The sequence below is a fragment of the Rattus rattus genome, chromosome 3, assembly GCF_011064425.1.
Source record: "Rattus rattus isolate New Zealand chromosome 3, Rrattus_CSIRO_v1, whole genome shotgun sequence".
Taxonomy (NCBI): Eukaryota; Metazoa; Chordata; class Mammalia; order Rodentia; family Muridae; genus Rattus; species Rattus rattus.
Genome location: NC_046156.1, coordinates 61069866 through 61211309, shown reverse-complemented (window position 1 = coordinate 61211309; position 141444 = coordinate 61069866). Strand labels below are relative to the sequence as shown.

At 45.1% G+C, this 141444-nt stretch overlaps 5 protein-coding genes, 1 long non-coding RNA gene, 1 other non-coding gene and 2 pseudogenes across 8 annotated transcripts; 6 read left to right on the top strand and 3 right to left on the bottom strand.

Annotated features, from left to right (window-relative positions):
• The first annotated feature begins 6288 nt into the window (after nt 1–6288).
• LOC116895795 lies at nt 6289–7103 on the top strand (annotated as a pseudogene).
• Nucleotides 7104–31705: 24602 nt separating this feature from the next.
• LOC116896525 lies at nt 31706–33017 on the bottom strand. The gene is made up of 2 exons (XR_004387342.1): nt 32774–33017; nt 31706–32420 (listed from the first exon to the last, which is right to left on the bottom strand). It is a non-coding gene; the product is annotated as an uncharacterized LOC116896525 (long non-coding RNA).
• On the top strand, nt 32234–87786 carry Otud7b (OTU deubiquitinase 7B). Its single transcript, XM_032897704.1, is given in 14 exon segments — nt 32234–32389; nt 36529–36586; nt 65271–65421; nt 69396–69584; nt 70503–70730; nt 73147–73248; nt 73876–74003; nt 80728–80840; nt 81232–81359; nt 81763–81823; nt 81825–81907; nt 82354–82468; nt 83354–83438; nt 84790–87786. Coding segments are annotated over 12 exon segments (2520 nt in total). The 5' UTR covers nt 32234–32389; nt 36529–36586; nt 65271–65336; the 3' UTR covers nt 85993–87786.
• On the bottom strand, nt 51897–52676 carry LOC116895794 (annotated as a pseudogene).
• Nucleotides 87787–91949: 4163 nt separating the features above from the next.
• Nucleotides 91950–100379, top strand: Mtmr11 (myotubularin related protein 11). The gene is made up of 17 exons (XM_032897706.1): nt 91950–92176; nt 92583–92673; nt 93024–93145; nt 93392–93452; nt 93581–93723; nt 94134–94212; nt 94313–94448; nt 94649–94736; nt 94860–94948; nt 95031–95155; nt 96490–96556; nt 96745–96815; nt 97302–97468; nt 97724–97897; nt 98446–98628; nt 99007–99300; nt 99753–100379. Exons 1-17 carry the CDS (start codon nt 92111–92113, stop codon nt 99897–99899), a joined length of 2103 nt encoding a protein of 700 aa, XP_032753597.1. The 5' UTR covers nt 91950–92110; the 3' UTR covers nt 99900–100379.
• A 385-nt stretch (nt 100380–100764) lies between these two features.
• On the top strand, nt 100765–105863 carry Sf3b4 (splicing factor 3b subunit 4). Its single transcript, XM_032897705.1, has 6 exons — nt 100765–101302; nt 101680–101808; nt 102252–102794; nt 103020–103226; nt 104946–105119; nt 105445–105863. The coding sequence occupies exons 1-6, from the start codon at nt 101269–101271 to the stop codon at nt 105630–105632; spliced, it is 1275 nt and encodes a 424-aa protein (XP_032753596.1). The 5' UTR covers nt 100765–101268; the 3' UTR covers nt 105633–105863.
• On the top strand, nt 104620–104746 carry LOC116897512. Its single transcript, XR_004387531.1, has one exon. It is a non-coding gene; the product is annotated as a small nucleolar RNA SNORA19 (small nucleolar RNA).
• Nucleotides 105864–109511: 3648 nt separating the features above from the next.
• Sv2a (synaptic vesicle glycoprotein 2A) lies at nt 109512–124035 on the top strand. The gene is made up of 13 exons (XM_032897703.1): nt 109512–109645; nt 112954–113915; nt 115369–115549; nt 116502–116653; nt 116734–116867; nt 117428–117517; nt 117732–117842; nt 118003–118091; nt 118635–118799; nt 119086–119219; nt 120972–121178; nt 121729–121888; nt 122278–124035. The coding sequence occupies exons 2-13, from the start codon at nt 113294–113296 to the stop codon at nt 122459–122461; spliced, it is 2229 nt and encodes a 742-aa protein (XP_032753594.1). The 5' UTR covers nt 109512–109645; nt 112954–113293; the 3' UTR covers nt 122462–124035.
• A 1204-nt stretch (nt 124036–125239) lies between these two features.
• Nucleotides 125240–137232, bottom strand: Bola1 (bolA family member 1). Of its 2 annotated transcripts, XM_032897702.1 has the most exons (3): nt 137092–137232; nt 135019–135024; nt 125240–125931 (listed from the first exon to the last, which is right to left on the bottom strand). In XM_032897702.1, exon 3 carries the CDS (start codon nt 125926–125928, stop codon nt 125515–125517), a length of 414 nt encoding a protein of 137 aa, XP_032753593.1. In that variant the 5' UTR covers nt 125929–125931; nt 135019–135024; nt 137092–137232; the 3' UTR covers nt 125240–125514. The 2 variants fall into 2 exon arrangements, with proteins under 2 accessions (XP_032753593.1, XP_032753592.1); XM_032897701.1 differs by lacking the exons at nt 135019–135024; nt 137092–137232 and adding an exon at nt 126202–126547.
• Nucleotides 137233–141444: the final 4212 nt, after the last annotated feature.

The following is a 141444-nucleotide window of genomic DNA, read 5'->3' as shown; positions in this document are numbered from 1 at the left end:
TGCTGATAATTTTATTGGATAATATGGAATAAATCCTGAGGAAAATATAAAACTTCTCTCCTAATCCCCAGATAAACAGCGGGGTGTTGATTTGATTCTTGGGGGCGGGACTTGTAATAAACAAATGACGCGCTGTATTTTTTTTTCCGCCATCCTCTGGCAGCGATTAAAGATAGGAATGATTCCAGAAACCATTGAGCAAGAGTTTCCGTGAGGGCTGGTGAGACGGCTCCTCTGGTAAAGGTCTTGCTGCCAAGACTGAGTGCCTGAGTTCAATCCCAGGGTCCTACGCGATAGGCGAGACCCAATTCCTTCAAGCTCCATGTGTGTGCGACGGCACAAATACATAGTGCTCACTCCACACCCCCAATAAATAAAGTGTGTGTGTGTGTGTGTGTGTGTGTGTGTGTGTGTGTGTGTGTGTGTGTGTGTGTAATTGAGACAGCATCCGTTCCCTTTAGCGTTTGGGTATTTAGTATTCCGACAGAGGGCGCCCTTGGACTGTAAAGCTTGTAGTAGAATCTGTTTCTTGTCTCACTCTTACTCTCAGCCTTTTCTGTATTGACCGGTTGACCGGCCTGGACTTAAACTAATGGGTTCAAATGATCTAATGGCCTCCGACTGAAATAGGATTATAGTGTGGAACCACTGTCTGCCTCGTGTGTGTGTGTGTGTGTGTGTGTGTGTGTGTGTATTTCCTAAAGATTAAATAAAAATAATTTCTATGAGATTCTACCTAATCAAGAAGCATACTCGTTGGGAGGGTCTGTTTGGTAAGTGTGAGGTCATCTGTGTGAGCCTGAAATAATGTCTGCTTTTTCTGCCAGTGCCTACCTCTTAGGGTGATCTGATGGGTTTTTTGTTAACAAAGAGGGGCTATCAGTTTAGAAAATGTTTCTAACAGATTGGCTTATGTGGGGCATGTTCTTGATTGACGATTGATGTAGGAGAGCTCAGTCTCCTGTGGGCGGGGCCATCCCCTTTGCAGATGGTCCTAGGTTGAATATGAAAGAAGTGGAAGGAGCATTGGGAGCAAGCCAGTAACCAACTTTCCTCAATGGCTTCTGCTTCAGTTCCTCCCTCCGGGTTTCTGCATTGAGTTCCTGCACTCATTCATGATAGAGTTGTAAAATGAAACAAACCTTTCCTCTTTGGTGATGGTGTTTATCACAGCAATAGAAATCAAACAGGAAGACACCAGTTTTAGTCTTTTCTTCTAAGCGTCTGCTGGTCTGCTTCTTAGAATAACTCAGTGACGGAAGTGGTACTTTGATCATCTCCCTCCTCCTCCTTTTGTGTTTGAGACAGAGTTTCACTATATAGCCCAGGCTGGACTGAATTTTTTATGTAGACCAAACTGGCCTTGAACTCACAATGATCTATCTGCCTCTGCCTCCTTAATGCTGATATCGAAGATGTGCCCACTATACACAGCCCGCCTTTTGTTTTTATAAATATTTGTTTATTTATTGTTTTTCAATACAGAGTTTCTTTGTGTAGTGCTGACTGTCCTCTAACTCACAAGGTAGACCAGGCTGGCCTCAAACTTACAGAGATTTGCCTATTTCTGCCTCCTGAGAGCTGGGATCAATGAACGGTATGTATGTGCTGCCACTGCCTGGCTTTACTTATTTATAATTGATCAAGTTGTATGTATTGTTGCCTACACATTGCTTTAAAATACATAGTACTGTCTTTTTAAACATGAAAAGCGGGGCAGTGTAGGGGAAACATGATCAAAATGTATGAAATTTCCAAAGAATTAATAGATAATATATTAAAAATGATAATAGACTGTTAGATAGTTAAGCTTGCTTCTTCCAAGGGATGGAACTGGATTTTAAACCTGGAGATGAATGACACAGTCCCTGGTAATACCTGGGAAATTTTAATGCAGACAGAAGTTTCCTTTGTTACCACAAATGGCACCAAATGTACAAATAGTGAATTTGAGCTTTGTTCATTTTAAGTCTTCAGTTATTGTTGAAAGTACAAAGCAACATTCAAGTCCACTGTGCCTAAGCTTAGGAATGCTCTTGGGAAACCAGAGTTTTAATTCTCTGATGACACGGGTCCAGATGCTGGGTGCAGAACACTTCTGTCTCTGGTTTGGAGAACACTCACATTTATCATGGTAGAGTGAAAGGAAGACTGGGACTGGGCTGGGAACAGGAAACCTGAGGAAAGTGTATTCTACTGCTAGTATCTGTACGTGCTTTAGGAGTGGTTTATCTCAGAGTGCCTTGCTATTGTTTATTTATTTGTCTTAAAGTTTTGTGTGTGTGTGTGTGTGTGTGTGTGTGTGTGTGTGTGTGTGTGTAAGGGGTTTGGTCTGTTGTTATGTATTGTAATGTTAAATTCTGTACCCCAAGACACAGGCCTACAAGTGAATTCTCACGCTTACTAGCTTTTGTTGTGCAAACCTTGTTCCTTAATTTAAAAATATTGGTAAAATAAAAATAACTACAGCCAATTGTTGGAGGGATTAGAGGTTGGGGAGAGAGAGCAGAGAAGAGAGGAAAATGGAGAGAGGTAAAGATGCCGTGGGGAGGGTGAGTCATGAGGGCTGGCCAGTGGGAATTAAGAGCTGCCCAGGTGGAACAAGGCAAGTTATAACTCGGGCTTATGGAAGAGGAAGTAGACTTTAATAGCTTAGATGGTAGATAGATATCTGCCCAGCTCTGGTGCATTTAATGCTTATTATAAATATAAAAATTGTGGTTTTTTTTTAATCTGGGAACTGAATGATCAAAGGCAGGGTAGAAACTCCTGATTGAGATTAAATATCTACATGTGTGTGCCCTGCGAATGCCAGAAGAAGCCAGAAGGCTGGAGTTACAAGGAATGTTGAGCTGCCCGAGGTGGGCGCTGGAAATCAAAGGCCTGTCCTCTGGAAGAGCAGCCCGTGCTCTTAACCACGCAGCATCTCTCCAGACCCAACCTTTGCTTTCCAACTAACAGCAGGGGTGAGGCGGTGGAGTGAGGGTGGGGTCTGAATTTCTAGGTGCTTCGAGTTTTAGGGTTTACGTATGGAGTCTTCCTCCCACCACAGTCACCCAATATACGTTGCTCTTCATTTCTTGGAGCAGAGTGATAACAAAAGTTTAAAATGTCACGCCTCCGCTTTAGCACTGCTGAGAAACTCATACTGGTGTAAGGGGCAGAGTGGCTTGGAGTTTTTTCAGAACATTTCATCCTTCCGTCTGTGCGTACAGGTCCTGTGTGTGGCTTGTTCGTTCCTTCTTTTGTCTGGATTTTAAACCATTTCCTTAGGTGGAAGATTTGGGGAATATTTCCCTTCTCTTAAATTTAAAATAGTTTTATTCATATAAATATTCTGCTCACGTGTATGTCAGTATGTGCATGCCCAGTGTCCATAGAGGCCAGAAGATCCCCTAGAATTGGCGTTACAGATGGTTGTGAACCACCACCGTGTGGGGGCTGGGGCTTGAACCCTGGTCCTCCAGAAGAGCAGCCAATACCACTGAGCCAAGTCACCTCCCCAGCCTGTATAAGACATTTCTCCAGCCCATATTTCCCATCTTCAATTCCTAGTGGAATTCATCATCTTTGGTTTTTTTTTTAGGGCTTCATGTAGCCCAAGTTGGCTTCAGACTAGCTGAGGAGAACCTTGAACTCAGGATCCCCTTGCCTCTACCTATTAAATACTGGGGTTGTAAGCATGTGTCAGCGTCCTAGGTTGTTACGTGCTGTTGGGGATGCATCCTGGGCCCTTGTGCATGGAAGGCTAGCACTCTACCAGCTGATCCACAGCCCCAGCCTGGATTTGTAGATTGTGTGAATGTTGGGCAGTGGGTGTCTACTACAGTCTCTGCTGTCTTCTGCAGAGGCGAAAGGCATGTTGGGATAGCAGGCTTGGGAGGGTAAGGAAGTAAAGAGAATGGTTTACTAATTGTTACACAGATGTTTATTTAATGGTGCTACTTTTAATTGAATGAAGATGCATACATTGAGTGATTTTTTTTCTATTCTATTCTTTGTTTGTGTTTCACCTGTATTTAACTCATAACGCTGATTACTGGATTTGTAAAGAACGCTCATTTTTTCAGTAAGCATTGTTGAACACTGGATATGGGCTCATAGCCATACAACTGTGAATGAAATATAGGAATGCCTAATCCCATATAACTCAGCTTAGTGGGGAAGGGCAGACCATAAATAAAATATATAGTAATTATATGGTGATAAATTCTACAGAGTAAAACAGATTCGTGTAGGGAGATGGAGGGAGGTTGCAGAGAAGGTTGGATTACACAGTTCCGGGGTATAAATAGGGTATTCAGTGCTGCCCTGGGTTATGAAACTGCTGTCTGAGTTAGGAGCCTGAAGCAGAAAGATGGCCTGAGCCCAAGAATTCCAGACTGCCTGGTGGCAAAATAAGGAGGCCCTGTCTTGAAAAAAATTAATGAATTAAACAAGTATTCACAGAATCATTCAAAGCTACATGGGTAAAATCCTGAAGGAAGTGCTAGACAGCCACACGGATTCCAGATGAGCGCTTGCCCTGGTCGGTGGCTGCAGTGAGCTCAGTGGTTATGAGCGCTTACTCTTTCAGAGGACCCAGGTCGTTCCCCGGCACCCACACAGTGCCAGCTGTAATGCCCGGTTCAGGGGGCCCCGTACCCTCTTCTGACCTCAGCAGGCAAGGCGCGCACCTGACATGCAGGCAAAACAGTAATAAGCGTTTTTTAAAAATGAAAAAGAGAACAGCTTTCTGGGTGATGGGAATAGTCACTGAAGGGCAATCCCTGCGGTGGGTGTGCTCTTTTCACAGATCGGGGAAGCAGCCAGGGCAACGACAGCTGAGACCTCCGGAGCTAAAGAGAGGACACAATGGGCTGTGCGAGGCTTTACTGTGAGCCCGCTAAAGTTCAGAGGAAATGACACTGGGAACTGTCAAGTTAGTCTTGTGGCTGGGTCGTGTGACAATGGGCTTTACCGTGGTCAGGGTGGGAGGTGGGGGTTTTAGCAGGGCACATGGAGGCTATGAGCAGGCAGGTTCGGGAACCTGTGACAGCAGAAAGGCAAGTTGTCTGGGGGAGACTACATTTCCCCTTCAGTGTTACTATGAGCTATTAATAGATCACCGGGTGCCACCTGGCTACGACTTTGAAAAGATCAATTTTTTAATGAATGATTTTTATTTTCTGAAATGAAAATATAATTGCATCATTTCTTTCTTTTCTCCCTCCCACCCCTCCCAGGTATCCTCTCTTTCTCTGTCTCAAATTCATGGCTTCTTCCTTTCATCATGTGCACGTCTTGTTGTGCACACACACACACACACACACACACACACACACACACACACACACACACACACTCACACACACACACACACACACACACACACACACACACACACACACACACACACACTTATAAATACAGTAAGCTCAGTCCGGACAGTGTTACCTGCATGTAGGTTTTCAGGGCTGACCACTTGATTAGGACACTTGGGAGCTCTTCTGTGGGGAAGACTATTTCCTCCTGCTCCTTAGCACAGATTTTAGCTAAAATAAGCCTAAAGCTTGAAAAAAAAAAAGAGAGATTTACTCAGACCAATTTTTGCAAACATTCGGTTAATTCACGAATTATATCTGAATCCTTGACAGTCCTAGTATTAATATTCATAACCATCGCTGAGCTCATGCATCTAAAATGAGAACATTTTTAGAGGGTTGGAAGATTATAAAGTCCACCTGGCCTCGGGCTACCTCCCTTCTCGACACTTCTGATGGACCATGTGGTGCTAGTGCTGAATTAACTGACAGGTAGCTTGTTCTCATTCGGAAGACTGCAAGTTGTTGGAAATTGATTTACTTTGGAATCCAAGTTAACATCTCTAGTTTTTAACCTTTTGACCACACCGTTTAAGAACTTTATGGAATAAATTGGAAGAATGTTTCACAAGAATATTCTTGTATGTTCTGCCCACCAATTCCTGTTTCTCTGTGTACATGCTTGTTAGGGATTGAACCCAGGAACTCAAGCATAAAAAACACAGGCTCAGGCTGGAGAGACCCGGTTTGATTCCCAGCACCCACATAGTGACGGACAGCCACCCATAAGTCCAGTTTCGGGGATCTGACATGATTTTCTGGCCTCTGCAGGAACCAGGCTGACATGCAGTGCATAGATCTTAAAGGCAAGTGAAACATTCATATACATGAATAAAACAAAAATAATCCTAAAAATTCATGTTTTATCATGGAGCTACACCTCTACCCTCGATACAGAATATTTTCTTTAAAAATAAAAATAATGATGTGCTCTCTCCTCCAGCTGAGCAAGGTGCCCGGAAAGAAGGCCAAGGGGAAGAAGGTGGCCCCGGCCATTGTTAAGAAGCAGGAGGCCAAAAAGGTGGTCAAGCCTTTGAGAAAAGGCCCAAGAACTTCAGCATTGGGCAGGACACCCAGCCCAAAAGAGATCTCACACGCTTTGTCAAATGGCCCCGCTACATCAGGCTGCAGCGGCAAAGAGCCATCCTCTCTAAGCGGCTCACAGTACCTCCTGCCATCAACCAGTTCACCCAGGCCCTGGACAGACAAACAGCGACTCAGCTGCTTAAGCTCGCCCACCAGTACAGGCCAGAGACAAAGCAGGAGAAGCAGCAAAGTCTGCTGGCCCAAGCTGAGAAGAAAGCTGCTGGCAAAGGGGACGTCCCAGCTAAGAGACCGCCTGTCCTCCAAGCAGGGGTCAATACAGTCACCACCTTGGTGGAGAACAAGAAGGCTCAGCTGGTGGTGACTGCCCATGATGTAGACACCATTGAGCTGGTGGTTTTCCTGCCTGCCCTGTGTCGAAAGATGGGGGTGCCCTACTGCATCATCAAGGGAAAGGCCAGGCTGGGGCGCCTGGTCCACAGGAGGACATGCACCACTGTTGCCTTCACACAGGTTAACTCGGAAGACAAGGGTGCTCTGGCTAAACTGGTGGGAGCTATTAGGACCAATTATAATGACAGATATGACGAGATCCGCCGCCACTGGGGAGGAAACGTCCTGGGTCCTAAGTCTGTGGCTCGCATTGCCAAGCTGGAAAAGGCAAAGGCTAAAGAACTCGCCACTAAACTGGGCTAAATGTACGCTTAAGTTTTCTGTACATAAATACAATTACAAAATTATCTTCAAAAAATGATGATGTTTTGAAGATATCGTAGAATGTATTTTGCTTGCTCTGGTGTTATGGTGCAGGGGAGATGACCACCATCTACCACCCAGACCCAGATCCAGGGCTACAACATCTACCCCATCTGCTAGAGTAAGGGAAGGGGCCAGTCCTCAGATCCAAAGCATGACACAGGGCAACAACAGGATGTCCTAGAGGAGTCCTGCTGAGGATCCAGTATTGATAGTGCAGAAGCCAGCGTCCTTGAACCAGACCAATGATGACTCATTGCAATGAACATTTGCAAGTAAAACTGTGTGGACAGAAGGGTTCGCTTGTGTGACACGCTGTGACACCGTGAAACTTCCATGTTGAGATGTTCGGGTTTTTTTTTTTTTTTTCTGGGGGGGAGGTTGCAGGGACAGGAGACAGATATGGAAGGAAGGGGAAGTAAGTGTGAGGTGCGCCACAGAAAATTCACAAAGAACCAATAAAAAGTTAAACAAACAACAAAACAAGTGCAGCCAGAGGGCTCTGCAGGTGAAGGGGCTTTCCATTGAGTCTAATCACCTGGCTTTGCTCCCTGGAGCCGTCCTGGTGGAAAGAGGAAGCCAATTCTAAAAGTTGCCCCTGACCTTACGGGCTTGCTGCGGCTCGGATATCCCCCTTCAGCACGGAATACAAAAGAGTAATAGAGACAGGTGAATAAAGCCAAAGGGAGGCCGAAGCTGTGCGGTGGCAGAAATGCACTTGCAAACTTGAAAGACTGACAAAGGTCAATAAAACAGACGTTTGGTCGTGTAAGTCTTATGATTTCAGCACTGGGGTGCGGGGCAGGGCTGAGGCAGGAAGATGTTGAGTTTGAGGTCAACTTTGGTCTACAAACCTGACTCAGTCTCAAAACCAAAAATATCAAACAACAACAAAACAAAACAAGCAAAAACCAAATCCCGCTATTCAAATCCAGGGTGTGCGTGTGTGCATATGCGCGTGTGTGCATGTGTGTGCACGTGCAGGTGGACACAGAGTCTGGGAGAGGGTGTTGATCTCCTTGGAGCTGGAGTTACAGGCAATTTTGAGGCCCCAGACATGGGTGCTGGGAACTAAACTAGGGTCCTTGGTAAGAATAGTAAGTAACAGCTAAACTCTCTCTCGGCCCCTATTTTAAACCTTTTTAAAGACAAGGCCTCGCACAACCCTGGCTGGCCTCAAGCTCACGATTTGGCTAAGGATGGCCTTGAGTCTGACCCTCCTCCCTTTACCTCCCACGTTCTAAGATTATAGGAATGTGCCAAGTAGCGGGCACTGTTACTGCTGCTACTACAGCTACTACTACTGTAACAAGAATAATTCGCATTATTTACTGAAGTAAGGAAAAGAAGGGTTCCATGGTCTAAATGATGATGGATACATTATAGAAAACCTCTAAGAAAAAACTCTTCCAGGGTGCAGCTCAGTTGGTAGGGTACTTGCTTTATATGCAGGGAGCCCTAGGCTGATCCCCAGCCCTGTATGGAACAGGGGTGGTGTCACAAACCCCCAATACCAGCACTTACAGGGTGGAGGCAGGAGAGTGAGAGTTAAGATTAAATTTAGCCATACGATATGTTGGAGGCTACCTTGGGCTACATGAGACCCTATCGCAAAAAAGGAAAACAAAAAAGACAAATTCATGTGTTATGTATACAAGTGTATAGCATAGAAAGCGATTAAACACTTGTATTTATTTAAGCTAACATTGAAAAGAAGGCAAACAGGTATAGCATCAAAGAGAAAAAAACCAAATCAATTTATTTAGGAAGATAAATTTCTGCAGTGAATAAAAGAACAATAGACCCAAACTTATCTTCTGAGCCATTGCCAGCTCCCCAACACACAACAGCTCTCCAGAAAAGCCCCGGGCAGATGTCAGGTACATATATATTTGTTGAACTAATTTTAATTAATCACGCAGGGATAATCCCAGGTTGTAAGTGTGGTTGAAACTGGGGAATATGTTTACTATACTGAGGGAAAAAGAAGAAGAAAGTAAGAAAGGAAGGAAGGAAGGAAGAAACCAAGAACAGATTGTAAGGCAGTTTTACAAAGGTGAAATTTAACTTCTATCCCAGTACAAGCTACTGTAGCAGAATAAGGGTTTCCTCATCTCCCTGGACCATGTATAAAAACCCTTTCTTGTCAGGCGTGGTGGCACACGCTTTTGATCCCAACACTAGGAAGGCAGAGGCAGGTGGGTCTCCAGGAGTTTGAGGACAGCCTGGTCTACATAGGGAGTTAGTTTCAGGATAGCCAGGGCTACATAGTGAGATCATCCTGTCTCAAAACAGAAACAACAGCAACAACAAAAACAGAAACAAAATCCCATATCAACCAACCAAAAAAACCAAAACCCAAAACAGTCCGTGGGAACTCTGGAGGGTCCAGTTAGTTGATATTATTGTTCTTCCTATTGTTGTGATCCCCTTCAGCTCCTTTAGTCCTTCCCCTAACTTCTCCACTGGGGTCCCTGCGCTTAGTCTGATGTTTGACTGTGTACATCTGCATCTGTATTGGTCCGGCTCTGGCAGAGCCTCTCAGGGGACAGCTCTACCAGGCTCCTGTCAGCAAGCACTTCTTGGCATCAGCAATAGTGTCTGAGTTTGGTGTCTGCAGATGGGATGGATCCTAGGTGGGGCGGTCCCTGGATGGCCTTGCCTTCAGGCTCTGCTCCACCCTTTGTCTCGGCATTTCCTGGCAGTTCCCAACCTTCCATCCGCTTCCAGGAGGTTCTGTGCTCGCCTCTGGCTCCCGTACAGCAGGTGAGGACACTGCAATGGGTCTGCACAAGAATGAGTCAGGGATGGAGGAGGAACTCTGGGGACGCACTTCTCACTTCTGAAGCACTTGCTATTCTTTCCTTCAGCATACAAATATCAGTTTTCTAAGAACTGTTTCTGGGAGCGGGGAGCTGTTCATTCTCCAACGTGTGTTTCTGGTACCTCAACTGTTCTTAGAAGCGTCATCTGCTTTGACCTCTTTCGTGATCAGAGACTGCTTTCAAACAGAAACATTCTCCATCTGCAGTCTGTAGTCCAACTCCCCAACAACCGGCAGCTGCGAATGGAAGTCCAAGGATCTAGTAGTCGCTCAGTCCCACAAGGCAGGCAGGCAAAGAAGAGCCGACTGTATCGTTCTTTGTATGTATCAATTTTTCTGCATTTTAATCTTTTGTATCTTTTTAATAAAACAAACAAACAAACCAAAAGTGTGGTGAGGCTCGAATCTTCATGGTAAGGTATCCTGGGTTAAGTAAGAGATTCATGAGGGCTGGAGAGCTATCTCAGCCATCAAGAGCACTGGCTGATCGTCTGAAGGACCTGGTTTGGTTCCTAGCACCCACATGGTGACAAACAACCACCTATAATTCCAGGTCCTCTATCCTGACACCCTCCTTGGCCTCTCTAGGTACCAAGCAACGTGGTGCACATGCATACTTGCAGACAAAATACTCCTACCTGGATTCAAAAAATAAAAATAAAATAAATCTAAAAGCAAAAACCAAGATGCAAACCTACAGGGAGCTGATGGAGACACGGGCTGATGAGCAGTGTCAGGATGGGGTGTCCTGTTTCTCTTTTCTAGAGACTGGCAGTTCAATGCTAGAGGACACTAAGTGTTCCAAATGTCCTTACTTTGCTGCGGTATCTGTGCCCCCCATCCTGTACCCTCTCTCTGTCCCTTAGACTCTTTCAAGTGCCTACTGTCTTCTTACACTCAGTTTACGTTGCTCACCAGAAAATCTTTACGTCCTAGAAGGGCCATCAAGAGTGTAATGTATGAAGAAAGTTGCTTAAATTAATTATGCAACAAATTTTAGTGCTGCAAAGTTCAGTGACTTTTAAAAAAATCCATTATTAATTATAAAACAAAAAAACCCTGCAATAGCCAAAGTATGTTATTTTGGATAAATCAGGGCCCATTGATATATTTATATTTTACTAGCACAACAACTCAAAAAAAAAAAAAAACAACTAAAAACTCAGGCACTTCTATTTTAGTATTGGAAAAGAGATTTCTAGATTGTTCTGCCAGAGTCCTATCTGCCAACAGCCAGAGAGGGATGAGCTTGCTTCAAATGGGTTTGCAGAAATGACTTCCCTTTTTAAAAGTAGCTCTGTCAGCTGGGAGCCACGGCAGAAAAAGGACGAACTTGCTGAATGGGGCTGTGCTGGAGTCGGCCAGAGGGCCTGTCGCGGCTCTGTAATCGGCATTCCTGGGCAGCCAGAGAAGCCTAAGCAAGCAGAAAATCTATAGCACTTTCGTCTACATCTAGCTCAAAGTGCCTACAGCAGCGAATTTAAGTTCCGAGAGCCGACAGGGTGCTGGTTCCGACCTGGGGAGAACACAACGTGCTCCTGGGTTCTTATTTGCACATTCTCTGATGAGCACTGTTGCCCTGGCCTAATCTGTGATTTGGTTGCAATACTTTTTCACTGTAGCCACACCCTTGTTAGAGGCGGTCTATATGGATGCCTTTATGACAAGGTAAACGTGCTAAGCAAGACACTGGAGAGAGGGCTCCGCTGCTAGAAACTTTCCGCGCTCTGCAGAGGGCCCAGGTTTGTTCCCCACCCACATAGCAGCTCACAACCGTTCGCAATGCCAGTCCCAGGAGATCCGATGCCCTCTTCTGGGCTCCATAAGCACCAGGCACACTTGTGATGCACATACATACACGCAGACAAAATACTCGCACACATAAACATTTTTTAGAAATCTCAAATAAACAAAACATTAAATAAACGTGCTAAACAAAACAGAATTACTAGAGGTACCTAGGTTTGTGCTTTAAAGTAGCCTAGGCTTGAATTTTGGCTTTTCTGTTTATTGTTATGTATCTTCACCCCATATTTTCCTCTTCCTCCTCCTTCTCTTTCCGTCCCTCCCTCCTTCCACTTGTTCCTTCCTTTCACACGGTCTCACTATTTTCCCTGGGCCACCCTCAGGTTCTATAGAGTCCCAGTCATGCTCTCTCTGCCTCCGCAGGTGTGGGATTACCGCTGTGCACTACCTACCATATCCAACTTTACACTTGAACCCATCTGATCCTCAGTTCTGTTCAGAATGATACTAGTAAAGCTGACCTCCTGAGGGTTACTGCATCGAGCAGCAGGTGACACCCACTGTTACAACTACAAAAGCAATTAGACTCATGCTAACACTGTATTTTAATGACAGAGGTTAGCAGAGACTAAAAACACTTTGTCTCTTACTCTAATTATCCACCATCAACAGTGTCTTTGAAGCATGAGGAAACTTGGGTAATTTTGGATGTTACTAAAGAACAGGGTTAAGATTCAGGGCTGGAGAAATGACTCCATGGTTAAGAGCACTGGCTGCTCTTCCAGAGGTCCTGAGTTCAATTCCCAGCAACCACATGGTGGCTCACAACCATCTGTAATGAGATCCAATGCCCTCTTCTGGTGTGTCTGAAGACAGCTACAGTGTACACACTCAGATACATTAAATAAATAAATCTTAAAAAAAAAAAAAAGATTCAGGGCTGGAGAAATGACTCCATGGTTAAGAGCACTGGCTGCTCTTCCAGAGGTCCTGAGTTCAAATCCCAGCAACCTCATGGCTCACAACCATCTGTAATGGGATCTGATGCTCTTTTCTGGTGTGTCTGAAGAGAGCGACAGTGTGCTCATATACATTAAATAAATAAATCTTTTTTTAAAAAAAGAAGAGGAAAAGGATTAGGGATGTATATTGATAGTTGAGTGTGGAGCACTTGCCTATCCTGGTTAATTTAAGGCTCTGAGTTTGATTCCCAATAACACATGAGTAATATGGGGGGAAGGAAGGGAGAAAGGGAGATACAGAGAGAAAGAAGAGGGGAAGGGAGTGCTTGTAACACAAAGGAAGCAATAGGCAATGACTACAAATCATGTTTGAGTGCACAGAAGTCTCAAATGCCTTCAGATGGTTACTCAGTACTGAGTGTGACGGCGATAGGGACAGGTAAGGACTGTGGTCACGAGGGGTTTAGGAATTTGTTTATAAGGATACTGCTGAGGACTGAAATGTGGAAAGACACGAATGGTGTACTTTGAAGTGACAAAATTAGGTAAGGGCTGGGGTTGGGGATTTAGCTCAGTGGTAGAGCGCTTGCCTAGGAAGCACAAGGCCCTGGGTTCGGTCCCCAGCTCCGAAAAAAAAGAACCAAAAAAAAAAAAAAAAAAAAAAAGGGTTAGGTAAGGGCATAACTAGGTCCTGGGAGTCTTGGTCAGGGAGAGCGCTTGCCTGATGTGAATGGGGCCCTGGGCTCCATGTCCAGTGCTGCAGAAATAAAAGCAAGCATATATAGAATGATTCCAGAATTGCAATTTTTTAAATTATTTTATGTGTATGAGTGCTTTGCCTGCAGATATGTCTGTGCACCACATGTGCGCCTGGTGCCTATGGGGGCCAGAAGACAGCACTGGGTGCCCTGGAACTAGAGTTAGAGGAAGTCATGAACAGTGTGTGGGTCAGGAATCAAACCCAGCTTCTCTGGAAGAGCAGTCAGGGCTCTTACCCGCTGTGCCATCTCCCCAGCCCCCCAGAAGGAGTTCTTTCTACACGTAGAAAGTGGAGAATATAGAGATGAGCTAATAACCATCCCTCCAGTCTTTTTTAAAAAGTAAGTAAGTTTTTACGTATACCCCTTTCCTGCCTGCTGGTTGGTCTGTTTAACTATTTGGAAGACTACTGGTCAAAATAATAATAGAAAATACAGAGGCCTCACCATGGTCAGGGATTGCGTTAAGCAGGTATACTAACTAATGAAATCTACACAGAACTGAAGACTCCCATGCCCAGCCTCGTCTCTCAGGTGGTAGAGCTGAGACAGAAAGAAATTAACTCCCTACAGCCAAGCCAGGAAACGGTGAAGAGGCGGGACTCAGGCTCAGGCAGCAGGGACTGGCTCTTGACTGCTATGCCCTATTAAAATAAAGATGTTACGACTTATGACTTATCTGGGTTTCGTGTGTGCTTTTTATTTTCCTTGTTGATTCTGGTGCTTAATTTTTTCTATTATAAGCGTGTAGCTAAATAATCAGGAAAAGCACCATATTTTGTTTCTTTTAAATCCACATTTATTGTCTGCACGCACTGCCTTGGGCTCCTCTGATTGCTGCTCTCTGTTAATGAGAATGAGTTTTGTGACTGGCTGGCTGAAAGCTTAGGCCCAGAAGGAATGAGAAATAGGACAGTGAGTTTTACAGAGGTAGAGGGAGGCTGACAGGAGGAACCAGGCCCGCAGGCTCCCAGCATTCACTTGAGCTAGAATCAACAAGCATAAGTTAGTGAGCACAGTACAGGGCCTGTCACTGAGAAAAGTGTGCTATAGACCTGGCCCTGTTCACTTACAATATGGTGGCACATTGCTCTTTCAAGCCACTCAAAATTTTCTTTAATTTATTCAACAACTATACTTGAGATTCTTCCTGTTAAGCCTCAGTAAAACATACAATAATTTAGTAAGGGAGACGAAAGAAATACAGTAATTACCAATAAAAGGCTTTGAAAGGTTGAAGTAGAGAGAGCTCTGTTTATCTAACATTTGATGGAGGACGGTTGAGGTGGGGAGGTGAAGTCTCATTATCCTGGCTGACTTATGATGCTTCTGACTTCTGGAATTCCAGGCCTGGCCACCACCCCAGCGTATCCTATACTCCTCACTTCCTGCCGAGTCTTACAGCTCTGGAGACCAAATAATGAGACAGACAGTCCCTTTCCTCAGATAGTGTATATTCTAAAATTGAGACAGAGGACTAACCAGGACTTAGCCCAGAAAAGAAAAATGACTTTCCAGGTCAGTTTGCAAGCTGATGAAACCAGAATTCTCAAACTACACAAAATAGTACCCGAAAAGAATATCACACGCCGTTCTTTCTTATGAATGAAAGCACAAAGTCTTAAATGTTACTAGCATGCGCTCTTTCACAAGAATTCCGTGAGAGTGACTTATTGTGACCACGTAGGATTCATTAGAGGTTTGTAGAAATGGTTTACTATTAATCTCAGGAAGTATAAATAAAACTCACCAGATCCTTTCGATCGTAGCGGAGCTAAGATACATGATCATTTCAACAGACACATTAGAAAAGATTTGAGTCTGGTTGTGATGCCTGTCATCCCAGAACTGAGGAGGTGATGTGGGGGGAGGGGGCGTCCCTGCAAGCATCAAGCATCCTGGCCAGCGGGGAAACTAATTGCATGAGGCAGGAAGGAAATTCGGTTCAGTATGACTTAGTTAGCTGGTGTTGGTTCAAACTTGTGGAGTCTGACAGCAGGCAGTTTATTTTAGACATCTTTAAGTACAGTACAATTTTGGGGAAAAAAGTTTTCTGGTAATAATTATCCCAATCCCACGTGCACACTAAAGCTTAAAGCGGGAATGTATTGAAACTCTTTTGCTAAGGACATGTGACCTCTAGCCATGAAATGGGTTCTGCAGTTTAGGAGCCTAGCATTTAGTATGGTCTCTGCCCAAGATAGTGCAGGGGTCAGCAGGCTATAAAGTACCTGTGACATCTCCCCCGAGGATGGGTCCTACTGGCTGAGAAACACAACTAAAGATAAAGGTCTAGGGAGGGAGCGCCTGGGAGAAGCATTCTGGGACATTTGGGTGGGGCCTGGACCTACATAGCAAAAGTCACCAGGTCATTAACAACATCCGCTCCCAGCCTTCTGAGTGGAAACCAGGTACACTTTCCTCCATTGAGGAGACCCTGCGTGAGAGAAGGTCCTGGATTCTCCAGTGCTCTGTGAGCTTCTGTGCCCTCTACAGGAGAGAGCAGGAGACTCCAGATCAGGAGTTCAAGGTAATAATATGACTAATTATTGTTATTATTATCTATTAAGTAGCAAGTTGGAGGCCAGCCAGGGCAACCTAAGACCCTGCCTCGAAAAACAAACACAATCCACGGGCGTGGCACATACCTCGATCCCCATGCTCTGAAGGCTGTGTGACAATGCAAGAAGTGTACGCGCAAGAAACAAACATGTCTACCTGAAAATGACTTAATGAGCTACGTGAAAAGAAAAACAGATGACCAAATAATCAAGGCCATCAGGGAAGACTGACATACCAAGGAGTTTAAAATATTTGTAACATTTTAATATTCATATATACACATATATGAATACACACAAATACATATATGTATGTATGCATGCATGTATGTATGTTTGGATCAAATCTACCCCCCTTTCCTGTCTGTTCAGTTCCTCTCCTATCTGCTACCACTTTCCTTTGCACCTTCGTGTTTCCTCTCTGTTTCCTTCTCCCCTCCCTCTCTCTCACTAAGTATATTTGGTGTTGTCTGTATGTGCATGAATTTGGGACCAAATTTTTTTATTATTGCATTGTATTGATTGACTGTGCCTGTGTGTGTTTTCAAGTAGTCAAAGGGTAGCTTTTAGGAGTCAGTCAGTCCTCTTTTCCCACCATATCGGTTCTGAGGATTGAACTCAGGTTATCAGGTTTGATGGGCTGTAAGGCTACCCCCTGAGCCATCGTGCCTGCCCCAAAATGTTTTGCTATACAGCAACTGCCATGAAACCACTCTTTGCTTTAGGTGGCCCCATTTCAAACAGACTGAAGAAGACCTGGAAACTTCGAGGCCACATAATCTATGGCCAGGACAGCCTTGGTGAATACGGATGCTCTCGGGAAGCTGGGTGACGCTGGTTGCATGCTCTACCACAGGATCAGCTTCAACAAATGCTACCCAGGTTACTTTGGGAAAGTTGGTATGAGGCGTTACCACTTAACTGGTAACCTGAATAAACTGAGGACGGTGGTCAGTCCGTAGACACTCGTATGTGCCACCCAAAAAGGAAGCCAGTGCACTAACAGTTTGACTGTGGGATCTGATGCTAAAAGACAGACATGGAGACTGTGTGGGTCACAACAGAAGCAGATGTAGGAGACTGACACTGGTCATACATCTCCTCTTCCTTATCTTCTTTTATAGTGGTGGTGGTTGAACACAGCATCCAGAGCCTAGTACATGTAAGGCAAGTGCTCTACCCCTGTGATGCAACCCTGGTGGTTTAATAAAAACCCATTAAAAGCTTTTTGTTAACCTCATAATAATGTTCTAATCATCATATACAAATATATTCTTTCTGGTGTCTTTGTGTACGTGTTGTGTATTTGCATATGCATTTGGAAGAGCTCGACCTTAAAGTGTGGTCCCTAGGAACAACTGTCTACCTTGCCTTGTTTGTGTGGAATTTGTTTTTGGTCTTATTTTTAAATGTCTTTATTATATGTGCTGAGAGTTTTGCTTGCATTATGCATGTGTACTATGAGTATCAGAAGAGGGCATCAGGGTTGGGGATTTAGCTCAGTGGTAGAGCACCTGCCTAGCAAGCGCAAGGCCCTGGGTTCGGTCCCCAACTCCGAAAAAAAGAAAAAAAAAAAAGAATGGGAGAGAGGGCATTAGACCCCCTGGAACTGGAGTTTCAGAGAGTTGTGAGCTGCCATATGTGTGCTAGGACTCAAACCTGGAACCTCTGTAGGAGCAGCCAATGCTCTTGATGGTTGAGCTATAGATCCGGCCATGCTTTTGAGATAGGATCGCTCTTTGGTTTGGAGTCCGATGGTCATTGAGCATGAGCCCTAGAGATCTTCCTATCTCCCTGCCATCCCATCTCTAGGATTTTAAGTGAGGGCCACCATGTTCAGTCTTTTTACATGAAAGCAAACTTGGGTCATCATGTGTGTGTAGTGCTTTATAGAGTGAACTCCTTTGTCCCTTTTCTGCATCTTCAGGAGACACAACAGAGCTGAGCTTCCCAACTTACCATCAGTGCAACTGTTTAGCTAATGTTACAGAAATGGCTGATGCACGGAGGTTATTAATATGCAACTTTAAGTCATAGAACAGAGTGCGCATTGGCCGATGACTGGTTAAAGACAGCATCTACAAACCATCTACAGTTGTTGCTATTCAGCCTTAAGGAGGAAGGATATATGCCACTGGTTTAACCCCTGAGGGCATTGCGCTAAGTGAAGTAATACAGTCATAAAAAGAACAAATACTTTATGGCTTTATTCACAGGAGGAACTCAGCAGTAAAGGACACAAAGGAAAAAAAAAAGAGAGAGACCTATAAAAATATAAAAACCTCAATGAATGCTGCAGGGAAACCTGGGAATGTCTGAGTCTTTGGTTGCAGCCTTTCCTGTGTTTTTCTTTCTTCACCTAAGACCAGGCTGTGGGGTTTATGAACGGCAGTGAAGACTTGGGTGTAAAAGAAGAGCTGTTGGTGAGATGAGGTGAGAGAAACTCATCTTTCACATGGCCTGTAGCATCCTCTGTTATAACACAACTGGTAGCTGTTGATATTTATTTGTTTAAAAATGTATTTATAGTTTTATGTGTATGTATGTGTGAGTGTGTCTGCACGTATGTAGGTGCATCGACCACAAGCATGAAATGTTTACACAGACCAGAAGAGGGAGTTGAACCTCCTGGACCTGGCGTTACAAACCATTGTAAGTTACCATGTAGGTGCTAAGAGTTGAATTCCAGCACTCTTGAGAGGACTGAGTTAGCCAGAGCCAGGCTGACTCCATGACATGCTGGAAAACGGCAGTTTGGGAGACTAGGCCTGAGTTTGTTTGTTTCCCAGATCCAGGAATCTGTGGTCAGCCAACCTGAGGACACCTTGTCATCTGGCCTGATGTAAGAATAGGTGGCCAGACTGAGTAAGTGACCCCCAGGGAGGTCTCCAGAGCCTAACCCATTGTAGAATTAGTCAGACCCCTGGAGACAGAGCTGACCAATCAAGGTAAAAGGGCACACACCTCTCCCTGGAATTTCCCTAACTGACAATAAACGCTGGGCCTGCGAGTGCAACAGGGACTCCATTCCTGAATGGGGAGACCCCTGCGTGCAGGAAGTTCAGCTGAATAAACGCTCTTTGCTTCCGTACACTGTTTGAGTCTGGGGTATCATTCTCTGGTGAGTCTTGGACCCTTACACTCGAGAAGAGCAACAGATGTTCTTAACCACCGAGCCGGCCTCTCCAGCCTCTATTCGTAGGCAACTGTTTCTGTGAGACTTTTCCTCTCAAACTTTTTTATTTATGTTTATAATTCTTATCACATCTTAAGCTCAGCTAAATAAACAAGGATATTTTCTGTACTCTTTGAGAACTCCGAGGGCTGAGGCCAGTGTTCACCCTGGTTTAGCGTTCTTCTTCAGGCCATCTGTTCCCAGTCACCCCACCCCTAAACCCTTTATCCTCTTTACTGTCCTCTTCCTATTTCTGTCCCCTCCTAAGCCTGTGGGATCCTTTCTTTCCCAGAGACTGTAAACAGGGTCACACTCCTGCCAGGAAAATAGGTTGCTGGGGCTTGCTTTGCTCTTTGTTTTGTTTTGGCCTCAGGGGGGAAAAAAGTCAAAATGGCTGTGTTGGGAGAAGACCTGGCATTTGTAAGGCGTAGCTTCTCAAGCAAAGTGAAACAGGGACTAGGCCTAACTCATGGGATAGGATGCTCTTTCACTGCCCTGTGTGGTAAGTTCTTGCAATCCAGTGAGAACAACCGTCTATCCATTCTTAGCGCCATGAGCTGGTACATCACAGAGAGCGAGGAAATAAACTGTGCTCTGCTGAAGTAGTTAAATTCTGTCAGCACTCACCAACGCTTATGAGAGGAATCAGGAAATGCTGTGGTCATATTACATCACTACACCTTTAACACTTAACATATTACATCGCTACACCTTTAACGCTTAACATATTACATCACTACACCTTTAACACTTAACATATTACATTGCTACACCTTTAACATTTAACATATTACATCCCTACACCTTTAACGCTTAACATATTACATCACTACACCTTTAACAGTTTTAGTTGACAGAATAATTGTATGCGTGTATGCTGGACCGTGTGATATGTTGATATGCGTGCACTGCAGAGAGATTGAGTCAAGCTGATGTCACACATGTTTGCACAGTCGTGTGGCAAGGATGTCCAGCCTTGGTATAGGAAGAGTAAGTGTGGCACACTTTTTTTGCCCCTCTGTATTTGAAACGAGTACTTCTCGAGTCTGCTTTCAGAAAACTTACCAGATAAAAGGACTTTCTCTAATTTTCTTCGCTACCAGCCATCATTTAATTGGGGTAAACTTCCTGGCACATTATTAGCAAACAGTAATATCCTAGTGGATGCTGGTTCTGTTTGGCACTGCTGGGTAGAGACTCTGGACTCTTTTTTTTTTTTTTTTGGTTCTTTTTTTTCAGAGCTGGGGACCGAACCCAGGGCCTTGCGCTTCCTAGGCAAGCGCTCTACCACTGAGCTAAATCCCCAGCCCCGAGACTCTGGACTCTTGAACATTGCTTGAGCCTAGGAACTCAAGTCCATTCTGGGCAACATAGTGAGACTCTCATCTCAAAAAAGAGCAGGGGCTGCAGTCCCTTGAAGTCTTCACCAATTCATACTTTCAGACCTTTCTCTTTTTCTCTCTCAACATCTTTAAACACATGTATCATTGGACAGGAAGTAAGATGAGAGTGGATAGGTTTCTTTTGTTGTTGTTGTTGTTATTGTTTTGTTTTGTTTTTTCTAGATAGGTTTTCTCTGTGTAACCCTGGCTGTCCTGGAACTGGCTCTGTAGACCAGACTAGCCTCGAACTCAGAGACCTGCCTGGCTCTGCCTCCTAAGTGTACCACCCCTGCCAGGCTCATGGGTTTCTTTAGTTTAATGAACAGGAAGATGACTGGAGAATGACCCAAAGCCATCTGCCCAGAGGGCAAACGCTCATGCACAGCTAGAAGTTTGTAGAATATTGTTCCAAGACGCTGACGTGTCTCTATGGGACCTCTGGTGTCTGTGCCCACGCGTTTGCTCTCTGTTGTTTCAATGGGTTTCCAGGCACTGTGTTGCTGGACACCACACTCTGCAGTCCATGAATTGAGTGCTTCGAGTATGCGGTCACTTCTTCGAGTTCCCTCAACCAGCTCAGAAGCTTTCAGTGCCTGAGGCAAGAAACGGTATAGCATTTGTCACAGGGGAAGTCTGAGGAACGAATGACTCATCTCCATTGTGTGGTCCAGATTCAGACAGAGAGATAGAGGGAGAGAGGAGAAGAAGGAAACAGAGGGAAAAAGAGGGAAAGAGGGAGAGGGAGAAAGGGAAAGGGAGAGGAAGAAAAGGAGGGAAAGAGGGAGAAGGAGGGAGGAAGAGAGACAGAAATGGAGACAGAGACAGAGCGACAGAGATAGAGAGATAGATGGAGAAAGAGAGAGATGCACAGAGAAAGACACACACTGAGAGACAGAAATGGTGAATGAGCAGACAGCCTAAATTTTTCTTTTGAATGACAGACTATTTGTGTTTCTAAATGACTGGGTTGGATATAGTATTTGGTGGCAAGAGAAAGTCTAAAGTAACCTAAGGTAACCTCCGTGTCTAATTTTGGTGAATTTTAAATGTCCACCTACACACCTTTCCTTCCTTTCTTTAGGAAAGTTGCTGAAGTGGCCGATCACAGGCACACTGCAGCAAATCTTTAATGGTCTCCATAAATACTGCTGATTAGGTAATTAGACACATCTTATCACGGAGCACACGGGCTCTCCTGATCTGTGGCTGCTGGGTCGACCGTGCTGGGTTCACAGGACACGAGCCCTGAGACTCTGACAGCACACAGCAGCACAGAACCCTTTCACCTCATACCTGCCGTAACCACAGGCCGGAGAGTACGGAGTTCCTGATCTGTGACGTCATCTCTTGCAGGCTCTGGACTTGACCCTTAGACTTGATGAGGTGGCAGGAAGCTGCTCTTCTAGATTGATACTTAACCCCTTGTCATACGGCCCCAGACAGAGCTATACACTGTCTGCCAACTCAACTCCTCCCAGGACCATGCCCGTGCCTTGTCTTTCTCTTCACGGCACTAGGGGAAAACACTAGACATCTAACACCTCAACAATGTGGTATTTAATACAGCAAACAGATCGTGTTCCTTCAGAGAGGCTATGACCTCCACAAAGGGAGCGCAGAGTCACTAAAATACTTTGTATTTGGTTTGAGAGAAAGGGGGGAAGTTTGCTATTAAACTTAATACCCAATAACAGACAAATCTTAAAACTATGTACTTAAAAACCCATTGCTTTGGGGGACTGGAGAGATGGTCCAGTTGGAAAGTATTTGCTGTGTAAGCATGAAGACCTGAGTTCAGATCTCCAGCTCTCTTGTAAAAGCTGGGCATAGTGTACCTCCATCAGTGATCCAAAGGCAGAAACCAGAAGACGCTGGGCTTGCTGGCCAGCTAGTCTAGCCACGCATGTGCTCTCCCAGCTCAAGGAAAGACCTTACCTCAAAAACTAAAGTAAGCAGGCCAGTGAGATTCTCAGCAGGAAAGATGGCTGCTATTAAACCTGATGACACAGGCTTGATCCCGGCACACACAGTAGGAGGAGATTGTCTTTGATTTCTGTGCTCATGTTGTGTACATGCATACATAAACTACAGATAAATGTAACACAAAATAATGTGGAGAGAAAGATACAGCATAGACTTCTGGCATCCACATGTAAACATGTAACATACAAATACACACACACAAGCATTTTTTGTTTTAGTCTGGCTAATGCAAATTGTGGAGAGAAGAGAGGGGTGGGGCAGGAAGAGAATATACAGGGCAGGTTGCCTCAACACAGGTCAGGAGGGGTTAGAGAGCCCACTGTGGCGAGTGTATGTGTGGGGGAGTGTGGGGTGTGGGGGCAAGGGGTGTGGGTGTGTGGGTGTGTAGAGTGTAGTGGTGTGGGTGTGTGGGGTGTGGGTGTGGGTGTGTATGTGTGGGAAGTATGAGGGTGTGGAGGCTGAGAGGATGTGGGAGTGTGGGAGTGTGGGGTTTAGGAGTATGGGGTGTGGGGGTGAGGGGTATAGTGGGAAGCTGGGTATATATGTGGGAGATCCAAACTCTTATTTGGGAACCATGAAATCAGCAAACGCCAACAATTATACTTACAACAAAAGTTTTGTGAGGAACATGTGATTTTATACACAGATATAGGAGTCTGCTTACTTTAAGAAAAATTTCAAGATAAATCAATAACTTTAAATATTTAGGTTTTGACAGGTTTTTAATAAGTTATAGGGAATCATTTTACTGTAAAATATGTAGTTATCTAGTCCTAAGGATTTTTTTGTTTGTTTTAAATAAGTCTACTCCTAAATTTTTGTGAGGCCTGGGACAAGAGGCCCATATATTATATATGTAAATATTTGAAAGCTATAGACAAAGTTAATAAGTCTTGTTAAATAAAGGATGTTCTATTCTCTTACCTTGACAAATATTTCCTCATAGCAAAGTCAGATCCAAATGTAGAATTATTGGACCCCCAAGATGTGACAGTATAGGGTACACAATTTTATCAGTGATGTGTTCATCCCTGGCAATGTGGTTAAATAGGCTCCCGGTGGGCTTAGGCCTTTTGGGTGGAGTCTCCAGACACAAGACGGGCACTTATGTGGTGGTCTTGGGCTTCCTCATCAACAGGGGATTATGTAGCCAGGAAACACTACTGTGCTTCAAGTTTAGGGCCCAGAGAAGGGAGGACCTTTACATAGGAGCCTCCTGTGAGCACTGGTTTGTCCCCCTTCGTTATTCTAAGTCTATTACTAACTTGCCTTTACCCTTTGCCGTTTTCTGTTTTCCCTCGGACCTCAGGAAGGCTAGGATACTGGTTTTAATAAATAGGACACCACGGCCATGTCTTCCATTATTTCTCTCTTTGGATCCAATTACTTCTACTAATTATGTGGAGTCTTATTAGCAAAGTTTACTCATGGGAGGCCTGTCCGTGAAGGGTGTGGGCGACAGTAAGTCCAGGAACAGACAGATGTTTTCCTCAGCGAGAAAAGAGCTGTTCAAAGGGTTCGCCCAAATTCCACTCTGTGGACAGAGGGATAAAGACTTCAAGGAGCATTCACACGGGGAGGGAAGAAACGCTGCTTCTCGATCACAGCTGGACAGGAGCAGAAAACCCAGCGGCCTGTGGCTTCCCATCCCAAGTGGAAGCAGAAATGGGACGTGGAAGACACTACCTCTAGGTCAGCGTTTACTTTCTTAGGAAGTGTACACCACGCAGGCAACCATGGCATTCCCAGGACAGGCGAGTGAAATAAAGGAATCCCCATTCCTGGCCCGGTTGGAACCCACTCCTGTGAAAGTGCTCAGATTTGAGATTCCAATGAAATTGCCTTAATCCTGCAACCCTGCCTGTGGTGAGACTGTCCCAGTCTCCCCAGGGACCAGGGAGTGGAGGATGAGCTGTGCACTCTGGTTGCTAATGCGCCATCCTCATTCGCACTGCATTTCACTGAGATGTGATGCTGCTTTACGGAAGATATCCACGTACACGTGTCAGTCTCACGCAAGGTTTGGAGGGTAACAGTGACACCTCATAGTGACCCAACCTCTTCCTTTAAAGCCCATCTTTCTGTGTGGCTCCCAGTTTTTTTTTTTTAAGTACTTTGTTATGATAAACAGGGTTTTCTTTTTGTTTTGTTTTATTGAGATATGGCTTCTCTGTGTGGCCCTGGCTCTCTTGGAACTTGCTCTGTAGACCAGGCTGGCCTCGAACTCAGAAATCCGCCTGCCTCTGCCTCCCCAGTGCTGGGACTAAAGGCATGAGCCACCACAGCCCCTCAATAGTAAGGGATTCTTTAATGTGTCTTGTGGTAAGGAGAAGAACCAGCAGAAGCTTGTCAATGGCCACAGTTTTCTTCCAGTTCTGTTAGCAATGGAAGCAGTGTGAAGAATCATTTTATGGTCTATATGAATCATGTCTTCTCCCTCGGGGGTCGGTATTGATGTTGCTTTTTTTGTTTGTAGTACCACACTGTAGCCTATGCTGGGCTCCGACTTGAATCCTCTGTTTCAGTCTTCTGAAGATTTAGGTTACAGGCCTAAGACACCATGCCAGGTGGCTTTGGCTTTAAATAACAATATCTTCTTTCCCAGTTGCACAGTGTTTCCAAAATGGTCTATCAATCTTCTGAATTCTAATGTCAATCACAATAATTATAACAGAGATTATGATGTTATTGTTATTATTGACCATCGTTAAATGTCCCTTCAAGGACAGTTGAAGACTTTTTGAACAGAGGAAATGATATGACCAGATCAGAGTTCCCACCTGAGTAGATGAGAAAAGACCGTATCAGAGCGAGAGACTCATTGTGGACTAGGAAGGTCAGAGGTAGTGAGCTAGGACTATGACAATGAGAATTGGGGTGTGGAAAGTGGATTTACACACCGAAAACAGAATGCTAATCTAAAACAGGGGCACAGGTACCCAACCTTTGTAGTGTTACCTAATCATAGATAGACAGATGAAGGTGCGGGGGTCCCTGCCAGAGTCATAGGCCAGAGCGAAATCAGCCCACTGGGCTGGGCATCACTTGAAATTAGCCTGCGTATTCTCTTGCTAAGTATGAGAAGCTGTGATGGTGTGAAGGCAGACCACAGGTACCGGCTTTCCAACTGAAGAGAGGAGGAGACTGCAGGTGGCGGGCAGCCAAGGCAGTCCCTTGGTTTCTTTCGGGAACAAACACTTACAGTCAAAGGTTGTCCCTGTACACCCATCTGACAGGTCATGTCCCTGAGCACAGATGCAATGAAGGGCCTACACCAAGCAGAAAAGAATTGGGACTTCCAGCTCCTGGTTTGAAAGTTCCTTAGGAGAAGTGACTGACTCTTTGCCTGTCATACACAAGGTAGACATGGGAAATGGCCGCAAGGTTCAAATATACCGTATTGAGTTCCATTTTGCTGAGTACTTACTGTTCACACAGAAGGCCTAGGGTAAACTGGCCACGGCTTGATTCCACACCATCCATTGGCAGTAAAAGGGGAAGCTGTTACTCTTGTGTGACCTGGGGCCAGAGAAGTGGAGGAGGGGCATTCCTTGGGGTAGTGAGCCCGAAAGGGTAGGGCTGGCACTCCTGACTAGCACTTGGGACCTCCTCCCATCAGCCCCCATTATGCAGCTCAGTTTCCCTTCCTCTCACGCATGATAGTCACTACTTTCTCACCAAACTGTCCTTAGATCTGATGCTTTCTCCCTCGTCCTCCTATCTATGGAGCCTTCCCTAGCTTTTGGTTTTTAGTCCATTAGTATCTTCAGACCTCAGGATTTTACTCTTCTTAAACTAAGCAATTATACATTGTTAGAGGTGTTACCTAAGTAATAGTACTTTTCATGTTCAGATCCATATCATTTTTCTTCCCACCTAAGAAGCAGCTATGGGCATCTCCACAGATGGTCAACAGCATGAGAATTCCCATGATGCTCCAGAACATCCATCTGGAGAGCAACCATCAGCAGCACATCACCAAGAAAGCCTAATAAATGCCAACTAGATATAGTCCCCATGCAGAAAATAAGTATGTATTCATAATCTAGGAAAGCATTCTTAATGTACAGTAGCTTAACATTAGCAATTCATCGCCCTTTCTTTTTTAAAGGAGCTCAAGCAAGTACCCGGAAGCAGCAGCCAGAGCTTGATACCCCTGAATACGCTTGAATTTGGCTTGCTTCCCAGGGCTCACCCAGTCACGGGGCAGAGTGACTTAGTCATTCATTCCTGGGCCTCTCCTCATCGCCTTGGCTAATGTGTTAGCAGACTTAATTATTTGTTTCCTCCAAGTCTGGGGGTGTGTCACCTGCAAGGTGGAGATGGGGCTGACCCATCCGGTTGGCATTCCAATCAGGTAAGGCAGCCCTCAACTCTCCTCACAGCCTAAGGAACTGGCTTCTCTTCTTTATCAACCTGTTGGCCTCTTCTGGCCTGAAGAAACCATTCTAATATCCTTAGGGGATTTATCAGGACCTGAATAAGAACACACCCGACTCTGCCAAGGGCTCTTCAGTTAATGTCCTGTCACAGCTCATCCAGGGATTGTGCTCAGCGCTAATTGCTAGCTGATAAGTCTTATTGGCCATAAGGCAGTTTGATCTTGGGCCCACGCAGGGCAGAGATGTTCCTCTCTGGGATTTCCTAATGACTGATCCTAGGAAGTTTTACAAGTGCACAAAGGTGCTCTGGTGCTGCTCACCGGCAAACTCCTCTTTTGGTACATTCGTTCATCACTCATTATTTTTAAATCAATTAAATAGTTAACTATGAACAAAGACTTGTGGAAACAGACAATCTGAAGCAGTTGTCAAACTCTGACTGACTGGTGAAGACATTTATAGTTTGGAGCTTTAAAGGGAGTGATAGAGTTTATACCTTGAGCCCTATATAGAACACATCTCAGTAGGGGAGGAAGTTGAAAGTTATCACAGTGGTGTGTGCTGAGGTCATATCAAGCTGGCTCTTTCCCCAACCCCTTATTCAGTAAAATCACACCACAGTAGGACATTGTCGGTGCACACGTTAGTCGTGGAAATCAACAAGTGCCTTTTCCCCCTCTGGAGAGTGAGTTGTTAATGCTCACCAGCACACATGGGTGGAGAAGGAAGAAGAACACAGGGGTAGGGATGGAGATTAATAAAACTGCTGTGTCCTGAAGTTAAAACCAGACTGAGGTCAGCTGCATAGGAGCTTACAATGGAGACTAAGGGATTCTGCATTTCTTTAGAATACGAAAGAACTAAAGTCATCTTATCAGTTGAGATGCTTTAAGTTTTAAGTCATAGAAACTTAATTTAAATGGCCTAGGCAGTAAGTAAGATGTATTAGCTTATTTAACAAAAACTTCCAGAAGAGCCACACCAGGGTTGGTTAAATCAGTCATTTACTAAAGGCCCAGATTCTTTTAATTGCTTTTTTCTCTGCTACCTTTTGAGTATCAAGCCAGTCTTGCAATGAGCACAACAGTTCAAAAGACAATATTCAAATAGCAGGAAAAAAAAATACTTTCTTCATGTTTCTTTGTAAGAACACTCCCCACCCAATACCCCAAAAAAGCCTCCAGCAGATTTCTTTGCATTTCATATTGGTCAGAATTCAACTCCCTGTCTAAACAAAGACAAACAGAGGGTAATGGAGTTTCGTGATTGTCTGTTGGTGTTTGGCCAACAACTTCCCTTACCCGCTCACCAGGGCCAGCCTCCTCCCCTTACCCCCTCCCCAGAACCAGCCTCCTCTGAAGTTCAGAGTCATATGGAGAAGGATTACTGTTGAGTGCACCCAAGGCTTTCTTAGCAAAGAGGAAAGAGACAGACATGAGTTAAGAGTCCTGATCTGCTTTATGTTGCCATGACAAAAAGCAACTTGGAAAGGAAGATTTATTTTATCGCCCAATCTGGTGGAGACGAAGCCTCTTTTGACATTGCAGCTTCCCAGGGTCTGTCAAATTGACAACCAAGAATAGCTACGTGTGTTGGTGTCATTTTGGTAAGGAGGGATCGCTGGAGTACTGGAGTGTCAGTATCAGGAGGTATGATCTAGCAAGGATATATGAGCAGACTGCACTCTTGTAGCCTCCTTGGGAACCAGGTACACGGTGCATAGATATACATGTTGTTCAGGGAATACCTCATATATGTAAAACAATCCCTTAAAATTAAGACAAAATTCCCATTGTGACATACATGTGTCCACCACTTTAGAAAATTCTCTTATGACCCTTTAATTTTTCTTCTCCCTTAATAGGTGACCATGCCTTTTGTGTATTTTTGGCTGTTCTAGAATTTGAGTTTTATAGAAATGCCTTTTTTTCCTTGACAATTTGTGTGTGTGAGTGTGTGTGAGTGTGTGTGAGTGTGAGTGAGTGTGTGTGTGTGTGTGTGTGTGTGTGTGTGCCGGGTATCAAATCCAGGTCCTTGTGTAAGGGTTCTACAATTGAGCAAACATCAATAGTCAAAAGTTTTTGAAGGGCTAGAGAGATGGATCAGTGGGTAACAGCACTTGTTGTTCTTGCAGGAGACCCAGGTTCAGTTCTTAGCACTATGTGACTCTCAACCATCTGTAACTCCAGTTCCAGGGGATCCGACACTCTCCTTCTGGCCTCCATGGACAGTGCACACACATGGTACACATATATGCAGGGAGAATACTCAAATACATAAATTAAGATATGTCTTAAATAAAAAGGTAGCTTATTTATGTTTTTATAAGAATTCTGTGTGTGTGTGTGTGTGTGTGTGTATGTGTGTGTGTCTATTTTATTGTGGTCATTTGACAAGTTTTCATTGACTGGCTAATAAAAATGAGGTTGTTATGCACATTTATATATAAGCTTTTCATAGACATATTTTCCTTTCTAATGGATAAATACTGAGGAATAGAATTTCTGGGTTAGGGGATAGGAATGGCTTTAGCTTAGAAAAAGCCCTGAATATTTTTAAAATATATTATATGTATGTATATGTATATATATATATATATGTTTACAGATGGATTTATGGTCTTCAACCCCAAGAATTTTGAGTTAGTCTGATACTCCTAAGCATGTACAGTACATAGTTTTAAAGGTGTCCTAGAAACACTGCTCTAAATTATAGTCATAGTGGTAGAAAGGAAGTTATTTTAGTTTGGTTTTCTTTTCTACCACAAAAACATATAAATGCAAATAATTTCTCCTTTTTTCTTTCTGGTTAGTTGCAAAACAGCTTTCTCTGAATATTTCCCCTGCACCGTACCCATCGGCCTAGTGTTGAGTCTCCTTGGAACAGCGTTGGTAAAACGCAAGTTAAAGCTCCTGGAGCTTCTTGAAGCTTAGAATCACTAAGACAAGGAAACAAAAACAGTTGCCAGGGTGGAACAGTGAGTGGAGCGGCAGATGAGGGGCGTGGTCTGTGTACACTGCTGGGTACACACTTCCTTTGATGCTTGTCCATTCTTTCCTTACTATTCTATCTCGTAAGAAGACAAAAAGGCTCAGCTATACTCAGGTTGCTGTGACTGTTTACTAGCGGATGGTAGCTTTCCCAGCATTGGACACTGACAGTGTCTGCACACCGCAAGAGAAGTGGCTCCTAGTTTATAGGCAAAGAAACTGACAGCATAGGCATGGGAAGGGAGTCACTTAATGGATTAGGGACTGGCTGAGCTGGGATCAGAACCCAGGTGGCCTGGCTTCCAGCCCAGCTGACCACACTGCTACCCACACAGACAGAGCTGGCCAAAGACAAGTAGCCCATTGAGCAATTACACAAACAACAATGCCTGACGGATGGTCAGAGTAAGGAACAGGCACAGAGCAACTGCAACCCCATCACTTCCTGATCCCTAAATTTCCAGGCAGGCCTACAATGTACAGTCGCTTAAATGGCTTTGACCAGCAACCTAGCTCAGCTTTTGAATGTGGACCGCATTTTGTGGTCACTGCCACAAAAAACATCTGTCTATACCCAAGGTAGGGAGCACCTCTGAGTTCCATACCTGGTCCAAAGGAGTCTGTGAGAGTGTATAAGCATAGTTAATTGATGAGTGTGATCTTAGCCTGGAGGCCTTGGTGAAAACAGCTCTCAGTTTTGCATAGTTCTGTCTTCCCACCTCAGACTTAGCTAACAGGGTCTAGTATGATCTATGGAATTCAGTGAGATCAAATCCTATCCTCAAATTTGTCCCTAAATAGTAGCTATAACTAGTATTCCCTGACTCTTTTTTTTTTCTTTCTTTCTTTTTTTCGGAGCTGGGGACCGAACCCAGGGCCTTGCGCTTGCTAGGCAAGTGTTCTACTGCTGAGCTAAATCCCCAACCCCTCCCTGACTCTTTTAAACTCTGGCCAAATGGCTCTGCTTGTTAAGTTGTATTGTAAGTTCTGGTATGTTCTATGCCAGTACTGGTTGCTCTGCCTGGCTGAGGTATGTATACATGGCCTTAAGTTCAGCCCTAAACTCTCAACTTTAAACTTAAGGGTATTCTTCAAGAGATACGGCGGTCCGTGGGTTTCCTGTTTCAGGTGTCAGTTTCCTAGGTTGGATAATTCTGTGCTGTCCTTTCTCTTTAGAAACCAAAAGCCTCAGAGAATAGAGAGGAAAATGAAAAGCCAACTGTATTATGTGTTTTCACATAAACCCAGTGGACATAACCTTGATAACAAACACTGCCTTGAATGTGTGGACTGGGCACCATGATGTTAGGGGTCTGGATTCAAATTTAGGATTCATTTGGTTAGAGTATGGTATAGGCTGGGCCCACTTTGTGTTTGACTTGACGTGGTTCTTCTAGAAGCAGGCCATATTCTTTTACAAATATGAAAGTTGAGATGGCTTGTTCGTGTGCTCCTAGGCACAGCTCATAGGAACCTACATGACATATACGTTCCTTTTGCTTTATATAAACTACTCCAGTGAATTTTATTAATATTAAAATGTTAGGGTTGGGGATTTAGCTCAGTGGTAGAGCGCTTGCCTAGCAAGTGCAAGGCCCTGGGTTCAGTCCCCAGCTCCGAAAAAAAAAAAAAAAAAATGTTAGGTTGCTGATGCTTAGGGTTTATATCTTGTTGAGTTTTCTATTTCCAGTATTATGGAGTACAGTGCCTTTACATAGTAGAGCTTCGATAAGTACAGGCGTTGAATTATGCTGTAATGTTGTAAAAACACATTAACAATGAAAAGTACTAAAAAACTTTTACTGACTGTGGCAGGGATGTCACCAGGGAGTCATTGTTATGCAAGTAAATACAGAAAAGGGTAGGCTCACATCAAGAGTGAAAGAACAAGGGGAATGCATAACTGGGTGGGACTGGTTTGTAAGAAGCGATGTTCAATTCACTCTGGTTGGTCCAGGATTGCGTGGAGTAACTAGAATTTCAACCTTCTTCTCAAGTATTTTTATCCTTCTCGCCTTTCGAAAGCTACTCCGCTGGTCTCCATTTCTTCCCTTAGGGCTGGCGCCAACTGATGCGACCCCAAAGTCTTAACAGTCCATGCCGAGCTCCCAGCTCCCGCTCAAAAGTGCTTCAGCCTAGGGGATCAGGGATGCGAGCCAAGAACGCGCGGGGTCACGCGCCGGGCAAGCGCCAAACCGGCCACAGCCCCAAAGCGGTCCTGAGGGCGGGGCTGCTGCGGGGAGGGGCGGGGCGGGGCGGGACGGGGCGGGGCGGGGCTGGCCGCGCGGGGCGGGAGGAGGCCCGGGGGCGGCTAGGGTGTCACCGCCAACCCGCTCCGGCCGGAAACGGGCGCTTGTTTCCGGCCGGACGGCCAAAAGCCACCGATCCTGAACCAGCCGCTGGAGTCGGAGTGGCGACCCGGTGTGGAGCCGGCGGAAAGCCATTGGGAAGAGGCCAGCTCCGGTCAGTCCCGGCTTGGCTCCAGCTCCATCTCCTGTGGAGAGCAACAGCCGCGGTCGCAGTGTCCGCCTCCGCCTCCATCGTCGTCGGGGGAGGGGCCGCTCGGACCCCGGGGTCACTGCCGAGGAATGAGGCGAGGCGGCCGGGCCCCGCGCTCCGCCCCGGCCTAAAGCCTTGCCCTGAGAGTCGCGAGGGTAACGGAGCCCCCAGCCCTGACACCCTCCCCATTTTCCCCCGCCCCTCCCGCCTCTCCAGCGCCCCAAACTCTGCGTCGTCGAGCTCCACTGCCCCCTCTTTCTGACCAGACTTCACCTGAAGCCATCTCCCCTGAGTACCCGCTCTTCGCCTCGCCGCTCCCTGCTTGGTCCCCACCTTCCCCCTTCGCACCTATCTTTCACCTGCGTCCCGCGCTCCCAGCCCTAGCGGGCGGTTCTTGTCCTTTCCCGAGCTGTGCTGGGCAGTTTGGATGGTCCCCTCTTGTCAGATAGACTTTGGGAGAGGGATGGCGGAGTTTTAGGGAGGTCTAGATGCAGCCGCTGGCCCACCTCTACCCAGTAGGATAAAGTTCTTTTAAAGTCACTATAAAAGTAAAAAGAAAAGACAAGTTTGTTCTTAACGATAGCCAAAGCGAGGTGCGTCCAGTAATGGAGGAAGGGGGTGGGAGGGAGAGCACCGGGGGGAGAGGAGAGAGAGAGAGAGAGAGAGAGAGAGAGAGAGAGAGAGAGAGAGAGAGAGAGTGTCTGGTGAGACAGAGACTGACTCTGTGTGAGTGTAGGTGTAGAAATTCTAGAGCAGGCTTATGGACTTTAGAAAAAAAGAAAAGTTGCTCTGAGCCGATGGAAACTTTAGAAGCTGATGATGAGTAAGCTGGGGGCTGCGTGATCTCACTCTTCTCATAATTACTAGGTTAACGGTGTGGCTCCTGTCGAGATGGAATGGGATTTGTTTACTGGGCCGGCGTATTTTTAGCCTGTCGGCTCACAAGGACCAGCCCTCAGAGTCTGTCTCTGGTGATAGAGCTCTGGTGATAGAGTGTCTGTCTAACCTAGTGTCTTTTCTGGGCACAAAACACTTGTAAAAATAGGGAAATTGAGGGAATCGGACTGGTGAAATTTGATCTAAGAAGTTATCCGCTCTCCCCCCCCAAAAAAACTTCTTAGGGAATTTTCATGACTGCAAAGCCAGTCACTAACCCGACTTCGGCTTTTGCTTCCTTTGTCTTTTTGTGAATACTACATAGGATGTTTTACTTAAAAGCTGGTAATTTGTCGGTCTTGGCTTTTCCTACAATATACTTAGGTCTTTTAAGAGGCTGGATCCTTTTGTCTCTCAAAACCTGTTTGAGGTGGATAAGAAAAATAAGAAGTCTTGGTGGTAAGAAGACTCCAAAGGAGTAGCTAATTTCTATTTTAATTTTTTTCTATATTGCAGAGCTAAGAGGACATTTAGGAAATGTGTTTCTTAGCAAGTGAGATTCTGTTCCTGAGGGATGGAGAAGTCTGCCAGGGAGAATCAGACTTGTAGTTAAAAGTTGGCGGTACATAACTTACAAATGAACAAACACATTCTAGGTAAACAATGAGGCATTAATTACATTCTTTGCCCTCATTGTTTTTCAAGCAGGTCTTTTAAGTTTACTAACCTGCTGTGCTAGTCTATTGATATTTTGAGGGCTGAACAGAATGTAAAAGAAAAGAAATTGTTGTTCCTCGGTACAGGGCTGAATGGCAGTCTGTTCTAACTTTGTTAGTGAATTGGCATCTTCAGAGCACCTTCCTAATCCAGGCCGGTTTCTGTGTACTTAGAGATTGCACATGAACACAAATATTAGCTCATGCTCGGCATAATTGAGAAGGTAAATATGCTGAAAATACAGATTCTAAAACCAAAATAGATTTTTCTTTTTCGATTTTTCACTCTCGTTTTGGATTATCAGCACCTTTCTGCCAATCATTATCCATTAACGTGAATAATTTAGAACTGAATAGATGTCTTTTGGACATAACGCTTAAGTAGGAAGTAAAAATGGTAGGTAGTTTCCAAACTACTACTCATTTATTTATTTATTTTTAGTGCTCTGATTTGTCTTATCTGTTTCATTTAGCACCAGGGACTTTCTCTGTGGAGGAGAAAAAAAGCAAAACTTTGTCAAAGGAAAAAGGCTAGGGTGTTGTATAAGGCAGGATGACCAGCAGTGGATTCCAATGAGTTGAATAAGGCAAGGTGACCAATGATTGATGCTCAGTGTTAGATGTGCTGTGATGGAGTTATGTCACAGATTTGGAAATGTTCTTGAAGTAATAATTGTTTTATCTCTCTTTTCCTCCCCCATCTCCTTCTACCTATTAGTGGAAAATTGGATTTAAAAAAATCACACATATCCTCTTGGAGTCTTGACTGCTAATAGTTGCTTGAATCCATGTGAGTTGGCTGGTGCCAATTGTAGTTATGACATATGGGTAATTTCAGTATCTAACTTCCTTTTGTTGAATTGTGTATGTTATTCCACTGGGTGTGGATTGAAGAGTTTGAATAAACCTAAGAATGAGTGTAGAACAAGCAGCTTAGTATATCCGCTGCTCTTCTCAGTTCTTTGATGACTTTTTAGAAATTTGAGGTACATTGTATGTAGCCAAGTGAGTTATCGTGGAACAATTTAGTATCAAAAATAAATGTTCACTGTGTTATGGGGCCATTATAGTGCTTATTAAAGTTTCTGAGCTTCCAAGTCCCTCAAGTATTCTAACAGTGCTGGCTGAGATTATTGGAGACAGACAGAGAGACTCTGTGTGTGTGTGTCTGTCTGTCTGTCTGTCTAAGGAAGTGTTCTTACCACAAACACTTAACCCCACCAAAGGGAAAAATCTTGGCAAATGTGGTCTCAGAAATATATTTCCTTTGGAACCTAAGGACAGTGGAATAGCAGACTGGAATCTTAGTGCCTGATAAATTCGTACAATTAAAATGTGTGCAGGGCAGTTTTTTTTCATGACTTTCTGAATTCAATTGACTTTTTAAAAGATAATAAAAGAGAGAACTAAAAAAAAAAATTCTTGCTGAATAATGATTGAACACTCCCCTGGATAAAGCTCCCATGTCTGGGGAGACAGAAAGATGTAAAAATATGTCTTTCCCCTTGGAGTAGGGGATGAGGGATAGGGAAGCTGCACATGGGGCGTGGAGCAGGGCAGAGGATGACAGTGACATAAATGCAAAGAAGCTTTAGTGTTTAGACTATTTAAATGTAGGAAACTGTCTAAACAAAACCAAGTTTAATGTACTGTACTGGAGTATGTATGGGCTGGAGAAAACTTGAAGTACCAAGGAATTAATGAGATTACACAAAAAGTTTCTGAATTAGTATGTTTTGAAATGGACTTGGGAGGTTATGGGTTAGTCACATAAAAGTAGAGGCTGTGAAATTAGATGCACTTTGGTTCTTCTCTTTGCGTTGTGACTTTGTCCAGGTCACTTCTCTGCCATTACCTATAAGTATTTACATCAAAGTCAGTGAAAAATTGTTCTCTGTGTTAGCAGTAAGAGAAAAGACTTTCTGAGGGGCTGGGGATGTGCTTAACCTGCAGAAGTCCCTAAATCTGTTCCCAGCACTGAGCAAGTTGAATGTGATGATAGACATATGCAGTCCCTGCTCCTCGGACATAGAGGCAGGAGGGTCGGAATTCATTGCTAGTCTGGGATATGTGAAATCCAGTCTCAAAAGCCCAAACCAAAGCATTTCCAAATAAAGTATAGGATGTGTAATGTACAGTGACTGATGGTATGTATGAATGACTAAGTTATGTGTGAGAGTGACTGGAGAGAATGTGGGTTGTTCAAGCCATGGGGAGTAAGAGGGTGGAAGGGATTCAGAGGCCAGCCTGTTTGATGGGGATAGAAGGGTCAATAGAGTCATTGTAGGTCCTTGAACAAAGGGTGGATTTCATGAGAAATATTGAGGCCTTTGGTCCAGGACTCAGGGACAGGAGTCAGGCAGGAACCGGTACATTGTGACTCCTCTGCTTCTTTTCTGTACCATTCTGACCCAAAGAGATACAGTCTCCGTGGTAGACATAAGGTCCCGTACAGAAGCTTTTGTATTTGCATACCTTGCTGTCTGAGCTCTGCTTGTCCCTGTTTCATAGTGCACCAGCCTGTGGGAAAATCGCAAGACTATGGCGGGGTTCTACTCAAAAGCTCGTGGTAAGGATGATATGTTTCTGCTAATGTAGAGAGTACTGGCCTAAGAATTCAACACTCTATGAAGGAGTTTATTATTTCAAATGTATTATTTTTAAAGCCAGATTTACTACTTAGGATTATACTGATGTTAAATTTATGTCTCTGAGCCTGTATTACCTGGTAGCTGTGAAAAGACTGTAGGAATAATAACTTACAATTATTTTGCTTTAAATATTTGGCTTTAGAAATCCACAAAATTAATAGTCCATTTATGGGTAATTAAAACTAAACTATACTAAGTATCTTAATGTATGCTAATTTGAAAATCTGTGAAGGTTGAATGTGTCCTCTCGGGCTGTCTCCCTCATGCATAAGAACACTTGGTAGATGTCTATATTCTAGCTCGAATGAATCTTCATTCACAGTATCTGGGTGAATCTTACTGCATTATACTGCATCGTTAAACTTAGCTAGCTAGCTTGCCTGCTTCTGTCTGTCTGTCTGTTGTCTGTCTCTCTGAGACAAAATTTCTCTGGATTTACTTTGTAGACCAGACTGAGCTTAAACTCAAGAGATCCTCCTGCTTCTGCCTCTGCCTCTGGAGTGCTGGGACTAAAGGTGTGTGCACCACCAGCCTCTCATAAGATAGCTTTCTTAAGATCTTGGGTACTGAAAAATCTTCAGATATCCTAAAGGAAATTTTTTTGATAATAGGGAGGGGGAATGATAAGCCTCCACATGTAAACAGTAAACAAAAGCACACAGCTGTTCACTAGTGACCGTGCCACCCTTATCCCTGCCAGCCCCCACTTTCTTGTAGTCATTACAAAACTCTGATGTCGTGAGCACCATTTATAACTTACCTCCCGACAGGTGCTTATATTTCTGAGTTGGAAACCAGAGGCAGAAAAGACAGAATCTTATCATGTACAGCTAGACTGGGATCATTGTCAACTGTTTTGTTTAGTTATGTCTTATCCCTTAATTTCTTCTAAGAACTAGTTTTGGGTAAGAGGAATTAATTAAACTTGTTTTTATTTTCTGTGAGTTCAGTTCTATGTTAAGTGCTTGAAGGACGGGGGTTGGGGGGATGGCAGCTTTGTGCCCTTTAAGATTGTGGGTCCAGTTGCTAGTAAGAGAAATGGGATGGATATCTGCTGAGCCTCTGTTTACATGCCAGGCATGGTTTTTAAGTGGGAAACTTAAATTCTAATTTAATTTAATTGCACAGACCAGGCCTTATACTATGGATACTTTAGGAAAAGAGTACCCTGGTAATTATGAAAGGTACCACAGAGGGATTACAGAATTTCCAGTGCTTTTAAAGAGTGCATTAGGAAAGGCAGGCATACTGACACCTGCCTGTAATACCCAATCCTAGCACCTGAGAGGCTGGAGAGCAAAGACGGGCATTTCAGATCAACGTTAGTGGCATGGTGCAGCATCTTAAATGGCAGGTGCCAGTAATGAGAGCACAAACAAAGTCTTGGAAACAGGACAGTAGTCAAAATGTTTTAAAGACATTGACCAGGTTGACCTGAGTAGTGGTGACATTTACGTTGTCTGGGGTTGTGTTTATGGGAAAAGGGCAGTCTTTAAAAGGTAGACTAATAAATTTGTGTTAAAAGGTGGAAAACAGGGTCTAGGGAACCCATGAAGGGTTTTATTAGAATGGTGACATGCAAGCTGGCTTGTTGTTGCAAGGGAAAAGAGATGGCTATCTGGAATCTGTGACGTGAGGAGGCCTGAGAAGAGTCTTGAGGTAGAACACAGAGAAGAGTGGAAATGAGATAGTGAGGGTCGCTGACACTAGCGAGGACTGGGTGTGGACATGGTGATGAGTCAGACAGGACCAACCATGTCAGCCCTGTGCTGTAGGAGACATTGACTCACCCAGACATATGAAGATTTCCTTATTTTTAAATTTTTAAAAAATTTCATATGTATGTGGAAGTGCCTGCATATATGTCTGTGTACCACACACATGTATCTCCTGGCCAGGTTATGGCACCAAATTCCCTAAAACTAGTTACAGGTGGTTGTAAGCCATCTGATGTGGGTCCTGGGACTTGAACCTTGGTCCTCTGAAAGAGCAGCAAATGCTCTTAAATGCTTACCCACCCATATCTGCAGCCTTAGATTTCCTTATTTTCTTCTTTCTTCTTTCCTGTTTATGTGGTTCTGTTTTCTTTTTCTTGGATATTTTATATATTTACATTTCAAGTGTTATCCCCTTTCCCCTTTCTCCCATACTCACTCCCTGTTCCCTTGCTTCTATGAGGATGCTCCCACTTGCACCCACCTACTCACACCTTAACGCCCTGGCATTCCCCTACATTGTGGAAACAAGCCTTCACAGGACCAAGGGCTTTTCCTCCTATTGATGCTGAACAAGGCCATCCTCTGCCACATATGTGGCTGGAACCATGGGTCCCTCCATGTGTACTCATTGGTTAGTGGTTTAGTCTCTGGGAGCTCTGGTGGGGTTTGGTTGGTTGATATTGTTGTTCTTCCTATGGAGTTGCAAACCCCTTCAGCTCCTTCAATCTTTTCTCTAACTCCTCCATTGGGGTCTCCGTGCTCAGTCCAATGGTTAGCTGCAAGCATCCTCATCTGTATCAGTAGGGCTCTGGCAGAGCCTCTCAGGTTCCGTCTAGTGTCTTTTGGGTGTCTCCCATCTTACAGACTCTGTCCTAGGCACTAAAGAGATGGAAACAGGTCAGAAAAATGCAAGAAGCATAAGGGTCTAATTCAGCAGTTCTCAACCTGTGGGTTACAACCCCTTTAGGGGTTGTATATCTGATATCCTGAATATCAGATATTTATATTACAATTCATAACAGCAAAATTACAGTAATGAAGTTAGCAACAAAATAGTTTTGTGTTTGGGCATCACCATAAGAAGGAACTCTATTAAAGGGTCATCGCAGCAGTAAGAAGGTTGAGAACCACTGGTCTAGTTGAAAGATAGTATATATAGATGTACTGAAGTGTGATAGATGTTGTAATGAAAGTTACGGGGTAGAAAGGGGGGGTCCATAGATCAGTTCTGCCTTGGGCATGTAGTGGTAGGACAGAGCCTCCCACAGGAGAGGACGTTGGCCCATGAATGATAAGCTAAGCATATAGCCTACAGGAGACCGAGAGTAGCACACTCTAGGCCGAGAATAGAGCCGGAATAAAGAACCTAAAAGGCATGAAACAGACAGTTTCATGTAGTCTCTAAGAAATGGCTGGCAAAGAAGATCAGGCAAGGATGGATCACTGGAGCTTTATCTCCTGTTAGTCTGTCTGTCCATCCGTCCATGCATCCATTTATTTATTGAAATGGAGTTTCACACTGTGACCCAGACAGGCCTGGAAGTTAACTACACAGTTCAGACTTGTTTTGAGCTTATAGCTCTTCTGCTAGCCTCCTAAGTGCTCCTAAGGACAGATGTAAACCTCTGTGCCTGACCTGTGTTTATTTTGTGGTGCTGAGAATTGAACACAGTGTTTCATGCGCACTAGGCATGTGCTCTACCACAGGAGACCTTTATCTCATAGTGCAGTAAATGGTGAGGTAATAAAGGATTATAAACATATGGGGATAAGTTTCAAATCTAAGAAAGGTTCTTTCAGTGGTGTATAAAGTGTGCTCTAGGTGAACAAGGCAGAGGACCTTGTAGTAATTTCCTACTTAACTTGTTGGTAAAGTTTATGGAGTCAGAGAATTGGAGGGACTATGATGCTTTCTTATTAATTTTCAAATAGATTACCTGAGGATTTAATCAGAACCAGAGTAGTTTTGATAGCTCATGTACAATTGAGTTTCCAGTGGCTGGCCTTTGGCAGGTGATTAATAGATGTGAGGTCACCACACTGTTCTCTCTCCTGCCCTATTTCAGTGTTTGTTTACTTCTCCCACCTTGTGTCATGCTAGACCACAGAATGACTTACTACCCTATTCCACTGTCTTTTTAAACCAAAGTGAACAGTGATACTTCCCAAGGTTTGATTGAGAAAATGCTACATTGAAAATACCACTGAGGAAGGACTTTTGGCCTGGGTTAATTAGGTGCCTAGGAGGGAGATGAACAGATGTAGAGGAATTATCAGCTGTAATAGTTAGATGTAGAAGGAAGTAAAGGTTTTACTGAGTGTGTAGATCTATTTTTCTTTCCCACTTTATTCCCTTCAAGTTGTTTTCTATTAAACTTATTCGTAAGTTGAGCCAGCAAAACTTTTGTTATTAGGAATAGTCTATGGCTGAGTATGGTGGCCTCCTTCTGTAATTCCAGCACTTAGGGGGCTGAGGCAGGAGTCATCATCCTCTTGTACTCCTCCAGCTAGGTTGGTGGCTCATGCCTGTAATCCCGGTACTTAGTAGGCTGAGGTAGAAGGACTTCTGGGTGTTTGAACCCAGCCTGGGTTACATAGTATCAGGACTGTCTGGATTACAGAGTCTCAAAAAACAACAATGACAAACAAACAAAACCTCACACTAAAACAAACAAGCAGAGGTAAATCAGACACTGTACTCATATCTGAACTCTTTCTTCAATTGTGGAAGGAAGTTGGTTTTAATATAAGAGTTGCCTGTTTGTCATTCTTTGCTGGGGAAGAACAGGATCAGATAGAGAACATTTTCAATTTCCTGACTCCCCTGGGGAAGTTAAGACACTGGGAAGTTTGGAAGGATGGATGGATACCTACTGATGGCCTTCCTCAGATCTTGACTAACTAGCCATTTCCTTCTGTTTTCTGATCTGTCAATGTCTTCCCCAGAGAAGGGCTTGGTTTGGAAGCTGTCCACTTCAGCAGAGCTGCCAATTCCTGATTCTTTCTCAAGTGGGCAAGGGTACATTTTGTTTTTGTTTGTGAGTGCTGGGGGAGGGGAGAAAGGAGGTACAGAAGAGCTACTCACAGTCAGTTCTTGTCTGGAATCCTCTGTAGTTGGAAGTTTCCTTTGCTTTGTTTTGGGGGAGATGACTTGGCTCCTCCGGCATTTAAGTTATTTGGGAAGGTGGTTCTCAGTACCCTCAGCTATCTGATTTGGGATGGCAATAAAAACTTCATTCTTAGCCTGTATTGTCAACCACTACTCCCCCCGTTCTAGACACTTCTTTTGTATACTATATGAAGTGTTTGAAGTGTTTGAGGCTCTTCAGCCTAAAACAAAAGTCACATGTTCCCTTAAAACAGTGATTCTCAACCTGTGGGTCACAGCCCTTTTGGGGGGTGGGGGTCAAATGACCCTTTTACAGGTGTAGCATATCAGATATTTACATTACGATTCATAACAGTAGCAAAATTACAGTTAGGAAGTAGCAACAAAAGAATGTTGTGGTTGGGGGTGAGCACACCATGAAGAACTGTGTAAAGGGTCCCAGCATTCGGAAACGTGAAAAGCACGGCCTTAAAAGGTTAGGGGATGTAACCTGCTTCTGAGTGTTGTTAGTGCACTTGTTAATAGATCTCATTTCTGGTTTTCCTCTTGCAGTGCTGGGTGTCAACCTGAGGGCCACCTTTGCATGCTAGGCAAGTGCTGTGTCCCCAGCCTGTGATTCTGCCATTGTCCCAACTACCTAGCCCTCTTTTTCCATGTGTTGTTGTTTTGTTTTTTGAGAGAGAGGGTTTTTCTGTGTAGCCCTGGCTGTCCTGGAACTCGATCTGTAGACCTGCTAGCCTAGGCTCACAGAGATCTACCTGCCTGTGCCTCCTGAGTGCTGGGATTAAAGTTGTGTGCTACCACTTTTCAATTTTACCTGATGAGCTATTTTAAACTTTTAGAAAATTTTAGGAAAAAAGCCCCAACAGGTAATTTGAGCTCACAATCCAAATTTAAAGAAGATTAATATTTTATAAAACTTGGTTTAGTATGTCTTGTAATCTTTAAAATATTTTACAAATACAGTTGTCAATCTTTAAGCTTACTTTTTCCTTCCACTACTGTTGCATCCCTACTCAACCTTTAAGCTTCAGCGTTTGGTCTTTTTACAGAGGTTTTTCTTGTTCTGTCCTCCAGTCGATCTGACCGGCTGCCCACTGCCAAGCTGTACTATCATTGGTATTTGTCATGTGGTGTTTGTGTAGTCTCACACTTTGGCTTACTTATGCATTTGATATACCTCTTCTGAGCATTGTAAGTGCCTTAAAAGCAGGGATAGTCTCTTTTATTTTTGTTTTCTTTGTGGGTTTTACCACAGTAATTAGTACTAGGTAGACATTTAATAATCATTAGTCATGATTAGTGATTAAATGGTCATATTAACAAATAAATAACAGTGTCCATTGCATTAGTAAATTCTTAATTTTAAGTTTTGAGATGGCCCTATAAAAATAAAGCTTATGAAGAAACATTTTGCAATAAAAACCATATTGAGATAGCCATTAAGTACACTCAGGACTAATTTCCTGCAGGGAATGAAAGCATACATACATTCCTTGGAAGTTGAAGCAAGAGTTGATAGGTGATATCATCCAAGTGGGGAAACTCCTGGGAATTGATCCTGGTGCCGTTTGATCCTCCTGTGCGCCCGTGGCCAGACACACTCACTGCCTATCAGATTCTGCTTCAGCCACCAAGGTCTGACATCCTTGCTAGAGGTGGATATTAAAATTCACCAGCCCCCAGCACACACAGTCTCAGTCTCTCTTATGTACGTGTGTGGGCGTGTGTGTTTATAATCCCACCTTTAGCATCTCACTTTTGCGTTTCTTTTTTTCTCTTCTCTTCTCTTCTCTTCTCTTCTCTTCTCTCTTTCTTTCTTTCTTTCTTTCTTCCTTCCTTCCTTCCTTCCTTCCTTCCTTCCTTCCTTCCTTTACCTTTTCCTCCTTCTCCTCCTTCTCCTTCTCCTTCTCCTTCTCCTTCTCTTTCTCCTCCTCCTCCTCCTCCTCCTCCTCCTCCTCTTCTTCTTCTTCTTCTTCTTCTTCTTCTTCTTCTTCTTCTTCTTCTTTTCTTCTTCTTCTTCTTCTTTTCTTCCTCTTCTTTTTAATTAAGGAGGGCAGGATGTTTCAAAAGCTTCAGATGATTGTTTTAAAATCTTCAAAAACACATTCTGCAGTATAGAGTCCTACTATAACATTGTTTGGGTCTCAGTGATTTGCCCTACCCCCAAGTACGAGATGAAGGTAGGCTGAAATTGTTAATATGCAGATTAAAAAACAGTCAAATATTGATAATTTTATATACATAAACTTATATGTTTAACATGAAGTTCAATTTCCTCTTTGGGTTCTGAAGCACAATATCATGACATTTTTGAAGTAGATAATACCTAATTCAATTGTATCTCTGAAATGTACTTCTGAATTTTATTTCAACTACTGATCTTTACAGTTATTGTTAGGTCAAAATTTGATGGAGTATCTGTTTTGGATCACATGCATGAGATGTTGTAAGGGATGGTGTGGGGCTAGAGTGGCTTCAGTTATCACCTTCAAAATCAAGATGTTAAAAATTAGAGCTGGGGAAAGAGCTCAATTGGTAACTTGTTTAGCTCTGGCCAGGAAGCCTTTGATGAAAACTTTTGCTATGACTATGTATATGTAATTGATTGTGTTAGGTTTGATAAGTTTATATGTCTTATAAATAACTCTCCCCCGCCCATACTTCCTGTTTTAGCTATCTCCATGTCCCCTTTCTCATCTCAGCAAGGGGGATCTGGAATTGGAGAAAATTGACTTTGGCCTTTGACTTTATTTAGGGACTTGGGGAAGGAAGAGGGAAGAAGTTTTAGTCTATTACTTTGTGGTTTCCAGAATAGTCTTAGGCTGGGGAGGAAAATGCTCAAGTCAGGGGGAGAGCAAAGAAGCAGGTATTGCAGAATAGGACTGAAGACAGGAGCTTCTTTCCTAAACTCTTCAAAACCTGGTACAGGGTTCTGGGTAAGCTCCAGGCTATATACTAACAGCTTATTGGGTAACATCATATGTAACATGTAGCCGAAAATGTCAGTTTTGTGTTCTGCAGTAGCTGTTTTGTTTTTAAGTCAAGACTATTTTTATTTTAAATGAGTTACTCCTTTTGTGCCTTTTTTTTTTATTAACTTGAATATTTCTTATATACATTTTGAAAAGTTATTCCCTTGCCCAGTTTCGGGCAAACATCCCTTCCCTCCCCCTTCCTTATGGGTGTTCCCTCCCCACCCTCCCCCATTGCCGCCCCCCCCCATGACAGTCTAGTTCACTGGGGTTCAGTCTTAGCAGGACCCAGGGCTTCCCCTTCCACTGGTGCTCTTACTAGGCTATTCATTGCTACCTATGAGGTCAGAGTCCAGGGTCAGTCCATGTATAGTCTTTAGGTAGTGGCTTAGTCCCTGAAGCTCTGGTTGCTTGGCACTTTTGTGCCTTTTGAATCATTAGCAGCTAACACCAAAGAAAAAGGAGCTTTCTTCTCTGAGGCTTTAGTGTTAGTTGAACTTGATGTTATATGGAGCTAGTCTACTTAGAAGAACAGAGGTACAAACATTGGGAAAGTGTGATACTGACAAGTGCACATTTTAGGCAGCAAGTTTTTGTTTGCTGTTAAAGCCCTCTGTGAGCATTGGCTTCAGTTTCCTCTGACGGGGAGTAGCTCACCTGTCTGTTGAGCCCGTTATTCCTTTGATTTCCCATTACTTACTAGGGGGCAAGTCTGATGTCCCTAATACTTGGTTGCTGTTGTTTCCATAACTCTTTTCATAATACTGACAATAGAAATTGAAAATTAGACTGAAGAGTTGCCTTATCCTAGCTTCTTTTGATCCCCAAATAAATTCCTATTGTTTGGAGGAAAGAAATCTCATTTTAACAACTTAAAATTTCTTCTCTTTCACATCATCATGAAAATTAAGATTGTGTAAATTTCTGTTGGTATTTTTGCTGAGTGGTGAAGATGATGCATTCCTGTCTCCTGTGCATCCTGGGTAGACGCACCAAAGTGACAGTGAGCAGTAGAACCCAGTGAGTAAGTAATAAGTAGGAAGCTAGGTACTGCGGGAAGCCACATTCTGGGTTAAATAAGACTTGTTTACACACACACACACACACACACACACACACACACACACACACACACACACCATGAGAAACAAATGTAGAATATGTAGCACATATATCATTATAGAGCATTTTGGAACTAAAGGAATTTTATATGTTACATTTTCTAGTTGAGGAAAACAAGGACCAGAAAATTTGAATTACTTGTCCATGACAGAAGTAAACAACAAACACTATTAGTAATTGGTTGTTGTGAGTACTAAACTCTTACAGGAGAGATAAATATTAAGGCAAAGTCATAAACACTAAATACCAAGTGAGGAATCAATTCATGTAGCATTCTATGCAAGTATGCAAGGTATTTCTCATGAATAATAAGGGATTTGACTGACTGGGAGAAAATAAAATTCAGTAATTACTGTGGGAAGGGAATAGATAGTAATGTGCATATTTTCAAATGGTTAAGAACAATAGGAAAACCTAGTTGGGTTGCTTTAGATACTTTCCTTGGGAAGGTTACCCTGGTGGGAAGCTTTGGAAAACACTGGTTCTAACCAGAGATTTTCAGTTAGTACTGAAGTGAGAGTTGAAGTCAGGAGTTTGTTTGCCTTTAGTAAGCAGTAGAGCTCGGCCTGGAGCTCTCCTGACTGTCCTTCAGTGTTCTCTTTTACTGGATCATATTACTTAGGAGAACGTAGGTGGTGGTTAAAAATGCAGATCAGATGCCTGGGAAATGTAATGGGAAGTTAAAGACCACATTATGATGATGTCTAACCACAAGCTGTTTCAGTTCTAGATAGGTTTTCTGTGCACTTAAACACTAACTGGATGCTTACAGCTGTCATGCTCAGAGAGCACTATAACAAGTAATTAGCACTGTCTTCTTTTGAGAGAATGTTCTTTGTATTCAAAGGGAAAGATTCCTTTGGATTTTGAATTTAAATCTGACTTTTTAATCTTTAAAACTCTGACTCTCAGTTTTAAAGATGAAATAGTTTTTCCCTTGCAAGTGGGGTGGCCGCTTGGGTTAGCGGGTTATAAGCAATGTGGTTTTGGAATAGAGGTAGGTCTTAAATTCAACTCTGGTTTATATTGTCAACAGTTAAAAACAACTTACATGGACTCTTACCTAAAAAGGGAAGTGAGTACTGTTAAGCAGGTGAATATTTTTGCTAACAGGTTAGAGACTTGGACTTGGTGTTAAAATAAATAAGCAGGGGTTGGGGATTTAGCTCAGTGGTAGAGCGCTTGCCTAGGAAGCGCAAGGCCCTGGGTTCGATCCCCAGCTCCGAAAAAAAAGAACCAAAAAAAATAAATAAATAAATAAATAAATAAGCACTCGTTAAGATAGGGCTCTTTCTCGCCCCACTTCTTTTTGGTCACAATTCTGTCTACATGTTGACAGATGCTCAAGGATTCAGAATAACATTTTATAAATCACCATTTGTTGTATTCTACTGTAAGGGCCTGACACTGTTCCTGATTTCATCTGCCAAGATTATGTTTGCTGGGTTTTCTGACCAGGTTTCTGGTCTTTCCCTTCCAACACTTGGCTTGTAGGAACTGTATCCCATTTTGTTCTTTGCCAGGGTCTCTGTCATAACCTCCAACCTGGCTGGAAAATACAAGGAAGAGTGTGTTACTGTTTGATGGTAGCTCCTACCCTGAATTAAGCCTTAGTTCCCTAGGGTAGGTATTCTAACACACTTACAGAGGGATTTATTTAAAATAGTCCCTGCTGCTGTTGAGGCACTGTTAAAGATGCTAATACTAAAATATAAGGTTCCTGCCAGTGCTAGAAAGAAGCCAAAGCGCTTGCCCAAGGTTACAAGCAGAAGAGTGACAGAGCCAGGATTTAGATATAGCTTTGATGGACGCCAGAGGTAATGTGTGCAACCATTATTACATTAGGCTGTCATTTATATACATTGCACAATCTTTAAATACATAGGTAAATCAAGCCATAAAAATAGGTAGAACCTCCTGAATTACTTTGTTCTAAAGGCTCTTGATGAATGCGAGAAAGAAATGTGTCTTTGTGCTGAGAAGCCCACCTGCTCCTTACTGCCTTTTCTCCCCCCACTCACTCATGCCTGGAATGAACTGAACAGCAGCCTGCTCTAGACTGTGTTTTGAAGACTGGGAAGATTGTTTCCTTGGCTTCCTGAAAGTTTCTCTCCTCATGTTCTTTCTTATTGCTCAGTAGTGAGTAGTACACTGTGACAGTGTCACTAGTCTCCAGTTGGGATGTTTATCTTTCCCAGATGACTATGTGAACAGAAATATTTTGGTTATACTTACCTTTCTCAGTTTATTCAATTAGAAAATACTTTCTGTATCACAAGTCAAGAAAAGAGTTTTGAGAATGGGAAGAACATAAAAAATGGGGTGTCCTCTGCCTAGCCAGGATTAGTTTTATCTGTATTCTAAGTTGGTTCCTTATATTTTTAAAGAGATGACTCATTTAGTTTAATTTATTTGTTTTGATTTTTTGAGACCTGTTTTTTCTGTGTAATTGTACTGGCTGGCTGGCCTGGAACTCGCTCTGTAGACCAGGCAGACTGGCGTCAAACTCCCAGAGCTCTGCCCACCTCTGCCTCCCAAGTGCTGGGATTAAAGGTGTGAGCCACCGTGAGCTTGAGAGGACTCATTTTAAATCACGGCCAGCGTTACCATGTGCGGATGCCTGGGATAGGTGGTATTCAACAGTCTTAAAAGAGGCACAAGGATTTCTTTTAGAAATTACTAGAAAGCAGTATAAATGCTTAAGACTCAGAGAATCTGGGTTTCATTTGTGTTCTAGAGTTTAGGTAGGATCAAAGTTGTAAGTATTAGAACTATTTGGTATTGAGAATGCAGTTAGTTTCATAGTGGGTGTTGTGTACATAGCTTCTGGTCCTTTTCATGACTGAAACCAAAATCCAGTTGGAATGATTTGTTCGGGTTGCTTTTGCCATAGCCACCAGCTATAGCTTTCTGAATGGCTGGAGACTTCTGACAGGAAGGGACACTGGGGTAGTGGGGCACACAGCTGTTTAGCCTGTCCTACAAGGATCTTAGCTTGTTCAAAAGCATCTTGAACCTTTCTGTCCCAGTCCCATATAGCACTCATGACACTGCAGTGCCATGTAGTTCTAGTTGGAATACTTTTTTCTTTTCCTTAGCTTTTATCAAGTTATACAGAGGACAGACTGCTTAGGTAAGATGGGACATGAAAATCTGCCCATATCCCAAGAGTCCTCGGAATGCCTGTTGCTTCATTACATTTATAAGCACAGGCTCTTGTAGGATTTTGTCAATACCATTGCCAAGTATTATATGCATCTTACCAGACCATAATACCATAAGAATTTTACAGCTGTTCCTGACCCTTGTGTAGTGCAGACTGATCTCTCATCCTCTTTCCTTCAGAGGCACTGTATATGTCTCTGGTGGTTTTCCAAATCTGCAAAATACTCAAGAGGTTAGCATTATGTCATCTGTATAACAAAACATTTTCCAGAAGACAGGGAGGGAAAGGCAACATCCTGAACCACCATCCCATAACAAATAGTGCCTTACAAAGATGACCTTGGTGAAGTACTCTGAATGTCCATTGTCACCTGTTCTGAGCAAATGTCAGGTGAACAGCTAAAGAGAATAAAGTCAAGCATAAGCAGGGTCTAATACAGCACAGAAAGTTGCTTCCTCGGTAGATCAAGGATTGGTACAAAGCATGAATGGGAGATGCTAACTTAATCCACTCCCTGAACACTCATTCTTTCTGAGTCGTTACATTTCCGTATCCTGGAGCACTACATAGCCCCCATACATTTCTTCACACCTGATGTACCCAGTGGGCCTGACCTAATCTGTTCTGACCTACTACCCATGGCCAAACGGGAGCATGGTCTTGCTCTCCCTTGGTGTACCTGCTGGCTCCCTGGGTCAGACATGCCATGCTGACACTGTAGTCTTCCCTCCCTGTTCTCCATACCTGGCTGTTGGGAGTGTTCCTGGCTGGTCAGACCATGTCATCTCTAGCATATTCTCCTCTTTTGTTTAAGGGGATAACTGTGCACTCCAGGGCCAGGCTTGATCACAGGCTTTGACCTGTGTTCTTCTATCACAGTGTCTTCTGTGAACCGCTCCTCAGGCTTTGCAGTCTTTCAGAAGTTCCTTTGCACACAGTCTGGCTTCTGTGAATTTTTCTTTAGAATTCCACCTCAAGATAAATCTTGTCACATTTGCCTTTGAGTTACCCAGAGGCATATCAAAGTGATACGCCACTGTACCCACACTACTTTATGTTAAATCTTTTAAAAAGTACTGTAAAAAGTGCCACGTATTGCCAGTTTGTCTTCCTCAGACATTTCCTGTTTGTTAAGTATTTTTTCATTAGAAAATTATATCCTGGGGCTGGTGAGATGGGTTACTGGGTAAAGGCCTTTGCCACCGTTCAGGCTGACCTGAGTTTGGTATTTCAGATACACATGGTGGAAGGAGAGAGCTGACCTTCACAAGTTGTGGAACATGCAGCCCCCTGCCCAATAATTGTAATAAAAACTATTTTTTAAAAAAGATGTACTAAGCATTTAACTGTAGGTAAAGCTTTTGAAGAAAGGATGGAATTTCAAAGTTTTGTAGTTTCAAGCTCTACAGGGGATCTGAACCTAACACTTTCAGACTGGATCCAATTGGTCTATTAAGCGTATAATTTAAGGAGAAATTTGTGATTTTTGTTTTCCTTGAGTTAGTCATAAATTACTGGCCCTTTGGTAGAATTTAGAGTACTTACTGCTTTTGAATTCTAGGTAAAACTGAGTTTGATTTTCGAGATATTTTTCTTTCCTTTTTTTGATTTTTTTGAGATATTTTTCTATGTTTCTGTTTATGTCTTTTCTATTTTTAAAGCCAGTAGCTACTACTATCAACACTACTACCACTAAAAATGATGGTTACAGCTCATTCTTAGGTTTGATTTCCTGGGTTAGTTTTAAGGAAAGACACAGACCAATGAGATATTAACTTGTGTACTAATTGATGCTTTTGTAGTTTTTGTGGGAGAGGGAAAGGCAGCAATCTTTCTTCTGAAAACTCTGTCTGATGCTATATAGGCTACTTCTGTCTATTCTGTATGCACAAAGAGCTCAACGACTTTCTTATTTGCATTGCATTTGTGCCCGTGATCTAGAGTCTCTAAGCAAGTTTAACAGAACTTGTTGTTTTGGGAGGTGAAGGGAAGGAAATAGGCAGGGTTTCATTTAGCCTAGCCCCCCCTGGGTAGCTGAAGATGACCTTGAATTTCCTCATCTTTCTGCCTCCACCTCACAACTGCTAGGCATACACCATGCCACCTGACCTTAAACATTTTTAGCATATTCTTTTGCAAGCATTTATCTACATAGTAAACAGTTTGGAGTTGGTGATAAGACAAATCACATTCTTCTAATATGGGTCCTGTAGAATAGAAAGCAAATGTGTTGGTCCAAATCAGTGTCTGTCTGACTTTCAAGGTAGTAAGATTGAATAAACAATGTCTTTGATTAAAGTATTTGATTAGGTATGTCATCAAAGGACTTCATAGGTAATTTTCAATGATTGGTGTTTCTTTTTTTTTTTTTTTAAGATTTATTTATTATGTATACAGCGTTCCACCTGCATGTACACATGCAGGCCAGAAGAGGGCACCAGATCTCATTATAGATGGCTGTGAGCCACCATATGGTTGCTGGGAATTGAACTCATGACCTCTGGAAGAGCAGACAGTGCTCTTAACCTTTGAGCCATCTCTCCAACCCAATGATTGGTATTCTTGGAGAGAAATAAACAACTATAATAATCTGTTCAGTAGATTTTTGAAGATTTCTCTCCCCTTTATGGTTTCTTTTGCTTTTTTTTTTTTTTTTAAACTTTTTGGTATAATATTTTACAACAGCAGAAAACAAACCCAAGCATTAAAAACTACACTACAACCCCAGGGAAGGGGACACACAGAGGCTATAGGCACAAACTAAGTTTTTACAGTTGACGCTGAACTGACTATGACCCCGTTGTGTTGGTGACAGGACCAGCAACTGTTATATCTGGAGATGTCATACTCCTGCCCCAGGACCTACTTGCAGCAAACACATAGGATGCTTTTTTATCTTCATACAAGATGAGGAGGCCACTCCCAGTGTCCAGTCATCACAGTGAGCAGAGGTGGACCTTTTGGTGGCCTCACTGGCTTTTTCCAAACTACTTGTACTTAAGCATCTACTAACTTACAATATCCCATTATTCCTGGGTGAGATGGGCACCTTCAAAGGCGTAGATGTGGATTTCCGTCAGTCTCAGTGTCAGCTGCAGCACTGCAGATCATAACCACAAGAGTGAGTGATACCAGCATCTAGCCCAAACTTAAGAGATCTGTCCTTTTTCCTTCAGGGCTCTTAGTTAAGACCTTGTTCCTATGAACACACTTGGGGCACAGCACGTCCTCCAGGTGTGGGAGTGGAAATGTGCAGGCAGGAAGCAGAAAGAGGGCAATCGCTTTCCTTTTCTTATAGGGTACCAGGCTTGTCCAGCGTGGAAATGCAGCCAAATCCAACCATTTGAGGTTGCAGGAAGGCTTGTCCCATGAACCCCACACATTTCCCCACAGGTCTCCGATGTTGCATTGGACGGCACTGCCTCGAACTTCTTAGCATTGGCTGCGATTCTGGCCAAGATGCCAACAGTGCCTTGGAGGCACATGTAGTCACCATCGTGGTGCTGACTTCCTCAATGAGAGTAGGTATCTGCTCCTCTGGTACAGTGATGATTTCCAGGGGAACTGTCACCTGAGGCTTCCCTAGGTTTGGTCTTCATTTTTTTGAGAGATTTCTTCCCCCTGGCCTCTTTGGCTGAGTCAGGAACAATCTTCAATTTGGGCATTTGATCTGAGAAAGCCCCTGCAAAAGGAGTTGTTTATAAGTATCTGATTTTTTCCTACAAGTGTGTCCTGGAGTCTCGGTATCTTGTGCTTTTTTTCTCCTTTGGTTTACAACCATTATCTTTCTCTGACTTTTTTTGTTTTTCTCCCATTGCCTTAGTCTTTGCAGAAGATGTGCTCGGTTGACGAGACATCCGGCATCCACTTCTCCCCTAGCTCCTCTGTGCTCCGATTCCTGCTTCCAGCAGTCTCCATCTTTTTTATTTATTTATTTATTTTATATATATGAGTACACTGTAGCTGTCTTCAGACACCAGAAGAGGGCATCGGATCCCATTACAGATGGCTGTGAGCCACCATGTGGTTGCTGGGATTTGAACTCAGGACCTCTGGGAGAGCAGTCAGTGCTCCTAACCGCTGAGCCATTTCTCCAGCCCAGTCTTCATCTTGAGATTAGATGAAATCTCTGGAGGAAAGTTTTTCCAGCTTCCAAAAAAATTTTTGTTTGCTTTTTTAAAAAATATTTTGTTTTGTTTTTGTCTCTGATTTCTGATACTCAGTAAATATTTGTTCAAAAAAGGAAGCTGGCTGACATCCCCACACCCCCTTTTTTTTTTCTGGAATTAGCCCATTATAAACTTCTAGAAGGCAGCATTGGCTTATGTACTCTTCCCTTTTGCAGCCTGACTGACACTGAGTTAGGAGGTTAAGGGTCCATCAGTGGAGAATTTGCACTTGGGTGCCACTCAGTTGATGATGGCCCTTCCTGAGGAAGAGGACAAGTTTTTCTAAGAAGTGAACTAGCTTGAATGAGTGTTGGACACCTACTGCTGCTTTGAGGCTTTAGGCTTTCCACTTGGGCCAAAACAGAAATAATGTGTTAAAAGTTGTTTTGTTTCTCTCTTGGTTTTAGGTTATGTTTTGTCCTGTTCAAAACTCAGCAGTGATTTTTAATTAGTATACAACAAGTGTATTCAATTAAAATAGGTTTATTCTGAAAAAAATTCTAGCTTCAAACTGTCAATGTAAATAAAAATGATATTTCTATGATACATAATTTTATCTCACCCTCTTGCTTTAGGCCTTAGGGATATGATGTTGTAGAGTTCTTCCAAGTAGAGTTTCTGTCTTACTTAGTGTTGATTGGCACACAAGAGTGCTTTGTGTTGTTAGGCCTCTCTGATAATCTTTACAGGTGGTTTCTTTCCTGAATGTGGGTGCTTAAGATACTGACTTTTTAAGTATACATCTTTTCCTTGGTACTAATCTGTAGAAGTCAGAGATTTAGCTGGATACTGGGGTAGGGGGCTGGGAGTTTGAAAGTGGGTGATATGTGACATTAGATAATGGTTACTAGTGTCACTAGATTTCTGTTTTGGGAACTGGTTTTTATCACTAATTAGCTCTGGTTTGGACAGTGACTTCAGTCAAACTTCACTCAGTTGACTCAGTGTTTGTCATCTGTAACTTGATATTTAGAATAAAATGATCTCTGATAAGAGAGTTCTAAAAGTCCAGGATTCTAAAGTATGACAGGAAAACACTGACTTTCTGAGCCTCCCTACTTTTGTTCACATAGGATGTTAATTATGTACATGTTTATTTTATGCGTGTAGTTGCTTCGTTTACACAGATGGGTGTGTACTGTGTACCTTCCTGTTGCCAGCCGAGGCCAAAAAAGGGCCTTGAATTCCCTGGAGCTGTAACAGAGTTACTGGGAATCAAATCCAGGTCCTCCAGAAGAGCAGCCAGTGCTCTTAACCACCAAGCCATCCCTCCAACCCCAAGTTGTTTGTTCTTAAAAGAAAATCAAAATACTACAAGAACAACCTGGAAAGAGACCCAGTAGTGCTGGAGATGACTGGGATTGGAGACTGCATGTACCTTACTGTCACCTTGATATGTGTGCATTTGTGGAGCGAGTGGGTGACAGTTGTCAGGAAGGACAGTGAATAGCTAAGAGGCAGCGTCAATAAGCATGTAGAGTTTGTGTGACTAAACAGATGTGCTTTTCTCCTAACTCTTTGGAGAACTGGTATGAACCCCAGGTCAGAATCAGAATCCCTGATCAGGTCCAGCTGCCTTGCCATTTGCATATCCTTTAAGTCTAACAAGTGCCTCTGAGTATATGTGTCAGCTAGCAGAAAGCACAGAGTAAAAACCTTAGAGTATTTAATTAAAAACATTTGAGGGATAGAGTTATATAGCATATATATATATATAGCATATATATATATGTGCTATATATTTACATAGTTATATAGTTATATATAGCTTAGATTGGCCTAGAACTCACTAGGTAGCTGAGCCTGGTCTTGAACTTGGAAGCTTTCCCACATAACTCTTTTGAATATTGAGATTACAGGTGGGTCTTATTATAATTTGAAACTTCTTTTTATGATCTTTCAAAGTATTTCACAAATAAAACTACAAAGTTATTAAGTAGACTCATAGTTATACACATAAATTATACTTGTTCAAATATACCTTTATTGTATCAATGGGACACATCAGAAAATGGTAAATATTTGAAACCAATAAATAATTTATTAGTCTGTTTTAAGTATGAATATTTAAGTATGCCAACATTAAGGATCTCCACTGAAATGTAGTCTTGTCCTCTAGCCTCCTGCAGTCCTTAAAGACTCCAAGTCTCTCACTCATCTGAGGAAAGCAGTTGCTCCTGTATGTATTCCATTCCTGTGCTAGTGACACTAACAGGTTTGCCCTCCGTGCAGGTAGTTCTGTGGCTCCTCTTCTTTGTATCCCCAGCCATTAAATCAGGGTCTACAAGATGATAGACTAGGTTGGCAATTTTTGAATAAATGACTGATGATCAAGTTGGAGGTAGGGTGAAGTACCTAAAAGACCAGCTGATAACAAAGGGAAGTGCTTTACATAGCGTCTAAAGGAGGGTTAGAGATGTTAGGAGAAGACAGATGCAGAACTAAAAAGAAAGTGATGAAAATCTTCGATCTGAAGTTTCTAATTTGTTTTGTTTGTTTGAACTAGGGTCTCAATATATAGCCTTGGCTAATGTGGTACTCTCTGTGTAATTTAGGGTGACATTGAGCTCAAAATCTTCCTTCTGACTCAGCCTTCTGAGTGCTGAGATTACAAATACACACCACTGTGCCTGTCTCTGAAGTATCTACTTGTATAAAAGGAAAACTTCTTCGTCTAATGCAAGCTAAAATTATTGCATATGGAAGGAAATTAATTTATCAAAAGAGACTTATAATACAGATTGATTTTATATGGATAACTAACACAACAGCACAGTCGTTTGATTTTCCTTGTTTCTGATTTTTCTATTCACTAGATATTAAATAACCGACAGACAATGACCACTAATTAGGGACTCACTAGTTGGCAGGGGCCGGGAGTTACTAAAAGTTAGTGAGTTGGCCTTTGAGAGAGAGTGTGTCTTACAGTTAGTGTAGGCTGTTGATTTGCTATTGTTTTGTTAGTAGTGTATATGAAATTAAGCAGTCGCTTTTTAAAGGGCTCAAGTAGAACTTTGGTTTTTGTAGGATATCTTAAACATTGACTTTATTGAAAACCCAATCCTGGCTGAGTGTGGTGGCACATGCCTTTTATCCCAGAGGCAGGGGCAGGCAGATCTCTCTGTGTTTCAGGCCAGCCTGGTCTACATAGTGAGTTCTAGGATAGCCAGGGCTACATGAAACCCTAACTCAAAAGCCAAAGCCCAAGGTAACAACAGAAACCCAAGAAAACCCACTCTTGGGCTATTCTCAGCCCTGACTAAAAGGAGAAAGAAGAAAGTATGTAAAGTATACATTAATCTAAAACAAACAAACAGTGGTTAGGCATAGTAGTATAGGCCTGTAATCTCAGTTATTCGGGGAGCTGAGACAGGAGGATGCAAGGTCAGTGCCTATGTGGTTATAGAATGAGTTGGAGGTTAGCTTGAGCTACACAGTAAGATCTGTGTTTAAACAAACAACAAATCCCCAAACAAAAATGAGCGGGGCTGAAAATGTGCCGCATGTGGTAGAGTCCTTGCCTCGCATGCATGAAGACCTGCAGTGAATTCCCAGCCCTGCAAAAACCAGGTATTTTCTCTATTCCCAATACTTGTGACGTAGAAAAAGAATGACCTCTAGTTCAAGGTCATTGGCAACACAGAATTCAAGGCCAGCCTGGGCTATATACAACCTTTTCTTCAAACACCAAGTACCCCCCATCCCCACAACACACAAAGCAAACAAAAAACATGAAAAAAAAAAAAAACAAGAAAAGGTGTGTAGGTCTGGAGGTTGATTTGGGAGGACTGAACTCTGGAAGAAATGACAGGTAGCTATGTTGGGTCCTGGTGGAGCTAAGACTATTGTGACAAAGATTTGGGCACAAAGTAGGCAGTTCACATTTCTTTCTTTTCTTTTTTTCTTTTCTTTTCTTTTTTTCAGAGCTGGGGACCGAACCCAGGGCCTTGGCGCTTGCTAGGCAAGCGTTCTACCACTGAGCTAAATCCCCAACCCCGCAGTTTACATTTCTTAAGGATATCTTTCAGGTATTACTAAAGATTGTAAATATTTGTAATCAAAACAAGAGTTATGAACCTTTTCTTTCCATTTTATATGTGAAGAAAATGTGGCACAAAGTATCCAGAATTACACAGTCCTAAAATGTTCGATCTAGATGTGTAGCAAGAAGTGTCTGAACCCAGAGTCAGTTCTTTGGGTGTGGAGTTGAGACGGTCTGAGCAGTGAGGGTAGACTCACTCGTGTGTGAATGCATAGAGTGGCCGGGTTCTTCCATCCTCTCCAGAGAAGTGCACTATTAGAGCGGGCACCGGTCTTTTGTGGATGGAGTGACTTGTAAATAGTAAGGTTAGTTACTTAGTGCTGTGTGATGTTGAGGGACTCCCCTACCTCTGTGAGGTTGTCATTATCATGTGTAGATACAAACTTCTTAGAATTGTTTGGAAATTTAAGTGGAATAATGTCTAAAGCTTTAGTCTTTCACTTTGTTCCCATTTAATGTTACATGGGTCCCTTAAGAGTGGAAGTTGGGCATGTTCTCTTTCTTTCTGAAAGGTTACATTTAATATATTTTGGAAGGACCTGTATTAACCAGACAGCTTGCCAAAACAATCATTCATCACTCCCTCCCACCTTATGAAGAATTGTGTGCCCCTGCCCTCCTCTCTCTGTGTCTGGATTCCTTGGAGTTGACATCATAAGCATGGAGGAGTCTCTGACCTTTGAAAATTCTTGAATCTTAAGTGTTTTTTTTTTTTTTTTCAGTGAGGTTTGAGAGGAGTTGGAAGGATGCAGAGGCTGCTGTAGTGATTGGTGGGGCCAGGAGAGTGTGCAGAGTGAGAATATGGAGGCTTAGGAGGAGAGTGTCAAGGAGAGAATGTAGGGTCAGTAGTTTCTCAAGCATCTTAACAGAGACCTATTATCTTCCACCACTATTCAATTTTAGGTTCTTTTCTCTGTTACTAAGTTGTTGGGATCTTAGTGTGTACAAATGGGCTTTAATGCAGTATTACTCGGAGTTAAACAGTCATTAGGGAAAGGAAAAGAAGCTAATTTAAATCTTTAGCAAAATGTCTTTGAGGTAAACCATTATAAAGTTGCCTATGTGTAATACTGGTGAGTGTGCGTGTGCGTGTGTGTGTGTGTGTGTGTGTGTGTGTGTGTGTGTGTGTGTGTGTTGTCTGTCTGTAGTTGGGTACTATAGAAATATACAAATTATTTCAGTTTATTGGAATGACAGTTGTGTACCTGGTAGTGAGTGAGACACAGGAACCATGATAGATGTGGAGGGCAAGTTCTATTGTGAATACCAAGAGGAAAGTGGAGTCCAGAGAACACTTGGCAAATGAGGTGGCATTCAGGTGGGTCCTTGAGAAGAGGAAAGAGCCCAGCAGTCCTTTCAGGCAGGGGACAGTCTACACAGCAACTGCGATCACTGGATGGAGAATGGAAGGGAGAGCCCAGTCACAATGGGCTTTTGTGTGATGCACAGAATTTAGATGTTAAACTTGCTCATTGGAACTTTTGAGGAATTTTGAGCACTTGGATATATTGTCATTTATATTAAATAATTCTTTACATTAGGTATTTATAGAGATTGATCAGTGTTTATGAAAGGTAAGGAAGTTCTTTTCTGGGTCCTAGTTTTCAAAAGAGATGTAAAAGCTCGTTAAAGGCATTGGATAGATTTAAGAGACTGTAAAGGTAAAATTGAAAAGCTGGGAGTGGTAATTCATGAGTGTAAGACAGAAGAGGAAAGTCCAGCATGCCTTCCTGACTTGTGGCTCCAGTGCTCGGAGTGATACTCCACTTGCTAGATTAGAAAACACTGAGAGCTGGAAAGGGTGGAGGACAGAGAGGAGAGGAGAATTTGTTTTTAATGTGTATAGGTTGAAGTGTCTGCGGCTTCTTCGGCAAGGCAGAAAGAATCTGAGATTCTGGATACCTTTAAAATCATCAGCATTTGGGTGGCCAGAATTGAGAATGAAGTTTCTCAGGGAGATGCTACAGAGTACGAAATGGAGGGTTTATGGCCAGAACTGTGTGCACATTAGCCTTAGTGCAGGAACAGGCAGAGTCCACAAGGTGATCTAGGAGGCTGCAGGAAGAGCAGTGCCGAGGAGGATTGAGTGATGGTGCCTGCGATGCCACTGTCCTCCTGTAGAGCCCATGTGAGTAGAATGAGAACTAGGCATAGGTTAAGAAAGTAGCATCAAGGGATTGGTATATTTGAGAATAGAGTAGTAACATCTGACTCACTATTCTATTGCTGCAAAGACCCCATAGTCAGGGCAGCTCCTATGAAAAAACATTAGATTGGGGCTTGCTCACAGTTCAGAGGTTTGGTCCATTATCATGGTGGGAGCACGGTGCTAGAGCAGTAGCTGAAGAGCCCCACACTGTTCCATAGGCAGAGAGAGAAACAGAGACAGAGACAATCCAGGCTTGGCATGGGCTTTGAAACCTCAGTGCCTACTCCCCCCAACGCACACGCACACGCACACGCACACACACACACACACACACACACACACACACACTTCCTCCTAATCTTTTCAAATAGTGCCACTCCCTGCCAACTAAGCATTCAAATAAGTGAGCCTGTAGGGGTCATTCTTACTCAAACCACCACAAATGTGCAAGATGGGCAGGGGAGAACATCTAAAGGAGGTCCTTTTGCCTTGCTTTATAATTTTGTTTGTTTCTGTGCAGCAAGAGCAAGAGATAGCTTCTTGGCTAGGAGGCTCAGGAAAAATGGTGAATATGTGAGATGGTCCTGAGGCAACTACATGGTTTAACAGTCAAGTAGAAGACAGTGGTGTTTTGATGAAAGGGAGAAAACTAAATACACTTTATTTTACACATTGATCTACAGAATTATTTGCTCTTATTTTGCTCAGTAACTCCATCTAGTGGTAGAGGAATTGAGTGGAGGAGCCATCCAAGTTGGGTAGCTAAAACAGAATGATAAAAAACTAGATTTTACTAACCAAAGAGTGTACATGGAGGGACCCATGGCTCAGATACATATGTAGCAGAGGATGGCCTTATTTGGCACCAGTGGGAGGGGAGGCCCTTGGTCCTGTGGAGGCTTGATGCCCCAGCACAGAGGGATGTTAGAGCAGTGAGGTAGGAATCGGTGGGTGGATGGAGGAATACCTTCATAGAGTCAAAGGGAGGGAGAGAGGGGGGTGGGGAGTTTGTGGAGGGGAAACAGGGAAAGGGAATATTATTTGAAATTAAATGAATAAAATGATTAATAAAAGTGTAAAACTGCCAAATGGTATTTAAACCACACAATTTGTTGAACTTTGTTACCACAGTGATAAGGTCTTTAAATTTTTGTAAATTCATTAAACTAAAATAAATATTTAAACATAAATCCATTTTATCTAGTATACAAATGCATTTCTTCTGTACATTTCAAATTAAAAAGCTCTGTGGACCAATTTTAAAAAGAAGAAGAAGAAGAGGAGGAGGAGGAGGAGGAGGAGGAGGAGGAGGAGGAGGAGGAGGAGGAAGAAGAAGAAGAAGAAGAAGAAGAAGAAGAAGAAGAAGAAGAAGAAGAAGAAGAAGAAGAAGAAGAAGAAGAAACAACTAGGTTTTGAGCAGTAGAGGTGGCTTCGTGGTTAAGAACACTTGCTGCTCCTGAAGAAGACCCAAGTTTGGTTCCTAGCACCCATATTGTGGCTCACAATTATCTATAATTCTAGGTTCCAAGGATCCAATGTCCTTTTCTGGCCTCTGAGCATCAGCCATGCATGTAGTATACATATATACATTTAGTTAAGAGATTCATGGATAAAATGAAAATCTTTTAAAAAGAAACTAGGTTTTTGCAGATTATTTAAATGATCAGTCATTGGTTTCCCTTTCAGTTCTGCAAGGAGGGGCAAGAAGAGAATCTGTTCAGTTTTCCTCTCTGCTGTCATTCTACTCTAGTTCATCACATCTCCTTACCAGTAATTTCCTAAGCCCACTGTGCAGTTTCAGATTCTTCCCACTACAATCAGTATGATTGTAACAACAGCAACAGCAAAAGTCTTTAAAAACCTTTCACTCAGGTATGATAGTAATTCATGTCTGAGTCTTTTTCACCCGTGCTCACATAGTGCTTTCACAGTGCTTATCATTCCCTTTTGGAAAACGCCTCAAACTTTACTAGGGTCTACTAAGTCCGGTCTGTATTTTCTACAGCTCTCTCACCTCTGTTCAGAACTTTGACAAATCGGCTTGGAGCCATCTTCATCTCCGTGTGTCTCTCCAGTTGCTCACTGTCCAGCTCTTAGATAACATGTCCCTGTGGCTTTTCCTCCCTCCTTACAGGAGATGGCATTCTCGTCTCCAGTATTTCCCTTTTTACTGTAGATATTTATTAGCATGGGAATTGTGTCTGGCTCACTATTCACATTTAATCTCGAGCATAGTGCCCAGTGTTCCATTGGCAGTTGGTGGACTTTTTATTGCCCCAAGTATAATGTGGTTAAGGGAGTAGAACTTGTAGAGACTAAGAAAGTAGCTTTAGAATGGAGAAGAACTGGAAACTGGGTGTGGTGGTTGCACATGTAATCCTAGTACCCAGGAGGCAAAGGTAGGAAGATCACTACAAGTGGAAGGCCAGCCTGGGTTACAGAGGAAGCTCTGGGCCACTGAAGGCTGTGTAGAGGGGCTGTCTTTAAAAAAAAAAAAATTGTACAGTAAAATGCTAGAATTTCAGACTGCCAGAGGAAATGGTTTCAGGAAATGGCAGGGTCTACATCTGAATTATCTTAATAGAGATGAAAGTTTTTAGACATTATAAAACTCTAAGGTATCTAGATGGATTACAGATGAGCATTAAAGTTTCTCAGGAAAACGAGGAAGCATGGGCCTTTAACCAGTGTGATTGTGCTCCCTCTCAGGAAACAGTTGAGGCTAGCAGGAAGATGTGCATTCAGACTTCCTATATCCAGACCAGCGGTTCACCTGGCTTTTTGTTTGTGATGTTGAGCAGCTAAGATCATATGAAGATGGTATGAAGGTCGTATGTGGCTGTTGGCCAAGGTGTTGCCAGGGATCAACCCACCGCCTTTCATGTGCTGCTGAGTATACAGCTGTTTGTATTGTCATTGAAAGAGCTTAAGGAACACTAACTTGTTCCTTTTGGTTCTTGGTTTCTGTCTTCACTTCAGGAGAGGAACATGGAGGTGGAAGCAGGGGCCAGAGGCAGAATTAAATTTTGAGCAAAATAGTCTGTTTATGCAGCATGTTGAGTTTATAGTTGTGGTCAACACCAACATTTATAAATGAATATAGGTACAAGTAAATACAGATCCAGGGAAAGAGTTTATAAATGGCCTAGCTCATGAAAATGATGTTGGGCTGCACAAGTATTATGTAATGATTTAATATTTTCCATTGAAAAGTCCATCATTCTCAGGAGTCAATTTTGTTCAGTAGAAATGAGTAAGAACCATTATGTGAACATTATTTGGGGGAGGAATGTGGTGATAGGTTTGGCTTTTATTTAGAAAAAACAATTTATTCCAGTTGATCTGAAAGCAATGAGTTCCCAGTCAGAGCTTATATTCACTTGGGAACTGGATGATCTGCTAGAGATGTAAAAGAAGAGTTCTTTGGTGTGATCAGACATGGGACTGAGTAATTGCTGATAGCCCATCTACTAGGAAAACTGGATGCTTTTGACTCAATCGGTCTATAAACCACACAGTCAGGGAGTGCTGCTTCCCTTTTATTTGAAAAGCTGAAGGTTGTGTTGTGTTTTTCATTTGCGGTTTCCCTTCCTGTGTGTTGAGACAGAGCTAGCCGAGTCTTCATAGTGGGCTTCAGTATCCTCACTTGGAATTTGAGAAGTGTCAGCCAGGTGTTGTGATGTTGTAACAAGAGCTGCTGTCCTTACCTGTTGGGCAAAGGGCACAGTCCACACCATGCATTGGAGAATCTAATACAAGAATGTGCTGCCAAGAAGTTTGCTTTAGTGCTTCACATTTTTGCCGAAGAGCCAGTCTTTCCAGATAGGAGTTGTTTACTTTAGATGTTCGGAACTGAATGACCTACCTTCTGTTGCCATGTAAGATCCCAGATGCTACGACACCAATGGTTTTCTCAGGGCCTGTATCTGACTGGAAATTGTTTGCATGCCTGTGGTTTAGCCAAGCCTCCTGCTTTCCACTGAGTGCTGTGTGTGCTTGTTGCATCTTTCCCACATCCTTTCAGAAAGCGGTTACAGTAGCTCACAGTGCTCTGTCTTTCTGCTTGAGACAGGGTCCCCTAGCTCCAGCTGCCCTAGAAGTCATTACAAAGTCCACGCTGGCCTCAGACTCAGGGAACTGCCTGTCTCTGCTCTCAGAATTCTGGGATTAAAGGCCTGAGCTACCACACACCTCTACCTTGCTTTATTTTTTAAGAGCAAAGAGCGAAGTCCATTTTGGAACTTTTTATGTGTTTGGCTCTTAATTTTGGACTGTGTATGTGTTTATTACTTGGACGGTGCGCATGTCCTGTGACAAAGTGGTGAATACAATGGGCTTTGGAGAGAATTCTCACTTCATTAGGACATGAAAGTCTTTCATTCACCTGTGAAGTCTGAAAACATTTAATCTTTTTTTTTTTTTTCTTTTTGACAGGATCTTTCTTTGTAGCTTTGAATTTTCCATCCTTCTGCCTCTGCCTCTTGGGTGTTGATATTAGAAATGTGTACCATTTGCTGCCTGCCTTGAAGTTTTAATTCTTAAGCACAAGCTGCAAGGGAGCTGGGTCACTTTATAGAAAGAAAGCATGGCCAGAACTTCACGTAGTTCTGGATTCGTATGAGATTAACAGCAGGGACTGTTGACCTCAGGAATGCTGGCTTGGTGCTTAGGATATTGTAGCAGATGAAAATTAGACATTTGTTTATAATGAATTTAGTCACCAGGTATTTATTGACTACCTATTATATTGTAGAGACCTTGCTCAGTATTGGGCTAGGGATATGAATAAATCATGCCCTGTACCCATTGATCTTGTATTATTAGAGCACTATAAGAAAGTGATTTCTCTTTTTCAAAAAAAACAAAAACAAAAATAAAACCCCCAAAATCCAAAGAATTGCCACCAACAAAACAATTCAGTTATCAGGTTAGAGACGAGATTTTTATAACCCACAAAAATTTTGCTATTTGCTTTACTAGACCCAAAAATGTTGAAAAATGGGATCAGATCGTACTACTAAACAAGTTGTATTCAGGGATAGAAGGGGAGTGAAGAAAAAAAAATACCTGGGGGTCATTCTTATGCTTTAGGTTTTTGTAGGAATGTTTTGTCTGATTCATCTGTTGTTTTCAACAATTCTACTTTTGTCTTTTCCAAAAAGATGGGATTAGTGGGTGCAGTGAGGCAGTTGGATGCCTGGGCACTTTATGAACGAGCCCCTTCTACAGAACTCTGTGAGGCTGATGAATGTGGTCAGAGGTGGTTCTCCACCCTATTTTTGCTTTCTCAGCTGGGACTATTAACCTCAAAGGAATGTTGGCATGGTGCCAGGCTGTCAGGTCAGGGACATAGTTTCTGCTAAAGTCAAGTCTGAGAGAAGGGATCTTTTCTCAGGTACTCCTTTTCTCAGGTACTGGCACTCCTTTATCCTGGAGAGAGAAACCCCTTTTTGATTGTTTCCTGACTTCTGCAATTAGTGACTGTTGTGATGAGCCTCTGGGCTCTCCACTCAGAGTGCGAAATAGCTTATTTTGAGTAGTTTCAGCATTCACTTTACTCTTCTTGTTTTCTCAACTAGCATGAGAATATTAGTCAGCCCTGAAGTCATCTGCTGTATAGTGTTCATTTGCTTAATAAGTTATCTACTAGGGCCAATGTGCCTTGTGCTGTGTCAAGTAATTCATTCTGGGGATATATCGGTAAAGAAGACACACAACTTTCTGCTTCCAAAAATTTGACATGAGAATCAAAGGCTAGGCAGAGAGTGATTAAAGTTAAGTTCAGAAGAAAGCCAGGGCATGGTGGCACATGCCTGTAATGCCAGCATTCAAAGGCTGAGACAGGAGGATTGCTACAAGTTTGAGGTTAGCCTGAGCTACATAATGAGGCATTGTCTACAAAAACAAAACCCTTAATAATAACTGTGTTTCAGGAGGGAAATGGGCATAGTTCCATTTAAGGAACATTGCAGGTTGGCGAGCTTTTTAGGGCAGCGACTTGTGATTCTTCATGAAAAATTTAAAATTCTTTGTTTCAAAATTCAGTTCAAACGAAGGAAGCAGAACAGTTTACCATTGGTTAAGAGACTGTTGTGAAATGGGGCTGTGTGCTCTTCTGTTACTTGAGCCTTGTACACGTATCTCCTTTTCAGGTCAGAGCCTGGAGTTTGATCTGTGTTCTGGTCACATCCTGCTGCCTGAGAGTACTTGATGACCCCATGACCCTGGACATGGATGCTGTCCTGTCGGATTTTGTTCGTTCCACAGGTGCAGAGCCAGGGCTGGCTCGAGATCTTCTAGAAGGTAAAGAAAGAATGAGGAAAGAGAAAGCAAAATCTCATGTTATTAGGGTGATTTGAAACATTTTAAGGTGATCAGAAAAATGTTTTGAGCACTGTATGCCCTCCATTTTAGTTGCTTCTATTGGTCTACTCTGTGTGATCCACCATAGTTCTAAGACCGCAAATTCCCCCGCTCGCCTTGTATGTACTGGGTAGCTTTCTTCACCGTGAATTTATGTTCAGGTAATGGAAGGGAAAAGTTAGATTAGCCCACTAAAATAATCATAAGAAAAAGTACCTGATCATGACCTCTAGCCTTTATGCACACACTACGTGTGTGTGTGTGTGTGTGTTTGTGTATTATACCACCCACTTGTTCTAGCCTCTATATGCACTTGTATGCACACACCACACACATATACCACACATGTGTCTAACAATGCACTCAAAATTAAGGAAAAATGATAGTCATCCTCTTATAAGAGGATATGTTTCATTGTGTGTGCAGTGTGCCCGGTGTTTGCAAGGTACTGGATATAGTATATAATTGCCGCTGTGTTATGTAATTGCAGTAAAATTACATAGGATTTGAACCTTGACCCATTTTCAGAGTGTGGCTCTGTTCCAAATATTTCTTTCATGTTATAAACACATGAAGAAAAAAAAAAAACTAAGGGTGTTACGAGATTGAAGAGGGAAATCTAATGAAGCTCTCAGGAGAACTACCCAGGAGAAATAGCTTACAAGAGGACCCTGAGAGAGGAGAGAGAGTGGTGGAATGGGAAGTGAGCGAGATGGAAGAGTGGTCCCTGAGTGATGAGAGCTGGCTGGGGGGACAGGAAGCAGAGTCCGGGGGCATTTGCTCCCCATGGTAAGGAATTTATTCCTTATGGTCACTGGAAGTTTTAATAGTATAAGAATAGTTTTTAGAGTTTAAGTGTTTAATCTGTTTCAACAGAATTATATTGGCCATTGGTAAAACCAAGTGAGAATATTGTCATAGTTCAGGTGAGAGATAATGGTGACTTAGACCACAGTGTTGGTGAGGGGAGAGGAGCTGATGGGTTAGACACTCATTAGCAGCTGGAGAGAGGCCTCAGCAGTTAAGAGCATCGGCTTCTCTGAAGAGAACTTGGGTTCAGTTCTCAGCACCCACATAGTGACTCACAACTGTCCGCAACTTTGTTGACCTCCTCGGACACCAGGCAGCGTGTGATGCACATACATACATGTAGGCAAAACATTCACACACATAAGATAAAAATTACAGTTTTCACAAGGTGTAGTTTATAAAGGGAATCAAAGAACTTACTATTGTTATTGTCTCTTTAACATGTTAATTTTTTTTTAAAGTTAACTCTTTCCTAGGCATGGTGTCACATAATCCTAGCACTCAGAAGGCAGAGGCAAGCAGATTTCTGTAAGTTCAAAGCAAGCCTGGTCTACACAGTGAAACCCTGTCTCAAAAACAAAACACAGGAAAAAGTTAACTTTGGTTATAGTACAAAGAATAAATTAGAGAGAAAAGAGACTGAGAGAAAGTCTTATCAGAGAGTCTCCCTCTTAGAACAAAACAAGGACACACCGTACATACGTACCACACAGGTAAGCATGTGAAGATTTGAATTAGGCAGAAACAATAAAAACAGACAAGAAGGAATGGATTGAAGAGTTACTTAAACAACCCTCTGAGTAACTGAGGTGGGGGAGAAGAAAGGGTGGGTCTGAGCAACAGTGAGAGCTGCACTGAAGGCTTGAGAGCTGGAGAGACTGTGATGCTGTTACTGAGTTAGGGGTCACATGAGGAAGAGAGGGTAGGAGTTTTCAAGAGATGATTAGCATTCGGTGCTGGACATGCTAGTGTTAAGAGGTTCTGATGACTTTAAGGAGTTTGCTGACAGTTGGAAGTGCATATCCAGTTCTCAGGACAGGCTGTTTATTAGTATACAGTTGGTTTAGGGGGAATAGTCTTCATTTATTCAGCAAATATTTGTTGAGTTTCTGCTAGATGCCAGGTTTTGTTTTAGATGCTTGTACTAAACAAAAAACCCTGCCCTGATGTTGTAGGAAAGATGGTCATGGACAAGCAGTATGTATATAGTTTATATGCATTGTGTTCCAGGGCATAGAGATTATGGAAAACAACTAGCAGAATAATGAGGTGACCATGGTTTTAAACTGGGCAGTCAGAGCAGAACTTACTAAGAACATGGTATTTGAGCAGATCCCTGAAGTTTACAAAGATTCATCTCTGTAGAGTATGCTAGAGAAAAGTGTCTTATATGCAGTAAGAATCGTCAGTGGAGAGGCCTGGGTGAGGAGCAGTCTTGATGTGGTTTAGGAACAGCAAGGCGGTCAGTGGAGACTAGAACACAGAATAAAGAGCAAGAGTTGAGCAGGGTTAGAATTAAGTCACCAACATGAATCATTAGTAGAGCTTAACAGGGGGGTTAGACAAAGGTGACAATAGCAGTAGCAGTGCATGTAAGATTCTGCACACAAAGCACCATTCTGTATGCTTTCAACTCATTTAACCTTCAGAACAGCACTGTGCTGCAGGCATACCACGGCACAACTTTTTCTGGGGAGTCTTTCCATCCATCCCTGAGAGAGGGGAGCAGATCATAGAGGTCACTTCACCCAGGTCTGCCTGCTGACCCAGAGCTTATCGGGGCTTCTTCAGGAACTTGGGTAGCATGCCAAGCATATGGGTAACTGTGGGCCAAGCATATGGATAACTGTGGGCCAAGCATATGGGTAACTGTGGGCAGCTATATCACCAAAGAGTCTGTCTTCTCAGCACTTGTTAAATGCTTACATATTCTTGGATAAAAGAGGGACCTTTTAAACCTTATTAACCTCATTACCATCTCCCCTCCCAAGAGAGGATGATGATGATGATGATGATGATGATGATGATGATGATGATGATACAATACAGGAAGATTGTCTTTATTTTCTATGTATGTATGAGTGCCTAACATGTCTATATGTATGTGCATGTCTAATGTCCACGGAGGCCAGAAGAGGTGTCAAATGGCAATGTTCACATCCAACCTGGAGGAAACACCCTTACAGCATATTAGTATTATTATCTACATTTTTCATAAATAAACTGAAGCAGAGAGGAAAAAAGGCAGGAAATAGGGGAGGCTGTAGGAAGCCTTCAGCATTGGGCTTAGGAGCCTTCTGTAGTAGTGACTACCCCTTACATAAAGATTTTGAACACAGAACTAAATGTGCTTCAGAAAAGTGAGATTCCTTGACAGATTGGGTGAAAAGTTAAACCAAGGCTGTAGCAGCTAGAGTAACAGAAGTGCAAATAGTTAATCAACATGTATTAAATACATAAATAGAGAAATCGGCAGAAGAACACTCCATCACATAGGGTCATTGTTTTTAAATGGAGCAGTACAGCCCCTTGCGCATGTGTTGTATGGCAGCTCTGCACTGGAGACTGCACTTTGTGTGCACTTGCAGGTGTCTCAAAATCCCCTGGCGTCCACTGAGCCTGCTACAAACTCACTGAGACTGAGCGAGTTTTGACACTTCTGTAAGCTTTGTTTCCTTTGTCTGTAAAAGGAGTTTCATTTGATGTAATGAGGTCTCCAAAGGGCCCTTTGAGATTAGAGACAAAGTTTTTACCATTGTGTACCTTATATAGGAAATAGTAAAGAAAATCGGTATTTCAGATTGAAGAAAATTAAAGTGGAAGGAGAAGAAAGTTAAAATAAAATTGTAGTGTACATGAATATGATCTTACTAGGTTTATTTTTGACATGAGGTGTTTTGAAACTGAGTCTCAGGTAGCTCAGACTGGCTTCAAACTTCCGACCCTCCTGCCTCAGCCTCCTAAGTTTTAGCTTTATAAGCTTGTATTGGCATCCCTGGCTTGCTTATTGTTGCTTATAGGTTGCTTACAATGGTGGTCCTCTGTCTTCCCTGTCCCTTAACACTCTGGGTCTATTACATGGTTTTTGTTTTTCTTTCTGTTAGGAAAGAACTGGGATGTGAGTGCTGCCCTCAGTGACTTTGAACAGTTGCGCCAAGTCCATGCTGGGAACCTGTCCCCACCCTTTAGTGGAGGGAGTACTTGCCCTAAGACCCCTGAAAAGGGGGGTTCGGATAGAGAGCCCACTCGCCCTTCTCGACCCATCCTACAGAGACAGGATGACATCATTCAAGGTATTGCTCTGAGGACTAAGGTTCTGTATATGGAATAGGAAGCACCTGTGTGCTCCTGTAGAGAGATTTCCATTCCTTATCCTCTTCCCAGTCAAATCCAGCAGTTACTTTGTAGCTATCTGTAAATGACCTGAAACAGTCATGCATTCTTTGCATCAACTCTGGCCAGTACTGGACAAGGACAGCTGCCTAGCATTAGAGCTCCTGTCCCCTTGTGGTAATAACTCAAGTACTTGAAGCTGTGCAAACACAATATTACACTGACAAATTTTGCTCATAATGTTACATGGACTGGGACATTGCAGATGCCATGTACTTACAACAAAATGATTCGGGGAGGCACAGTTACATTAGCGTTATGCTCTCTGGCATATTAAAAGTTGACTCTAAATTTCTGATAAATATGTGTGCCAATGAAGTTATAGTAAGTTGTACGGATGTTGCTGACAATACTTGTTATTCTCTTTTCTTTACTGGAGATGCTTTTTACATCCTCTGACACCCTAGAATGAGTCTTTGCCAAAATCTAGCCTAATGAAAGAAAGCTCATTTCTGTTCCTTGTTGTTCTTCCCATAAAAGAAAAAGAAAAATGACCAAGTTACTAAGTGAACAGCTCACATTCACATTGAATAATGGGAGTCACAGATAAAGTCATAGGGAAAGGGAGGTTAGGGAAACCCCAGACTAGACTAGAAAGATGAATACGTTTTTTGTAGTACTATAAGTATCTATAAAAAAAAAAAATGCCATTTTGTATATTTTCCCATTTGTATTTGGCTTAATATGAAATTGAGAAGTAGCTGGCTAGATACAATTTTTCTTGACTGGAAACTGTCAAGCAGTAAGCACCCTACATCTGTGGCGAATTCTCAGAGAGAGTTGCATATGTTCTAAGGTGACTCAATTTCTCATTGCAGAAAAACGCCTGTCTAGGGGCATCTCCCACGCCAGCTCCAGCATTGTTTCCCTGGCCCGCTCCCATGTCTCCTCCAATGGTGGGGGTGGGGGGAGCAGTGAGCACCCCCTGGAAATGCCCATCTGTGCCTTCCAGCTTCCAGACCTCACTGTGTACAAAGAAGACTTCCGCAGCTTCATAGAGAGAGACCTCATTGAGCAGTCCATGCTGGTTGCCTTGGAACAGGCAGGTCAGTGGGTGTTTCCTCTTCAGTGGTGCTCTCCTCTAGCTGTGGCCTACGGCCATGTAAGCCTCCATCAGCAGCCTCTGCTAAGTGTGAGCTCTGGCTTCTGTCTGAGTGCACAGACTCAGGAACGTGTACTGAGGTGAAGAGTGAAAATTAGCCAGGTGTCGGGAAAGGGGATAGCAATGAAATTTAGACACTTTGAAAAGTTCCTATTTAGGGGTTGGGGATTTAGCTCAGTGGTAGAGCGCTTGCCTAGCAAGCGCAAGGCCCTGGGTTCGGTCCCCAGCTCCGAAAAAAAGAAAAGGGGAAAAAAAAAGAAAAGTTCCTATTTAATAGAAGGGAAACCAGATATGTATGTAAAGGGCTTAGTAATTGATACCCAAAAATCAATATGTGAACAAAAATAATTGATTATAATTAGCTATGGAGCACCTTTGCAAAAACAGAGGACCAAGGCTGTAGACAATGCACTGAAAGTCACATCTACTCATGTGAATCTTTCCCCTATGTTTACCTACCTTCTTAATTGACTCCATTTTAAATTGACATTAACTTTAATTTGGATAAACAAGAAAGCTCAGTGATAAAGACATTTGCCACCGAGGCTTGACAACTTGAGCTTGATCCTTGGGACCCACATTGTGGAAGGAGAGAAGTGACTTTCCCAGTCACTGACCTCACACAGTGCTGTGACATGCATACGTGCCAGTGCTTACACTCACACACTAAGTAAACGTAATTAAGAAACATTAGCTGGTTTAAGACAGTATGGCAGCTGGGAACTTTGGGAAGAATTTACATATTTAAAATATCCTCATGGGGTGGTGGGGATTGAAAAAGACTAGGCTTGGCAGTGCATGTCTTTATTTAATCTCAGCATTCTGGAGCCAGAATTAGGCAGATCTTTCAAGAGTTTGAGGCCAGTTTGGTTTACCTGGGCTCTATATCAAGTTCCAGGCCAGCCATGGCTACATAGTGAGATCCTGTCTCAAAAAAGAAAGAGAAAAAAAAAAAAAATCCCCATGGCGGACTAGAGAGATGGCTCAGCACTTAAGAGCCCTTGCTCTTCCAGAAGACTGTGGCTTTGTTTCCAGTACTCACACGGCAGCTCAGAACTGTCTGCAACTCTAGTTCCAGGAGATCCAGTGCCCTCTTCTGACCTCTGAGGGCACCAGGCATTCCTGTGGGATATAGACGTACAAACAGACAAAACACTCAGACACATGACAGAAATGAAGATATAAAAAAAATAAGTTCCTAAGGAAGAAAGATTGGAGGGTGGAGATAGGGAGCTTTTCCATTTTGTATCTAATGTTAACTGTAACTCTTTTTAGAAGTTAATAACTTACCTGGGTTAGTGAAATCATAATCTATTTTTTCCTTTTGTAGACTTTTGATTGCTCAAGAAAACTTTCAAGTGTCATTTGTAAAATTGTTCCCTCTTGTAAATGAATTTGTGAGATTGCTATTGACAATTGAAAGGAATTTACTTGAGTGTTTTATGTGCTTTGTCTTTTTGCTTATAACTTTAAAGTCATAACACACACCTGCTGAGTACTGTCACACATGATATAGGATATATACACATAAATATACAATACAGGGGATATATATATATATAATATATATGTATGTATAACATATTACATATGTATAATATATATGTATGTATAATATATATATTATATATATAATTTTTGTTGATTCATTAAGCTGAGCTTTGCTGCTATTGTATTTCCTGGTCTCCTGGCCAGAGCGAAGGAATCAGAGCCACACTGAGAAGTTCACAGTTCCACCTTGGGCATTATTGACATTTGGTACCAAGTAATCCTTGTTGTACAAGCTTCCTCGACCGTTACACTTAGAAGCATCGCTGGTCTGTGTATACCAGATACCAGAAGTACATATCTCCTCACCAACTGTGGGAAACAAACATATTTCTTCATACATTCCTCAATGATCCCATGGGACCTCATTGTCTTAATACTTAAGACACAATGATCTAACTAGTTATGCTCAACAGAATCTAACTGTAAGTAAGAAGATATAAGAGTCATAGAGGCCAAGCTTAATGCTATATTCCTGTAATGTCAGCACTTAGGATATGGAGGCAGATGTATCAGGAGTTCAAGGCTAGCCTGAGCTGCATAGTGGGTTCAAAGCTCAATCTCAATTACAAGAGACCATGTTTTTTTCTTCTTCATCCTCCTCCTCTTCCTCCTATTCCTCTTCTTCCTCTTCTTCCTCCTCCTCCTCCAGAGCATGCAGTATCTATTCAGAGACTGAGGCTGAAGGATCATGAGTTCAAAGCCAACCTGGTCTATGTAGCAAGATCCTGTCTCAAGAAAAGAACTAGTAGTTTTATATGGGGAGTCTTTCTAATCTGCTTCTCTCTTTTCTCCTGCTGCCATGTCTGCAGGGCGTTTGAATTGGTGGGTCAGTGTGGACTCCACCTGCCAGAGGCTGCTCCCTTTAGCAACTACTGGGGACGGGAACTGCCTCCTGCATGCAGCCTCTCTTGGTGAGTCTCAAAAATGGCCTCCCTCCCTGTAGAGAGAAAGCAGTTGAGTCAAGTATCACGTGTAGGATTTCATCTCACACTTCCAACCCAGGTAGATATGATGGTTCAGACCAAGACTTAGGGGAATGGGAGAAGCTTGCCTTAGCTTCCTATCTTTAGAGGTGGGAGAGCACTCAGTCACTGAATACTCTGCTCTGAGCTGAGCTCTGAAGCGATAAGCACAGTAAGCAAACTTCTGTGGCTGTCTCCGTGTATAGTGGAGAAATTACTTAACTAGTCTTTTAGTGTTTGGAAGTACATGTTTTTCGTTGGCCTTTTTAGCACAGTAAATTATTAAGCCTACTAAGAAGTCCATGTATTTGTTCTTAGCTTTGGAAGGGTCCCCATCTTCTAGCCATTTCATGATCTCATGGGGGTGTGGTGTCATAACAGTGTTACTTGCTGTTGTAGTTTGTTTGTTAGGTTTGCTGAGGAATGACGGCTTCCTCTTAGAAGTTTGGGGTATAAATTATGTCCCCCTCCTTTTTTGAGACCTTGGATTTGATTCCTAGCACCACAAAACAAAGGCTGGATGGGTAAGTGAAAGTGAGTCAAGACAGTGTCTAATGCTTTGCTTTCTCCCCACAGGGATGTGGGGTTTCCATGATAGAGACTTGGTGCTGAGAAAAGCCTTGTATGCACTGATGGAGAAGGGCGTTGAGAAGGAAGCACTGAAAAGGCGCTGGAGGTGGCAGCAAACACAACAGAATAAAGAGGTGGGTTAGCGTGGGCGGGCACCTTCTTTCCACCAATGACTAGAGAGACGTATACTCCACCAATGACTAGAGAGACGTGTACTCCACCAATGACTAGAGAGACGTGTACTCCACCAATGACTAGAGAGACGTGTACTCCACCAATGACTAGAGAGACGTGTCTCCTGGTGCCGAAGATTGAGACTTCTGTGTCTTCCTGAAAATTGCAGAAAATGCAGGTAATCATAAGCCTTCTGATAGCTATGAGGAGGGCTAAAACTAGCAGGCTGAGACCTCTGCCCACTCTAGTGCTTTCCAACACAAGCCTTTTACACGTACTCAAAGTTCTTAGTGGAGGTTTGTTTGTTGGTTTTCATTTTTAATGAGCTCAGATAGGTTCATTAGGATTTTTGTAGATTGTTTTTAGTATAAGTCTGGATTGTGGTGTGCATGCATCACTGCAGAGTGTGTGTGTGTGTGTGTGTGTGTGTGTGTGTGTGTGTGTGTGAGAGAGAGAGAGAGAGAGAGAGAGAGAGAGAGAGAGGAGACAACCTGTAGGAATTCTCCCCTTCCACTGTGTGAATTCCAGGGATCAAAATTCAGATTATTGAACTTGGTGGCAAGTGCCTTTATCTGCTGAGCCATCTCACCTGCCTGATTAATTTTGAGACCCTCTCCCCTCCCCTTCTTCCACTTCCACTTTCTCTCCCCTCTCTTCTACTCTCTTTCTCATCCTCCTCCTCCTCTTCCTTTCTCCTTCCTTCCTCTCCCATTACTCTGTAACCCAGGTTAGCCTGGAACTCACTATACAGTCTAAGCCGGCATTGAATTTGCAACAGTTCTGCCTCAGTTTCCCGATTGCTGGAATTATATGGGTAAATCATAATTTCCAGCTTGTTTTTAATTCTCTAAAATAATCATTTGTTTATTATTTATTTATTGCATGTGTGTGTGTATCTGTGTGTGCCGTTCCACATAGTAGAAGTGAGAAGACAACATGTATGAGTCGGTTTGCTTCCACTGTGTGGGAGGGATCTGGAGATGGAACAGGTTTTCAGGCTTAGTGGTTAGCACCTTTAACTCCCATGTTTTTAGTTATATAAACGCTTGAATGTTTTTATAGTCTGCAACTTTGCTTTAATTTGGCAAAAAATGTAAAAGGATACTTGTTAAATTGAATTTAAATGTTACCGTTTGGGGATTTGGCAGGCATTGTGATTATTTTATTTAAGACAGTAGTGATGGAGTTTTATATTCCATCTCTACATCAGGAACTGGGAAAACTAAAACTATTTTCTTAGTTTGGGTTTTAAAAGTTTCACTGAGGGCTGGCGAGATAGCTCAGTGGTTAAGAGCACTGACTGCTCTTCCAGAGGTCCTGAGTTCAATTCCCAGCAACCTCATGGTGGCTCACAATCATCTGTAATGGGATCTGATGCTCTCTTCTGGTGTACTGGTGTGTCTGAAGACTGCTGCAGAGTACTTATATATAATCAATCAATCAATCAATCAATCTTTTAAAAAAGTTTCACTGAAAGGCAGCCTTCTCTGTTTTGAGTATGGATGTAGCTGCTTTCTTTGTCAAGCACAGAATTTAGAGTGACTTATGGCCACAAAGCCTGATGTGTTTGCTATCTGATTCTCTTTAGAAGTTGATCCATTCCCATAAGAATGACATTGTGTTTACATAAATAAGCTTCTCTATTTCCTTATCCCCCACCTGTGTGTGTGTGTGTGTGTGTGTGTGTGTGTGTGTGTGTGTGTGCAAGTGCAATCATGTGCATGCATGTGCGTGTGTGTGTTTCTTTCATATCAGTATGCCTTGTTTTCATGTAGCTGGTTTTGGTTTTCTTTTTATTTTATGTATATATGTGTGTTTGACATGTGCACAGAAATGCCTTTGGATGACAGTAGAAGATGTCAGACCTCCTAGAATTTCAGGCAGTTGTGAGCTGCACAGTGTGGATGCTGGGAACTGAACCTTCATCCTCTCAAAGAACAGCAAGTGCTCTTAACTGTTGGGTCACCTATCTAGTCCCTGATTTGTGTTATTTTTGTTTTTGTTTTTTTGCCATGCTTTGACTAATTATTTCTGACATTGGATATGAGAATGTCTTTTCAGAGGCTTTCTTGTTTTCCTGTCTTCCTCCATCTCTAATCTTCATTGTTCTATTATAACTGGCAATAGTATACACTAAAGTTTTGTTTTTCAGTCATTTGGAATTTTACATCTAAAGATGTAACATAAAGTTTTATGTCATTATGGGGCTCAGGAGTTACAGTGGTTCCTGATAACACTCTTGCCACATGAGCATAAGGACCAAAGTTCAGATTCCCAGAATCCATAATGAAGCTACCCAGGGTGGTGGCTGCCTGTAATCTCAGTACTCAGGAGAGGAGAGATGGGACCCCAAGGGCAAGCGGCTGGGCACCTAGATTTGCTGGCCTTGGCAAGCTGCAGGTCCAGTAGGAGATCTGTCTCCATAATAATGAGGTCAAGCAAGGAAGACACGTGAGATCAACTTCTGGCCTTCATACACACACACACACACACACACACGCACACGCACACACACACACACACCCATTGTTTTGGCTGGAGAAATGTTCAGTGGTTGTGAACACGTTTCTCTTATAGAGGATAGGAGTTTGGTTCCCAGCACCCACATTAGGTGGCTCACAACCACTTGTAACTTCAGCTGCAGGGGATCTGATGCTCTCCTGGCCTTTGTGGACACCCACACTTCCATGACTGGTGGAGACAAATAACTAAAAAATAAATCTTTGAAAAAAAATCATACACGTATCCTTGATCATCCACTTTTGCTCCAGAGATAGAATCCACAGGGAAAAGACACACGTTGACATTCTTTTTACCCTCTTGAGACAGGGTTTCTCTGTGCAGCCCTGGCTGTCCTGGAACTCACTCTGTAGACCAGGCTGGCCTCATACTCAAGAGATCCACCTGCTTCTGCCTCCTGAGTGCTGAGACTATCACCTGGGTACAGGTCGCCCTTCTTTGTTATCACCCAAAGCAGGAACGGCCCCTGTAGAAAGCTGCTTTTCCTGAGCTAGATCCAAGTTGGCCTAGAGTTTGGGATTCAAACCCAATCAGTAATCAGCTTTATCCTCCTGCTGAGTGCAAGTTACAGCTGAATCTCAGCTTTGACCATACCAAGAAAAGACCTCATGGAGCAGAGCGGTTAAGAGGGAGTGATAGCAGAAGTAAAGTAAGTGTGTTCAATCTGATGATTAAATCTGTTCACGATAGGGTTAGATTATGAAAATATTTATCCAGGAGAACCAGAAGTACACACATTCTTCCCTATGTTTTCTGCCCTTCCTTCTGGTGGTGCACAGAATATAGTGACTTGTGAAGGAGTGGTTGGTTTACTCCCTTTGGTTGGCATGATGCAAGTCTCACACTGGCAGTGTGCCAGGCATGACTGTCTTGTTTGAACTGTGAGGACTTCGTTCCTTCCTTGGGAACAGGAATAAGACAAAAGGTGATGACCCGAGATGATGCTTTTAACTTTCTGATAACAAAACCCAAATTAAATCAGTCTTTTATTTTCTGGGCTTCCTTGTTTTGTGTTGAAATTGGTGGTAAAACTTGTTAAGAGCACCTGCCACCTAGTGGCTCTATGTATTAAAACAGGAAGCAGAGGGATTGGAGGTAACTTAGCACTTGTTCTTGTAGAGGAGTTCTGACAGCTCATAGCTGTCCATAACTCCAGGTCCAGAGAAACCAGTGCCCTCTTCTGACCTCACTGGGCACCAGCAAGCATGTGGTGCACATACATACATGCAGGCAAAACACTCATGCATAAAATAAAATTAACTTAAAAAAAAAAAAGCCAAGTGGTTGTGGCACAGGTTTTCAGAGGCAGGCAGAGCTCTGAGTCTACAGAGAGAGTTTCAGGACAGTTTCAGGATTTCTACACAAAGAAACCCTGCCTTGAAAATCCAAACCAGAATAAAACAAACAGGAACAACCACCTCCAGAGATGAGTGACAGAGAGGAGGAGTGAGAGGCAGGTCCTCCTGGATATGTTTATCAAGGAGCGTCTCATATATAACCTTTGCATTGCTCCTTTTATTTTTACCTGAAATCTATGATAGCATTTTCCAAGTTGCAAATGTCTTTGCCTTTTTATTGAAGTAAAATATGCTCAGAGTTGCACTGCTCTCCATTACCTTTGTCCTGGTGCTGTCAGTGCTCAGTGTGACTGCAGATGCTCTGTAAGGATGCACTTGAGCAATGGAACTCAGTTTTATGCTGAACAAACCAAAAAATACTCATAAACTTATCTTTCAAATCGTCACATCCTAAGGCCTTTTCTCCTTTTCCCCATGCCCCCTTAATACAGGGTCTGAGTTAGCCCAGTCTGGCCTCCAACTTACTATGTAGCTGAAGATGACCTTAAATGTCTCATCTTCCTGCCTCCACCCAAGCGCCAGGATTAGCCATGATTGTTGGCGTGCACCACCACACCCAGTTTATCTGATGCTGCATGCATCAGGACTTCCTGCATGCCAGGCAAGCACTCTACCAACTAAGCTGCACCACTGGGTTACCCGGAGAGGCCTTGCCTCAAAAAGCAAGAAGACAAAGCAAAGTATTTGTATGGGTATACACTATTTTTTAATAAAAAAATTTATAACTACTTAGCGTGGATTTATTGATTATTGATCATATAATAGGCACTGGGCCATGTTGCATAAAACATAAGTCTTTCTTGCAGAGCAATAGAATAAAATAGGCCCCTAAAGACATAGAGCAAAGTAGACCAGCTGTGGTTTCTTTGTAGCCCTGGTAGGCCTGGGACCCATAGGGATCTGCCTGTCTGTGCCTCCTGCATGCCGAGATGTTTGTCATTACACCTGACCCAGATATGGTTTCTATAGAGTAGTAAAGAACAGCTTCAAAGAGAGAGGTTCAGAGGAGGCAAAGGCTGGTCTGCTAGGGAGGTTTAGAAAGACTCCTCTCTCAGAGGAGGGTTAGCTATTGAAGATTAGGCATTGTTTACCAGGAGGATAGGGAGTGGTCATTGCAGGCAATTGGAGTAAAGGAACAGAGAATGAGGCCCTGCCCATCAGGAGCAACTACGTATGGGGGACGGGGAGGGCAGGAGGTAGGCCTTGTATGCTGTGGGCAGTAAAGGTTCTTAGAATTGCTATTATCAGGAAACAAAACAAACCGTTAGATTTTGATCTCTGGGAGGAAAAAATACAATAGCTCAATATGAATGGATCTGAGGAGTTCAGTAAAATCAAAGAGATGTTTTGCAGTTTATGCTTAGTAATTGTTGACAGAGACATCCAGGTGTCAGGTGACTGAGAGGAGAGACAGAGCTTAGTAACTCCCTGGGTTTTAGTCTGGTTGTTCGGGTGATAGTTGTTGCATGTGAAGAGACAGGAATTAAGTTTTAAATTTTAAAATACAGAATTTAGAGTCGCTGTGGATAGGTGGTGGTTTTCAGTGGACAACTGGATATGTGAACATAGAAATTAAAAGGAATTTTGGGCCTGAGGGTAAATTCTAAAGTCCTGTACACATATAGTAGCTATGATTACAGCCTGTGAAGAGATCACCCAGAGGAAAGCAAGACTGATGAAATAGTTGCCAAACCTCCAGTTTTGTGGGGAGGAGAGTTCAGAGAATAAGAAAAAGCAGTGGAGGGCTGGAGAGATGGCTCAGTGGTTAAGAGCACTGACTGCTCTTCCAGAGGTCCTGAGTTCAAATCCCAGCAACCACATGGTGGCTCACAGCCATCTGTGATGAGATCTGACGCCCTCTTCTGGTGTGTCTGAGGACAGCAACAGTGTACTCATATAAATAAAATAAATCTTAAAAAAAAAAAAAAGAAAAAGAAAAAGCAGTGGTGTGGAAGCTAAATTAGAATGTCTAAAGAGGAAAAGAGATAGACAAAGGCCGTGAAAGATGAGAGCCAGAGTCCATCGGATCTGTCAGTTAGTCAGGTGAAGTGTGTGGATGGGGCAGTGGCATAGAGAGCGGAATAGAGTCAGATTGCATTGAGTTAAAAGGGAGCAGAAGAGTAAGGGATGTGAGATTGCTAGACATGGTGGCATGTGCCTGTAATCCCAGCATTTGGGAGATAGATGCAGGAGGATCAGAATTACAAGGCCAACCTCCATACATAGCTAATTCAGTATCAGTCTACAATACATAAGATTCTCTCTCAAAAAGAAACAAAATGGGGCATGGTGTTACATGCCTTTAATCCCAGCACTCCAGAGGCAGAGGCAGGCCAGTCTTTTAAAAGAGTTCCAGGCCAGCCTGGTCTACCTAAGGAGTTCAGAATGTCAGGGCTATACAGTAAAACCCTGTCTCAAAACCACCCAACCATCCAACCAACCAACCACCCAACCAACCAACCAACCAACCACCCAGCCAACCAACCACCCAACCAACCAACCACCCAACCAACCAACCACCCAGCCAACCAACCACCCAACCAACCAACCACCCAGCCAACCAACCACCCAACCAACCACCCACCCAACCAACCACCCACCCAACCACCCAACCACCCAACCAACCACCCAACCTATTTTATGGGTCTTGACTCTGAAAAAATGAAGAAATGTGATTTAGTACAAGTGTAAAGCAAGTGCTAAGGGAATGGAGAGTGGCTGTAACTAGGAGTCTGGATGGGTATTGCCTTTCAGAACCTAGCCTCTGCTTACATGTGCCTTCATTACTACACGGTCTCTTGTACAGTCAGGACTGGTGTATACGGAAGATGAGTGGCAGAAAGAATGGAATGAACTAATCAAACTTGCCTCAAGTGAACCCAGAATGCATCTAGGTACCAACGGAGCCAGTGGTGGAGGGTAAGTGTGTGTCAGAGCCAGTGGTGGTGTGAGGGAGCAGGGATCAGCTAAGGACTCAGTTCTTTCCTTCCTTCTATCTAGTCTATGAATCCCAGAGATTGAACTCAGGTCTTCAGGAGTGGTGGCAAGCACCTTTACCCATGTCACCAGCCCCTTACTTTCAGATTTGTAACACTGTGTCAGCCCCATACCCTTGTCTTGGGTTTCCCTACTAGTAAAGTGCAAGTAGCACCAACCATGTAGCACAGAGTGATTTGTTGTGGAAACTTTGGGTTAGAAAACTAGGGCGGGGCATTCTTTTCCATCACTTTGGACCTGGTCTCAGGACTCATTTTGTTTCTTCCTTCTCCCTTATGTTGTGCCTCCTCCATTCTCTCTCCTACAAATGTAGAGTGGAGAGTTCAGAAGAGCCGGTATATGAGAGCCTAGAGGAATTCCATGTCTTCGTCCTTGCTCATGTTCTCAAGAGACCCATAGTGGTCGTGGCAGACACCATGCTGAGGGACTCTGGAGGGGAAGGTGAGTTAGCTACTCATCTGCATTCTCCTCACAGACCTCCTGTGTGTGGAGCCTTGTGGGGAGCTCTACATTAAAACAGTGGAAGCTTCTCAAGAGATTCAAACAAAAGCTCTTGGGATTAATTGGGATGGGATGTGCCATTGAAACTGGGATTAAAGGACTGGAGAAGTGGCTGCACGAGTTTGGACTACTCTTGCAGGGGACCCAGGTTTAGTTCGAGCACCTACACTGGGCAGCTCACAGCTGGCTATAATTCTATCTCCAAGGGACGTGGCATTCACACAGACACCCATGAACACCCATGATTTAAAATAATAAAATAAATCTTAGAGAAGTAGGATGAAGAGACTGAAGTAGGCAAGGGCCTCCCCTTGGTAGTAATGACCTTTGTGGTTTCCTACAGCATTTGCCCCTATCCCGCTTTGGAGGATCTATCTGCCATTGGAGGTCCCAGCCCAGTGTCACCGATCCCTCTGGTGCTCGCCATGACCAGGCCCACTTCTCTGCACTTGTGTCGATGGAGCAGAAGGACAGCGCCAAGGAACAAGGTGCCTGGCCCAGTGTGTCTGTGGCTGCTTTTTATTCAGAAGTAGAAATGATGGCTAAAGGGGAGGAAGTGACTGAGGAATATGAAAGGCCAGATGGTGCCAGTCTTTGTTTTTGTTTTTTAACCATGCTATACAATATTACCAAGAGTTTTTAACTTTAAAAAGTGTGTCTGTCACTGCTGTTGCAAAGGTTTGTTTTAGGTACAGGCTGCACTTATTTCTGTGGTTCACCAGCAGGGAGACCAGGGGATTAATACGCTAACTTGTATCCTGGGTGGTAAGAAAAAGAGTAGCTCATTGGTGTTTAATGCAATCCACTTCTCAGTGTTGCGGATAGATGGACTATAGTTAGTCATAGACCCACATGGGTTCGGTGATGTCAGTGTGTGTTCATTTGCCTTCTCCCTTCTCAGAAGACTTTCTGACAGAATGTTTTCTCTCCCCAGCTGTGATCCCACTCACAGATTCAGAGCATAAGCTGCTGCCCCTGCACTTTGCTGTGGACCCAGGAAAGGGCTGGGAGTGGGGCAAAGATGACAATGACAATGTCCGATTGGCCAGGTGAGGCCAGCTTTGCCTTCCATATCTTTCTCTCTACAGTAGCTGAGATCTCTCCATACAGGGCATGCACCCACACTCTTTCAGCTCAGTGGTGGAGAGAGGGGAGGCAGGCTGGTTGTCGGGACGCTGGCATCCTGCAGCTGCTCTGTCGTCTTTCCTTAGAGCAGAGCAAGTGTTCCTGCCTACTCCATCCCAGAATCCCCAAAACAGTGATTAAGAAAAGCAAGACAACCAAAGCCTATTTGGTTCTAAGCCAAAGTCAGGAGTTTTTAAACAAGTGACTAAAATAGTCTGCTTTTAAATTTCATCTTTCTGGCGTTTAGATAGCAAGGAAAATACATGCTATCTCATCTAGCACTCAAGCCTGCGTGTGTGCGTGTGCGTGTGCGTGTGCGTGTGCGTGTGTGTGTGTGTGTGTGTGTGTGTGCATGTGTGTGTGTGTGTGTGTGTGTGTTTGTGTGTTTACTATCCCCTTTGTCTTCCCCCTTCCCTGTGGAGATGTGATGTAAACACCCATCCTGCCCTACTCACTGCTTCCCTTTTTGGGCCTTTGTAACTTCGGGAGCTGGCTGAGAGAGTCCAGTACTTAAAAAAAGTCCTTACAGCTGGGCATGGTGGCCCACACCTCACCTAGCACTCAAGAGATTGAGGCAGGGGAATCACTGCAAGTTCAGGGATATGACAGACTACACAGTGAGCCCCTTTCTTTAAAACAAGAAGAAAACCGAAAGATAGTCCCCACCTTATGGTCAGAACTTGCTAAATGATGTCACAACAGTAATACTGGCAGCTGTTTGATAGCTGGTCTCTGGACACTGTTGAGTCCTTTCCAAAGGGCTAGTTACCTTTGAAGTAACGACTGTTTAATTTTTCTCCTTTTTACAGTGTAATCCTGTCTCTGGAAGTGAAGTTGCATCTGCTGCATAGCTATATGAATGTGAAGTGGATCCCTCTGTCTTCCGAGTCACAAGTGAGCACTGCTCCCAACCAGAGCCCCCGTGTGTCCTCACTCAGTGACTGAAGGAAGAGCAAGGAGGATCTGCTCTAGTGCAGCTTACGATGACGTCAGAACACATCCCCCTCCTTCCTGACTGCCCCTTATGCCCACCGTCTGCAGTCACATTCTGCCATCTATTTACTGTTAGTATTTGGCTCTGCTGGAGCCTGGAGTCAGGACCTCCACATGTTAGCATATAGATTGTATGACAGCAGTGCTCATGCTTGGCTGCTTGTACTTAGTTACGTCTTCCTTGAGATGTATTCTGAACAGAATTTGACATAAACAGACTTGTAGTAAAAAACATTCTGGTATCTGCAAAAATATTTTTCCAGCTAGGCAAAGTAGCAAACATCTGTAGTCCCAGTATTTTGGGAAACTGAGGCAGGGGATTATGAGTTTGAGGCTACCCTGGTTTGTGTACCAAGACCCTGTCTCAGACAGACAGACAACAGACAGACAGACAGACAAAAGAAGAAAAGGAAAGGCCCCTGCTCAGCCAGAAGCCATGCCCTGTGCTGTGATGCTGTGCAGCTCTCAGGTTCCCTTTTGGATCTGGGTCTCTGTACTACAGAAGGAGCTCGGGCTGCAGTGAGTGGGGGGAAGTTAGATACCAGATCTCTGTACTACAGAAGGAGCTCGGGCTGCAGTGAGTGAGGGGAAGTTAGATATCAGACAAGTATCTTTCCTTGGCCCATGACACAGCAGGCTGAAGCCTGAGAGGGACAATGCCTTTTGAGTGACCTTCATCATATCAGTAACCCTTTTCTGGAGCTAGATAGTCATTCCCCAGATGGAGTTCATGGTGCATATGCCACCTGTCCTAGTTTTCTTCCTATTGCTGTGGTAAAGACCATGACCAGAAGAAACTTGGAGAGGAGAGGGTTCATTTGGTGTACATGTTCTGATAACACTGCATCATAGAGGGAAGCCAAGGCAGGAACTCAGGCAGGAACTGGAGGAATGCTGCTTACTAGCCTGCTCTCTCCACTTTATACAACCCAGGGCCACCTACCCAGAAGTAGGGCCACTCACCCACAAGAGGCTGGGCCCTCCCACATCAATCACTAATCAAGAAAATGTCCTACAGACTGGCCTACGTGGCCATATAACAGAAGCAGCTCAATGACTGGCATGCCTTCTTCCCAGGGGACTCTAACTTATATCAAGGTGACAAAACACTAGCCAGAATCCCACCCTTTTTTATGTAACTAACCCCTAGAGCAGGGCTATGGTAGCTCTGTAAGCTGTTAGGTTCCACGTCTGTGGGAGCTTCCCTACACCAGCCCAGGGAGATCACTGTCCGTGCTCTTCTCTCTTGTAGGCTCCTCTGGCCCAGCCCGAGTCCCCCACAGCCTCAGCTGGAGATGAACCCAGGTCCACTCCTGAGTCTGGGGAGTCAGACAAGGAGTCGGTTGGCAGCAGTTCTATCGGCAATGAGGGCAGCAGGCGGAAGGAGAAGTCAAAGCGCGACAGGGAGAAGGACAAGAAGAGAGCAGATTCCGTGGCTAACAAACTGGGCAGCTTTGGCAAAACCTTGGGCAGCAAGCTTAAGAAGAACATGGGGGGCCTGATGCATAGCAAGGGCCCCAAGCCTGGAGGGCTGGGGAGTGGGTCTGGAATAAGCAGTGGTACGGAGACATTAGAGAAGAAGAAGAAGAACAACGCGTTGAAGAGCTGGAAGGGTGGCAAGGAGGAGGCAGCTGGCGATGGGCCTGTGTCTGAGAAGCCCACATCTGAGCCTGTCGGCAACGGAGGGAGCAAGTATAGCCAAGAGGTGATGCAAAGCCTGAGCATTCTGAGGATCGCCATGCAAGGGGAGGGCAAATACATTTTTGTCGGAACCCTGAAGATGGGCCACCGGCACCAGTATCAGGAGGAGATGATCCAGCGCTACCTTGCAGATGCTGAGGAGAGATTCCTGGCAGAGCAGAAGCAGAAGGAGGCTGAGAGGAAGATCATGAATGGAGGGTTAGTTAGTGGGCCTCCTCCAGCCAAAAAGCCAGAGCCGGACGGTGGGGAGGACCAGCCCAGTGACTCCCCAGCAGAGTCCAAGGCAACGGGCTTCTCTCCTGGTTACCCTGGGGGCTTTACTATTCCTCGACCTTCTGGGGGTGGAGTCCACTGCCAGGAACCTCGGAGGCAGTTGGCAGGGGGTCCATGTGTAGGGGGCCTTCCATCATATGCCACCTTTCCCAGACAGTACCCTCCTGGGCGACCCTACTCCCACCAGGACAGCATCCCATCTCTGGAGCCAGGCAAAGATGGAGTTCACAGGGGTGCCTTGTTACCACCCCAGTTCCGTGTGGCTGATTCCTATAGCAATGGCTACAGAGAGCCACCAGAGCCAGATGGATGGGCTGGAGCTCCCCGGGGACTTCCCCCAACCCAGACCAAATGCAAACAACCGAACTGCAGCTTCTATGGACACCCTGAGACAAACAACTTCTGCTCTTGCTGTTACAGGGAAGAACTGAGGCGGAGGGAACGGGAACCTGGTGGGGAACTGCTGGCACACAGGTTCTGAATGGCTAGAACCTTAGTGGGGAAAGGGACTAAACAAAGAAAGTTAAGCTCAACTCTGGCTCATCAGGACCCAGCCCCTGTGTTGATGGGGCAAGTGCAGAAATGTGTGTGGGAGCTGGAGTGCTGGCAGGCTGGCAGAGAGCAGGACAGGGCTAGCACTACCCCGAGGGCAGTAGTGCTCCTCTGCACAGTTGACTTGAGACTGCAAGGCAGAAGAGGGAGGGAGGTTCTAGCTCAACCTCTTGGGTCCCAATCCCAGGACCCAAGGGGAAGTAGGGAAATACTAGGTGTGTGTGGGTGGGAGGTGGGTGGACACCTTCAGGGAGGACCCTGGAAAGAAAGTTCTCAATCGGTTAAGGAAAAAATAGACCAAAGTTCATTGACTTTAGAAGAAAAGCACATGGTAGTGTACTTGGGAGTATAGAGTGAGTCTGTGATACTGAACAAGTTTGATTTTGGTTTGAATTAGGTAGATTTTAGGGTTGGATAAATTCTTCCTGAAGGATCAAGGCAGTAATGTGTGTGCTTGGCCTGGTCACACAGAAAGCGTCCTTTAAATCCTAGTGAATGAAAATAGGGAAGGGAGGGCTTAAAGGAGGGCTCTCTCCTAGAGAGTTTTAGGTTCTAGATACCCATCTGCCATCCACTCTAGTTTTAGGGGAGACTGCCTGTTGCCCCATCCTTTCCGCATCCTTTTTAAGGACTGAGCTCAGCTAAGTTAAGATGTTGTGATTTTTTTTTTTTTGATATTTTATTTTAAAAGCAAGTTCCTTTTGGAAAGAGAAAAGTGGTAAAAGCAGCCTTGTATGTGGGATTTTCTTCAGGTGAACGGGTGCAGAGTGATCTATTTTTTAACTCCTTAGCAATAACTACACGTGGACTTGAGTGCACCTGAGAAGGGACGGAGGAGCCAGGTGTTTGGCCAGACTGTTTGAAACAATACCAAAACCTCTATCGAGCACTGTCCTCTGCTGCTGTGTTTCCGTAGAGAGCAACCTATTTTATTGACTAATTTTTTTAAAGAAAAACTCGACTCTGACAAAATTTAAAAATTACTTACTCCCCTCCCCTATCTAAATGATTTTTTTCTCCTTCCTGTGTACTTCTGGAGAATGAACTTAACGTCCTGGCTTCTTTTGTTAAGCCATCGCTGACCTTAGTCTGTGGTTAGTTTATTAAAATAATAAAAAACACTTTGTAAGAAGAATTATTTTTGATATTAGGACTGGAGTTGAAGCATGGTATGGGGGCTAGGGGCCACTTATAAAAAGGTAGCTAGAGAAATATATTTTAGTGAACTGTAGCCACAGGCCACAGATTAGTTCCAGTGAGCTGATCTGGCTTTGGATTTCTCCCTTTTCCTGAGCCAGCCCTGTTCTCCAGAGAAGTAGGGGTGGACCCAATGGCGAGAGCTCCCTTGCAATTTGCACAAAGCACAAGTCTGGACAGTTTATGCTCTGACCAGAGCTGTTTCTAAGAGCTTTAAACCTGAAGACTATCCTGCGCCATTGCCCTTTCTCCTTATTTTTTTTCCTGGGGAAAAAAATCATCTATGCAATTCTATACACTTGTGGATGCATGTGAAGAAGGTGTGAGTGTGCTGCCTGTGTCCAGACTGTTATCTGGAGCTGATTCTGGGCTCCGGTTTCTCTGCTGAGGTATGCCGTCACCCACTAGTGGAATGTAGTCCCCAAATTTGATTTAAGTCACAAATGGCTCTATATGTGCATGTATACGTTTGTGTGTGTGTGTGTGTGTGTGTGTGTGTGAGAGAGAGAGAGAGAGAGAGAGAGAGGCTTTGGGACTCCCAGTCAGGAAGATGATCACATAGCTTTCTTCGGTAACAAAGCTAGTCAAGACTTCTTTATGGAACTAGTAAGTTTAAGAAGTTGTCCCTTGCCCCCTCAAAAAGTTTGAAAGTCGCTTCCAGGTCTTCCAATCTGTTGATTTAATAATTTCCTCTCATCATTTATAGACTATTTTTTGTTTGTTTCTTTGCTGTGTAGCCCTGGCTTGCCAGCCTGGTACTTATTATATAGCCCAGGTTAGCCTCCAACTCATAGCAACCCTCCCGTTTCAGTCTTCTGAGTGCTGGTATCTAGGCGTGAGCCACCACACCCAGCTTTCTTCAGGCTGAAACCTAGTATGAGACAAGCATTTCTGGCAGGTGCTTACTTTAAAGGTCACTAGGAAATTGATGATTGGTTTGGTTTTGGCTTATTTTTTAGGTAGGCTCCTTCCTATAGCCCAGGCTGGCCTTAAATGTATGATCTTGCTTCAAATTTTCCAAGTGCTGGGATCACATCATACCAGACATTTTTTTATTTCAGTATATAAACATTAAAAACCCAGATTGAACAAAACATCAAAATCTTAGGATATAACAGGAACCGTATTAAGGTGAAAGAGGTGAGAGCCCTTAATTGAACAAATATGAGATCAAATCCTGTCTATTTAAATTGTGATGTTTATAAAGGTGTTTTTACATTTTTTTCATTTTTTTTTTTAAATACTGCATCAAGATAGTATTTATCTTGGTTCGTGAGTTTTAAGCACTCCTGTTTTTCTCCCCATGAATGGTGGACTAACGCCTTGTGCCTTGTCATCACCTTAGACTTGTCCCAGTTTCCGAAGCTTGAATGACACAGGTGAAACCTTCACCATGAGCCCCCTCTTCCTGACTGCAGACACCCACAGCATACTTGGGATGCCTGCCTAGGTGGGTGGGAGTGCAGACAGCCCAGCAGGGCTTTTCCTGGAGAATAAACCAGGGAATTCCATCTCCTTTGGACTGCTGTGTTTGGACTTGATCTGTTATTAGATTGTACTTAACACTCCTGTTTCTAAAAACTGAGGACAAATGAAGAGACTCAGAAACCTTGTATCATGCTTGTTTTTATTTCTATGGTACCCAGTCTCAATTCTGCTTGCCTTTCCAAAGAAAAAATAAGAAAGTTCCAGGGAAAGGGAGGGTTCTAAGGTCGTGTGGGAAGTGGGTACTTAAAACTTTTTGTTAAATTAGTTTTTATTTGGAAGGTGACTATTAAGGCACCAAAAAAAAAAATCCATTTTAAAGATGAGGGACTCTGAGACAGATTATTTATTTTTTAATAAGGCTGGTGAGATTTTCATTGTTTTGTGGGGATGAAGGAATGGGTTGAGTAGGGTGGAGCTAAGGAATGTCTGGGAAACAAAACAATAAGCAAGCCCGAGCACGTACTGTGGTGGGGAGGAGGGAGGGTTTTGTGGGGAGCATTCAAGTGAGTAAAACCTCCCTTATTTAGGAGGGTCCTGCGTATGATGACGGGATGGGGGTGGGAAGGAGATAGACTCGTGGTGTATCCTTAGATGACGTATGGCCTCATCTCTCAGGCTTACATTTAAGTGCAATTACTCTTTACTCCAGGGCATCTGGGGTCCTACTAAAGTTTTAATGGAGAGAGATCTTCAGGGTTCTTATTTTTCTCCTTTACGCTTAACATAATTACACTCTCTCCACCCTACACTCTGTACCATGCCATCCCCAACTTACAGTAACTACACCAGAGGACTGACCTCCAAATCCCTTAACTAATGCTGGCTTAATTGAGAATTGAAAGAGATTTTCCTCATACTGTGTTTTGTAAATGATATAAATTATATCTTTTATTTAGTTTTTAAGATGCAATTTCTAAGAGTGAGGGATGGTGTTAAGCTCCATGCTGTGCCTTAAAATAAAAGTACCTTCCCTCACCATAGGTTTCCAAAGTGCACAGACCAATAAAGCAGAAATTACCATGACTTTATATTGTAGTCGGGAGGTAACCCTGAGCCCAAGTTCTCTGAGATGTGGCCCTTGCCATTCTTCCTTTCACTCACATGTCCAAGGTTCAGGACACTTTATTTTTCTTTAAATAAAGGAGCATTTGGGTGATGGCTGTCTGAGTTATCAGACACCTCTGACTGAAGTGTGTTCTCTTTTTCAAAGAGGCAGTACCCAGCCACATAACCATAGGCAAGAGGACAGAATTAGAAGCCATTTTCTGGTCTGGAAACATACCCTGGATTGTTAATATTTTCTTCTTTTCATCTCTGTCAATGCAGGCTCAATGAGTCATACAGGCACTCTTGAGCATTTTGCAGATACCCAGTCACAAGTTGTGTATTGCCTTTTGTGCTTAAGCTGTTTAACAAAACACTATCATGTTCACTATCAGGTAGAATTCCTATGCCCCTCCTTCCCATAGCTTATGTGGGCTGGGGGTAGCAGAAGTGATGGAATCTGTCTAAGGAGTGGGGTGGGAAGGACCTTGGCCTCTTTCTGTGTTTATAACTGGATCTGTGATTCATCCTGTGAGTCACTCAGCTCCACCTTCCTCCTCCAGCTACCCCTCCCAGCAGCCCTTGCTCCTGGCACAAACCTGTAACCAGAGCAGGGGTCTGAAAATGGAAACATTTGATATAGCTCCTTGCCTCCCGTCCCCTTCCCATGCAGTGGACATCTGGGTTGGTGCGGCAGCTGGTGAGTCTTCCTGTTACCTAGTTCTCAGCTGCAGCCCCTGGTTAGGTGATGATCAAACCACTTACCTCCGTTCTGACCATTCCCTCTATAGTCTCCGTTCCCATACCTCAAGACACTAAAGAGCAGAAGGAGGCTCTTCGAAGAAAAGTGGTGGGGAGAAGAAAAGTAGGTCATGGGGTTTTAATCCCCTGGAGCACACCTGTTCCTAATTTCCTTACATACTTTATTCCAGAAGACACTGAGGTGTGTGGTGGGGTGGTGGTGGTCAGCAGCCTTTAGGACTTCTACACTCAGGCTTCTAGGCCTGCTTGCTAGCAAGTACATACCTGTTTGTTCCAGACTCTGCTCATGCTAGCTTCACTATTTCCACAGTTGCAGCCAACAAAGGGAACTTTGGAAGCTGAGGCTGGAAGGATGTGTGCTGTGGGGAAGGGGGTGTTGTTGAATGTCATGGCACCCACCTAAGGACTGCTGCCTCTGTACAGACTCAAAAACAATAAAACAGCAGCTCATTAACACCTATTTGTATTTCATTTCCTGTCTTCACCCTGTCCTGAGCTGCCCTCCCTAGCATCTCTTCTGTGCCTCCTAGTCCTCTACAGCCCCATCTTTGCCTTTTGAATTCAGCAGGGAAGGAGGGGGAGATGTGATCCTGGAACTGAAAAGAGGTTTCCAGTCCTTAACTTTCAAAATCCAGAACATGAATCATTCATTAGGAGATCTGGTGACTGGGTTGGAGGGGCGGAGTCATGTACCTGGGGCAGGGCTTTCCAGTGGAATAGGTAGCAGCGGGAGTGGGGAGGTGCGCTTGCCCGGCGCAAAGACTGGTTTAGATAGACCACGAACTCTTCCTGGGTTTTCTAGCCCCCGCTCCACTGCCGAGATCTGCAGATCAAAATACCTATGCTATGTCTGCACCCCAGACACACCAACTTCCGCCCACTCCATTCTGCCCCTCGGCCTGTCAAGCTCTCCGAAAAAGGGCACACGGTCCAGTTCTCACTTATGTCCTTTTCTCAATCTGTTAGGTAGTCAGAGGAGGCTGAAAATCAAAACAAAATCACAAAACCCATAAATAAGCGAAACAAAAATAACGAGTTTCCTAGTATATTTCTCATTGAAAGAGTATAGAGAGCTAGGCCAAAATGTTTTCATTTAATTACATTACTGCTCCCCTCTAATATTCACGGACAGAAAGAGACTAGAATGTGGGTTTGGGTTAAGGGAATCAAGAGTATTCCCCAATTCCCCCATTCCTCCGATCTTTCTTAAGCTCCTCCATTTTCTTTCTACTTTTCAAAAAAAAAAAAAAAAAAAAAAAAAAAAAAAAAAAAAAGTGCGTGTTCTCCTTTAAGGGGCTGGGCATCTTGCCTGTTCTCTTTTAGAGTCACCGAAGTTTCCAAAGAGCCTCCCCTGTCTGGGCAGGACACACCTTTCAAATAAGACCCCCCCACACCCCACCCCCGGAAACTGTGCTCCTGGTATCCCAAGTGCCGCTACCCCTGTGTCCTCCCCAGCCTTTCTCCCCAGCTCTAGGATTTAGACTCTCCCCAGAGAGAGCGAGCATCTTTGAAGACTCCTACCCTTAGCTGCTCCAGTCCCGAATGGAGCCAGGGAAATGTGGTGGGGGGGTCGGGGCCAGAGTTTCAACATTGCCCCCCAGAAGGAGGAGCCAGAGCTGGGGGTAAGGAGAAGGAGTGGGAGGTTGGCTAGCAAGAGGGTGTGAATGGGATGCTGTGAAAAATAAGCGGGAAGGAAAGGATCCAGAGGAGGAGAGTGTATCTGTTTTATCAACTGTCATGGAGCTGGTCTGCCTTTTCAGTCTCGAGTTGTCTCATTATCCATTAACCAGCCCCTCCTTGTCTGCCAGCCGCAGTCAGTGATCTCAGTTTCCCAGAGAGAGAGAGAGAGAGAGAGAGAGAGAGAGAGAGAGAGAGAGAGAGAGAGAGAGAGAGAGAGAGAGAGAGAGAGAGAGAGAGAGAGAACACGAGAACACAAATGAACTCAATGCAGGTCCCCAAACGCAGCTACTGAAGAACTGCCCGATTCTGAGGTTGGGAGGTCCCAGATTAACTCTCTCCCCTGCTCAGTTCTCTGGACCGAAGTCTGACCCAGGGAACAGGATGCCGGAGCCTAGCAGTCATCAGCTAGGCAGCTGCCTGGCCTCTGGTTGCCTCCCAGGTAATAATCTGACCTCTCTAGATTTCCTTAAGTCTTCCCACCCCATCCTTTTTTTGTTTTCACCAAAGATCGCTCCTCATTCCTTTCCTCAAAGTGTTTCTGAGACTCATTCTCCTGCCTCACAAGGCCTGGCCATTGTTCCTTCTACTTTCTCACCCTGGTTACTTTTCGTATTAACCATCCAAAGACCAGTGAGTGTATAGTGCCACGTTCTATGCAGAGTTTTTAGAGGTTAAAAAAATGTCTATTCTTTTCCTTCAAGTTTACATTCCAGAAGGATGGAGACGAATAGCTATGTAGAATTGTGGCAGCATTGGGAACAGAACTTTGCTTCTCTTTCTCCCCTTTAGGGGAGCATATCCTAGCATGGGCACCAGGCCGGAGGAAAGGGCCAGGACTAGAACTGCCTGGAACTCTGATCTGCACTAACTTTAGAGTGACCTTCCAGCCTTGTGGATGGCAGCGAAATCAGGTGAGGTAGCTAGTGTAATAGAAAATACCGAAGCTGGGCATGGTGTTCCCAGCAGTTGGGAGGTTGAGATGGGAAGACCATGAGAGTTCCAGGTTGGACTAGGTTACATAGCAATGCTCTGTTTATCTTGAATGTATCAGTAACAGTAGAATTATTTCTAAGGAAGCTGCCTTTTACAGGGGAGGGGAAGAGGGATCGAGGCAGGACAAGGATGGATGTCAGATGTCTGTCTTGTGATTCCTTTAGGATACTCCACTGAGTAGTGAATATGATTTTGCCCTGATCAACATTGGGCGATTAGAGGCTGGTAAGTCTGGTAAGAGGAGCATTTGAGCCCCCACCTTCTGTTTTCAGAAGATTGAGGGGTAGGGAAGGATGGAGTGGAGGAAATGCTTCCAGGATGATCCCACACTTAATCCTAACTCTTGACTTCAGTGAGTGGCTTGTCCAGAGTGCAGCTTCTCCGTCCGGGGTCTCAGCTTAAGTTCATTCCGGAAGAGGTTCTGATTCACGGCAGAGACTTCCGGCTGCTTAGAATTGGTTTTGAGGCTGGAGGGCTGGCACCTCAGGCCTTCCAGGTAAGAACTTTACTTAGAAAAACCCTTCTCACCTTGACACCTCAGGGCTCCTTCCATGCTCCAGGACCTCTCACCATTCCTCACTCCACTCAAGGAGAAGAGTGACAGTCTCATCAGGGGGAGGGGCCTGAACTTTAGTCTGACTGTCAGTTATGAGCAGCAGTAACTATGGGAGAGTTGGGTAATATTCCTAACTAATTCCCATCTTAATAGTCAATGAGTCTGTGGTTTTAGATTTGTTCTTCTGACCACAGCACCTACTGTTTGTAGAGGTCCCCTTCTCTAGCATCTGTTTTAGCTGCTCTTTGATATTGGTGATAAAGGCAGTAAGTAGAGAAACACATGCTCTGTTTCAGTCTTTGTACATCTTCGGTTTGAGGCTAAAGGATAGGATATACTCTCTTCCCCAGGTAACCATGGCCATCATTCAAGCCAGAGCTCAGAGCAGTCAAGTCCAGCAGTACAGAGGAATAACCCTGAGCAAAGCTGGTAAGCAACGGTGCTTTAGGAAATGGGAAGTGAGTCTGACATGGGAGGGGCTAGTTGGACAAAATATTTCTTCTTCCTTTGTTTCTCACTCTTTCTCAAGGCAAGGTTTCTGGCTCCAGAAAGCCACCCATTCCTCTCTTGGAGACTTTAGAAGACTGGGAAACAGAACGGAAGAAGCAAGGGGCCAGAGGCTGGAGGGTTAGCATGGTCAATGAGAGGTTCGATGTTGCTACCAGGTGATGACTCTGCTCAAGCTGCCCTGACTCCTGCTGCCCTCCTAGTCTTCCCAGAGTTCCTTGATCCTCCAAAGCCAGTACTTCCCATAAGCTCTGGCCTCTGTTACTCCTGGTTTCAAAACCTGAGATCCCTTGGAATGCTCTTTCCAAAGTAACTTCCTTGTTATAACAAAGTTGTGACTTCGCTCTTCACTTTGCAGTCTCTCAGGTTACTTCTGGGTCCCTAATCGAATTCTGGACAGTGAGGTCAGAAGAGCATTTTCACATTTCCATCAGGGCCGTGGACCGGTCAGTCTGAAACTAGAGGGTCAGGGGACAAGGGATGGGAGGGCTTGCTGTGAGGTCATTGTGGGGGCAAAGGTAGCTTAAATGTAGTTCTTTCACAATGACCCTCTTCTCACCCATCTGAAGCGCCTGTCCTGGCACCACCCGGGAGGCAGTGACCTTCTCCGATGTGCAGGGTTCTATATAGCCAGTGACCCGAACAAAGAAGACATCAGGTGAGGGTCTTGATGAGACCCAAGGGCTAGGTATTCTGAGAAGACCCCTTCCCTTATTCCTGACTTCTTTTCTTCCCTCCAGAGCAGTGGAGTTAATGCTACAGGCTGGGCACTCTGATGTTGTCTTGGTAGACACCATGGATGAGATGCCTAGTCTTGCTGATATCCAACTTGCCCACTTGAAACTGAGGGCCCTTTGCCTGCCTGGTGAGAATAACCTTGGAACCCTCAATCCCAATCTGGTTTACTCTTTTCTATATTGTAGATCCTTTAGCCCAGTGAGTTTTCATTTTTCTATCCCATCCTCATTGCCTACAGACTTACTAATAACCTGTTTCCCACAACTGTTTTTTTGTTTTTATTTTTTGAAATAGACTCTCTATGTAGTGACCTGGAGCTCACTGTGTAGACCACGCTGACCTCAAATTCTCAGATCCACCTGGCTCCCTCTTGTCTGGGATTAAAGGTGTGAACTACCACACCCTGTTCTGCAACTTTAAAAATAAAACTTTATTGGCTGAATATAGGTGTGGGGCACATACCTATAATCATAGCATTTGGGTAGTAAAACCAAGAGGATTGCCATAATGAGTTTAGGGCCAGCCTGGGCTATGTACAAGACCTTGTCTCAAAACAAAATGAAAGTAAAAAGCTTTATGAAATTCACTTTACCCATCTTGGGTGTACCATGCATTTTATTTACAATATTGTATACTCATAAAAGCCTTTTTTAAATGTTCAGGATCAAACCCAAGGCCTTAATTCATAATTCACATCCAGTCTTAGGAAAGTGCTAGACTTTTTTTTTTAAGTTAAGTAGATGGGATTTTGTTTGGGTTTGTTGCTGTTTGGAAATTGTTTGTTTGTTTGTTTGTTTTTTCAAAATGGGACTTCTCTGTGTAGCCCTGGCTGTCATGGAACTTACTACATACACCAGGCTGGCCTTGAACTCAAGAGATATGTCTGCCTCTGAGTGCTGTGATTAAAAGTACACAGCACACACATCTTAACCAGACTTCTTAACCCGTCTGAGTAGCAGGTCCTTACTACTATATGGATTCTTCTCTTTCCCACTCTTCATTCCCCCCCCCTCCAGTTTCAGCCCCTATCACTAGACAGGAAAGAAAGAAGAGAGGGGAGAGGGGAGGTGGGAGGGAGAGGGAGAGGGAGAGAGAGGAGAGAGGAGAGAGAATCCCAGAATCTATTTTCTTTCCTTTTGTTTCTTCTCTGACCACAACTGCAACCAACCTCTAGAGGCTCTAACATTTATACCCTCTGAAAGGTTCCCAGAATTCCAGACATCACACAATCACAGAAACTGTCTGCAGCTGGCAGAACTGTGTCTCTGCTAGAGCACGAGATAAATCAGAGTCAGCTGCTGCTGATAAGTCTGAAGCAGCCCCACACCTCGGATTAAAAAGAAAAGCTCTATATTTGTGTTTTTAAAGAAACCAAAATTCCCAAATTGTCACTACACATCTGGGTACAAACCTAGATCCTGGGTTCTGATCTCCTTGTTTTTCTTGCTCCCTCTGTGCTAGACTCATCTGTAGCTGAAGATAAATGGCTCTCAGCCTTGGAAGGAACACGGTGGTTGGACTACGTCAGGTATGCCCAGCCTTCTAATCACAGTTAATAATCCGACTTCCCCAACCTTCTTGTGACTTATGCTTCCCAATGGCCTTCCATAAATCCACCGATTCCCAAGACTGTGACTACTGCTGCCTAGCAGGAGGGACAGGTACTGGGAATTTAACCCTCTTCCGAATTTAACCCTTGCTCACATGCCCTTCCAGGTCTTGTCTTCGAAAGGCCAGCGACATCTCAGTACTAGTGACGTCCCGGGTCCGTTCTGTAGTGCTTCAAGGTGAGGTCCTTAGGTCAGCTCCTTCCTGCCTTATCTTTTTTCCTTCCTGTGATTGGGTACTGTGGAAGGGGGCACTTCCTTGTGCCCCTTTAATATTAGCATTCCTGTTAGTCGGAAGCACCAGGAGTGCCAGCTCATCCTTCAGAGCTACTCCGTCCCCTACTTAGCAGTTGTCCTTTATTCTAAATTAACAATGTTTTTAGTCCTCCCCCCTTTCATTAGTGGATAAGGACTGGGTGGGAAGGGCACTGGGCATGCTGGTTTGGGAAGTATGGCTCTGCTTTCTCTGATGTTGAGTGTTTCTAGAAGGTGAAGTCTATCAAGTAAATCATTTGAGCTTTGTTTTCTCTTCATTGTGCCCTCTCACTCCTGCCTCCCCCCCCCATTTTCTTTTATGTGCCCCTCCCACCTCTTCCTGTGTTTCCTCATCTCATTCCCTCCTGCCCTAGTTTCTTGGACCCCCTTCTTTGTTCCTTTGTCACCCAGAGCGTGGTGATCGTGATTTCAATGGCCTCCTCTCTTCACTCGTCCAGCTGCTTTTGGCGCCGGAAGCCCGGACATTGTTTGGTTTCCAGTCACTAGTGCAACGAGAGTGGGTGGCAGCTGGACACCCTTTCCTGACCAGGCTTGGGGAAACTGGGGCCAGTGAGGAGGTGAGGACACTTTAGGGTCTCTTTGTCTTGAGTGGGGTCATAACTAAAGGAAGAGGGTGAGAAAATGATATAATCTAACCTCTGGACTCGAACTCCGTGTGAATGGGCTGAGTGGACACTCAGGTGAGTCAGCCTTGAACCCCTACTACTCTCAATTCCTATTTTAATCCCTGACTTCTTTAGTGTCCGGTTCCAGACGCTCTTCTTCCCTTTTTCAGATGCCTGCAGACACTCCAGACTGTGTTCTCTCCTCAGGCTCCGGTGCTTCCTCTCTTCCTTGACTGTGCCTGGCAGCTTCTCCAGCAGTTTCCAGCTGAATTTGAATTCTCCGAGTTTTTCCTTCTTGCTCTTCATGACAGCATCAGGGTTCCAGACACCCTCACCTTCCTGAGAAACACTCCGTGGGAGCGCGGGAAGAAGAGTGGACAGGTCAGTGACCTCTTTAATTTTTTTCTTTTGAGCATTTCAAACTTTTGGAATTTGGTCTTCATTTAGGAAAACTGAGGTTTGTGGAAGGGCTGGGGGAGCTCACTCTCAGGATCAGATTTTTGTTTTGTATGTGATGCCAGAAACAGAGGAGGTAAGAGGTTTAAAATTTGTTCCAGATATGGGACAGGGACACACACTGGTTTAACCATTCTTGTTTAAATATCTTTGTGTGTGCATGTCCTAGTAGTCTCGTGGAGGTCAGAGGTCAACCACAGGTGTCAGGCCTCACCTTTCACCTACTGAGACAGTCACTGTTGCAGTCTGCTGCACACTCCAGGCTAGCTGGTCCAAGAGCTTCTCAGGGGCTTCTCCTGTCTCTGCCCCCATCGTCCTGTAGCAGCACTGCAATGGCAGAGCCTGAGCTGTGTGTCTGGCTTTGTGTATGTTCTGGGAATTCAGACTCAGGTCCTCACCCTCACAAGGCAAGCACTTTTATCCACCAAACCAATCCTGAACTCAAATCACCCGTTTCTTTGCTTCCTGTTTAGTTCAACTTGTATACACAAGTTTACACCCCCGAGTACTCCCAGCCCCTAGCTGGAAGCCCGGCTAATTTACATCTGTCCGTCTGGGACTGGGATTTACGCTACAGCAAGGAACAGATATCACAGTTCCTTAATCCTGGCTACGATCCGGAACATTGCCCAGACAGCGGGCTCCCTAGACAGCAGGTAAGGTATCTACACTTCAACTCCCTTGACTCTCTCAGGTTCCCGGTCGCTACTAGATGAGAATGATAGGATATCCGAACCCCTCAGAGAAAGATACCACTATCTTTAATTGCTGTCACTTGCAGCCTGCCTTCAGAAGACATGCTCTAGAGCAGGAGAGCGTTCTTTGGGTCTTCATCTGTTTGTCTTCTTGGTTCATGTCCACATATCATGTTTCTCTAAAATCAACCTAATGGGCCTGCGAAAGCCTGATGAGCAGGGAGGTCAGACGAGAGGGCTGCAGTCTGGCACTGGCACAGTGAGTCCGGCAGCCAGGTACCCCTTCCCACTTCAGAGAGAGGTTGTTCTCTAGTTGTCTGTTGACTTCTTCTTTTTTAGCCAAGCCTCATGGTTCCTGGATCCCCCAGTTCTATGTGGCTGTTCTCCAGAGGGGCCCTGACCCCCCTGAATCAGCTCTGTCCTTGGCAAGACAGCACTTCCTTGCTGACAGTCTCTTCTCATTGGCTCCCTCGACCGGCTAGATCCTCTGAAAGCCTAGCTGACCAGGAATGGGGGCTCCCCTCACATTGGGGAGCCTGCCCTTTACCTCCTGGGCTACTGCTGCCTGGATATTTGGGACCACAGATCAGGTTCTGGAAACGCTGTTACCTGAGGGGAAGGCCGGAGGTCCAGGTGAGAAGGGAAGACAGATTGGATGGGGGAGAAAGAGCTGAGAAGCCAAAGGGCTGGAGTAATTGGGGAGTAGTATTCCATTTATCAAATCGGGTCCCCTTGGGATGGCAGGCGGTGGGAACTGCCTGTGACTTTGGAGCACGTAGAATCTAGAGCACTATTAGAAGGGGAAAGAACATTTAAGACTTTAAAGTACCAAGGATCTTACTAGAAAACTAGCCAGGGAGTTGCGGACACACCTTTAATCCTAGCTCTCAGGAGGCAGGGGCAACTGGGTTTGAGACCAGCCTGGTCTACAGAGTTAGTTCTAGGATAGCCAGGGCTACACAGAGAAACCCCAGTCTTGAAAATAAAAACAGACAAACCCGAAAAAAAAAAAAAAAAAAAAAAAAAAAAAAAAGGAACTAGACCTGTGACAATCTCTCTTTGCACCTTCCTTTGCCTCTCCCCAGATAGGCTCTTCAGCTCTCACAATCTCTGGCCTTCAAGATGAGCTGTCTCATCTTCAGGAACTATTAAGAAAATGGACACCAAGAATATCTCCGGAGGACCACAGCAAGAAAAGAGATCCAAATACTATCCTTTCTCAGATCTGCTGAAACTGCTAGCCATCTCAAAGGCAGGGCAGAGGGCAGGGGTTTGTTTCTGCTGATGTTTATATCTGACCTTGGTGCTTCGGGTTTGGCATTCCAGTCTGTAAAGCTCACTTTGTAGGCCAGTTTCTGTAAATGGTGCTACCAACCTCCAGCTCTCCTGTCTTGTTTGGTTCCTGGAGCTATTTTTGTTTCTTGTGATTTGAAAAATAAGAAACAAAACCAATTCAGAATGATTGCCTTTTTTCGAGGCAATTCTGTGCCATTTGGATGGTTGTCAAAAGTATGATATCAGAGACCCTTTTCATCAGCCCCAGCAAGGTGTCCTAGAGACCTCATTCTCAACCCCTCAACACTACATTGAAATCTTTTCTTAGTCTTCTGTGGGAATGAGGTGAATAAGGGAGACACCTCCTCCTCCCACTGTATATTTTTGTAGCAGCATTTCCATTTAAGGAGTTCATTAAAGCACAGTATTTCTACACATTGCTGGTATTTTCTTGTATTGAATGAAGATCTCAGCAAAGCGGTGGTGGTTGTGGGGTAGTGTGAACTGAGAAAAGCACCCTTATTATTGTAAGGAAATAAAGGATCCAAGTCAGGCGGGGCTGGGCAGAATGCACATGAAATATGGGGAAAGCCCCCCCCACACACACACACATACGCACACACATCTTTTTTGAAACAAGGTCTCTCTGTATATCAGGCTAGCCTGGAATTTTTTTTTTTTTTTTCGAGACAGATTTTTCTGTGTGGCCATGGCTGTCCTGGATCTCGTTCTGTAGATCTGGCTAGCCCTTAGCTCAGAGATCCACACCTGCCTCTTAAAGCTTCAATACCTGCCTGTGAGCACCCTCGGTTTTGTGTCTCAAATTTCCCAAGATTGGAGGAGCTCTGACACTTACGGGAAACCAAAATACCTCGAGCTCAAGCCTAGGCCGAGGGTGAATCTGCACGAGCGTTGTGGACCAAATTAATAATAGGCTGTTTTCAAAGGCAGTCCTGGCCCTGGATATGGCGGGACTTTGCCTAGCACACGTCTCTGCGTCACAGAACATACAAAGCTTGGTTTAGCATTTCAATTTGCGCTTGGGGTGCAGTGTGATGCCCTAACAGTCTGGAAGCATTCAGGGCTTTAGTTAACTGTATCAAAACCGGCTGATTCACTTCTGTTCCACCCCGACTGCTGCGGCAGCTCCAGAGCACCTTTCCCTTCTGTCAGACACGAATCCGACTCCTAAGATGGCCGCGATCGCTTCCGGCTCCTCCCTTGTCGCCGGCCCCGCCCAATGTGAGCCTTGGCCCGGAAGTGGAAGTAGAAACTGAGGTCAGGGGGGCGGTGCTGCTGCTTAGAGACGGCGGGAGCCCTTTCGCCATGGCTGCTGGACCGATCTCCGAACGGAATCAGGGTAATTGGGAGAAAAGAGACCAAGATAGGGACAGGGAGGTGGAGAGCTGATTAATGCCAGAAGCATTTCTGCTTGGGTGGGAGACGAGATCCCTCTGATGTGAGACCGACCTCTGGGCGCCTGGCTCGCCTCGAGGCCGGGTGGAGGCCCAGGCCTATGAGGAGTGATGCTTCTAGATCCATTCTCCTTAAATACTCTTCTACCAAGAAGACAAAATTCTCCGGAAATACAGGATCAGCAAGAATGCCAAATTAGACGTAGCGGATTTTTCTAGACTGTGGAAGCTGAGGGAATTTCGGGACTTTAGTTAACGTTTTTGGTTTTTATTTTACTTTTCACTCTTGACCCTCTCCTTACCTCCTGCTTCTTCCCTTTAGATGCCACGGTGTACGTGGGAGGTCTAGACGAGAAAGTGAGCGAGCCACTGCTATGGGAGCTCTTTCTCCAGGCAGGGCCAGTGGTCAACACCCACATGCCAAAGGATAGAGTCACTGGCCAGCACCAAGGTGAGTACATGGCGAGAATTAACCCTGTATAGCGTTAACGGCCCCTGAAGAGTCACAACTCCAGTCACAACTACTTTGGAATGAGCAACCTAAAGGTTTTTTTCCCCCTTAAGCTTCAGTTCAGTTTTTGGAATAGTTTCTCTTAGCACGAGTTACTGGAACCATTCTCAAGTGAAGTAAGATTATTCTTCTGTCATGTTCTTTTTATTGTTTTATTTTCGAGACAGTGGTTCTCTGTGTAGTCCTTGGCTGTCCTGGAACTTGCTCTGTAGACCAGGCTGGCCTCAAACTCAGGGCTCCACCTCTGCTCCAGCATGGTGGCATTAGAAGCATGAGCCCCCACCCAGCCTTACCTGCTTTGTTCTTTGTGTTTGCAGACTGGTGAGTTAATGTTTGATTTTGAATCTCTTCACCTGAGTGGTCTTTTTTCATTGGTTTCCTAGGCTATGGCTTTGTTGAATTCTTGAGTGAGGAAGATGCTGACTATGCCATTAAGATTATGAACATGATCAAACTCTATGGGAAGCCAATACGGGTGAACAAAGCCTCGGCTCACAACAAAAACCTGGATGTAGGAGCCAACATTTTCATCGGAAATCTGGACCCAGAAATTGATGAAAAGTTGCTTTACGATACTTTTAGCGCCTTTGGAGTCATCTTACAGACCCCCAAGATTATGCGGGACCCTGACACAGGCAACTCCAAGGGTTACGCCTTCATTAATTTTGCTTCATTTGATGCTTCAGATGCAGCAATTGAGGCCATGAATGGGCAGTACCTGTGTAACCGCCCTATCACTGTGTCTTATGCCTTCAAGAAGGACTCTAAGGGTGAACGACATGGCTCAGCAGCTGAACGACTTCTGGCAGCCCAGAACCCGCTGTCTCAGGCTGACCGCCCTCATCAGCTGTTTGCCGATGCACCCCCTCCGCCCTCTGCCCCCAATCCTGTGGTTTCATCCCTGGGTTCTGGGCTTCCTCCACCAGGTACAGCTTGTAGTTCAGACTATGCCAGTGAGGCCCATGGGAGGGAGGTCAGGGGGCAGAGGACGCCCTGGAAGAGTAAGCTGTGAAGTCAGTGGGCAGTGAGGGAGGAGTGAGGATGCTGGTGGGAGGGAAGAAGTTGGTGCATGTCCTTAGGAAGCTGAAGTGTAGCATGCTGGGAAAGACATTCTGTCCGCTACCACTAACTGTCCTTCATTTCTTAAACAGGAATGCCACCTCCTGGTTCGTTCCCACCTCCAGTGCCACCTCCTGGGGCCCTTCCTCCTGGGATACCCCCAGCAATGCCCCCACCACCTATGCCACCTGGGGCTGGAGGACATGGTCCCCCAGCAGCAGGAACTCCAGGGGCTGGACATCCTGGTCATGGACATTCACATCCTCATCCATTCCCACCAGGTGGGATGCCCCATCCAGGTAAGTGCGCTGAGCTTGTAGAGGGGCCTTTGTATTGCTTCTCCCGGTGCTCTTTGTCTTGGGTGGAAATAGTCCAGAGTCCTTTTCTTCAGAAAACAAACAATACTTTGTACATGTTGGTGTGCTCCTGTGTTATCTCTACCTATAGTCTCTGAAGAATAGCTTGTGCTTGGCAAAAGCTCTCAACCTCTCCTCTGCTTCAAAGGTTGCCAAATCTAGAAGACATTTCTGCTTTTGGTTTTTCAAGACAGGGTTTCTCTGTGTAAACCTTGCTGTCCTGGAACTCCCTCTGTAGACCAGGCTACCCTTAAACTCAGGGATCCTCCTGCCTCTGCCTCCCAAGTACTGGGATTAAAGGCATATGTATTTTTAGATTTTCTAATGTCAACTTTAGCAACCTGGATCAATTCCTTTTTTATGTATGTGTAGATTCCGTGCTTGGTTCTCTTTTCTGTGTTTATCTGTAGTGTTAAATGTGAAGGTTATGATTTATTCTGGGTCTCTGGTCTGAGGTTCTTGGTAGACTAGAAAAGGCTGCTGCTCAACCCACAGTTTACTTTTCTCTTTCCAACACCATCTTCAATAGCTCTCACTTGTAGGAGCCCAGTCCACAACTCTGGGGGTTTGTCTGTTCAGTCTTCCACTTTACATAGCAAGTCTAGCTTATGTTTTTATTGTTTGCCACAAGCCAGTGCTCTAGACTGCACTGCACGTCACTTCCTGTAGGAATCTTCCTGCCACTGTGACTCAGGTCTCTGTATCTGATCTACTTTCACTGAGTAAGTTTTCCAAGGTATTCATAGACATGTCCTTAAAATTCTTCTACCTGGGCTCACTGTCCCTGCCCAGTGTTCAGGTCCTCCTGGTGGCTGAGCTTTCGGGCTTTATCATGGTCAGTGTTTGGTGTTTGCACATGTCAAACCTTCTCTTGACACCTACTCTTGTCTTCTTAAGGACTCCTCTTTTGGATGGGTGGGGTTTACAGTGTAGTCCTGGTGGGCCTCCAACTCTCTGTAGACCAAGCCAGCTTAAAGTCACATAGATCCACATGCTTCTGCCTCCCTAAATGCTGGAATTAAAAGTGTGCACTACCAAGGTAGACTAAAATTTTCTTTTCTTTTCTCATAATTTATTTATTTTTTTTTAACCAGTCTCATGTACCCCAGACTGGTCTCAACTTTGCTAGGTACTTCTGCCTTTACCATTAGCATGCTGGGCAATACGGTGTGCGCTATCAGGCCTGATCTTCCTAAGGAGTTCTTACTGGCCTTAGAATTAGGCCTCTGTCCCAGCATCTATCTGCCACCAAGTCCTCTCACACACAGAGCCAAGTTCTGCTTGTCTTATACTTGGCTGTCATCACTTCTAAGCTTAAGTCAGAGAAGGAAAATGAGAGCACATTTCATTGTCTTTTTTCTTCACATCAAGAAAAAAGATATTTCTGATGTGCTAAATAAACTTGGAGGTATATTAGCAGCATGACTACTTTAGCCACTGCTGTCAGTCACCTTCAGACAAAGATTGATTGAAAAAAAAAATCATGGAAGGAAAATGGAGATGGTGTAGAACTGGCTGAGTTTTACTGTAGGAAGGGGTAAGAGCAGTGTCACTTTGCTTGCGTCCTCTCTGTCACCATCTCACCATCGTTATTTTGTTCTCTTGTTTTCTTTGCCCTGGTTTCCTTTTGTCTCCTGTGTCCCTGTGTTTTTATTTTCATAGGGATGTCCCAGATGCAGCTGGCCCACCATGGCCCCCATGGCCTAGGACACCCCCATGCTGGGCCTCCAGGCTCTGGAGGGCAGCCACCACCCCGACCACCCCCTGGAATGCCTCATCCTGGACCACCTCCGATGGGCATGCCTCCCCGAGGGCCTCCTTTTGGATCTCCCATGGGTGAGTGGGCGCTAGCTCCTTTCTTCTTTGTGTGCGTGTGTGTGTGTGTGTGTGTGTGTGTGTGTGTGTGTGTGTGCGAGAGACAGACAGACAGCCTGTACCCCAGGTGACTCCTGTTCCTGTCTTAGTTTCCCAAGTGCTGGGGTTATAGAGGCATGTGCCGTCAAGCTGTTGGTCCTGCATGTGTGCTTACAGCTTTCTTTGCCCATCACCCTGTCCTGTGACCTTTCTCTAACTTCCCACATTTCTGTTCTCATCCCTACTAATCTCAACATTAGCTGCTTTCTGTTTTCATTTTGGTTAACTTTTCTTTTTCTTCCTGTAGGTCACCCAGGTCCCATGCCTCCACACGGTATGCGTGGGCCTCCTCCATTGATGCCCCCTCATGGATACACCGGTCCTCCGAGACCCCCTCCCTATGGCTACCAGCGGGGACCCCTCCCTCCACCCAGACCCACTCCACGGCCCCCAGTTCCCCCTCGTGGTCCACTTCGGGGCCCACTTCCTCAGTAAATGGTCATCCTTTGTCTCCTTCTTTTATCCTCCCTGTGTCTTCATTTCTCGGACCAATCAGAGATGCTGTAGCTCGTCAGGGCTAATGTGCTGACCCCTGTCAGCAGCTCTGTCCCCATTCCAATGTCGTGTTTTCCACAGGGGATTTTTCTTCATTTTTATTTTAAAATGTTGGTCCTAATTTCTTTACACATGTATAGAGAAAAATAAAACTATGCTTCTTGTTTGTTCTCTGGCGAAGTAACTTTTAGAAGTCGGGGTTTGCGGGAGGAGTGGTATGAAAGAGGGATGGTGTTTACATTGTACGCAGTTATAGTGTTGTCAAGGTGCTGTGCCTTACCGCCAGACAGCTGCACTTGGAGTAGAGCTTATCTTCTGTTATAACACTGGGGCATGAACAACAGGAATAAAATGTCCGGTGATATGTTAGCAAACAGTAACACAAGTGTCCACTGTGGCACTGTGTGGTTGGCTGAAAGTGTCTGTCATTGAGGGTCTGGTTGGATGAACTGGGAAGTCTACACACTGGAGCTCTGTACAGCTTTGCAACAACCAAGGAGCTGGGAGTGCAGCTCAGCAGTAGTGCATCCTGGGCTCTTGTTCTGGGTTCCGTCCTTGACACCAGAGGGGAAAGGATGATACGTCTCGTACGTCTCGTGAAACAATGTAGGTCATAATACACGAAATATATATATAGCGTGTGTGTGTGTGTGTATCCACCCATATATATGATTTGCTACCTTATCTAGGAGGTGGTGCATATATGTATGTGTGTTTGTTTATATTTAAAAATAGATAACCAACTAGTGAAAAGTGTTAAAATATGGAGGGAAACTTTGTGCCACTTTTTTTGGAGCCGGTCTTTGTAGCCTTGGCTCTCCTGGAATTCTCTAGGTAGACCAGGCTAGCCATGAACTCAGAGGTCTGCCTCTGCTGGGATTGAAGTGCCACCATGCTCGGGGGAAGCTTCACCTCTTGAGTGTTGTTAGCCATGGCTTTTATTTGGAGCCATGTGAATGTCTTAATAATTGCTAGACGAGTGAGGAGAGCAACTTCATTTTAGCGGATGATGTTTATATCTTATTCCTAACTTTATTCACATTCTTGGTTCGTCCAAACGATTTCCACTCTCTGCTGATGACCAGGGTGAACGCAGCAAGTGTTACTGTCAGAACATCTAACTTGGTCTGAATGTTCAGGAAGACTTCCTTCGGAAAATAGTGATGTCTGTAGTCTTTTGGTGGTAAGGTGATCTTACTAGCCAGGCATGGTGGTGCATGCCTTTGACCCCAGCAGAGGCAGGTGGATCTTTGAGTTTAAGACCAGCCTGGCCTACATAGTGAGTTCCTCGAACGAGCCAGAATTAAAAAGATCTAGCTCTCCCTAATCTTAACCCTGGGACCTTAACTGGCCCTCAACCTCCCTTGTCTTCCTGCCTGTCAGTAGAATGCTGGAATTATGAGGTTGCCATGCTTCTGGCTAGACTTTGGCTGTCAGAGGGATGGTTGTAGCACTAAGGCTGTGGGAAGACTGGCTGAGATTTGAGTCAGGTTGTGGGGCTCCCAGAGGTTTTAGTGCTTTTCAGCTCTTTCATTGGTGACCATGGAAACCTTCAAAACAACGTTGAGGTAAGGGAGGATGCTGTGGGCTCTTTGCTGGGGAATATGAGCTGCCCTAGTTGACATGTTAGTCAGGCATCAAGGTAGTATATGTTGACTAGGCAGGAGGAGGCAGGTTTGGATTAGAGATGTAAATGTGAGGCTCACCCAACAGAACCATAGCAAAGTTGTGAGGCTGCCTGATGTGGACAAGGAAATGCCTAAGTGGAAGCCAGGAGTGCCCCACCCCCACCCTACAGAGCCTGAAGGCCTGAAGAAACAATGTTGACAAACCCTGTCCAGGGGACTGGGGAAGAGGAGGTGATGAAGTACTTGATTTAAGTCTTCCCTTAGGATTTAAAAAGAAATCTGTTTTCCCTTTTAATTTGCTTGCAGTACTGGGGATTGGATCCCTGGGCCTCTCTGTATCTTTTAGTTTGATACAGGGTCTAAGACTCCCTTAAACTGGTTCTGTAGTCACGGAAATTGTCTCAGCTTCCTGGTTAGCTGGGCTCCAGGCTTATGCTACCACCCTGGCTGACAGGTACTGTACTTCTGAGAAGCTAATAAATGTCAGTGCAGTGTGTGCAGAAGCTCCTGAAAGAGAAGAAACGGCTTCCTGTCAGCAAGGCCTGCCTGTAACCTAAAATGGGAACAATGTGTTTAAAAGATGCATTAAACCTTAAGAAGTTCATCAATGGAAGCCTAGTAAAGGGCCAGTCCCCGAGGCCCATGTGGGCAGAGCTGTTCTGAGTACCATCCTGGAAAGAGAACTCCAGCCAGCAGACTTGGAGGACTTCTAGAGCGTTGGCAAAGCTTCCCTGCTCGTAGAGGTGGGGCAGAGAGTTGTTGCCAGGAGAGTTTTTGGATTCATTGGCATCCTACCGGGGATGGCCAGATGCCATTAAAGATACAAGTTCTCTCATTCGGTTATGTCACTGTGTAACTTACACATTGACACGGTCCTGAGGGACACATAAAACTTCAATCTAGGTGAGAGGTAGCTTTTTACGGTAAATTAGAATCTGTGATGACCTTCAGTAAATTGGGAACCTTACTGACCCATACATTTCCAAAATGCAGCATTGGGTCCTACAAAATTTAGGCCCACATCCCTAGCATAGTGAATTTAACATGTCAAATGGCATCTGGGAAGTCTCTGAGCACTCAGGCTGCCAGCCTCTATTCAGTATCTCCCAGCATCCTGGAGCCACACTTAACGGAGCAGATTCGTATGGTCTTGCAGCTAAAAAGACGCCTAGCCAAAACACTTCATTTTCTAGACAAGAAGCCTATGTTTCCCAGAGGCAGGGGACTTGGTCAAAGGCAACAGTTGTGTATCAGAAGTGGAAATCTGGATATGCCTTGGTCAGTGTTCTTTCCAGAAAATCCCAAGGTCTTATCTGTAGTAGACTGATTCAGGGTGTACATCCTCGAAGCACCTCTGACTTGTGGAGCTCTTGAATCTGTCAGTCCAGGTTATCTGACAATAAAACAGAAAAGATTCAAGAAAAGGAGAACCGAAGCCAGTACACACACACACACACACACACACACACACACACACAAAGAGGGGGTTGTTAATTGATAGGATTTTTTTATTTTTTTATTTTTTGAGTCACTGGAGAAAGTGGTTGGAAAAGGAACTGTCCAGTTGATTGAACAAACTCCTTCTCTAGCACCCGCGCCACTGCTACCAGCAATTGAATGGAGATGGGGGGTCGGAGGTGTTTATCTTGTTCATAAACACTCTGGACTGTTATGGAGGAGACAGATGACAGGGACCCAGGAGTCACTGACTCTGGCTGCTGGGTACAGAAACCACACCTTGTTTTCTGAGTCCTCTTACATAGTAGCTGAACCTGGGGTCTAAGCTGTGGGTTTGGGAGAGGGTTTTTAATTCCAGGGAGCAGTGTAGAGGGGAGGGGGGAGCTGTTTTTAACACAGCGAGAATGGCTGGGACTCCTGGGTTTTTCATCCTGGCTCGGGTGCAAAGGAAGGGGCTACCTCATTCATCCTCTCCTGTCTATTTATTGCCTCCACTTACTCCCCTATCCACTGGCAGTGTCTTCCTTTACTTCCTAGCATCTTTTGCTAGGGAGGAAGGGGCTGAGAAAGACTATCATTTCCAGCTGTCATCCTGACAGTCCCCTCCTGTTCCTTCATCCTTTTTTCCTGTGTCCTAAGTCCCCCCATCATCTTTTCTTTCGCCACCCCCCCCCACAATGGTCTCTCCCGCTGCTCACTGGCGCGGGGGAGGGAGGGTCGGAGGCGGGGCCGGAGCGCGTGCGGGGGGCAGGTCTGCAGTGCCGCTTCCCCTGGTACCGGGAGGAGCAGTCGTCGCTGCCGCCTCAGCCCTGTGGCTGGACCCCCTCCCTCACCCGGGGACTCCCTGACCCGGGAAACCAAGCTCAGGTGAGACCCCTCTCCCCTCACCTCCACCCCGCCCCAGGCAGAAGCATCCTCGTCTAGCCTTGCAGCCATTTTATCTCTGATGCTTTGCTTGTGGGGAGGGTGACTGTCCCCGCTGTAGGGGTGAGGGTGGTGATGGTGGTGATGGTGGTGATGGTGGTTTGGGGAATGGGCCACTTATTTCAGTTGCTTTGAGAATATACTTGAATAAATAAATATATATGTGCAATACACATATGTATTTGTATGTATATACACACATACATACATATATATGCGATGATTTTTTTTTTTTTACCTTAGCCTAAAGTCCCCATTACATAAACCTGGTGAGAGGCCGTTAGGTAAGCTGAGGTTCCCCCAATCTCCATCCTCTCCTCACCTTGATGTATGTACCCCCCCCCCCATGGTAAATGACCTTGGCTGGGGCCAGAGAATGAGTACTGCCTCTCTTGCCTCTCTTGGGTGGGTTAGGGGGTAGGGGAATCGGCTCGGTGAAGGACAGAAGGAATGAAATACTGGGCAGACAGGCATGGGAAGCAACCAGGTGTTGGGGCTTGGCGCTAGAAGCGCTTACTGAGGGGGTCAGGGGAGCGGTGCGGAATGATGGTCCAGCAGCAGGACCAGGGGTGGGAACAGCAGTGTAATCAGTCTCAGGGCCTCATGCCTGGTACCCGAGCTGAGACTAGGTGGGGGTGGGGGTCTCCGCAATCCTGGCAGAGACGGTCCCTAATCCTGTGGATGTGTAGCGTTTTCTCCACATCCCGAGCCTCTCTGTGAGCATTTCTCCGTGTACATTCTCAGCTGACTCCCCCCCAGCCCCCGACAGAACTGGATGCTCCCATCTTCCAAACCCAGGGGTAGATTGTAGAGGTGAGGCTCAGTCTTGTTGGTCCTGTGGAGGGGTAGGAGGGTCAGTTATCAAGCTATGATGCAAGAGGAGCACCGTGGAATCCCCCACACCCCCACCTTCTCTGTCCCTTGTCCTTTACCATGGGAACCTTTTGACCAATGACTGCTTCTTCATGACCTTGTCACTTCTTAATGGCCTGGATGACTGGAAACCTGGGTGGTCTCTAATGCAGGGGTTTTGCTTAGGGGGCTAGTCTGGACCTAAGCAGTTGTCTTGAAAGGTTTGCTTATGAAGCCCTTTCCACAAGCCCTTTCCACCTTCTGCAGAAAATCTGAACACGTTTTTTCCGGTCAGGTGAAGCCAGTCAGCCTTAAAGGACTTGGTAAATCCTAGTCTGGTCTCCTTTAACTCCACCTCTCCCAGTGCTGTCTCTCTTCCTCAAGCTCAGCCACTCTGTGCTGCTCTGCTGGCTAAATATAGCACGACTTCCTCACCAGCTCAAAGAATTTGTCTTCTTTTCCTCCTGGGCTTGCTGGCCCTGGGGGAGCTGGCTGTTGAGCCACCATGTACTGTTGTGGCTGGGGGAGTCTCTCCTGCCCCCACGCTCAGGTCTGAGGGGTAAACAGTGTAAACACGCCTGGGAAACAGCTCCTGGTGGGTCCAAATCCTCCTTCGGGGGTTGAGGAGAGAGCCTGTGGTTGGGAAAGGCGAGGTACACAAATTGCCTTGGCTCTGAGGACTGCTGTTTCCTGAACCATGAAGAAAAGGTGACACCGAGGCCACTGTTTCTGATCGCCGTTGCCCACTGCTTACATCTGTCCTTGCCAGTGTTTCTTTCTGAATGACATGGCATTATTTACCCTTTTCCACGTGTGTGTGTGTGTGTGTGTGTGTGTGTGTGTGTGTTTGTGTGTGTGTGTGACATTAGTCAAGGCTTTGGCTGGGTGGGAACAGAGAATTATTTTAGGGGAATGATATTGCTCTTAATCTAAGCCTGTGTCCTCTGTTGCCCTGAAGCCTGAGGGAGGCTAGCCTATGCCTCCATCTGGGGATGTCTTATTTGGGGGGGGGGTAGGTCCCCTTCATTCTCTACCAGCTGCCTACACAATGCGGTATTTATGCACTCATTTTTCATTGACTCCTGAAGATCCAGAGGGATTAAGGGAGATTAGGAAGGGAGACCCTGGAAGAATGAGGTACAACTATAGACTCACATTGGAAATGTGACCTCAACCAGTCATTTCTATTCCTACCCCAGAGGGGTTCTGTCTCTCTGTGACATTCTGAAGGAAGGGGATAGCACGACTCCCTCTGACTCATGATCTTCCCCTCCTTGTCCCTTCTACCTCAGTTTCCAGTCTCCCTTTTGGGGCCCTTATCCTGCTGGTTTACAACAGATAATACCTAATTCCAGCTGTTGAAGTGAGTTTAAGCCCAGACAAAGTTCTAGGGAGGACCCTGGGCCTCAGCAGCCAAGTCTGACCCTCCACTGGAGCCGCCGCTCCCGCACGTTTTCAATATAACAGGGAAGGAAGCAGACGAATCTTCACAAAAGCATTCTGGGAGTTCAAGTCTCACAACTCTGTGAAGTGGGTTTTCCCAGCTCAATTACCATCCAGCTAAATAGAAGGACACTGAGGCTCAGGCAAATTGGGGCAGCCTGCCCATCAGCAGGCAGCAAGCAGGGGGTTGGGGACTTCAAATGTCATGTGCTTTGCATCTGACCAGCATTCTCCTTGATAGTGTCCCTTTCTGCTCTTCACCCTAAAGAGTAGGCAGAGGTGCCTTGGCTAGGGGATTTTAGGAGGGAGTGCAGGGGCATCCCGCTATGTTCCTGTCACCACACTAGAGCTCATGTTGTTCATTTCTTTTTCTGTGCCAGGTCCTGGGGTAAGCATAAGTGGGCTGTAACACTAAGACCCCAGCTTCCTCTTTTAAGTAAGAGGAGCCGGGGAGCCATGACAACTCATGCTCACCCAAGGCTAGCTGACTCTGGAGGGTGAGCTTTACCTCCTAGGCTAAGTTAGGAGAAATCTCCTCTTGGGGGACTTCGAGAGAAGACCGGGGGAGGCCCTGCCTTCAGAGCCATCAGTGGGCTGAGGAACCTGGTGGGAAGGCCTGTCCTTCCCGCACATCATCCTCAAGCTCTGTCTCAACCAGAATTCCTCTGGAGCCCAGAGCAGGAAATTCTTGTTTCTCCTGTTTCCTGGGTTTTCTTTGCAATGGATGTGGGAAGTGGTTAGGAAGGAGCAGATAGGTGACCAATTCTGGAGCAAATCCCGTGGATCTAGTACCCTCCAGCGTCAAAGTAAAGGGACTTGTATATCCAGTGGCTCACGGTTGGCCCGGATAATCAGCTCTTTAATAGCTGGTGGCCGGAAATACTAGATTGAGAGGGTTCTGTACTGGTCCTCACTTCACCAGTCTAGTGACCTTTTTTTTTCTTTCCTTTTCCTAGGTCTCCAGAGCCTCCCAGAAGAAAAATAGGCAGCCCTCCCTGAAATATCTTGGCTCCTCAGTTTATCCTTTCCAACCTGGCTCCCCCTTCCCAGTTCCCCTCCCTACTCCCTGTCTCCCTCCCCAACTCACCCTACTGAACTGGTTGCAGAGCAAAACCCTATTCTCCCTTTTCCCCATCTGGACTTCTCTGGCCAGTTCCTCTTAGTCCGATCCCAAAGACACTGGAACACATTTCATCTGGGGAAAGGGTCTTCTTGACCCCTCCAATTCATTGAGCAAAGGGCTGAAAAAGAAGCAGAGAGTAAGGTAGAGCCAGTGACTCGACCTCAAGCCCCATCATGGAAGAAGGCTTTCGAGACCGAGCAGCGTTCATCCGTGGGGCCAAAGACATTGCCAAGGAAGTTAAGAAGCACGCGGCCAAGAAGGTGGTGAAGGGTCTCGACAGAGTCCAGGATGAGTATTCCCGAAGGTCCTACTCCCGCTTTGAGGAGGAGGATGACGATGATGACTTCCCTGCCCCTGCTGACGGCTATTACCGCGGAGAAGGGGCCCAGGATGAGGAGGAAGGTGGCGCTTCCAGTGATGCCACTGAGGGCCATGATGAGGATGATGAGATCTACGAGGGAGAATATCAGGGCATCCCCCGGGCAGAGTCTGGGGGCAAAGGCGAACGGATGGCAGATGGGGCACCCCTGGCTGGAGTGAGAGGGGGCTTAAGTGATGGGGAGGGTCCCCCTGGGGGTCGCGGGGAGGCGCAGCGGCGTAAAGATCGGGAAGAATTGGCTCAGCAGTATGAGACCATCCTCCGGGAGTGCGGCCATGGCCGCTTCCAGTGGACACTCTACTTCGTGCTGGGTCTGGCGCTGATGGCCGATGGTGTAGAGGTCTTTGTGGTGGGCTTTGTGCTGCCCAGTGCTGAGAAAGACATGTGCCTGTCGGACTCCAACAAAGGCATGCTAGGTAAGAAGCCTGCAAGCACCGGGCTGCGGGGAACCACCCAGTCCTTCCCAGTGGTTCTGCAAGCTGTACCTAGAGGGTCCACTGACTCTCCACACACCATCCCCCCATAGACACCCTCTTCTGGAGGCTGGGTAAATGAAATTGTGTGTGAAAGAGAGAGTATAGCTGGATGGGGCGTTCACCGGTGTCTGAGTGGGTGGTAGTTTGCCTAACTGCCGGATATAGCCATGGTGGGTTGGGCTACAGTTAAAGTCTTCCATCCTGCTACTGAGTTGCCTTTCCCTGACTGCAGAACAAGTCAGCTTGGAAATGCCTTGGTATATACGGGGAGGGTCTATTTGATGATGTGGGTAAGGACACCTCAGATATGGGAGTATCTAGGGGTCAGGAACATCTTTGATGGCCTTTCCTGACAGGGATCTAGAAGGAGAAATATCATATGCTCACCAAGAAATTATAGAGGGCTGGCTTCTCCATCGATCTCTCTCTCCCTGTGTCTCTTTGTCTCTGTCCCTGTTCCCCAACCCCACCCCACCCCCGTGCGTGCGTGTGTGTGTGTGTGTGTGTGTGTGTGTGTGTGTGTGTGTGTGTGTGTGTGTGTGTGTCTTTCTTTTCCTCTCTGGGCTTGGTTTGGACATTGACTAAATGCAAAGTTCTAGAGATGATTTTAAAAATTAATTCAAATTCTGGTTTTAGGAAAAAAAAAAACTGGGGGAACTTTAGGATCCCAAGTACTGGGGCTAGAAGGATAAAGAATAAACTTTGTTTTGGAGCCTCTTTCCCAAGGAACAAGAGATCACCTTCTTTGAGGGCATCAAAAGTCGGGGGAAAAGCCAGGCATGATGTGAACATCATTAGTTCGAGCACTCAGGAGGTAGAGGCTAGTGGATCTGTGAGTTTGAAGCTAGCCTAGTCTACACAGTGAGTTCCAGACCAGCCAGAGCTACACAGTGAGGCACAGTATTTTTAGTCTAAAACACGATGACGAGGATGACAAGGACGATGACTATGAGGAGGGGGATCTCAAACAGTCTGGGAGGATAGAGAGGGTGGGGTGGTATCTAGGAGTCTAGGCAGATCCATTTCACTTCTTGTGAGTTAGGGCTGAGTAGTCTGTGCAGTAGATGGAGGAGGGGAAGAGGACAGAGTGGAAGGAAGAGGGAGAGGGAGGGAAGGAGGGAGAGGGAGCAGCAAACGTGAGGGGTGTTTTTCTCAAATATTTGCCTTCTTGCCTTTGAGCCCCTGGTCTGCAGTGGTGACTGTCTACCACTTTCGTTCCCCACCCCCCTCTCTCTTTCTCATGTCAGGGTAAACTTAGCTCCTAGAAATTGTTCAGATCCACTCTGCTACAGGAGTTTCAGCCCCTAGAGTTGGGGTGCTAATACAAATCTGGTCAGAGAATTGAGGCATATCTGCTCATGCCGCCCCCACCCCCATTTCCTCCTCTCTGCAGGCCTCATTGTGTACCTGGGCATGATGGTGGGGGCCTTCCTCTGGGGAGGCCTGGCTGATCGGCTGGGTCGGAGACAGTGTCTGCTCATCTCACTCTCTGTCAACAGCGTCTTCGCTTTCTTCTCATCCTTCGTCCAGGGTTATGGCACCTTCCTTTTCTGCCGCCTCCTTTCTGGGGTTGGGTGAGTGTCCACGTCCTTAAAGACAGAACTGTGCCCTGGTTGCTGCTGTAATGTACACTCGGCTCAGTGTTAGGCATACTGGACACACACCTTTTCCACTCCTACCCCATCTTCAGAACAGCTCCCAGTCTGGCGCCTGCCTGCTAACATCCGGAATCCCACGCCTGGTCTGTTCCGGAGCTCCCAGCTTACCTCTATCCTGAGGCTGTCTACCCTGAGGTCCAGTGGGCCAAGCCTTGCCCCTGGGCTCATACCCTGGAGTTATCCCCTCCCAGAATGCATATTGATTTTTCCTGAATTTGTTAAGAAAGCTTGCTGACCTCTTCTTTGGCAGAATCTGAAGTCCTACCCTGCCAGCACCTGCACTGTCTCCATGTGTTGTTTTTTGGGGGTTGTTTTGTTTTGTTGTTTTGGTTTTTAGACAGTGTTACTATGGAGACATAGTTGGCCTGAGACACTATGTAGATAGACACTATGTGGTTAGTCTAAAATTCAGAGATTTACCTGCTTTCCACATGCTGGAATTAAAGGTGTGGACATCCATCTCAAAGGTTTTTGTTTTGTTTTGTTTTTTTGAATTTTTGTTTGAAAAGAGTCTTGCTGTACAGCCCTGGCTGGCCTGGAACTTGAACTTTTCCCCTTGCCTTTGCCCCTGGTGCTGGGATCAGCACATGCAGCACCACATCCTACTGCGTTCCCTCGTCTGCAGCGATCTCGCCTCCATCCCAACTCTACCCACTTTCCGGGTTTCATGCTTGTTCTTGCCTTGATCCAAGACCTGCTTGCCTGTTTCTGACATCCCAAGAATAGTGACTTGGTGGCTGGTGTGGAAAAGAGCTTGTAGGACACCAGATGAGAATAAAGTGGGGGTTAGGGGACTGAGGACCCAGGGCACTGGGGTGAGGGATTGGGAAGATGGCTGCTTCCTAATGTTTACTTTTGAAATGTCCAGGATTGGCGGTTCCATCCCCATTGTCTTCTCCTATTTTTCGGAGTTTCTGGCCCAGGAGAAACGCGGGGAGCATTTGAGCTGGCTCTGTATGTTCTGGATGATTGGTGGCGTGTATGCAGCTGCAATGGCCTGGGCCATCATCCCCCACTATGGTAAGCTGTCCTCAGACTCTCTGTGCTCCCAGCTCTGCTGTGCTCCCTGCTTCTCTGCTGATTCTGTGACTGTCTGCCAGGGTGGAGTTTCCAGATGGGCTCTGCTTACCAGTTCCACAGCTGGAGGGTCTTTGTCCTCGTCTGTGCCTTTCCCTCTGTGTTTGCCATCGGGGCTCTGACTACGCAGCCGGAGAGTCCCCGCTTCTTCTTAGAGGTGAATGGATCGCTCCAGGGTGTGGGGGTGTGGGCATGAAAATGCTTGCTGTGGGGTTGGTGCACTCTCCTGACCGCTTCCTCCTTCACCAGCCCGTGACTCTGGGGGACTTTGTCTTGCTTCCTTTGTCTTAAAATGTGTCTCCTGAGGAGAGACTGGGAAACCTGCTCCTCTACGGGTGGCTTACAATTCTGCAGGCTCAAGTTGGGACCCACCTTTTACATCTCCCTTCAGGCTATTCCTGGCTCCAGCAGATTGGGCTATGGCTCCTTCTGTGGCCGTCATTTCCCTGTCTTAGGCTTTTCCTTTATGTTTTACTGGAGAAACCCCCAAGGACCTATGCTGGCATCAGTTCCCTTGAAGCGCCTCCCCCATCCCAAGTCTTGACCAAGTCTCACCAGACCTTGCTGTACTCCAGCTTGGGCTGATGTAATACCGTAGATTAGTGTTGCGGAGAGGAGCTGTATCTTGGGACTCTAGAAGCCAGACTGAAGGGATGGGATCTGTAACACTGGATACGGGTTCCAGTTGCATGCTGGGAATTCCATTTGTGGTTCCAGAATGGGAAGCACGATGAGGCCTGGATGGTGCTGAAGCAGGTTCATGACACCAACATGCGAGCCAAGGGCCATCCTGAGCGAGTCTTCTCAGTAAGCTGCCACTCTCCCCACTCAACCCCCCAAACCCCCACTTGGACCCTGCTGGAGGTCACCCATTTCCTAGATGTCTCAGACCACACTGTAGTTCAGTGACCTTCCCAGGGCATGTTGTTGCTCCCGGCCTCCCATTTTGCTACTGAGAGAGAGACACTTGGAATGGGTTGGGAAGTAGTGCGTGACGGTTCACTCCCCTTCTTGCGTCCAGGTAACCCACATTAAAACGATTCATCAGGAGGATGAATTGATTGAGATCCAGTCGGACACAGGAACCTGGTACCAGCGCTGGGGAGTGCGGGCTTTGAGCCTGGGGGGTCAGGTAATATAGAGTGAACAACCGAGCAACCGAGGGGTGGAGAAGGGAGGGCTTGACCTGTGTGAGGGTGAAGGTGAACTGAGGGAGGGGGAAAAGCAAGAATCAGAGGTCAATAGGTACACGATAGAGTGGCCACCTTTTGCCTTCACTGCGTCCTGTGTAGGTTTGGGGGAATTTCCTCTCCTGCTTCAGTCCAGAATACCGGCGCATCACTCTGATGATGATGGGGGTATGGTTCACCATGTCCTTCAGGTGAGGTGGCTAAGTGTTGGTTGTGGTTGTGTGTGGCTGAAGAAGAGAGATAAGGCTGGAGGTGGAGGGGGACATCACGAGGGAGGGTGCTATCTGTCCGCATCCTCCTGACGCTTTATCCGGGTTCTCTACTTAACTAAACCATCAAAGTTGCAATTCAAACTGAGGCATTCGGTCTTTACCAGACAATGGACTGGGATAAAGAGACGTGTTCCAGCCCTCAGGTTACCTTCGGTCAGGAAGAGATAAAACTAGCTGTTACAGTTAGTGCAGTGGTGCCATGGTGAGATAAGGATGTGGTATTATGGGGACGCTTGGGGCTTGGTGGGTGGGGACCTAAATCCTCAGAGTGAATGGGTAGGAGAGTACAATGGGTAGTGCAGAAGACCTTAAAGTTTCTAGAACACAGTAGCTGGATGGAGAATGTGCGGGATGAGGCTGGGGTAAGCATGCCCCTACACAGGTAGACTGTTCATCTGCCCCTCTGACTGGGGCTCTGGTGTCTCATCTGCCCTGTCTGATTCCATGCCTTTGACTCTCCAGCTACTACGGTTTGACTGTCTGGTTTCCCGACATGATCCGCCATCTCCAGGCTGTGGACTATGCAGCCCGAACCAAAGTGTTCCCAGGGGAGCGCGTGGAGCACGTGACATTTAACTTCACACTGGAGAATCAGATCCACCGAGGGGGACAGTACTTCAATGACAAGTATGTGTGTGTGTGTGTGTGTGTGTGTGTGTGTGTGTGTTGGGGGGGTGGTTTCCATATCACTTTTCCCTATTCCTCCTACTTCCTTCTCATTGATAAGTCTGAGATCAAGACAAAGTGGTTTGGGGCAAAGCCTATGTATAATCACGGCTCCTTGGCTTTGTCTCACTATGTCTGGGGCCGTGAGTCACTGAGGAGCAAGGGCTTAGGCGGGCTGAGGGGGCTGAGGGGGGTGAGGCGGGCTGAGGGGACTAAGGGGGCGTGTCTCATCATCCTGGTCCTGCAGGTTCATCGGGCTGCGTCTGAAGTCAGTGTCCTTTGAGGATTCCCTGTTTGAGGAATGTTACTTTGAAGATGTCACATCCAGCAACACATTCTTCCGCAACTGCACATTCATCAACACCGTGTTCTACAACACGGGTACGGTAGTCAGTGGCGTCAGCCAGAGGGGCTGTGATGAAGGGAGGAGGAGGCTTGCACATCCCCTTGCTTCCTGTTCTCAAGCTGAGAGTGCCCTGGAGCCTGGGCTTGCTTACTGGCTACCACTAGGGATTTGGGAAATATAATAGGTATCTTCTTATGTGAGTTCTTTTACCTTTAGTTGTAATTATAAAGTTTCAGTGGGGTAGTGTTAATGTAATTTTGAGGAGGGTGAACTGGGTGTTTGGGGAAAAGAAAGACAATATAAGGGATATTTAATAAGGAAAAAGCTGAGAATCATGATATCAGTCCACTTCTTAGCTTGGCCTAGCAGAGGCCTGACATCCGTCTCCTCAGAAGGCTGAGGTAGGAGGATTGAAAATCTGAGAATGTTTAAGGCCAACCTGGGCAACTTTGTAAGGTCCTGTCTCAAAGTTTGAAAGGGCTGAGAGTGGTGAGGTCAGTGGCACAGCCCCTGTCCAACTCATGTGAGGTTTAATCCCTAGTAATTAAATATAGGAGTTCTACGTTGAGTACAGTGTTGTGCTCCGGAGGTAGAGTGAGAGGACCAGGAGCTTAAGTTGAAGCCAGGCTAGGCTGCATGAGACCTGTTTAAAAAAGCAAAAAACCCCAAGAGAAAGAATAAAACCCTTTAAAAACAGTGCTGGAGAGATGGCTCCGCAGTGGAGAGCACTGACTGCTCTTGCAGAGGTCCTGAGTTCAAATCCCAGCAACCACATGGTGGCTCACACCTGCTTGTAACTCTTGTTCTAGGGGATCTAACATTGTCTTCTGGCCCCTGAGCATTCATGGTATGTGCACGTGCACACACACACACACACACACACACACACACACACACACACACACACACCACCACCACCAACAACAACAACAACAACAACAACCACATAAAACCAAAAAAACCTAAGAAAAGATTTAAGAAAAGTAAAACACGGGTTGGGATTTAGCTCAGTGGTAGGCGCTTGCCTAGCAAGCGCAAGGCCCTGGAGTTCGGTCCCAGCTCTGAAAAAAAAAAAAAAAAAAAAAAGAAAGACACAAACAAAAACCTGACTAATGGTCTTAGCTAAAAGGCTGAGTTCTGTGTGCTAGATTGAAACACCCCACCTCCTTTTTAATTGTCGTTGTTGTTGTTTTTCAAAACAGGGTATTAATTACTATGTAGCCCTGGTTATCTTGGAACTCACTCTCTAAATCAGGCTGGCCTCAAATTTAGAGATCCACCTGCCTCTGCATCCAGAGTGCTAGGATCAAGATGTGAGCTACCACTGCCTGACTAACATCCCACCTCTAAATGGAGTATTGTGTAAGCTTTTCTCACCTCGCAGGAAAGGGAAAGAGAGAGAGAGAGAGAGAGAGAGAGAGAGAGAGAGACAGAGACAGAGACAGAGACAGAGACAGAGACAGAGAGAGACACAGAAAGAGAGACTGACTTTAAAAATATTTTTAATGTTTCCTCAGAAGCGGTTCCCAGGCCAACAACAGGGCTCCTGCTTGTAGCCAGCTCAGGGGACAAAAAGGATGAACAAGGAAATAAAAACTAGTAAAGCTCAGATGTGTCACACAGGCTTCTTGCTTATGGTCCCTCTGCTGAGAAAATTGCTAGTTCCCATGGTGATGTTGGATGCTCTGCAGTGAGTGTCAGCAATGACGCTGAGAGCCTCTGACCACTAACTTCCAGAACATGAGAGGTAGCCGTTCTCATGTTCGCCCTGTGTCCTGATCTTCTAGACCTGTTTGAGTACAAGTTCGTGAACAGCCGCCTGGTGAACAGCACATTCCTGCACAATAAGGAAGGTTGCCCGCTAGATGTGACAGGGACGGGCGAAGGTGCCTACATGGTGTACTTTGTCAGCTTCTTGGGGACACTGGCTGTGCTCCCTGGAAATATTGTGTCTGCTCTGCTCATGGACAAGATTGGCAGGCTCAGAATGCTTGGTAAGGGGCTGCGGGCTGGGTGCTGGCTGGTGCAGAACAGAGGCAGCCTGGGCTGGGGCGGGCTGTCAGCAGGCTTCTCACCTCTAGTTGTGGAAAACACTGGCTAGAGAGTTTCTCCCTCTCATGTTTTGTTTAGGGGTGCTACAAAATGGGGGTGGGCCTGGCACAGAAGTTACTCTAGGGGTTAAAGAAATAGGATGGTAGGCAAGTAGGGTAAAGACTTTGAGGTTATAGATTTGGGGTTCAGCTCCACCTTGGACTGGTTACACCCTGTTAGCCTTCACCTGCAATCACAGAGGAAGCAGCACCGCTCTCAGAAGGCTGGTCTCAGACAGGTCCATAGAAAACATCCTGTGACTTAGTTCACAGTTGGTATTGAATAAATGGCTGCTACTGAAGGGGTTATTAACCAACACAGGGGTTGAGGACACGTGAAAAGCCTTCCTTTTGGCTACCCTGGGAAACAGTTATCTGGGGTGGTCGCAAAGCTAGCTGGGTAGTAAGCTGGGCCACGACTGGGTTTCATGGCTGTCTCTTCTCCTGGTTCCAGCTGGTTCCAGTGTGCTGTCCTGTGTTTCCTGCTTCTTCCTGTCTTTTGGGAACAGTGAGTCAGCCATGATCGCTCTGCTCTGCCTTTTTGGGGGAGTCAGTATTGCATCCTGGAACGCGCTGGACGTGCTGACTGTTGAACTCTACCCTTCCGACAAGAGGTAGTTTGGAGTGCTGCAGGGGCAGGGGAGAAGGTTTGGGAGCTACAGGACTGGGGCGAAATGAGGAGGAGAACTGAAAGATTATCGTTAGGGATAAGAATCTGGGAGGGATAAGGGTGTTGTTAGGGGTAGGACACACATCCCTGCTGAGCTTTTCCTTAACAGTTGGGAGCTCTTGTCTTGGCTCCTAACTGCTAATTACTAACCTCTGCTTCTGTCTCTTTTCTCTCCTGTCTCGCAATGTGTCTGTATGCCCCACCCCCTCCGTCACTACTCCATCCTCCCTTCCCGCTCCTGCACACTGCTTTTGTCTTACCCCACTCTGCCTTCCCACCTGCCCTTCTCCCTTCCGCTGGACCCCGACGGCCACATGGCTTGGCCCTGAGCAGGACGACGGCCTTCGGCTTCCTGAATGCCCTGTGTAAGCTGGCAGCCGTACTGGGGATCAGCATCTTCACGTCCTTTGTGGGAATCACCAAGGCCGCTCCCATCCTCTTCGCCTCAGCTGCGCTTGCCCTTGGTAGCTCTCTGGCTCTGAAGCTGCCTGAGACCCGGGGACAGGTGCTGCAGTGAGGGGTGGGGGAGTGTCTCAGGGGCTTTAGGGATGGCAGGCACACTGTGACCAATAATTTCTTTTATCCCTACCCTGCCCTGCTGTCCTGGTCCTACTCCGTGTTTGGTGTCGTAGCTGTGTGCCTGTGTGCATGTGTGTGACCCTGACGGGCAGGGGCTACAGGGAGGGTCCCTTTGTCCCACGTTTGGGAGGAGGGACTCCCCACCTGCTGCCACCCTCAACTTTGCACAAGGAGAAGGCTGAGCTGCATCCTTCTCTCCCTCAGTGTTAGCGGGGGTGGGGGCGACTGTTTCCCTGCTCCAGGGGTTCCAGAACTTCTGCCTTTCCCATCATTCCCTCCGCGTAGGCCCTGGTGAACCACAGGTATGGAGTTATAGTGGGGGCTGAGGCTTGGACCAAAAGAACTTCTTGAGTGGGAGCCTCCCAAGGATGCTGGGGAGTAGCAATAAACCTTAGCCTCCGTTTTCACCTCAATTCAGGCTACAAGTGTGAAGCCTGGATTTTATGGAATTAGTTTTCTGATTCTTATTTATATGTAAGTTCTGAGGCAGCTTAGCTGGACTGTGTGTGGATGTATACATACACTCATGTGTGTGTGCGCGTGCGTGTGCGTGTGTGTGTGTATGTGTGCCATGGGGTAGGGGTACCACTATACTGTTCAATTATAAGCCAAGAGTAGTAGTTTCAGTGAGCACACACACAACACTGTTTTTCTATCGTAACTCCCAGAATCTTGTACCTGTGTTGGGGCTGCAGGCAGAACTCCTCGGTCAGGCTGGGGTGAGCCCTGCAATCTTGGGGGACCTGAGGGCACCTGACAAGGACTTACTCTCTCCTTCCTCTAGAGAGGTTCTACCCACTAGCCACAGCCCTCCCATCTGACCTGTCCACACAGGCAGTGTACCAGAGGAAAGAAAGGGAAATAACCAGGCACACATAGTCAAACCAGCAGGTCTGAAAGCACAAGAAGCTGGGGCAGGGCAGGAAGCAGGGGTCCATCCCCTAACCCTTCTCAAAAAGGCTGGGTCGTGAGGGACCCCTAATGCAGGGACCTGAAGCCTCAGTTTCCCCATCTTGCCCTTCCACAGAACAGCCTCTGTAGGTAGAGCTGCCCCCCGTCCTACCCTACTCTTGTGGCTGCTTTCTTTGGTACTCTTCCCACTCCCACCGTAGCTGTGACGTGTTGTAGTTTTTAGCTGTTTGTAAAATGTTAAAAAAAAAAAAAAAAGTTAAAAGGAAGTTAAACTACAAAAAAAAAAAAAAAAAAAAATCCAAACTCACCCTCCTTATGCTGCGTCTGGTGCCCTCGACCCTAAGGCCATTCCGAGCCAGGTGGTGACTGTTTAATCGTGTCTGTGTTCAAAGGACTGCCTTCTCCTCCAGTGCCCAGTGTGTGAGCGCCCCTTCCCTCATCATTCCGTTGCTGGACGTGGCCCTCTCCCTTACGTCCCCAGGGGAGACACAGCCACTTGTTTGTCTCCCGGGGAGCCCTGAACCTGACTCCATTGATGTGAAAAAAATGAAATGAAAAATACTGCTGAAAAATAAAGGGTCTGAACCCTTAAAACTCAAAGCGGCTGTGTGTGCGTCCTGGCCTCTCCATTCACAGTTCGCCATCCTGACCATCTGGGGAAGACAAACTTGTGTGGGAGAAACGATTCCTTCTTCAGGGCCAAAATAAGCAAGCCCCCTCTCTTACCATGGACTTATGGAATGGGGTACCTCAAATCTACATTTTGTTTAAAAAGCATTTACTTATGCTGGTTCTAGTGGGTTAAGAGCCCTTGTTACTCTTGCAAAAAGCAACATAAACATATATTCTATTTGCGTGAGCATTTTGCCTGCATATGGATGTAGGCACCACATGTGCCTGGTACCCATCAAGGCCAGAAGAGGGCATTAGATCCCCTGCAACTGGAGCTACAGGCCCTTGTGAGTCACCAAGTGGGTGCTGGGAATCAAACCTGGATCCCCTGGAGAACAGAAAGTGCTTATAAATGCGATACCACCTCTCTGGACCCCAGTTTTAAGCAATGCCTTTTGGGAATTCCTACTGCCTGCAGCTTGCCCTTGATTACCCTGTCAACTCCATCGCTTTAATCAAGCTGCATTGCTATTTGTTGTTGTTTGTTTTTTGAGAGTCTCACTAGTTAGACCAGGGTGGCCTTGGATTCAAAGGGACCTGCCTGTCTCTGCTCCTAATACTGGTGTGTGTTGCTATACAGTGCTCTGAGGCCTTTAGTAGGTCCAATATAGAAACCATTTATGGTCAGAAGTGGACAAGATCGCACACTCATACATACATACCTTCATTGCTGGGACTCACACAAGCGTGTCAAGTGCCCTGGAACTGAGCCATCTCCTCAGCCCAAGGTATGTTCAACAGTGCTTTTCTCGATGCCCACGTAAAAGGACATTGGATAGCTGCTTTGGGGCATTATCTGAACTTCTCTTGAAAACCTAGCCAATGTTTATTTTGGTTCTGCTTCAAATGCAGGAATTCCCTCTTTTCTGGGTTAATTTTGGAATCTTTGCAAAACCCAAATAGTTCACTTCCTCACAAATCCCTTCTCTAGCCTACAGGTTAGAATGCTTGTAGGGATCTAACAGCTCTGTAAACTTAATGGGCTACCTGAGTTCTAGAAGCATATGACAGTGGGAGGAGTGACTCCCAAAAGTTACCCTGTGACACACAAGTGGGCCGTGGAGTCAAGCAGCACCCACCCCCACAGATACAATAACTTGTAGCTCCAATTTAACAGGTACTAAGAGCACCGTTTGACCTCATGCACCAGCTTCTCTTTTATTATCATGGCCCTTCCCGACTCATCAGGACTGGGCAGCCTTTCTCTAGTCTAGCCCAGGCAGAGTGAGTGGCCGCTCGCTCCCTGGGCTAGCTAAGCTTTCACCAGAAGCTTCTTTGCCTTTGCATGGTGTACATTAGCAGAAAGGGCAGAAGCCCTGGTCCGTACAAATCAAGGAATAAGGTAGTAGTGATAGAGTAGTTTATTCTTAGTCGACCCATTCGATCGTTGTTCTCCCAATCCGGGTATTAAGAGGTCCCTCGAGTTTTCTTGCTTCCACCTAGGCAGGGGGGGCTAATGTCCAACTGTGGGTTCTCTCTCCACTGGGCAGGGGTCTTTGCCTGGATGGCCAGCGCGTGTACGGGCCCAGCCAGCTCCTCCGACAGTGCCTCGTGGACCAACCGGTGCCGTTGCAAGGGGCTCATCCCCTCGAAACGAGAGCTCACCACCGCCACGCGGAAATGCGTTTCGCTGCCTGCTGGGACTGCGTGGCCGCCGCTCTCGTTACGCAGTTCCAGTACCTCAGGGCTCAGGGCTTGCTCCAATTTGGCGCGGATAGCAGCTTCCACTGGCCCGCCAGCCGCCGATCCCGCGCTGCCCCGCGACACACACGCGCGAGTGGCCATGGAGACCATGCACCGGGCCAATCGCGCACTTAGCATCCGCTGCGGAGAGAGGAAGGACACCGGACTGAGTCCACACACCCTCCCCACGCACCCCAGACAAGCACACCCTGGAACCGCCTCTGCTCTGCATGGCGGGTTAACGCGGCTTTTACGCCAGCAGCCGAGGGACTAAGGCGATCGAACCGCCACAGCGCTAGGCACTAAGGGCACTGTGAAAGCAAGGCTGGGAGCTAAAAAATGGAGTATGTACACCTTGGTCTTTCTGGCTGAGTCAGAGCCCTAACGTCTCTCCGAACCCTAGGGTGGTACCTTTGTACTTGTTGCGCAGCCTGCTGCACCGCTGCTAGATCTAACAACCGAATTTCCGGACGTACAGGGTCAACACAAACGCAACGTCAGGAGGCTCGTTAGGGAACGCAGTCCTGGTTACATCTGGCAGGCGGTACTACCCAGAGGGTTTATGGGAATTGTAGTCCCTGATTTTCCTGACCGTAAAATCCTGGGAGGTCGGGAATTAGAGCAATGAAAACAAAAGGGTTTCCTGCAAATTTGAGATGGTTGCACAGATTTTTAGCTTCTTGATCTTATAACTCAAATAGCGTTAGTGCTTTATACATAGTTAATTAAAAGCAAACGTTTCGTGTAGCCCAGGTTGGCCTTTACCACTCTAGAATGCCCATCAGTTCATGATCCTCCTGCCTCTACCTCCCACGTGCTGGGAATACTGTCCTGAGTAACCGACAGAGTGCTTCCTCCATAGCGAAAACAGGATTCCTATGAGATTACAGCGGACCTTGCTCAACTCTAACGAGAATGTCTGCTGGGACAGTGACAGTTTACCTCCCAAGATAATCTGTGCTGCCTGAAGCAGAAAATTCCAGTGAGAAGAAAATGAAGATCCTTACATAGCCCCCTAACAGCTGCGTTAACTTCTTCATTCCCAAGACCCACATGCCTCCTATGTAGGGTCCCAAGCATGTTTTTCCCCATCTTGTAGATCCCTTCATTCCTGAGAGATAGGCTGTCCTTCTCTGTGTGTGCGCGCGCCTAATAGTTTCACCTGTTGAGGTCAGATTCTGCTCTCTCCCTGCCTTCTGTCTCTTTACTCTATGCTCCTAAATCTCCTGGATCTCAATTACTCTATTTTACATTCAAGAAGATAGAAGCCCATTCCATATACTGAACACATAATTATTGTGTGCCAGACCAATGCTGGAGGCACCAGAATAAAGACAGGCCCTGCTCTCAGAGTTTACGAAGCACTAGAGGACTAGTCACAATGTCCATTGTGATCCTGCGTGCTGAGTATACGACGAGACCACACAGTGTACTGCAAACACATTACCCAGACATGGGACCAAAGAAACTCTCAGGAGACTTAGAGCAGTCTAGGAGAAACAAGGAGCCACTTTCTTACCACATTTGGTCGGGATGTGGTAACAATGAAACGAGAGCATGCAACTCCAAGGAATGGCTGAGGAGGTTTTTACTGTGCATATGAGGGAAAACAGCCAGGGCATCTGGAAGAGGCCAGAGCAGGAAGATAAAAGAGCAAACTAAACATGGCCAGCAGACCGAACGGGGCTATGAGAGGAGAGAGAGGAGGGGAGAGGGAGGGATGGAGAGAGAGAGAGAGAGAGAGAGAGAGAGAGAGAGAGAGAGAGAGCGCCAAGAGAAGAACCAAGAGAGCTCATGGCCAAAATGGCAGGGTTATATCCGCATCAGAAGCTGGGAGGGATTATATGGGGATCAGAAGGGAAGCCCCTGGGCTGGAGTAGTTTGGAGGGAGGGTGAGAAGAGCTAAGAGGAGCCATAGGTACTGGTTCTTGCTGCCAGTGTGTACTTTGGTGTAATTGGAACCACAGTTAGCTATTTGTCCCCAGTTTCTTTGGGACCAGACAGTAGCCTTGTCATTGGGCTGTCCTGGATGGAACTCATAATGTATACTAGGCTGGCCTCAGATGCATGGAGATCCGCCTACCTGTGCCTCCCAAGTGTTGGGCTTAAAGGCTAGAGACATACACCACTCTTGGCTAGAGGTGGAGTTTATTAGGAAGAGATGTTAACACTGATTCAGGTGGGGAGATCAACTGAAGCATGGAGGAAAAGGCTAGTGCACACAAGCGTGGTTGTGAGCTTCTCAAGGGAGCTGGCTGCGTCTACATCAGTCTTTATGATTTGGTGGCTTCTGAAGGGTCTTTCTCTAAAGGTTGCTAAGGACTTTAAATGTGATCATAGGGTGGTTTCTGAGATCTATCAGATACAATTACAGCCGATGACATAAAACCTTGTCATGAGGTTTGCACGAATGAGTTGAGATATGCTTTTACTGTAAATATGGTTTTTTGTCTTATTTGTGAGATTTCCAGAAATTTGTAGTTCTACATCATAGAAAAGGCACACAAGGGATATGTATGCTTAGAGTGTAAGCGTGACTCAAGGCTCTTTATCAACCCTTGAAATAACTTTATGTAAAAAGAATACTGCCTCTGTGTGAGCAACCTCCTCAACACAGTTAACTGTAGTGAGACCGGTCACTCCAGAGAAACTTCCAGTACATTCTGAAGTGAGACATGCTTTCCCCTCCCTTCCCAGTCCCCTTTACTTTCTCTGCCTTCCTTTCAGCCTCGAGAACAAAAGCCATGGGGGAAGGGAGAGAGAGGGGGCAAGGGGAGGGAGAGGGAGGGAGGGGAGGGGAGGGAGAGAGAGGGAGGGAGGGAGGAAGAGGGAGAGGGAGGGAGGGGGGTATGGTTGGAGCTCTGGAGCAGAGATGATAATGATACCATCAAGGTTGCAGGAAAGAAATCATTTTCTCCAATGACTAAAGAATTAAAAGGCAGGAAAAGTTCAAAAGTCATGCAAAGCCAAAGTTGGTTTAGTTTTTTGGTTTTTGACACAGGTTGTGTAGCTCTGGGTGTCCCGGAACTCACTCTGTGATCAGACTGGCCTCCCTTGAACCCAAAGATCCACCTGCCTCAGCTTCCCAAGAGCTGGGATCAAAGGTGTGTGTAACCACTGCCGGGTCAAACAGGACAACACTATTGAATTTTTTTAAAAACCAAAACCGAACAAATACCAGGGTAAGCAAACTGTAATCTCAACAGCTGCCCCAAGGGGGAGAGTGGAGACAAGAAGGAAAAATTGCTACGTTGCTTGAGTTAAGCAGGCATGAAGGACAGCCACGCGGTGGAGACTGGAGCTTTAGAGAAAAAGTAAGGGATCCTAAATTGCCAGAAAAAGAAGACCTAGGCGCCGGACAGCATCTAAGAAAGAATAAAGGAAAAGTTGTCCCTCTCTGGGTGGACCCAACTGTCAAATTCCAAGGAAATTCCACTTCCCAAAATTCCAAAAGGCAGAAGGGACAAATGGCTACCTGTGCTGTCAAGTAATGTACCAAAGCATACGGTGGCCTCCAGGCTCCTTTGGGACCTCAAGTGTCTGTTAGCATAGTTCAAAGTCAGCCAGACCCAGCTAGCCCTTCTCATCTCCTCTTACCCTAAGCTCCCTCCAGCTTACAGGCTTCCCTCCCCAGCTACTCTCTCTCTCTCTCTCTCTCTCTCTCTCTCTCTCTCTCTCTCTCTCTCTCTCTCTCGCTCTCTCTCTCTCTCTCTCTCTCTCTCTCTCTCTCTCTCTCTCTCTCTCTCTCTCGCTCTCTCTCTCTCTCTCTCTCTCTCTCTCTCTCTCTCTCTCTCTCTCTCTCTCTCTCTCTCGCTCTGCTCTCGCTCTCTTCGCTCTCTACTCGCTCTCTCTCTCGCTCCTCGCTCTGCTCTGGCTCTCGCTCTCTCGCTCTCTACGCTCTCTGCTCGGGCTCTCTCTCTCTTCTCTCGCTCTCTCTCCTCTCTTCTGCTCTCTCGGCCTCTCGCTCTCTCAAAGTTCTCCCTCTCTCCTCTCATCGCATCCATTTCTCTGCTCTGCTCTTGCTTCTCTCCTCACCAGGTCCAGTCTGCTGCTGGCTGTGTCCAGTCTCCTTCTCTCTCATTTCTATAATAAAGTCCTCCCCATAAACCATACCATGGAGTGGCCATGTGGAACTTCAATTTTTAAAAAGTCTACTTTTAATGATGGTTCTTAAACGCTTTAAATCTCCTTTCTAGCCCAGCACCCACCAGAGGTAGTGGAAAAGAAAGGATAGGGGTGGGGGGAAGTGGACCTGTTTAGCAAGGTTCTTTGGAGCAACTCCAGTCTATGTTGTCAGGAAATGGGCAGTTCAGTTCAGCAGTTAGCAGTGGCAGCTGGCTCCACTCGCAAACGCTTCACGGATTCACCAGCAGTCCAGTTCAGTAGAGTAGGGATAGCAGCAACAGTGGCATGACCTGGCGGGGACAGCCAGGCCTCAGCCTCCACAGGAGTCAGCAGGAGGGGCCAAGGCCAATAGAGAAAGTTCTCAGCTATGCTGCTCTCAGTGAAGATCAGCAAAGACCAAGAAGCATTTAGCTATGCAAGCAAGGCTAGCTCAGCCTCTGTCGCTGTCCATCAGGTCCTTTTTATTCTCCCTCCAAATGTCATGCACATGACCTCCATAAGTGAGTCTGTCTCAGCTGACGTCACTCTGCCAATCGGCCTGAGTCCGCAGAATCGACAAGAAGTTGCAGCACACCACCAGACGGTTTTTGGTGCATTTCTCTCTATGGAGTCCCACAAATGGAGCTCAACCATGCAGTGTAAGACAGACCAATACCTGCCTGTCGTTAGGGAAGAATCCTTCATCGCGTGTCCTTTCACATGTTTGCTTTAGCAGAACATCCTTTTACCTGTGTCTGCTTCCTGTGTTTGCCTTAGCAAAACACCATCCAGCACAACTGACTTTCCAAAGAACCTGTATGTTCCCACTTCAGTCTTGCTTATACAGAACCTCAGGACTGTTTGTGGGGACTGTCCTGGTGTAGATGGGTATATTAGGGATTAAGAGAAGGAAAAAATATCATCTCATTAAAGAGATAGTTATTCAACCAATGTCTAGAGGACGACTTAAGGCGAGCCTGGACTTATCTTCTTTTCCTTCCTTTCTTTCTTTCTTTCTTTCTTTCTTTCTTTCTTTCTTTCTTTCTTTCTTTCTTTCCTGAGACAGGGTTTCTCTGTGTAGTCCTGGCTGTCCTGGAACTTGCTCTGTAGACCAGATTGACCTCAGACTCAGAGATCCACTTGCCTCCCAGTGCTTGAATGAAAGGCTGCACAATCACTGCCTGATGCTGTGCCTGGTTTGCTAAGGGTGGACCTGTCTCACCCAGGGGTGATCCCTTGGCCCAGTGGTTGAATGGCTTAACTGGATTAATTACTTCAGGTTTGGAGTAGCTTTGAACATTAGGGTTCCACCTACAACTGAGATATCGTCTCTTTGACCAGAAGGAACAATTGATAGTGGACAGAAGAGGCAGGGGCCAGATCCTGCTAGATTGTGTATGGATGCCTTCCTTAGACAACTTTCTCTTCAGACCTTAGGTAGCAGCTGAAAGCTAGTTTTAGTTAGAGATGTAACAAGGTGAGACTTTTCCAAGATGTTATATAATTTTAATTTATATATGTTTATATATAATTTTATATAATTTATATATTTATACATCATATATAAGTTAAATTTATATATAACATACACAAAATATAAAAATATATAGAGAGGGCTGGAAAAGTGGCTCAGGGGTTAACAGAATTTTCTGCTCCTCCAGGGGCCTGAGTCCTGTACCCTGCCCACATCAGGCAGCTCACTGCTTCTGGCTGTTGCAGGCATCTTGGTTCACATGCACACAGACATATAATTAGAAAACTCGCATTGGGGGGCGGGGAAGAGGAGGGGAAGAGGGGGAGACCTGGACTATCAAGTCACTCTTCAGTGACAGGGTCCCTGGGGGGGAGGGCTAGGAACTGAGAAGATAAAGAACAGAGAGCTGGGGTTAGCTGATCTTACACAAGCTATGTCTCCTGCCAATCCAGTCCATTAAGTACAACATTTTATATACCATTTGTGGAGGAAAATGGCTAAGGTCCACTGAGTGCTAAATCAGACAACTTTGGCAAAAGAACACAGGATACTTCAGACACATTGGCCTTAGGACTGATAACCACAGTCACTGTCGGGTGGGGACAGGGGAGCCATTTACCCAGGATCTGAAACCTTAACTCCTTAGAGGCCCTGGCTCCAGTGTGGATCAGACCTTACCAAGTCGGCCCAGGCAAGGGCTCAGAACCATGATCCCTTTGACTTTCCTCAGGGCCTCTGAGAAGACCAGGGATCCGTCTGACTTGATATTTTGTTGCAAGAAAGAGAGAGAGAGAGAGAGAGAGAGAGAGAGAGAGAGAGAGAGAGAGAGAGAGTTTTGTGTAGTCTGTGTTGGATGTGCTGGGTTTGGGGGTGGGTGAGGCACTGATAATGTAGACCCAGGTTCGGTGACTTCAACCACAGGACTGGGTTGACAGGCTGGTACCACCATGCTCAGAGCCACTATGCCCTGCCTAGACTTACCGTTTCTTTCATTTGTACACTTACTTTATGCACATTTAAGACATGTTTATATGCTTTTGTTTTGCTAAGCTACTTGGAAATAAATTTTACATACTGTGACACTTCACTTCTAAGTCCTGAGGAAGCAAATATTCTGGTATACAACCATAACACTGATTGTTAGACTCAAGATAGTTAACATGAAATGACATTTTCCTTAATGTCCTGAGACATTTAAGATGTTCAGGAAAATTGCAGTGTTGGCATAATAGCAGGCAATAATATCTCTACCTTTTACATAGATTCACTTACCTTTTGTCCCCTACTCACATCCCTTACATCTCCCGTTTTTTTGAGACAGTCACACTGTGCAGTCCTGACTGGCCTGGAACTCAGTCTGTAGACCAGGCTGGCCTTGAACTCTTGGCGCTCCACCTCTTTTGCATTGTAAGTGCTAGGATTATAGGTCCAAGTCACCACTCCCTGTTTTTCACTGGCAACATTTTGCTAGAACTGTTTTATATTTCTCATTGAATGTGTGTTTAATAATGACAAAACAATCATTTTTGCTGACTCACTTCAGTTAATTGCATTTTAAAACAATTACGTGTCTGAGCGTTCGCCTTACTACATAGAAGTGCCCATCTGCATGCCTGGCCTGAGGAAGCCAGCAGGAGTTGGTGGATCCCCTGAAACTGGAATTACAGACTCTTGTGAGCTACCATGTGGGTACTGGGAACTGAACCCAGGTCCTTTGCAAGAGCAATACTAGCTCTTAATTACTGAGTTATCTCTCCAGCCTCTGGGTACAAACTATTCAACCCCTAACTGCCATATATACCCTCATCTCTCCTCTAAGAGCAGGGACATGGTCCTACAATGCCGTTACACATCTAGCACAACAAAGGTTCCTATTACCTACCTGTGTAATATGCAGCTGGTAACCCAGTTTACCCAATCCTTGCCTTAGCATTCATCATGCTTCTAATATGTCTTCCAAACCCACATTGACAACCGTGCTGGAATGCCTCACTCTCATTCATGAGGGACTTGAGCCAGACTCAGAGTCAGAGGCTCCTTTTCTTTCTTCGCTTCCCTGAATTTTCCCTGTTTATCCCTCCTTTTCAGTCTGAGCTAAGGAGGTAGTAGAAATGGGCAGACACTCTGACCATAAGGCATGGTGAGAGGAAAGCAACCAAGGCTGTGGCGGTAGATTACAAGACAGGAAGTGTAACACCGACTTCTGCTTGTGCATCTCAAGTTAGACAGTACAATCCCTGTATACCCCTCGCCCTGCCATTTGGCCCTCTCTCTCTTCCTGTGGTTTTATTTCTATGGAGGTTCTTAATGATTTACCAATCATTTAAAAATCCAGACATTTTCTTACATAACAACCAGAATGATCAGACACTGTTCCATGACCTTTACCCCAAACTCACCAGTTGCTGTGCTGCTGTCTTGTCACTAATCTGGGCTAGCCTCTCAGTTTAGTCCTTCAGAGCTCTGGGCTAGCCCCTCACTTTAGTATCTCAGAGCTCTGGGCTAGCCCCTCACTTTAGTATCTCAGAGCTCTGGGCTAGCCCCTCACTTTAGTCTTTCAGAACTTTCACTTTTTCTCTTTGGAGAGAGGTTTGGGATGCTGCTCAGGCCAGTATCAAACTCCTGAGTTCAGGATAATCCTCCTGTTTCAGCCTTCTCTGTGTCTGGGACTGTCAGTGGGAACTGGAACCCCAGCTCATTTTAAGCTAGGATTCTTGATTTATGCTGTAAAATAGAATTTAGAACCAGTCAATATGAAATAAAAGTTGAAGTTATTAAGGAAAGTACTTGTGTGTGTGTGTGTATATGTGTGTGTGTGTGTGTTTGTTTTTTGAAAGGTATATGTGTGTGTGTGTGTGTCTGTATATAAATGTGACATGGTTGTGTACCTATAATGCCAGTGCTGGGAAGGGAGAGGCAGGTAGACCTCTGTTAGTTCAGGGCAAGCCAGTCTGGTTTATGTTACAAATCCCAGGCCACCCAGGTCTATACAGTGAGAGACCTTGATCTCTCCCCCTCCCTTTTATTGTTGGATTGATTGATTGATTGAGAGAGTTTTTCTGTATAACGCTGGCTGTCCTAGAACTTGCTATGTAGACAAGCTGGCCTCGAACAGAGATCCATCTGCCTCTGCTTCCTGGGTGTGGAAATTAAAGGTGAGAGACCTTGTCTTAAAAAAAAAGTCGGCTGAACTAAAACTTGCATCCATTCTCACCAGGTACAGGTTATTTTTTTCCAAGCCACACAATATAACAGCAATTTCCATGACGTTTATATAGTATTGGCCATTATAAGGAGTTTAGACTTAAGGTAACTAGATTACAATCAGACATAAGAACTGGGTCTAGTGACATAGGCCTAGAATCCCAGATACTCCAGAGGCTGAGGCAGGAGGATCTCTAATTCAAGGCTTGCCTGGGTTACATAGTGAGTTCAGGCCCAGCCTAGGCAACTAAGTGAGCCCCTGTGTCAAGAACAACAAAGAGTTAGTGATGTGACTCAGTGTTAAAGGACTCAGTGTTAGCTGTGTGACAGGAGGCTTCCTATTGCTGTGATTAAAACACTATGACCAAAACGATTTGGGGAGGAAAGAGTTTATTCTGCTTACACCTCCACATCAAAGGAAGTCAGGACAGGAACTCAAGCAGGACAGGAACCTGGAGACAGGAACTGGTGCAGAGGCCATGGAAGGCGCTGTTTACTGGCTTGCTCCTCAAGACTTACTCAACCTGCTTTCTTATAGAACCCAGGACCACCAGCTCAGGGATAGCACCACCCACAGTGGGCAGGGCCTTCCCCCATCAATCACTAATTAAGAAAATGCTCTACAGGCTTGTCCACAGTCTCGTCTCATAGAGGCGTTTTCTCCATTGACTTTCCTTGCTTTCCGATGACTAGCTTGTGTGTTAGACCTGAGGGGAAAAGCCAATCCCATGACTGTCTAATTAAAGCATATTGTATTTAGAGTTGCACAAGGTAAAAGGGCTTACGACCTTTTTTTTTTTTAGTTTTGGGATTCTCGATCTCCCAATTTTTTTTTTTTTTTCAGAGCTGGGGACCGAACCCAGGGCCTTGTGCTTGCTAGGCAAGCGCTCTACCACTGAGCTAAATCCCCAACCCTGATCACAACCTTTTTAAGATCTAAAACCAAGATCTTGGCGCAGAGGCGACTTATTTGACTCAATGGGACAAAGGGCAGAGGAATAAGAGGCAAAGACATGAGATAGAAGATAAGGGAGGAGGGAAGGAGAACAAGGGAGAGGCAGCAGGGGTGTTTGGTCCAGAGGGATAGAGAGGAGACAGGCGTGGCACGTAAATGGCAGCTTATAAGGTACAGGGGAAACCCTGTGTTAGGATGAAGTGTTTAATTTCAATTGGGCATGTATCCCAGACAGCTCTCTGGATAATTGACTGTCAGAAAGGAGGCATTGAAAATAAGTTCAAGTTCCCATCATGTGGAAGGGGAGCCATCAATGTGTCTGGGAAGACATTTTCCCAAGCAAAAGGGAAATCGTATACCACACAGGTTCAGAGTTTAGCAGGGCAAGAGGGTGGCCAAACATCATGGGGTTACAAGTTCAACTTAGGTTGAAAAACATGGCTTGCAGGATACTTTAGACGGAGAAACTTAACTCTTTTTTTTTCCCTTCTTTTCTTTTTTTTTTTTTTTTTTTCGGAGCTGGGGACCGAACCCAGGGCCTTGTGCTTACTAGGCAAGCGCTTTACCACTGAGCTAAATCCCCAACCCCAGAAACTTAACTCTTAAGGAATGGAGACAGTAACAATGTATAACAATGTGGTTCTTTGACAAAAGTGAGGCTCCTGCTTTGGTTTCACAGTAACCAGCCGGTTCCTCTGGAGAGACACCACACACACATCCTCTCACCCCTGTTAGGGAGCCTGTGACAGTCCAATGTGGTGATACCATCAAAGTCCAATTTAGTGGACCAATGAGTTTCATTGGGTGTTGGGAACAAGCAAAAGAAACGTATTCTAAGGACTACCATTTCCTTTTCAGACTCCATTTAATCATAGGGAGAAACTAAATTCAAGGTCCCACCCCCTAGGGGAGCTGGGGACTTCCCCAAAACCAAATAGCTTCTGTTGTAAATAGTTATCCGAGTCCAGATATCTCAGGGACACCTTGTACGGAGACAGTTGTCTGCGTCCAGCCATCTGAAGGACACCTTCTTCATCTTGCCGTCCCAGGCCTAAGAACGAACCCCCATCCCACCTCTCCAAATGTTTTCTTAATTGTCTATGAACAGGTAAAGACTATAGAACCTGTGTTATCTAAACCAAAGTGCATGAGTTATAAAAATACATAACCTGTTGTGCCTTAATTAACTCCAGGCAGCTGACCTGTTCCCTTCTCCCCACATCACTCTGAGCTCTGGACCTAATGTCTAGGAGAATACATTAAGGATCTTGAAGCCAGGTGCCCTGGATACAGCCCAGTCTCTAATGCTACTCCCTTGTTTAACCCATAATGTCAAAATATAATTGCATAACATCGTGGCTTCCCTCCTCCCCCATCCCCCAGCTTTGTGTTCTCATTCTTTAAAAATGTTGTAAAATTTCCCTTCTCGGACTCTTTCAGATCCTGAATTGCCTGCTTCCCTGGGTGCTCAGAAAATAAAGTTTTCATTTTAAAGCTTCCAGTCTCTAAAGTGAATTTTCTTGTCTTCCACCCTGAACCCAACATTGGGGTTACTTTCGGGAACAGAAATGACTCAGACTGCTGCATCACCAAAGCCTATCCCAGCACGGACAACAGCTCACCAAAGCTGGGAGCCTGGAGCATACTCCACAGCCTACAGGCAGCTCAACAGGTCAGAGAATGTCTTTCCCAAGCGACTCGGTTGGTCTAAACTTTTCAGGTAGCTTGGCTTCTCTGAGAGTCATTCTGAAAGGGCAACGTAAACCCCATTTGTCTCCATTCTAAGGACCAGGCCTAATTTCAAAATGGCTGTAAGGCACCAGCTTCAGGAATAGACCATAAGTCCCACAGAACAGCCTGGGGATAACCACAAAAACGGGGAAATATCTCAGAATGGGCCAGTGCACTGGGCAGTCCTATTTCATCCTATGGTTAAATGTTCATGACATAGGAATGCAGACCACGGACCACCTGTGACCCCCTCCACCCACCAATGAAATTTCAGATTACATAATCCTTCTAGAGAGTTCCCTGTGGTCACCCGTACAAAGGTCTGCATGCCTTTGTCTGGGGTCACCATTTGAAAGAATGGTTGACCCTCTGCATACTGGTTGTTTCTGCAGAATAAACACTCTTGGTTTTTGCAGACTATCTGAGTCTAGGGTCTTCTTTCGGTGATTTTCAGACCATACAACTCTTAGCAGGCTTCACTGTATACTCTTGGGGAGGGAGGGACCTAGAGAATCCAATTTCAGGCACTACCTGAAGCTTTCTGACTTGAGAGTTTCCCGGCAGATGGAATGCATCAATCATGGAAGAAACTGCTATATAACACTAGCCCTATGTTCAACCCCAGCACTGCAAGACAATACAAAAAAAAGCAACAAAAACATTATACCATTTCACAAGCCACCTGAGCACTGCTGTGTCATACTAGAACCTCCCTCGAGGAATGACTGGATAAAGAGGGTTTGCATTGTCTGAGGTCCCAGGGATGCTTCTCTTTTGGGATTAGGAGGACGAGTGTGTTTTGCGTGTATGGAACTCTTTTGGTTTTCATCGTTGTTTTGTGCACTAACTTTAGTACTTGGGAAGTATACTGGAGGTGGCTCTTTCTTAGTCAGGGGTTATTAAAGATAAAAGACAATTACGGGGATAGGGTGTGTTCTGTGGGGTGGTATGACATCACCTGTAGAGAAAGCATATGGTCAAAAAGGAATTGTGATGGTGAACTTTATGTTTAAAAGTTTAAAATTACTGTGCTTAAGTGAGCTAATCAACAAAATTGGCCTTCAAACATTAAGGACTGTTACAGGTTGCTTTTCTTTTTTCTTTCTCTCTTTCTTTCTTTCTTTTTTTTTTTTTTTTTTTTTTTGGAGCTGGGGACCAAACCCAGGGCCTTGTGCTTGCTAGGTGAGCGCTCTACCACTGAGCTAAATCCCCAACCCCCCCCCCCCCGTTGCTTTTCTGATTGTCTGGTCTTGTACCAAACTGTTTTAACCAAACTGTCGTTTATGCAAGATATGCTAAGAGGTCATTACCGTCAACTGCTGTTTCTGCTTCCCTAAACAGAAGCTTACTTTGTTCCAGATTACCAAGACTTTGCAAAAAACAGAATGTAGCCTTCTGCTTGCACATAAACAGAATGTAACTGTGTTCTTAGCCTATATAAATCCCTGACTAATGTGACTCAGGGCTACATTTGGGAATCTCAAGTCCAAGGCGTAGACCTGGCCCTTTCAGATGTAGATCTGCATAAATGCCTATTCTTTGTTAAAATTCCCTCAGGGTCGGACTGGTGAATCTCTGAAGGACCCCAGTCCCACAACAGAATCGTAAAGAAGGAAAAGAAAAAAGAATGAAAATGTTTACTTGAACAAATGATAGTTCCAGTTAGGCTGTGAGGAGTGTATTTGAGGCAGCAGAGGGACAAGAGAAGCCTCTGTGAATATTGTAGGTCTGAAGAACGTGAGTGAAGGCGAGACATCCTAGAGGGAAGCTGTCGTGGATCCTCAGGTAGTAGAAAGGCTCAATCATTTGGGTCATGGATACTTGCTAATCCGCAGTGGCAGGGAATGCTGGGAAGCTGTGGTCCTGAAAAGTCGTGCTGTGGAGATGACCTTCTGAGATCTGGATGGGCATAGACAACTAACCCTGTGGAAAGAGTCCTCCAGGTAGAGGGCCTGGAATTGACTATATTCTGTATGTGTGGGGCCAAATTCTCGGTTAGCATACTTAGGTGTTTGATAAGATATAGTGCATGAAATAAATACCTTGGACACAGTGGCACACATCTATGATTGTAATGACTAGGAAAGGCTAAGGTAAGATGACTGAGTTTGAGGCCAGACTGGGCACTATAGCAGGATCTGTCTTAACAACAACAATAATAACAACAACAACAGTAACAACAACAAATGTATTGGGCAAATAAAGGAAGCAAGGCACAGCTGCAAGGGGCCAATGTTATTCTTAGTGCATTTGCAGAGAACGTTTCGTAGAGATTCTAATGTGGTTTTCTTGTTTGAATGCCTAGGGCACTGGATCATTTTAGCACTTTAGAAGGTAAATTTAACTTTTAGGGTGACCATAAGTACAATGGCCAGAGTCATTCAATAAAAATGAATGAGTAAAAGTAGCATATTAAGGAAAGTAAATATAAATATAAAGATGTAACAAATATATTCAAAAACATACCCTCAGTTACTAGTGGTCATGACATACACATAAATGGGCTGAACTTGATAAGTTAAACTTGCTAATTCTATTATTTACTTATTTATTCATTTTAAAAGAAAAAATTAAGTGCAAGCTGTATATAGCAAGCTTTTCATCTTTGTTTTTAATGCAATCATAGTGGCAATAATATCTCTCATTTGCTGAAGGGTCTGTCTTGGGCAGATCAAGATTTTGTGACGAATTAGGCCCTAAGAAATTATGGAGGCCACCTTGTATATAATCAGACACAGCATATGACAAACACCTGTAACCTGAGGGTTGGGGTGACCAACAACCCCTCACAGTTCTCTCACGATGAGATCCCACTTTATTTGTTCACTAATGGTTTTGTTCACTGAGGTATCATTCACAAACACCAAATTTAGGAATCTCAAGTGTGCAGTGTAATTTTACTGAATGAGAGGAAATTTCCATTGCTTCAGAAGGCATGGTGGAATTTAATATCTCTGGCTCGATGGTAACCATTATAAAACCCTTTCTTTTGTAAATGTTCAAATCTTTCTTACTATTTTTTTCATGTCTTTTTTTCCTTTTATGACTGAGTTTAATTACTATTGGTTATGTAGTGCCAGGGAAGTGTATCGACCGCCACCTCCCAAAACAAAAAAAAAACAAAAATCAAAAAAACAGACAAGCCAATTTGATGCAACTCACAGCAGGGATTTTATTCTATTTGAGCTAACTGGGCCCCTCAGCTCATGCAAGATGGTTTTTGGTAGAGAGAGGAGCTCCAAGGTTTTATAGAAAGCTACAAGTTGGGGGTGAGTGGGCAAGCATCTAATTGGAAAGTTACTATGGCCTTTAACATAATTGGCTGGTGGTGGGAGTCATATCATAAGCTTAATTTCTGCTTCCCTTTGCGATGGTGGTTATTGGGGGGGGGCAGGCTTGCAACCTGGGGGTGCAGGTTAGCCTGGAGACTCTGGTCTTGCTGGGGGTTAGCCTAGAAACTGGAGCTAGGTTTGGTTTTGTTGGGGGGGGGTAACTTGGAAACTAATGCCAGCTACTGGCCTGTTAGTTTACCTGAGTTCAAACTTAGGTCAGGTTCTTCTCTAAAATGGAGTCTGAATTTAAAAGCTTTGGCTTCTCAGTTAGAGGAGCATGGGTCATGGGTTATTTACAGGAACATGAGACCTATCTGAGGATCCAGAACTGAAGAAGATGTCTCTCCTCCAGCTACCTTTAAACGTATAGGTTTAGGGTAGGCGTGGCTCTCACTAGCTGCCCACCCCCACACCTTTTTAACAAACAAGCGTCTCTGTAGGGCATGTGGGATGACGTCACCAGACGGACATAAGAACTAGCAAGGTGAATGAGCTCAGACCCGGGGAATCTCAGAATTGAGACCGGCGGGAGTGAAGCCATTCCCCGCCTCCCTCTATCTGCTCTGGAACATAACCACAACACCCCACCGAGGACCGTGGTAATCAGTCCGGTCGCATAAAAACCTGGAGTTCTCCATGCCAATGAGGATCTAGTAGCCCTAAAACTCCCAAAGAAGGCTCCCTCTTCCAGTCTCTCCCATACTCTAGGCATTCACTGGGAATCAAACTGGTTCCACCAGTCCCAGGCTCTGCCTTCCCCTTCTGGCCCAGTGGGTGGATGCCCTGATGGGAATCGTGGACTAGTGATGATGCCTCTTCTTATAATATTTCTGTTTTTTAAAGAAACCGAAATT

Bases quoted from the DNA above. Each gene is read 5' to 3' on its own strand.
- Bola1 (XM_032897702.1), bottom strand. From the start codon at position 125,928: ATGCTAAGTGCGCGATTGGCCCGGTGCATGGTCTCCATGGCCACTCGC.
- Mtmr11 (XM_032897706.1), top strand. From the start codon at position 92,111: ATGTGGTGGGGGGGTCGGGGCCAGAGTTTCAACATTGCCCCCCAGAAG. The intron at 94,213-94,312 runs GTAAGCAACGGT...CTCTTTCTCAAG, and splicing joins AATAACCCTGAGCAAAGCTG to GCAAGGTTTCTGGCTCCAGA. The intron at 97,469-97,723 runs GTGAGGACACTT...TTCTCTCCTCAG, and splicing joins AAACTGGGGCCAGTGAGGAG to GCTCCGGTGCTTCCTCTCTT.
- Sv2a (XM_032897703.1), top strand. From the start codon at position 113,294: ATGGAAGAAGGCTTTCGAGACCGAGCAGCGTTCATCCGTGGGGCCAAA. The intron at 116,654-116,733 runs GTAAGCTGTCCT...ACTGTCTGCCAG, and splicing joins GGCCATCATCCCCCACTATG to GGTGGAGTTTCCAGATGGGC. The intron at 117,843-118,002 runs GTAATATAGAGT...CGTCCTGTGTAG, and splicing joins CTTTGAGCCTGGGGGGTCAG to GTTTGGGGGAATTTCCTCTC.
- Sf3b4 (XM_032897705.1), top strand. From the start codon at position 101,269: ATGGCTGCTGGACCGATCTCCGAACGGAATCAGG. The intron at 101,809-102,251 runs GTGAGTACATGG...TTGGTTTCCTAG, and splicing joins AGTCACTGGCCAGCACCAAG to GCTATGGCTTTGTTGAATTC. The intron at 105,120-105,444 runs GTGAGTGGGCGC...TTCTTCCTGTAG, and splicing joins TCCTTTTGGATCTCCCATGG to GTCACCCAGGTCCCATGCCT.